Source organism: Bicyclus anynana, chromosome 7 (genome assembly GCF_947172395.1).
Source record: "Bicyclus anynana chromosome 7, ilBicAnyn1.1, whole genome shotgun sequence".
NCBI lineage: Eukaryota > Metazoa > Arthropoda > Insecta > Lepidoptera > Nymphalidae > Bicyclus > Bicyclus anynana.
Window position 1 is genome coordinate 15289901 of NC_069089.1, and position 123204 is coordinate 15413104.

The 123204-nt window shown below is 36.8% G+C and overlaps 9 protein-coding genes across 15 annotated transcripts; 5 read left to right on the forward strand and 4 right to left on the reverse strand.

Annotated features, from left to right (window-relative positions):
• The first annotated feature begins 20098 nt into the window (after positions 1-20098).
• Positions 20099-26791, forward strand: LOC112045229 (E3 ubiquitin-protein ligase Hakai). Of its 2 annotated transcripts, none has more exons than XM_052882347.1 (9): positions 20099-20488; positions 20575-20834; positions 21692-21879; positions 22131-22205; positions 22973-23074; positions 23733-23843; positions 24643-24768; positions 25007-25275; positions 26089-26791. In XM_052882347.1, the coding sequence occupies exons 2-9, from the start codon at positions 20624-20626 to the stop codon at positions 26090-26092; spliced, it is 1086 nt and encodes a 361-aa protein (XP_052738307.1). In that variant the 5' UTR covers positions 20099-20488; positions 20575-20623; the 3' UTR covers positions 26093-26791. The 2 variants fall into 2 exon arrangements, with proteins under 2 accessions (XP_052738307.1, XP_052738306.1); XM_052882346.1 differs by having other exon boundaries at positions 20100-20379.
• Positions 26792-27769: 978 nt separating this feature from the next.
• Positions 27770-37996, reverse strand: LOC112045203 (transmembrane protein 115). The gene is made up of 4 exons (XM_024081298.2): positions 37457-37996; positions 35191-35386; positions 34312-34488; positions 27770-31749 (listed from the first exon to the last, which is right to left on the reverse strand). Exons 1-4 carry the CDS (start codon positions 37983-37985, stop codon positions 31527-31529), a joined length of 1125 nt encoding a protein of 374 aa, XP_023937066.1. The 5' UTR covers positions 37986-37996; the 3' UTR covers positions 27770-31526.
• Positions 37997-38234: 238 nt separating this feature from the next.
• On the forward strand, positions 38235-39859 carry LOC112045217 (NAD(P)H-hydrate epimerase). Of its 2 annotated transcripts, none has more exons than XM_024081311.2 (4): positions 38235-38418; positions 38499-38713; positions 38904-39227; positions 39517-39859. In XM_024081311.2, exons 1-4 carry the CDS (start codon positions 38383-38385, stop codon positions 39743-39745), a joined length of 804 nt encoding a protein of 267 aa, XP_023937079.2. In that variant the 5' UTR covers positions 38235-38382; the 3' UTR covers positions 39746-39859. The 2 variants fall into 2 exon arrangements, with proteins under 2 accessions (XP_023937079.2, XP_052738310.1); XM_052882350.1 differs by having other exon boundaries at positions 38242-38378.
• A 684-nt stretch (positions 39860-40543) lies between these two features.
• Positions 40544-45018, forward strand: LOC112045218 (proliferating cell nuclear antigen). Of its 3 annotated transcripts, none has more exons than XM_024081313.2 (7): positions 40544-40658; positions 40973-41092; positions 41363-41469; positions 42718-42875; positions 43752-43868; positions 44383-44558; positions 44774-45018. In XM_024081313.2, exons 2-7 carry the CDS (start codon positions 40979-40981, stop codon positions 44882-44884), a joined length of 783 nt encoding a protein of 260 aa, XP_023937081.1. In that variant the 5' UTR covers positions 40544-40658; positions 40973-40978; the 3' UTR covers positions 44885-45018. The 3 variants fall into 3 exon arrangements, with proteins under 3 accessions (XP_023937081.1, XP_023937080.1, XP_023937082.1); XM_024081312.2 differs by having other exon boundaries at positions 40569-40721; XM_024081314.2 differs by having other exon boundaries at positions 40625-40643.
• A 578-nt stretch (positions 45019-45596) lies between these two features.
• Positions 45597-66450, reverse strand: LOC112045231 (zinc finger protein 236). Of its 3 annotated transcripts, none has more exons than XM_024081336.2 (11): positions 66314-66450; positions 61480-61798; positions 60895-61135; positions 59452-59626; positions 58737-58896; positions 58286-58461; positions 57322-57450; positions 56315-56426; positions 51654-51794; positions 49554-49739; positions 45597-48323 (listed from the first exon to the last, which is right to left on the reverse strand). In XM_024081336.2, the coding sequence occupies exons 2-10, from the start codon at positions 61769-61771 to the stop codon at positions 49573-49575; spliced, it is 1593 nt and encodes a 530-aa protein (XP_023937104.2). In that variant the 5' UTR covers positions 61772-61798; positions 66314-66450; the 3' UTR covers positions 45597-48323; positions 49554-49572. The 3 variants fall into 3 exon arrangements, with proteins under 3 accessions (XP_023937104.2, XP_023937103.2, XP_023937105.2); XM_024081335.2 differs by lacking the exon at positions 66314-66450 and adding an exon at positions 63035-63234; XM_024081337.2 differs by lacking the exon at positions 66314-66450 and adding an exon at positions 63035-63233 and having other exon boundaries at positions 51654-51740.
• A 2057-nt stretch (positions 66451-68507) lies between these two features.
• On the forward strand, positions 68508-80566 carry LOC112045202 (integrator complex subunit 5). Its single transcript, XM_024081297.2, has 17 exons — positions 68508-68844; positions 69407-69554; positions 70252-70362; positions 71082-71254; positions 71807-71927; positions 72095-72271; positions 72463-72621; positions 73429-73738; positions 74000-74177; positions 74849-74963; positions 75453-75676; positions 76220-76378; positions 77188-77304; positions 78704-78872; positions 79243-79382; positions 79898-79982; positions 80348-80566. Exons 1-17 carry the CDS (start codon positions 68629-68631, stop codon positions 80488-80490), a joined length of 2745 nt encoding a protein of 914 aa, XP_023937065.1. The 5' UTR covers positions 68508-68628; the 3' UTR covers positions 80491-80566.
• A 452-nt stretch (positions 80567-81018) lies between these two features.
• Positions 81019-88248, forward strand: LOC112045201 (GPN-loop GTPase 1). Its single transcript, XM_024081295.2, has 9 exons — positions 81019-81227; positions 81304-81429; positions 82019-82186; positions 82654-82850; positions 84123-84320; positions 85578-85630; positions 85744-85832; positions 87075-87218; positions 88137-88248. Exons 1-9 carry the CDS (start codon positions 81185-81187, stop codon positions 88217-88219), a joined length of 1101 nt encoding a protein of 366 aa, XP_023937063.1. The 5' UTR covers positions 81019-81184; the 3' UTR covers positions 88220-88248.
• Positions 88249-88373: 125 nt separating this feature from the next.
• LOC112045210 (FAD synthase) lies at positions 88374-99417 on the reverse strand. Its single transcript, XM_024081304.2, has 5 exons — positions 99226-99417; positions 97122-97196; positions 95820-96176; positions 93976-94097; positions 88374-92534 (listed from the first exon to the last, which is right to left on the reverse strand). Exons 2-5 carry the CDS (start codon positions 97164-97166, stop codon positions 92228-92230), a joined length of 831 nt encoding a protein of 276 aa, XP_023937072.2. The 5' UTR covers positions 97167-97196; positions 99226-99417; the 3' UTR covers positions 88374-92227.
• Positions 97703-99219, reverse strand: LOC112045208 (tRNA (guanine(37)-N1)-methyltransferase). The gene has a single exon (XM_024081303.2). It carries the CDS (start codon positions 99184-99186, stop codon positions 97813-97815), a length of 1374 nt encoding a protein of 457 aa, XP_023937071.2. The 5' UTR covers positions 99187-99219; the 3' UTR covers positions 97703-97812.
• Positions 99418-123204: the final 23787 nt, after the last annotated feature.

Sequence of the window (123204 nt, forward strand, 5' to 3'; positions counted from 1 at the left end):
TTATAGGGATCAGCATTTTTGGTTACTAAACTCTATGTAGGCGTTTTATCCATTTACCAATAGATGGCGTTGAGCAAAAACACCATATTTTTGTACGGCGCTAGGGAGATTTATGCCGACTACATTATGATCGAAATTGATTGTTCATACATTGGTGTTGGTGGTGAAAAATTTACTTAGATTTTGGCAAGTCGATGTTAATTGTTAATGATTATGTTCTACTTCTAGGCACGTACCACGTAGGTAGTTAAAGTTAGCTAGGTACTGTTTGTCTGACTCTGTCTATTTACGTATTTGCTTTTTAGATTTAGAAATAGAGTTAGAGATTAGAGACATACTTTAAGTTTTAATTTATAGTTTAGATACGTCCGGTCGTACTTTCTTTGTTTAGGTTCAGGACCAGGTTCAGGTAATCAGGTTTAAATTCAAATAAATAATTTATAATTTTATTTTATTCGTTTCGTTTCGACTTTCGACTTTCGTCATACGTATTTCGTGTAATTAGTTATTATTTCGTTTTATGGTATTATTTCGATTGTTGTGTATATAAATTAATTAAAACTTAGTAAGTGTAATTATAGTGTTTTGTGTTAACTTAATTTTGTAAAAGATATACATACGTAGAAAAAAAAAATGTGACAAACTTACAAACTTTACCTCTTTATATTATTAGCATAGAAGTCTCTATTTCTCTTGGTCATACCACCACTCTCGAAGGACTGGACCGATTTTGCTAAGGGTAGGAGTAAGATAGAGAAGTTACAGGGTAGGTTAGGGTACGGGTAGGGAAGCGTAGGGGTAGTGTAGGGGTAGGGTAGGTTTAGGGCCGGGTTTAGGGTAGTGGTAGGGTCGGGGTAGAGGTAGGGTAGTGGTAGGGTAGAGGTACGGGTAGGATAGGGAAGTGGCAGGGTAGGGGTAGGATAGGCGTGAGATAGGGGTACGGGTGGGATAGGGGTAGGAAAGGGATAGGGTACGGGGACGGTACGGGTAGGATTGGGGTAGGGTATAGGTAAGGTAGGGGTAGGGTAGGGGTAGGGTTGGGGCAGTGGTAGGGTTGGGGTAGTGATAGGGTAGGGGTAGGGTAGGGGTAGGGTAGGTTAGGTTAGGTTAGGGGGTAGTAGTAAAATTGACATCGAATTTTACGCAGACGAAGTCGCGGGCGTCCGCTAGTCATAATATAAGTAGTAGATATAAAATATCGATATATTATTATCGACATCCCTAAATGAATAGCCAAATGACATATGGCAGCTGCTTAAATTCAAAACTAACATAAATCAAAATTACACTTTTTTCAGGAGAACTAAAACAAGAAAAATAAAAACTATATTTTGGTCTATTTTTCCTCTTATATAAAGTATAATATAATATATACATTGGAATCATATTTTTAAAATGTTATGCAGTTTTCTGATAAACTGAATGCTAGAGGAGATATTAAAAGCATAAAATATGCTGCTTTTCAATTGAAACCTTTGGCTTTGAAATCAATAAAATAATCGTATATTTATTTATTATTATATAAATAAAAAATAACAAGGATTATTAATATTAATAATTAATACATTTAAGTAGGAATAGAAGAATTATTGCAATAAAATCATTTTTGTATATTTTTGATTTATGGTAGTTTTGTTGTTGTTGTTGACGCAGCAAATGTATGCCCACTGGTGTCAACAGAATCTTCGAGAAAATCGAACTTGTATTAAAATAAAGTAAACTTTAGTACTATTCCCGTAAAGTTTATTTTAGTTTGTAACTTTGAGTAACATTATTTTTTCATATTTTAATGAAAATATAATAAAATACGTCTTAACGATGGTACGAAACACCATAATTTGATACATGTTGGTGGCGGCTATCATTTTTGTATTCCACAACGGCACAATGCAGCATTTTTCTAATCGTTTTTAATTATTTTCATTTACCGAATTTGACAACCGCAGGACGTAACGTGTCAGTCAACGAAACAAGACTGTTAGTACATGCGCGGATAGGCTTGCGAAGCTCCGCACACCCGGGTGTAAGCGGGCCACGCCCCTATGCTACTTCTATTGCTAAAAGCGTTAGCTTTTAGCGATCTCTGTTCTGTGACTATGACCACTATGACAAACAAAATGATGACGTGTAATGTTTTCGTACTAGTAGGTACCCTGTGGTCCGTTTAGAGGCGTGCCGGACGTAGCCAACTGCGCAGTTACATATTAATTAACTCGCGTAACTTGTTTGCGAGGAAAAATATTATTTTCACGTGCTTATTATCACCAGTGTTTATATTATCCAAACTTGTTTTTTTCGTGTGCAAATATTGTAAATTAACATAATAGGCATTATCTAACCAGCACCGCCGAATTATGTTCAACTTTTTGCGTGTTTGCAATTAGCATACTTCTAGATTCGTCTCTATTTTTTAATGAAATTAGGTTTAACATGAAACCAAACGAAGAGATATTGATGAATTTTTATGAAAAGACATAGACAAATGAAAACCAATAGCAGCACAGCCAAAAATATCGCTATCTCTTTTATTGCTTTATTTTCTGATTTTTTAAGTGCCGTAGGCTCCTTATGGGACCTCAGCGGCGTCACCGGAGGGTTTGGGCGAGCGCAGAAGCATGTCCATGGGACGAAAGAATGGGGAACAGGTCTGGGACTACTCTATTCATCCGCCATTGGTTGACATTTTGTCTATTATCTTCACGAGATAATATGTATGTAAAATAGTATAGTCGGATGCAATTCTGTTGACGTTATATTAGATTAATTATTGTCAATCATCGTCAATCGTTTTAGTAGGTAGTACTCGTAAGAGGTGAAACTACAGCCATTTTGACTTGGGTTCACGAAGCACTGTCCTGAACCAATGCAGGCTCTAAATTTAAATTTAAAGGTAGGTTCACTATGTAGAAATTGCTTACCCAGAGGATTCGGTACCCGTGCCTCAGGGAGCAACCAACATTATCTATTACCCTAATGAAAGCTCCTAATTAGATTATTCTGACTGACTCAAGACTCGAATTCTACACCTCATGATATGTAGCCGAACTACCTAACCATTGGGCCAGAACGGGCGTTTAAGACACCTACTATACATACTGAAGGACATTGTTGACGTACAGGCCACACTTTCCTTTTAAATTATACAGTCGACGCATAAGGAAAATGGAAGGAAAATAACGGAAAATATGAAACTTCCACCGCACGACCGGCTCCCATCAACTATAAATATTAAAACAAAATGTCATGTAGGTCAATGTCAGATATTTTTATTTCGAGTATAATACAGGTCATGAATTATTATATTATAAGCACTTATAGTACTACATCATATATCATGATACTTCACTTTCACTTTTTTAACTATTTTAACGATTAATAACAAGTTAAAAATAAAAATTAAAAAAATAACCCTGATACTCATGAATTGCGCAAATAACTGCTTTTATGTTTAAGAATACCAACTCAAAAATTTGATTTTAAGTTCAAGCTCATGGACAACTTAGAAAAACCTGCGAGTTTATAAAATCCAGTAACCCTCAAAAAGCCAACCTACGGTGTAAATCGTGGGCACTTAAATACAAATTTAATAAAAAAATTCAAAAATTAACCTAAACTAAAAATCAAAAAATAACATCTACTTCTAATCAGTTTGAAAGCGGTGCCAAGACAGTGATCATTTCTAAATAACAGATCTTAGACTAGTAGCAACGTAGCTTGCCTTCGAGGGGCCCTGTATCAAAGTTAGTTGGGGGGCCCAACGAACGGCAAATCCCGAACATCTCTTTAGCAGTTTTGTCTCTCCGGAAAGCACCAAATTAAGTTAGTTGTGGGTTAAATTTTACAAATTTTTGCTTTCACACTTATGACCGGGGCCCCTGCAGTCCGAGGACCCCGTATCATTGATACGGCTGATCCAGCGGTAGCTACGTCCCTGGTACAGGAGCAATGTGTCACTTGTTTCGTTCTCCTAAAAACCCTTAACTATTAAGTGGTGTAGGTACTTACTGATTGTTGAAAAGTTTGTCCCCAAACGTTTACCATCAGTTTTGTAAATTGCCTCCCAAACGTATTTACATAAAAATAGCAATTTAAAATTATGTGAAGCAATACAATACATTCTAGAAGTGGGTGAGCCACAGCTGTAGGTATTTTATGAACGAGCCAATAACAGAAATTAAAATAAAATGTCATGTGGGTCAGTGCCACGCCATCGATTTCTGATGCGGATTATTTAAACGGTGAATACGCTTGTAACACTTGGGTTTAATGCCTACTATGTACCTCTTGAGAAATAAAATATCACGTGTCTCAAACGGTGAAGGAAGAACATCGTGAGGAAACCTGCATACCAGAGAAATTTCTTAATTCTCTGCGTCTCTGAAGTCTGCCAATCTGCATTGGGCCAGCGTGGTGGACTATTTGCCTAACCCCTCTCATTCTGGGGCTATGCCAATAGTCTACCAAGCTGGCCCAATGCTGGCAGACTTCACACACGCAGAGAATTAAAAAAAATCTCTGCCATGCAGGTTTTCTCACGATGTTCTTCCTTCACCGGTTGAGACACATGATATTTAATTTCTTAAAATGCACACAACTGAAAAGTTGGAGGTGCATGCCCTGAACCAGATTCGAACCCTCCGGAGTCGGAGAAGAGGTCATATCCACTGGGCTATCACGGCTCAAGCTTTCCAATTATGGGCTGAAAATTTTTACTGAATTCTTCGACGAAAGTATTTCATAGGCAAACTACTGAACCTACGAGGCATCAACTCTATAAATAGATCATTATTAGCAACCCATTTTCAGTTCACTTTTGAGCACGAGTCTCCTCTCAGAATGAAAGGGGTTATGTCAATAGTCCACCACGCTGGCCCAATATGGATTGGCAGACCACACACGTAGAGAGTTAAGAAAATTCTCATGTAGGTAATGCAGGTTTCCTCACGATGTTTTTCCTTCACCGTTTGGGACACAGGATATTTATTTTTTTTAAATGCACATAACTGAAAAGTTGGAGGTGCATGCCCGGATTTGAACTTACACCCTTCGAATCAAAAGCAGAGGTCATATCCACTGGGCTCTCACGGCTCAATGAATAGATACAACGGTATATTAATTGCTAAATGGATTTAACAATTACGAGTTGAAACGCAACTCTGTCGAAATTTTTCCATTTATCAATATCAACACAATTTTACATCATTCTTGTTTATATCCAAAGTTTAAATTCAGGGCATATTGGTGATCAGAAATAAAATTACAAAAAATTACCTTCTGACGAACTATTAGAATCTGTATCTATTTATTTTATAGAGATTTATATTGTAGAGGCAGTAATATCTGGATCTACTAATCAAAGAGTAAATACTTAATAAGTATATACTACTGGATCAGAGAACCGTGATAGCCCAGAGGATATGACCTCTGCCTCCATTTCCGGAGGGTGTGGGTTCGAATCCAGTCCGGGGCATGCACATCCAACTTTCAGTTGTGTGCATTTTAAGAAATTAAATATCACGTGTCTCAAACGATGAAGGAAAACCATCGTGAGGAAACCTGCATACCAGAGAATTTTCTTAATTCGCTGCGTGTGTGAAGTCTGCCAATCCGCATTGGGCTAGCGTGGTGGACTATTGCCCTAACCCCTCTCATTCGGAGAGGAGACTCAAGCTCAGCAGTGAGCCGAATATGGGTTGCTAATAATAATAATAAAATAACTGAATCAGAGCCACAGAAAACATAATGTACAAGACAGAGCTCAATAGCTCAACGGTAAAGCGGTCGGACTCATCACCGAGGGGTGGTGGTTCGATCCCCGCCCCGTTGGTGTATTGTCGTACCCACTCCTAGCACAGTCTTTCCCGACTAGTTGGAGGGGAATGGGAATGTTGGTCATATTGAAAAGAGGAGGCAAAAACTCTTTATTGAAAATATATTTTTTTATGTCTATAGAAAGCCACGTTATTTGGGATTGTCATAGCTATTCATATGTCATATATATTTTATACCCGTATTCACACGGGAACGGGAACTACGCAGGTGAAACGCGGGGCGTTGGCTACGGATATTAATTGGTGAACTCAATTTCTGTTGTCACCACTCCTACATCTCAAGTCAATCCGTCCTCTCAAAATAGAGTAGGTATGTCTAAAAGTTCTTAAGTTTACAATTTTGGGTTCTAGGCGCTTTTCAGTTTTTATTAAAACTCAGACTTTACGTTCACTTTTGTCACAGTAGATATAACTTTTGTTGATTAAGAATGGTGCTATCTTCCGAGAGGCGATAATATGGAGAGAATGTTATTCACAAAAACACCCACGTACCTATTCATTGCTAATTAATTATTACCTATGTTAATTAATTTCAGAACAATAAACTTATTATTAACATAATTATGTAAATGCGTTGTACGCGATTTAGGGTTCGATAGGTAGTAAACGGAGACCTTCAAATAATTTGGTTAGTAATTTTAATCTTAAATTGACAAAGCTATTAAATTATTTATTTCAAACATTGGCTTCGTTCGTTATCAACTCATATTCGGCTCACTGCTGAAATCGAGTATCCTCTCAAAGTGAGAGGGGTTAGGTCAATAGTCCACCACGCAATGCGGATTGGCAGACTTAACAAACGCAGAGAATTAAGAAAATTCTCAGGTATGCAGGTTTCCTCACGATGTTTTCCTTCACCGTTTGAGGCATGTGATTTTTAATTTCCACACACCCTCCGGAATCGGAGGCAGAGAACATTGGCTTATTATTATTCATAAACTAAACTTTTTTTTTTCAATTAAACTAATATTATAAAGAGGTAAAAGTGGTATTGTAGGGACTCTGGATTTACTGGACCAATGAAAATTCTTTTACCGCTAGAAAGCTACATTATTTGTGAGTGTCAGAGGCTATATTTTATCCCCTTAATCCCATGGAAACGGGAACTACGTGGTTGAAACCGCGAGGCGTCGCCAATGTACGTAAAGAATCTAAACCAAACTACGTTGAGAAACATAAACGTTGTACTCGGTAAAGATTCAGTAGACCCGAACCGAATGAAAAATTCGCTAAACTATGTTTTTCTATTCTCATGTCTCATCTCTGTATTGTATTGTTTCGTGAGCAATAAAGTTGTTTAATTTATCTGTTTGTGGTTTACTGGTACTTTAAAATAATGTAACATTTTAAAATATCAGTAAACAACGGCTACGGAACCCGACGCATTGCTTACAACGCTCTTTACCAAATTTTTCTATTTATCAGTGTTACCCTTGGCCCAAATTGCTTCAACGAGTTTAATTCCGGTGTTCACTGCTACATATACATCTATTTCTGTCTCGCCGGATTACAAAGATAAGAAAGAGTCCATTATATCGGGATAAATAGTTCCCTCAGTTTTATGTTGTTTCTATGCCAAACTATAGTGTAACATCACTGTCAAATCACTATAGATTTTGACGGTCTCCGTGGCGCAGTGGTATGCGCGGTGGATTTACCTATAAGACGGAGGACCAGGGTTCAACCCCGGAAATATTAGGTTTAATTAATTATTCCATAATATTTAGGCTTCATGGTTAGTTACCATCCTATTAGGAAAGACGTACCGCCAAGCCATTTAGCGTTCCGGTACGATGTCGTGTAGAAATCGAAAGAAGTGTGGATTTACATCGTACTCCTAACAAGTTAGCCTGCTTTCATCTTAGATTGCATCATCACTAACCATCAGGTGAGAATGCAGTCAAGGGTTAACATGTAAAGAATTTAAAGAAAAAGATGACTTCGAAGTGTCTCATCAGTCCAGTGGTGGGCTATGAAATATTTTCTCTATGTTTCTTTATGATAAGATATTATCAATATAAATTCTCAGCCCGAAATTGGTAAGTTGGTGGGGTCACATTCCCGTATTACCCGGTTAACCCAGTCACCAAGTAAAAAAAAATATCACTTTAAGCCCACCAACCTACATTGGAGCAGCGTGGTGGATATTATCTTACATAATATACTCGTAAGGTGGGGCCGGCCCTGCAGTGGGTAACCATATAATTTGTTTTTAAATACGTAGATAGCAGATATTAACTCTCTGTCTATCTATTTAAGTACATAGATTAATTACTAGTAGACGCCGCGCGGCTTCACCCGCGTGGTTCCCGTTCCGATAGAAATACCGGGATAAAATAGCCTATATCTTTTCTCGATAAATGGGCTATCTAATAATGAAAGAATTACTCAAATCGGACCAGAAGTTTCTGAGATTAGCGCGTTCAAACAAACAAACAAACTCTTCAGCTTTATAATATTAGTATCGATTAAAAAGGATAAATAAATTGACTAGCATACTCTATGCTGGCATATCATCACACAGCCAATAGCGAACTCTCACCGACAAAATTAAATTGATATTCCCTATTCGTAAGTCGTAAGGATAATTGCTATATAATAATTTTTAATTAGTGTAATTTTTAATGTTTTATTTTAATATTCCATTAATTATTATATTTTTATTCTTTGTTACAAAGTTATGCGCTATCCTTACTACATTGTTGTTCCTAAGTAAATAATTCTAATTGTAAATGCGCCGATGAATTGCATCAGAAACTTTAATTTATAGCGCCCTGCCAATAGGTCAGCGGCAATGTCCATTAACATGTCACTTTATCGAATTCGATAAAGGTGTTTGGTTATTCACAAATACACAATTAATGAATTACAATTGGGCATTTGAAGTTTTGAAATCGAGCCTCAGAATGAGAGAGATTAGGCCTTAGTCCACCATGCTGGCTCCATGCGGATTGGCAGACTTCACACACGTGAAAATTCTCAGGTATGCAGGTTTCCTCACGATGTTTTTCCTTGCATATAACTGAAAAGTTGGAGGTGCATGCCCCGGACCGGATTCGAATCTACGCCCTCGGAATCCAAGGCAGAAATTATATCCACTGGGCTATCATGTATCTCAGGCCTAATCCCTCTCTTTCTTAGAAAAGACTCAACGGCTCAACAGTGAGCTGAATATGGGATGTTAGGGAGGAATAAAATCTGTATCTGAGATTGTTATTTTCGAATGCAATTCATAAATGCGGTCCTGCCATAGATCTCTCAAAAACTAATAACTAAAAAGATACCTTCTTAATAATCCAAATTCTTTTCTTTATGTATAAATTAGTTAATTTACTTAAAATCAAGACCGAAAGTCTAATGAAAAGCAATTTATTCAAGTCAAATACCCTAATCAAGTGGAACGATTTTCGTTGCGTTCAGTGGTTCAAATGCATCTCAAATGGGCGTGGACGAAGTATGACCGTAGAACTGGATTCCTAACTCGATCTGTCGTGGGCTTGGCATGCCGTGAACTCCAATGGCATTACAACATAATAAATAACATTGCATTGCAATAATATACAATGCGTACGTGCAATAATATTATCTATTATCCAGTGGCGTAATGCCTTGGAGGGGGCCTGTAACAAAATTTGTTGGGGGCCCTATTAATTAAGGGTAAAGAGCTCTCACAAAACAATGCTATTGACAGTGACTTATATTAAGCTAGGAATATAGGGAGATTGTGGATTGCAGTTTAATAATGTTTGCTTTTATACGTAAGGGCATAAAGTGAGATTGTGGATTACAATTTACTACTTTTTGCTTTTAAACGTAAGGGGCCCTGTAGTCCAGAGGCCTAGCTACGCCCCTGCTAAAGGTTATAGTATATCTACCTGCTATAGTATGTCAACATCCTGTTCATTCACTCCTACTAAATCTTTATTTTAGTTCGTAACAATTATGAATAATCTTCTCCTTTTTACCGACTAAGTTAAATGACTAAAGCCCCAAGGTGTCCTACTTATCGCCTCACAACTGGGATTTTTTGTTTGCTTGTTACGAATAGGCTACGAAAGTACTAGACAGTAAAAAGCTACATAATTAGCATCTATACTATATATTTATCATTGTATTCACTTTCATCATCATCACCAACCCATAGTCGGATCACTTCTGAACTCGAGTCTCCTCTCAGAATGATAGGGGTTAGGTTAATAGTTCCACCACGCCGACCCAATGCGGATTGGCAGACTTCACACACTCAGAGAATTAAGAATATTCTCTGGTATGCAGGTTTCCTCACCATGTTTTTCCTTCATCGTTTGAGACACGTGATATTTAATTTACATATACTTAAAATAGTAATTGATTCTACTTCTTGTTCAAAGATGAAAGCCGATCCAAATGACTCCACGTTCGGACTTCATCCTATAAGTTATGACTTACTTGTAAGACCAAGTATCTATACTTAAAACAAAACTGGTCGAATTCTATACATTTATTTGCAATTTAAGATTTAATTTATACCATTTGTAATAACAAACGTTAGCGTTGCATATAGAACGCCAGCGCCAGTGTTTAATACGAATTCTGTACATTTTGTACATTCTGTACATTGAAGATATTTTGAAAATTTTTGTTGAGGGGCATTATACATATAATCGATATAAAAATAAATATTTTTTTCGATTTTGTCTGTCTGTCTGTCTGTTCGTGTTTTTTTGTTATTCGGGCATCACGCTGAAACTACTGAATGAATTCAAAAATTCATAAATCACAAAAAAATACGAAATATAATGTAATTCAATTTTTTTATAAATTCAACCACAAAACTGGAGAAAGAGAGCTTGAAAGTTTAGTGGTTGGAGCGGACGAAGTCGCGGGCGTTCGCTAGTGTAAAATAAGTATGTACCCACACCATCGTTGAAGTTTCTCAGAATGTGTTCGATGAAAAAAACGTGCTACTTATAATAAAAGGTACCTCGCTGCAGTCGGCCTTTGGAACCGGAGCAATAACCTATTCCCTTAGTTTAAAATTCAAACAGCTCCCGTGACATGGAAACATACATATAAATATCTATTTATGATTACAAAAACGGTTGCACGTATAAACAGACATTGCAACTACTGAGATTTTATTGGATCTAGAATCATCTCTGATCAGGGATATTTAGAACTAGCTGACGAAGCGCGGTTTCATCCGCGTCGTTTCCGTTCCCGTGAGAATACGGGGATAATATATAGCTTATAGCCTTCCTCGATAAATGGGCTATCTAACACTGAATGAATTTTTCAAATCGGACCAGTAGTTCCTGAGATTAGCGCGTTCAATCAAACAAACAAACAAACTTTTTAGCTTTATAATATTAGTATAGATTTAGATCAATACCTGAAAAATTTAATGAATTGTGCAGTTTTGTGTTATTCTCTGGTGTTTTTTTCGTGTAAATGTGGTTTATGTATCGAGCGGTGCATGTCACTTGATGTTTAGTTTCGCCTTGTCACATGAGCTCTGAAGTACGTCAGAAACAACTTTATACGAGTTTTCAATATTTTCATACGGTTACTATCCCGTTAACGTAAACGCGATTTTATATAGAATTGAAACAGTTGTGCAGTAGTGCCACTAGATGGCGCTGTTTCAATTCCTTAGATTTTCGCGTTTACATTAACGCGATAGTAACAGTATCAAACTGCCACTAGGCCCTCAGGACGTCCACCGTGGAGGAATTCGTCCTGATCAACACCACACACCACACCTCCACGAAATCGCACCACATCGCGGGAGACCTTCTAACTGGCGTTTTCTACCTCGCGAGCCGTAGTGGCCGAACCTGCAGGCGCAAGCACTTACGGCGACCTAAAAGTAACGCCACTTTTATTAAATATCTTCTCCAATAAGCAGAGCATCACATCGCAGTCAGTGGCGTGCAATCCATATATGCGTAAATTCACTGCCTACCTCAAGAATTTTCTATCTAGTACTTGGTTACCCCGACTGAAACCCATAGACACGCCAATGGGCTTATGTACCTACTCACCCGCTGTTAGTTCCACAATTAGCTGAACAACTAATAAGTCATGGCCAATTAACTAAAAACCTTCTAAAAAGACTCTTAACTGCGTAGTCACATGTTTTTGTGTCTCTAGCGAACACAATAAACATGTCTAAACTGTTATAGAATTATAGACTACAGGCCCGTGGCAAAAAATTATGGGTCATTTAAACCACCAGTAGCGCTAACATGCGACCAACGAGATAATGTCGCGAATAGAAATAGACAAATTTTAACCAATAGCGGTGCAACCGGAAATACCGCTATTTCTTACACTGCATTGGGACGCAAGAGATGAGGCGACTCCGCCGGTATTGGACGATATTTTGTCTGTTTCTCTTCACTTGGTCACATGTTAGCACTACAGGAGATCTGTTTAGAAAGATAAAATATAAAAATAACTAACAGCACTAAGTCGTCACTTGTAAGATGAATAATCAAGTGCAGGTGAGAATTCAAAGGCACAAGTTGAGGAAGCATTTTTGGTCATATATTTTTGTACAGCATTCTTACCATCGATAATACCATGAAAAATAATAAAATAACTCGTAGTTCTTATCCGTTCTGTTTTAGCCTATAATCTATTTAAGGAATTGCTTAAAGCATCCCGTCTAGGGGGGCACCAGAGACGGTAAAGAAAAATAAAAATTAAGCTCTCCGGAAAGTCCAAAAACGATAGCCCCATTTAGCATAAATAAGGGCAGGATTTTGCCTGCGATACTTATCTAGGTATGTTTTTTTTAATTAATTTTTTGTAATTACAATCTCTAATTAAAGATAGGGGGCCCACAAGAGAAGATTGCTTGGAGCATCAAGTTACCTTAACCCGGCACTGCTCTTAAGGTGGTTCAAATGACCCATAATTTTTTGTCACGGGCTTGTAGTCTATTAGGTATTTTGGACGTAACATGGAATGTGGTTCACATTTCAAACCGACTAGTCCAATAAGTGTATTTTACAATGAGCGTGACCTTGCCGAAACTGGCACAAAGTGGGCCTGCAGTGTCGGCCCACACCCCCGCTATTTGCTCTGAGTAACAGGTGTTTTTGTTTTGTAACGGCATGCCAAAGACTCGGGCAATAGCATAGAAAGAAGCCACAAAAGCTCAGTAAAGCCGGATTCAACAACAAGACGTCATGGGTTTGAGCCCCCTGCTGGAGTTTTGGCGTACACTCTAGACATTCTTAACATATTCAACTATCCGAGAGATATTAGTCATATTTAACCTTAACAGATTTGAAAATATTGTTAAAATATCGTCACACACGGATGGGGACCAAACAGAGATGTAAAAAAAATAATGATTCTACTGTAATAAAGAAGACATCACTTTATCTAAAAAAGTAAAACTACAACTTTTTACGGAATTTTTAATTCATCTTTAATTTGTCCCCCAACGGAGGCAAGGATCGTTGAGTCGTTGTCCATACAGTCTGAGTTTTACGACATTTATTGAGAACTTATGATTGGTTTATTTGTTCGTTTGCTTGTTTGTTAAACTTGTTTGTTGTTGAAAAAATAATACACCGGTGAACTTTTTGAGTAAGATGAGTGATAAAAACATTTTTTTTTATCTAAGAAACATAGTAAGTACCTAAATAATAATAAATGATGTATTTACCCAGATCCTTATTAGATATATAATAAGGATCTGGTTAAATATTTATTTAACCAGATCCTTATTATATATCATATATCTCCATATACTTTTATTATCGAACATTAACCTAATTTATCTATCGAAATTCCCAATAATTATTTCTTAGCAGGGCCGTAGAGACCAAACATATATTGCATTTTTGTTCTAGTGTATAATATAGTGGATGAACCAGGTACACTTTTGGGATCAAGTTCTGTCTCGAAAGTTCCGTCTATATTTTTTTACTTACTCTATGACAAATACTTACTAGGTAGGTAACAATTAAAATTTTTCATTATAGAATTTCGATACCTAACAAAGCGTTATCGTCATTACATTCATTGATGTCTGCATAATATGACTCACTCATGGAACTAGACAGAGGGAAAGAACGTGAAAAATGTTACCCGAGCAAAGAATCGAATTTAGAGTTTGTGTCATATATTATCATAGAATAATATGTGAAATAATCATTAATAGGTGTTAGTGCCCGACCGAACTTTGTAGTTTCGATTTGGAACGAAACTGAAACTGAAATTTGGTTTCGGTTTTGATTTCAGCTGTAAAAACATACTCGCTGACTATGGACACAGTTTTATATCTTTCCTCTTCTATGGGCCTCATAAGAAGGTTCAGAGTTCACAGCGGGCGATGGAACGAGCTATGCTAGGAGTATCTCGTAGGAGTAGGCGTGCTCGAATCAGAGATGAGTAAATCCGCAGAAAAACCAAAGTCCGACTTAGCTCGTAGTAGTATTTTAGTCGAGTAAGAACAATTTTTGAATTTACCGCCCAAAAATCGTTCGTACTCGACTAAAACTAGGCATTAGTATCTAATTTTAGGCCATTGTTTTCATAACCTCCATGTTCAACGTGCTTAATTAATTTTGCTTTCAAAATACAAGGCGTGTAATTTCATAAAACAAACGTTTGTTGTTAGACTTGCGGCGCCGGTGGCTGGTGCTCTATCAATATTATGGTTTCAAAGTGTAGGTTAGCTAATTATATGTACGGCAATTAATAGCTTACACTAAACATTATGTATATATGTACATATTAGACCCGCGTAGTTCCCGTTCCCGGAGATAATATATAGCCATTAGCACCCGGGGTTAGTGTAGCTCAGCTTCGTTCGTTATCAACCCATATTCAGCTCACTGCTGAGCTCAAGTCTCCTCTCAGAATGAGAGGGGTTAGGGGTTAGGCCAATAGTCGGTTAGGCCAATAGCGGATTGGCAGACTTCACACACGCAGAGAATTAAGAAAATTATCTGATATACAGGTTTCCTCACAATGTTTTCCTTCACCGTATTGTTAGCTTCCCAAAAATAAAAGAGTTTTTCAAAACGGTATTCAGTAGTTTCAGAGCATATTCAATGCAAACAAACAAACAAATTTTTCCTCTTTATAATATCAGTATAGATCTTAGATATACTCGTACTAGATACGTATATCCAATATCCATGCTCCGTATTAGTACTTCTACGAGTACCTATACTAATCCCTGGATCACTGGATCTACTAAACCGATTTTGAAGATTCTTTTATCAATAGTAAGCCACGTTATTTGTGAGTGCCTTATGCTATATTTATATCCGCATATTTCTACGGGAAACGGAACTACGCGGATGAAATCGCGGAGCGTCGGCTAGTATTTTAAACACAGTATTTTGACATTTTTAATCTTATTATCTTACATTCTTACCAAGTTGGTAGACCCCCCACCAGGTGGACTGACGACATCAAGCGAGTTGCAGGGATTCACTAGATGCAGGTGGCTCAATATCGTGATGTTTGGAAGTCCCTACAAAAGGCGTATGTCCTGCAGTGGACGTCCATCGGCTGATATGATGATGATGAATCTTACAAATTGACAGTAAGCCTCTCCTATAAACATCATCTCATTACTCAAAGTTGATTTGTTATGAGCAACATCAAGACAGGTGTGAATAGACAATATTTTTATCATATTGATAAATATATTGTCAAAAAAAGGTTATTCAAGGGCATGTACCTTTGTCACCGCGTAGTTATTACGTAAGACCTAACTACTTAATGAAAAAAAAAGCCAGATCATCGCCCGCTGGGAGGCTATTAACGCTATTTTCAAAGAAACGCGAAATCATCGTCATCGGGAAAAGTGTACAGTTCAAGGAAGTGGTGTTTGCCAAATCGCATTTTATTTTTAAATCCAATCGTAATAGGTTCCTGGTTGCGAAATAATCTGTACAGTGGTTGGACTTTTATTTATTATCAAAACATTATTGTATGAAATTATTTTATTTTACTTTTAATTTAGGTATGTACCATATTGTATCAGAATTATATTTTTTTATATTTTAGAGTTTTATCTTTAAATATTTTTTAACGCAGCAAATGAACGTTGCAAGATTTGAATTTGGAAAGTTCGCTATGCAAGCAGTGGTGCTACTACTAACGCCATCTGTCGAAGTATTGGGTAAACAGAAGTTTAAAGTTGAAAAACAAGACTTTAAATTACCGATTATTACACATACAAACACAAACTAGAATAATTTTATAATTGGATTTGTATAGAAATAAAATAGAAACGAGTATAAAGTAAAAAGTTTTTCTCATATAATAATTCTCAGACAATAGCACAATTTGTACAAACTGGTGCTATTAATTATTATATTAATACTTTATTACTACATTATTTTGATTTGCATAATTTATATAAAATGTAATTCCATATTTCCTAATTATTTTGTTTACTAAACATTTCTTACAAGAAAGAAGTTTCATAACCCGACTTGAAGACATATTCTGCGCACCTTTCACCGTGCGTGCCCGGTCAAAATGCGCTCTCCGTAAAGAATGAGAACCACTCGAAGCACTACCAACTGCGCCATAACTATCCGTAGTTTAAGTTCCTGATACCATTTAGATTAATAATGGAAACCTTTGGATAAACTTGACAGAAGTTATTTCCTCTCCAGCACTAGCAATACGTTCGTCTTCAGGCACTGAGGAATTTTGGACGTAGAAGACGAAAATCTTCGAACAGTGCGTGTTGCCAGTGATCCGAGACTTGGTCGCTAACTGTGGGCCATATTAGAAGGCTCAACGTCACTCAGCGGGCGATGAAGTTAGTTATGCTTGTAGTTTTTCTGCGAGATCGAATCAGAAATGAGGAGATCCGCAGACGAACCAAAGTGCATAGCTCAGCGAGTCGCGAAGCTCAAGTGGCAATGGGCAAGCCACATAGTTTGAAGAGCTGATGTACGTTGGGGTCCCTAGGTGCTGGAATGGTGAACCCGCACCGGACTACTCATTAATGATCTAAGTCCTATGTCCATCAGTGGACGTCCATCGGCTGATAATGATGATAATGACGATGACTGGCTTTACGTTTAATTCGTTATTCAGAGTGTCGCTCAAAACCTCCAACGTAAGGAAGAGAGTTTTAAGTTTGACGTGTTTGCCTGTGTCTTTTTGTGACATTGTAGCTTCTAAACTAATGAATTGATTATGTGTTTTGTTTTTGTTTGAAAGCTAATGCGATACTTATGTTTTAGTTATTTCTTCACGATGAAGACCGATCCGATCTGATAAAAGTACGTAATAGGTACACCTACTAAGTATAGTTTCGCCGCAGTCGGGTTTCACGTATTGATCTGTTTTACAATATTAGAGATTTCTGTACAACAGAATTAGTATCACTGTATTGTTTGGATCTAGAATATTCTATAGATAACATTATACGTATCCTATATCTGCGACATGCAGCGGAGCAGCAACCGACCGTGACCGCGTTTGGTGTCGTGAACTCGCCATTCATTCAGCCCTTAGTACGAGACATCGATTGATACCTACTTATAGATCGACTCTTATCCGACAAAGACGTACCGCCAAGTGATTTAGCGTTCCGTTACGGTACGATGTCGTGTAGAAACCGAAAGGAGTGTGGATTTTCATCCTTCTCCTAATAAGTTAGCCCGCTTCCATCTTAGATTGCGTTATCACTTACCATTAGGTGAGATTTGACTGCAATCTCACCTAATGGGCTAACTTGTAAAGAATTAAAAAAAAATCCTGATGATTGAGACTTTTACTATGACCTAGTATATGCTATAACTTAAAAATACACTTCAATTTTATTTTATCCTATTGTTCTCAAAATCTTGAAAACCGCTTGATGTACTAAATGGAAGTTTAACAGGGAAGTAATTTCGTTAAGAACTGATTGTACGAAGTCCGGATTAAGGGAGTCAAAGGACGGAAGAATTCGCGGGCGACCGCTAGTGTAGTGTATAAACTGTACAATAATTACCATCGTCTAGAATCGCCTCTTCTCTTTTTTAGGTGGAAAAGGGAATATAACATGGCCAATATAATTTTGAAATACCTACTTACTTATTCGTAACGTAATATCGCTTCGATTTCGAGGGTACAAAACTCGTACTAAGGATAAAATGTATACTTTAAGTACTACTTAGTTGACTACAATTGTTACGTAATAGTCATACTTTTCACGCTATTTTTATAACAACAAGGTAAAAATAAATCTTCGATTTGACATTTTCTTTTTAAACTACAATGGTTTAGCTTACATTCGCAAACCAAGTTGATGACACAAGCTTTTGCTTTCAAATAGAGACTCTACTGAAACTAAATGTATTTCTATTTTAGGCTGAGTCTAAACTATTACCAATACGCTAAAAGCTTAAAGTAAACTGAAGCTGCAGACTACCTGAATAAATAATAATAGTTACATTCTGGTAGATATATTATTTATTACATAGATTGAATATCCAATAAGAGTCATAAGACTTTCGTGAATTCATGTGTTATCGTTAAATACATACTTAAAGAGATAGATATAATTTGTTATATTCTTGTACTAATGTCTAGTTCGGACTACTTTGGTATTTTAGTCGAGTACGATGGATTTTTGGGCGGTAGCAAGTAGTTTAGTATGCTACTCGACTAAAATGCTAAAGTAGTCCGAACTCGGTCGAAGGCTTTAAGCCTAGTTGCATAATACTTAGTAGTTAGCATAGGTCAAGAGATATGGAAATCTTGACCTAGGCCAAGAGCAAAGGGACACCTTCATTTTGCTCAAAATAAAACACGGTTTGATACTACTTACCATTTTAAAGACGGGATATAAAGCAGCAGCACCATTCACTTCAAGGTCAAGAGGAATGCCGAATCCGATTAACCTTCAAACACGATATTTATAGACGTCGAACACCAGTAGGTAGGTACTGCAAATGTAGGTACCTATTTCATACAGTATTAAGAACATCATAAATTGCTTGCGGCTATCTTTAAAACTTATTAATTGCTTCCTCAACTTTTGCAGCTGTTTTATGGTAAATAAATCACTGATAGACAAAGATTTTATACTATTATAATTTATAGATAGATAAATTAAATACATAATGTAAAAACTATATATACATATTATATCTATCTATCTGTATCTGTATCTATATCTATCTATATATCTATCTATATCTATATCTATATCTATATCTAATTCTATAATTATTCGCAATTTGAAATTTTACTTATACTATTTGTAAAACCAAACGTTACCGTGGCATAACGGACGCCAGCGCCATCTAGAATCTATACTTATAATACGAATTCTGTACATTTTGTACATTCTGTACATTTTATACATTCTGTACATTGATGATATTTTCAAAATTTTTGTTGGGGGGCATTATACAATCAATACTGAAGCTAAAAATATTTTTTTTTCGATTTTTTGTCTGTCTGTCTGTTCGTGTTTTTTTGTTATTCGGGCATCACGCTGAAACTACAGAATGAATTCAAATGAAACTTGGCACGGTTATAATACGGAGAAGGTTATAGGATATTTTTTATTGCGAAAAGAAAATGAAAAGGGGGTGAAATACGGGTTGAAAGTTTATATGGAAAGTCCTTCGTTTGTAGAGCTACAGTTTCTTCATAAATCATAAAAAAAATACGAAATATAATGGGGATTCAAAAATTTGAAATCTATAAAGTGGTGAAATAGGGCTTGAAAATTTACATTGATTTCAATGCGGACAAAGTCGAATTGTAATTAACAACAAAACGAAATGTAATTAACAATAATTTAATTAAAAACTTAAGAAAAAAGTTTATTTAAGCAGATGTCAAAGAGACGCGTGACCACAGATCACTATAGACTAGAAACGCGTGACGTTTATTTTTTTTCGTGGGTTTTCCGGCTGCTTGTAAAGACTCGTTCTGGACCTTTCTTTGTTCTGTGGCATTAAAAAGACCTAGAGCAACTTCTTTCTCTTTGCCTAGAACGGAAGAACCTAGAACCTTTACCTTTACTTATATGTAATCAAAGAACGTAGTATCTATTAGTATGTAGTAGGTAGAACCGTAGAACCCTAAGCTGAGACTGAGAAGTGGCTTTAAAAACAACAAACGTTTTAGCAAACAAACCAAACAAACGCTGGCACTGGCAGTTTCTGTTTCTTTTTTTCAAACATTTTTGTCAAAATCTGACATTCATTTGTCGTCTGTGGTTGGTAAAATCTAATTTATTGACATTTCTAGTCTATAGTGATCTGTGATTGACATGACATGACATTTGCTAATGTGTTATGTGTTTGCTAAGTTTGTTTTGTTCGTTGTCTGTGGTAAAGTATTGGAATTTGAGAGTTTGAGACTTCGAAAATGTAATTTTGCCTATATTTTTCTAATTTGTTCCTGATTTACTGAATAAATATTGTATATATTTGTGTAATTATATTAACCTTATTTGGAATAATCGCACATTTAAAGTTATTCAAGTTCAAGTTAGGTTAGCTTGGTTTGGAAATTGAAGCTGTGAATTGCACACGTCAAGTAAAAATAAACAAATAACGAGAAAAGACAGGTTAAGAACATATTTATTAATTTCGTTTTAATAATTTTGTGAATTTTTCAAAAAGGCCAAGTAAATAATCACAAGATTTTTTCTTGTTTACAATTTAGCGTCAATTGCGGTAAGATCATAACAGGTCTTAATAAAATGCTTTGATTTATATTCTATAATGAGAAATGAGAAACATAAATTTACTACATATTACAGATCCGTAAGTTAAAGTTGAGTGAGAGAGAAGAGTTTTTGAAGCACTAAAATGAACGGTGAGAAGAGAAACTCCCGCGGGAGGGGTAGAGGTCGAGGACGGGGGAGGGGACGCGGTCGAGGGCGCGGGAGGGGCAAGAAGGTGGCCAAAGTGATGTCTTCTGATGAAGAAGAGTGCTCTGTTGAGGAGACTGTACAGGACCAGGAGGAAGCCATGGTAGAGGATGTTAAAGAGGAGCCACAGCACAATGAACCTGTTAAAAGTAAGCATTTTTTTATTATACACTTTAGCAGCATGCCTGTTCAAGTTAATAATATGACGCCTACATCATAGTCTGTGTGATATGGATAATTAGAAAACTCCGAAGTGGATTTACAATGTCATCATCAATTATTGACATTGATTGTTCTTTCATCAGACACTTCAATAATCCTCTTTCCCTTGCTCTTCTCCAGGTGACTCCTGCAGTCTGTCTGAGGTCATCCTCATGTCATTGACAGGGGTGACTTGTTTTCCTTTTTTGTGTGCTAGGATACCACTGTCACTTCTCTGGTCCACTTATCTCTTTTATCCTGTATGAAGTGTCCTGTCCACTTCCTCTTATAAGCTTCTTAATTGTTACTGCCACATCTCTCACCTTGATCTTGCTTCGAATAGTGGAGAGTCTGACTTTGTTTTCATATTTTTCTCGGCCAGAACCCAAGTTTACCAACCATAGGTTAAGCATGGCAAAATGCAGGCATACTTTAGACTTGTTTGTTATGTGGATATATTTATTTTTCATAACCTTTTTAATAGACCAGTAGCTTTTCCAACTCTTGCATGCTTCTGTCTATTTCCTTTGTGTTTTGTACTATTGATATTTTTTGTATTGAGAGTGATATTACTGGATCAGTAAACATGTTGTAATTGAGTGCCTAAGCAACAGGTGGTCCAGGTTAAGAAGGAACCTCCTCACAATTATCACCATCTGAAGAGTCTGCTTGTTTCTCCAACCTTGATCCAACAATCAAGCTTTTTAAGGTGTTGCTCAAACCTTTCCCTATAAGACCATTGACTAGAATGACTATCTGGACAGTAGGCTTAATATTATTTTCTTTAACTTCCTGTTATTTTTAGTGGAAGTGCCGTCAGACATATCTCAGCTGGAAGCCCCAGTGTTCACGACCCTGCAGCGAGGTCCCCCCGAGCCTATGCTGCGCCTGGACTGGAGCCACCGTGCCACCCTTATTGGGGAGAAAGTGCTCAATCCCATGATATACTGCTGTGATATATGTTCCAAACCTATACTCATTTATGGAAGAATGGTGAGAAATATCATAATAACTAGCAGGATTTATAATACTAGCCATGCCCCGCGTTAAATGGAATTTGGTAATCTACAAAACAATTATAAAATTCATTGACAATTACCAAAACAAAAATAAAGAAGTGGTATTTTCTTTTTGCTTTTTCTTATGTTCATTTTCTTAAACCTTCCTTGCAGTTTGCGGTTTTTAGTTTTAGCAAAACATGTGGTCCGGTGAGGTTAAAAAAAATGTGTAAAATCTTGTTCCAGATCCCATGCAAACATGTTTTTTGTTTGTCATGTGCGAGAGCTGATCATACACATTGCCCGCGCTGCAGAGAAAAGGTAATATTATTATTTTTAACTTATTATTTAATAAGTTCTGTCCAGTGGTTCAGATCATTAGGTCGTAGATTTGAGCTATATGTACAATATGACACTCCTTCTGTGCCTCACACACATCATCAACATCCTCCTCTCTGTCAAGAGTGCAGCAACAAAGAAGAATATATAAAAATAATCATTATAGATCAATCCTGAAGCTTTGCAAATCACATTGCATCAGGCTGGTGGGCCTTTCCTATATATATTATGGAACTTGCCCTGTAGTTGGCCATTAAAACAGGCTGATAATGATGATGATGACTTCTGAATAAATGATATTTCTTTATTATACCAATCTTAATATATAAATGCGAAAGGTCATTCATCACGAAATCTCGAAATTACTTGACATACAATGGTGAAATTTGCAGGGAGGTAGTTTATAGTTAGCATTTAAGAACAGATTTTGGGATAGGGACGGATTAAGGATTCCAAAGAAGAAATACTTCAATTGTTAAACCAAGCACAATCGTTTTTTTCACATGGTTCAAGGGTCTTATAGTCTTGAGAATATTGTATTAATTTCAACTCTGTACCTCCATGTGTTCCCAAGATAAAGGATATTGACAGACACAACAAAGTGATCTTATAAAGGTTCCGTTTTGTTCCTTCTGAGGTACAAAACCCTAAAAATATCATTTAAGTGCAAACCCTTTAAGGAACATGACATATGTTCAATAAGTAGTTACAATTAGTGTAAGTTAAATATGAAACTGAATTATTTGCAGGTGTTGCGAGTAGAACAAACAGGTCTGGGAACTGTGTTCATGTGCACACACTCGGGGACTCGGTATGGCAACACTGGCTGTAGGAGAACTTATTTGTCACAGGTAAAAACAATTAGTAGTTAACATTTGATTAATTACCTATATTTAAAGGTAAAATGCAATCAAATCATAAATTAAATAAGGTATACAAACCTTAAATAACATAAGGCAAGGAATCTTTATAATGCCCTACCGCCGCGCCCCTACTTTACCGCTGACACCTAAAGCTTTTATTGCGCAGTTTAAAACATTTTGTTCTGAAATTATAAAGTTTGCATCCAATATAATAATAATAAAGAATCATTGTTTTATAAGTTTTAGATACGAAAGTTTTGAATTGTCATTATTTTTTATATTTACGTGTGTGTATTGTCCTTATTTTTTATATTTATGTGTGTGTATTTTAAAGTAAAGGTGATAAATAAAATCCTCCCTGACTGCCTGTGGTAATCTATACTAATATTATAAAGCTGAAGAGTTTGTTTGTTTGTTTGCTTGAACGAGCTAATCTCAGGAACTACTGGTCCGATTTGAAAAATTCTTTCAGTGTTAGATAGCCTATTTATCGAGGAAGGCTATAGGCTATATTTTATTCCGTACTTCTACGGAAACGGGAACCATGCGGGTGAAACCGCGCGGCGTCAGCTAGTTTTACATAAAAAGATTTCAATTAATGAAGTTTTTGTTATTGATTAAATTTTGACCTATTTATTCATAACAGAGAGACCTGCAGGCTCACATAAACCACAGGCACGTCTCCTCGGGAGGAGGGGAGACCAAACAGGAGGCTGAACCTCCACCGCCTTCTGTTGCGATTGTCAAACCACTTTCTGTAAGTATTATATAAATAAATCAGTCAGTGCAACCCATTTTCGGCTCACTGTTGAGCATGAGCCTCCTTTCAAATTAAGAGAGGTTAGGCCAATAGTCCACCACGCTGGCCCAATGCGGATTGGTAGACTTCACACATCTAGAAAATTCTCAGTTATGCAGGTTTCCATGAGGAATGGATGTTTTTCCTTCATCATTTGAGGCACATGATATTTAATTTCTTAAAATGCACAATTGAAAAGTCGGAGGTGCATGCCCTGGATTCAAACTTACGCCCTCCGAATTACTTATGCACTTATAGGAGCCAAACTGCTTATCTAATTTTTTTAACTAACAAAAACTTTTATGTTTTCATGCAAAGTAATTCAAATAAGTCCGACTATCCTTTATCCATAACACACGCCTTTATCTATCCTTGATTTATTAATCATAGTGGTAAGACTGGTAATATTGACGAGATATTGCGACTGGCACTCTGCACTTCACTAGTAAGCTACTTCATGATATAAGCTAAAATAATTGTATACACCTATCTAACGTTTCTGCTTACTGTTTTACTTTACTTTTCTTTTTTGTAATGTATTTCTTTTTGTAATGTCCTATTTATTGTAATTTTTGTAATTAGTCCTAGTCCAACGGAAAACATTAAAAAATCCTACCTGGTCTCCACAATACAGAGCAATCTAGTGTGGAGACCACAGGCAATGTTATGGATTTTTGTATCTATTTTTGGTCAATAAAGATTTTATTATTATTATTAATATATTTATATAGGTTGATAACGACAAATTGTTTGTCAGGTGCCGAGCAGCGCGAACGACCCGCGCGCGCACGCGCACGGCGGCGAGCGGCGCGGGCGCACCAACCTCATCACCGTGCCCATACACGACCCGCCCGACGCGCACGCCTACTACTCCTACTACCCGGTATGTGCACAACCTCATCACCGTGCCTTTTATTTGACCTGTTACAGTTTTATTATAAGTAAGATAGATGCTCTTTCAGGTCCTGGAAGAGATCACTATCAGTGATAAGGCCGCCTAAGTATCGCATTATGCATTGTTGTTCTTTACTATTAAGATTTTAATAGTTCTTTATTTTTGTTGCAACAAATTAATTAAAATAAATAACGTATCTAATGAAGTGGTCACACTGCACACGCAGCAAACCCCGCAGCCGGTGCCGCCGCCCGCGCTGCCGCCCGCGCCCAGCGTGCCGGTGCTGCCGCACGCGCTGAGCGTGCCGCCGCCGCCCTACTACGGCGCGGCGCCCTACGCCTCGCCCGCGTACGCGCCGCCGCCCGTGCCGCCGCTGCAGAGCGCCGTGCCCATCGCCGCCGTGCCGCCGCTCGCGGACGGCGCGCGCTGGCCCGACGGGTACGCGCCGCCCGCGCCGGTGCAGCCGTGGCCGCACACGCAGCACCACTACTACAGGTAGTGTAGTACCGCTGCTCCACTATTCTTACGTTTGTGCAGTTCAATGGTGTAGAAAACGGTCAACGACTTCTATTTTAGTACTAGCGGACGACCGCGACTTCGGCCGCGTGGAAATCAATGTAAACTTTCAAGCCCTATTACACCACTTTAGGGGTTGAATATTAAAAATTTTTGAATTATTTTTTTTAAGATTTATGAACAAATCCTTTAAACTGTAACTTTAAAAATGAAGGACTTTCCATGCAAACTTTCAACCCCTATTTCATCCCCTTCTCATTTTATTTTTGAAATAAAAAGTATCATATAACCTTCTCCGTATTATGGTCTTAAACCGTGCCAAGTTTCATTTGAATTCATTCAGTAGTTTTAGCGTGATGCTCGAATAGCAAAAAAAAACGACAGACAGACAGACAAAAAATCGAAAAAAAATATTTTTAGTTTCAGTATAGATTATGTAATGCCCCCAAGAAAAATTTTCAATATATCTTCAATGTACAAAATGTACATAATTATTCAATTCGTATTATAAGTATAGAAGAATCTAGAAATCCGCCATCGAGAAAGATGGCGGATTCTGTCGTCCGTTATGCCACGCTAACGTTTGTTGTTACAAATGGTATAAGGCCTCAAATTCCAAATAAATGAATAGAATTCGACCAGTTTTATTATAAGTTTAGATTAGATTACCGACAATTTTGTATGTGAATTTGTTGATGTGATACTGGTCTTTATGTAATTAGTCTGAGGTCTATTATGATAAATTCGGTACATTATCTGTTCTCACAATAATTCCTTGTTTATTTCCAACAGGTAGCCCCCGTACCGACACGAGTCGGACCACTACCAGTACAGCGATTATGGAGCTGAGTGAATTAGTGCTTACAAACTCACACGTACTAACTGCAGATAAAATATACACTCTATGAAGTATGTTAAGTGTTATTATAAGTATTTTTAGTTTAAATAATGAACTGTTGTAATCACTTGTATTGGTCGAGTGGACCGTGATGGATCATTGTGAAATTGGATCAATATTACATATATATAAATTATTTTTAATTTAAATTCTGTGTATTGTCTATGAATGTATAGTATAAACGAATAATCTGACTGATGTATGTACATAAATCGCCATTATATGGCTATTTTTATGAAATGCTCATAAAATTAGGTACTTGTGAATGTGACAACCAGCAAAAACACATTTAAGATAATCGTTTATCAAACAGTGTTTTTTATTATTGAGTTAATTGGTTATTTTTCATGTTATTTAATTATTAAATTACGCAAAAATTAATAAACCAAACTCGAATTTTATTGTTTAATCGAAGTTTCAGTCAATTTAATTTAAATGCTATTTTTGAAACATTAAATATTATTTATCACTAGAAATGTCCATCTTAACCGTTATAACGATTTTTACAAATGATGTAATTGAAATTATCTATAAAATAAGAAAGAATAAATAGAGGATTTGTTAATTTAAATATAATATTTGTTTTACCTACAAAAACACATTTTTTTATTTCAATTACAAAAGTCAAGGAAATAGTGAAACAGACAGTGCTATTGGATTTTTTTACGTATAAATATGTATAATAGTCTGATCCGTTTACCAGTGGCGTAGCGTGCCTTGTATCAAAATTGGGGGGGGGGGGGGGAAGCTAAGTTTTCTCACAAAAGAAACAAAATTGCTTGATTAAAATAAATATGACAATGACTTAACCTATCTAGAATGTTTTCATTTGTTAGATGCACGCTTAATCAGGGAGAAAATATTGCTTTTTTTTTAATTTTGTCATTTCTAAAGCGAAACTCTATAGGCAGTTTTTTATGTTTTTTTTTCCGGGTAGCACCAGATTAAGTGACACTGTAGATTACATTTTACCAATTTTACTTTCACACGTAAGGGACCCCTGTAGTCCAGGGGCCCCGTATCATTGATACGGCGGTGGCTACGCCCCCTGTCGATTGCAGATATTAATATCGCATAAAAATCGTCACACAGATTATTTTACGGATATTTCTATTCAATAGCACATGGTTTATTTTTTAGATTACTGTGGTCACTATGGTACTGAAAGAATCCCGTCCCCAGTAAAGTAATAGTTTTTACTATTTGTAAATAGTAATTCATCATCATTATCAACCCATATTGAGCTCACTGCTGAGCCCGGGTCTCCTCTCAGAATGGGAGGGGTTAGGCCAATAGTCCACCACGCTGGCACCATGCGGATTGGCAGACTTCACACACGAAAATTCTTTGGTATGCAGGTTTCCTCACGATGTTTTTCCTTCGCCGTTTGAGACACGGGATATTTAATTTCTTAAAATGCACACAACTGAAAAGTTGGAGGTGCATGCCTCGGAGCGGATTCGAACCCACACACCCTCTGGAATCAGAAGCAGAGGTCAAATCATACAAAAATCGTATAATACAAAACTGAACTGTATAATTATTTATGTTATGGCAAAAAAATAAAACACTGCATTTTAATTGATGGGTTTTTATTCAATAATAACACTAATCATTTATGTATTATTAATATAATTAATTATTTATTATTATTTACATCTCATTCACATTGTGCCCGTCAGGCACCATAACAAATGCATAATTCTGTATAATTTACACCCCCTTACAATACACAACCGCAAACAGAGGCGTAACTAGAGTGGCCAACGGTCCAAAAGACCCCCGGCGTGTGAGGCTGTGAGTTCAGAAATAATCCGATATTAAAAAAAAAAAATTCCAGCGTGACCATTTTCTAGGCTTTTTCTATAGTGCGCGGCCTATAAATTCGTAGGTCCCACCGGCCCAAAAAACCCAAGGTATACCCCCGAATAAAAGTATAATGTAGATGATAACATGATGTATAAATAAGGATCTGGTTAAACAAATGGCTTGATAAAAGTATGTTTCTTGAAGAAAAATGCGTTTTTTTTATCACTCTTCTAAGGCAAAATGTTCGCCGGTGTACCAAATCGGCGAAGTAACATTTAAAGCTGTATTATTATTTTTTTCTGTTGCCAACAAGCTTAACAAACAAGAAAACGAACAAACAAACCTTCAAAAAATATCGTATTACTCAGGCTGTATGTTCAACGATCTTAACTTGTCCCTGTTGTGGACAAATTAAAGATGAATTGAAAATGTCGTAAAGTTTTTTTTGATAAAGTAATGATTTCATTATTAAAGTAGAATTATCAAGATTTAATAAATATAAGTAAGTTGCCGGGCTGTAAGAGTAGGCCTGGGCCGGGGATGGCCAAGACAGCTAATGTACCGGGCAACCATAGAGCACGCGTCTAACACTTTTGTTTATAACTGTACCTACGGGTCTGTATCTAATAAATAAGCCACAGTATAGTTACGCCACTGCTCGTAAAATTAAAAAGGAAACACACTTTAGTACTGAGCCGTGATGAAATGAAATGCGTATTGTGATGTATGTTTTCATCAACTTTTTTACTCAACTACTTTGGACTTAGCCTGCGATCTCACGTGATGTTAAGTGACAATACAGTTTGAGATGGTAGTGGACTAGCTTAGAACAGATACAAGAATAAAAATTCTAATAAAAAGGTAATAGAAATGGCATTGTAAAAAGGCCTGTTTGGGTTAAAGTGAGCAAGTTAACAGCATTAAGTAATGATGTCTCTCATTTTATAATTATTGGGAAAAAAATAAATGAACATCTAAATGTATCTAGTTCCTAGTTTCCCTGACTCATCAATTTTGAACACTTATTTGTGTAATTAAAGAAGGTAATGACGTAAATACAACTAAATCGAAGTATAAAAATGAACTTTACCCACGTAAGAGAGATGCTCCATTAGAGCTTTGCGACATCACAGCGTCGATGCTGCGTCGTTTTCATATATGTATTTTAAATGACATGCTCTACCTAGTGCGCTGTAGCATGGTGCAGGTGATAGCCTGTATGACGTTCATAATTCGTACCATTATCGCGCAACTTTAAAGAGTGAAACGAACTGTCACTCGCGCTGTGCTACAGCACACGAACTATAAAATGTTGCGTCGCCACAGCTCCGTTGCTACAACTCACAGTTTCGATATATTGTTGAGACCGATTGGGTGCGTACGTCGCAACGCAAGTGTGGCATACAATGTGATCCGTTGCAACGAGTCGACGACGAAAACCAACCCGCTAATGAGGCATCTACCTAGAAATTCGCAGTCATTCGCCGCTCAACTTTATACACGTGACATAGTAATTGTCATAGACTAGGTCACAGAAGTTATAGGTTGCCCACACTCGCACAATGATATTGTCAATAAGTAGGGTTAGGTTGCATAATGTTGTAAATCGTACCCCGACAATATTACAGTACGAACATAATATAATGATTTGCAGTGTAATCAGATATAATGCGCGCCATACTTAAAATTACAAAATGGTATAAAAACAAAAATACTATAATAACGACCATCGCTTCCCTCTACTGTCTTATCCCACCCCTTTAGTACGAGGACTTAATCATGTGATTTTGAGTTTGCTTGGGCTACAAACCGTCAGTTCAAAATGTCAACGACCTTTTACGCTTATGAGGCTTTTACGGCCTCTGTGGCGCAGTGGTATGCGCGGTGGATTTACAAAGGAGGTCTTGAGTTCGATCCCCAGCTGGGCAGATTGAGATTTTCTAAACTCGTCCAGGTTTGGCTGGTGGGAGGCTTCGGCCGTGGCTAGTTACCACCCCACCGGCAAAGACGTACCGCCAAGCGATTTAGCGTTCCGATACGATGTCGTGTATAAATCAAAAGGAGTGTGGATTTTCATCCTCCTCCTAACAAGTGAGCCCGCTTCCATCTTAGACTGCATCCTCACTTACCATCAGGTGAGATTGTCAAGGGCTAACTTGTAAAAAATATAAAAAAAGCTACACCGTCCGCAGTTGAACTGACAATCTAATCAAAATAACTGAACGTTTGCAGCCTGCATTATAAAAGTAAACACAATGGTAATCACATTCTAGGTACTAATTCGTTAGGAATTACGCAAATATATGGGGTGTGCTCACAGAAAACTTGTCAAAGCAATAGAAATGGCGTATACGGAAGGACTAGCAACTGGACCAATGCAGTTTTAGGAGGGCATCTGGTGCTTAAACCCACCACGCTCTAATGCGGGTTGTTGGTTTTTGGTGATAATGTAATACTCTTTGACGATAACTACCAGATAATAATAACAATGACCGAGACCGATAGACCATGCTCTGAGGCACTGAATGTAATACGACTAACTTTCCCTAACTTCGAACTGAGAATTCTTACTGAAATTTTCTTAGAATAAAGAAAGCTCAATACTTCATAACCTCAGACTCAGGACTCCAATTATCAGGCTGTCAATCCACCGAAGCGGAGCGAGGCAGCGGAGTCGAGAAATGGAGAAATATTAACCAATAGGATTGCACAAAATCTCAGCTCCTCTTAAGTGAACTGGGACTTGCAAGCTAGTTTAAAAATTCATATAAAACCGGTAGCGTACAGGGGTACAACATTCGATATATCATTGGATAGGTTTTTTATGTACTTTAACTTTTGTTATAGCAAGAAGTACCTGAATGCTGTGTGAAAAAATTTATGGCAAAAAAAAATCAGACTTTATTTACATGAAAATATAGGAGTACCCTATGAAATAAAGTCTGTGAACAAGTTTTAACATGATCTCATTTTAAAGAAAAATAAATCGTGCATACAAGTTACGACTGAAAGTAACATTTTGGATATATTTTTTATAAATATAGAGAAATAATATTTTTTATATTGAACAGGTTGATATTTTTGCCAGTAACCGAGTTATGACGTAAAGCTAAACCAAAAGTTAAACCATTTTGAGTTGTTTTAAAGAAAAATATCGTTGTTTTTTTGAGCCATAACTTTTTTCACACAGTAATTAGGTGCTTTTGACCTTATTATTAATAAAGTACATAAAAATCCTATCTAATGGTATATCGGATGTTGTTATTGGTATTTATGCAGGAATGCCGGTTCTACTTTAACATTTATTTATTTTACGTAGTCTGCAATTCCGCTCCGCAGCCTCGCTCTGCTCCGGTAGACATACAGTACGCAACTCCGCTCCGCATTAGACCGTCTCTCCGCTACGCTCCCTCGCTCCGGTTGACAAGCAGCCTTAGGAAACTGTTTGGACTCTACGCCATTTCTATTGCCATATTATTAAGATTTCTATAGGTGTGCTACTAATCTAACTAATCGCCTACGATCATGACGTCTTGGGGGGCGGCGGTTCGGATGTGATGTCCACCAGGGTGGCCTCGGCCGGCGCGGTGGGTTCGCTGGAGTCGCCCTCGGCAGGGAACTGCGGTATGACGTGCGACTGCATCTTCCTCACCGCCTCCATGTTCACTTTGGTTGATAGGTTCTTTTGGCGCGTCTGTTCTGATGTCTTGGATAATCTCTCGCTTAGTGCCTTCAGGGCTATTTGGCTGTAAACAAATATTATACTTCAATTATTATAGACACTAATGTTGACATGTATTATAACTATCCGACGCCGCGCGGTTTCACCCGTGTGGTTCTCGTTTCTGTAGGAATACGGATCAAATCAAATCAAATAAAAAATCGTTTATTTCAAGTAGGCTCAGTTTACAAGCACTTTTAACACGTCAGTTGACTATTTGTAAAGATTCTACCACCAGTTCGCAAGGCAGGTTCTGCTGAGAAGATGCCGGCAAGAAACTCAACAGTTGCTCTTTTGAAAAAGTCATACAGTATTATAATTTACAATTGATAACAATTACTGTTTACATTTCTTATAGTTTTACTTCCTATGTGAAGGTGGAAGCTGATCCAACGGCCTCCAAGCATCTTTATCATTAAGGAACTCATCAATGTTGTAGTACCCTCGACTAAGTAAATGTTTTTTAACACATTGCTTAAAGCTATGCATTGGCAGGTCCATCACAGTCTTGGGGATCTTGTTATAGAAAAGTACACCCAAACCTACAAAAGATTTTTTTACTCTTTGGACACGATATGCAGAAATAAGATGGCCAGAAGATAATATATACCTATAGCCTTCCTCGATAAATAGCCTATCTAACACTGAAAGAATTTTTCAAATGTTCCTGAGATTAGCGCATTCAATCAAACAAACAAACAAACTCTTTAGCTAATGATTTTAAACTTATTTTGTGGTTGTTCATTATGAATTTTATTTAAACGGGTGCATGCCACGATAGAAACGAGATTTTTTAATGTCGATATTTCGACCCAGTTGCAAACTCTTTAGATTTATATATTAGCATAGATTTTTATTTTCTTTTAAAGGAAATACTGTGGCCACACTCAAAAAGTAGATGCATTGGGGTAGAATAAATTATATTAATTCGTCGGCACAGCGAGTAGATCATATTTGTATAAATAATGTGTTATGTTAAATTGTTAAATGTGTGTTTTGACGGCCTTCGTGGTGGATTATTATTTGTTGTCTTTTAATAATAAATGATTTTTTTATGACTTATTTGGCAATGTCACTTAATCTATGCTAAATTACAGCTTTCATGTACTAATCATTTCTGGGCTAATAGATGGACACAGCAAAGCTACAAGGATGCTTTGGTGACTAAGGAACCCTAAAATGGCTGCAGATTTTATCAATCGAATTTTAAATGGTAAATTGTCACCGCCTATAGATAACACAAAACAAAATATAGACAGAGTGATAAAATATCACTTGATAACTATTATTATCTAAGGTGGGTAATCAATAATCTACTCTTTTTAATTAAAATAAGCTTCTGAAACATCATATGGTATACAAGTCATATGCAAAGGAGAAGAGGAAGGTCCAAGGCAGGGGGCAACTGGGCAAAATCTCTGTAGTTACAAAACTGAGATCTTGGGTTCGATTCCCGGCTGGGCTGTTTGAGATTTTCTTGGTCCAGGTCTGGCTGGTGGGAGGCTTCGGCGGAGGCTAGTTACCACCCTACCAACAAAGACGTACCGCCAAGCGATTTAGCGTTCCTCCTCCTAACAAGTTAGCCCGCTTTCATCTTAGACTGCATCATCACTTACTATCAGGTGAGATTGTAGTCAAGGGCTAACTTGTACAGAATTAAAAAAAAAAAAAGAAAAATGGGATCGAGAATTGTGGAAAAGCTTGGAAGACGCCTATATCCTGGGGGACAATCAGATGAACTCTCTATAGGTTCTTAGTATTTAGACTTTTCTATAAGCTTCTGCTTCGCAAGCTTATAGAAAAGTCTAATTACTTAATAAAAACTTTGAACTTATTAAGACACGCCTGTGGTTTCGATGAGAGAGACGAATATCTTAGGATTCACCGTGCGGGTGCCGGGTCCATCGCGTAGTAGACAGAAGAACTCCGAGCAGAGTCCTGAACTTGTGACTACAGGTTGTAGGGTTAAGGAATTCCTTGACGATCAATCAACACTCCCCGTTCTCTGCTCGTGTTGTTCTCCCTGCCTAGCCAAATTTGATAAGATCCTATTAGAGCAGCTTTGGATACTCGTTCTAATATAGAACTAGCTGCACTTCTAGGCCAAGATCTTTAACCAAGTTCTAGAGACGGAGAGTTTTTGACAGCTTCCGTGGCGCAGTGGTATGCGCGGTGGATTTACAAGACGGAGGTCCTGGGTTCGATCCCCGGCTGGGCCGATTGAGGTTTTCTTAATTGATCCAGGTCTGGCTGGTGGGAGGCTTCGGCCGTGACTAGTTACCGCCCTACCGACAAAGACGTACCGCCGAGCGATTTAGCGTTCCGGTACGATGTCTTGTAGAAACCGAAAGGGGTGTGGATTTTCATTCTCCTCCTAACAAGTGAGCCCGCTTCCATCTTAGACTGCATCATCACTTACCATCAGGTGTGATTGTAGTCAAGGGCTAATTTGTAAAGAATGTAAAAAAAAGAGAGATTTTGCTGGTAATCCTGTCGCACCTACTTCTACGGCGCACCAACTAACTATATAGCCATTTTTAGTTAGTTCATTTGTTAGATCACCACGTAACGCTTATGTAATACGCACCGACGGCGCTCCATGTCCTGGGGCTCCACGCCGGGCATGGTGATGGTGACGCCGCGCGGGTTGAGCGCCAGGTGCACGCGGCGCGGGCTGGGGCTGCACACGCCCATGCGCACGCAGCAGCGGTGCACCGGCCCCACCACGCCGCGCACGACCGGCTGCAGGACCGTCGGGAAGAAACTGGAAGATATGAAGAGTACATTCATCATTCTCAACCCATATTTGGCCTATTGCTGTTATCTCAGTTAGGCCAAATAGTCCACGATGCAGGCCCAATGCGAGTTGGCAGACTTCAGACTCAGAAAATTAAGAAAATTCTCAGGTTTCCTGATGATGTTTTTCATTCACTGTTTAAGATGTGTAAAGTAAAGTTGGAGGTGCAGTCAGAAAAGAATCAGAGGCAAAGCTCATCTCTACTGGGCTATCATGGCTCTCAGAGTTTATACTTTATATTAATTTAAAAGAAGTCTTAAGCCAACAATAGTAAAATGATGACATATAGTTACACTTGGACAGTAGATACTTCAAGTCTGGATACTTCAAATTACTTTCCAAAATTACCACAGTTCAAACTCTATAGCACTTAGTACTTGCCTAAAGTAAAAGCTTAGGCTGATGTTCAGTTCAGTTAGGCTTCAGGTTAAAAATTAGAGGTTTTGCTACAAGTTCCTTGAAATTTGAATGATCTTTGCTTGAAAGTGCTAATCTCAGGAACTACTTACAGGTCTAATTGGAAAAAGTATTTCAGTGTTAGATAGCCCATTTATCGAGGAAGGCTATAATATATAATAGGCTTTATATTATCCCCATATTTCTTCGGGAACAGGCACCACGCGGGTGATACCGCGAAACATCTGCTAGTAATTTGATAAATCAACTCACTTATCAAAACTGAAGTTGTCTGCCATGTCTCCTCTAGTACCACTGCTGTGTCGTTGCCAGAACCGCAGATATATCCATGACAACAGAGTGCCACTGCCCCACATGCAAGGGTATGTGCCCTCCAATGCTCCCACAGCCCACAGCAAGATGGCTGCTATGAGTATCAGAAGTGGGAGTGATCTATTTGTTAATTTACCTGAAAATATTTAGTGTAATTTATCAAGACGAAGAAGAATTTATAAAGATGAATGGAAAAGATTGACATATTTTTCTGACCCCACTTAAGTGGGATAAAGGTAAGAAGATGATGATGATGAGTGTAATTTATCAAGATTTTTTGAAATACTTGTTGCTTTAAAAATCTTTTACTTTGGAAGCAAATGACATTGTTGTTATCAACCCATATTCGGCTCACTGATGAGCTGGAGTCTCCTCTCAGAATGAGAGGGGTTAGGCCAATAGTCCACCACACTGGCCCAATGTGGATTGGCAGACTTCACACACACAGAGAATTAGAAAATTCTCTGGTATGCAGGTTTCCTCACGATGTTTTCCTTTACCGTTTGAGACATGTGATATGTAATTTATTAAAATGCACACTACTGAAAAGTTGGAGGTGCATGCCCCGGACCAGATTCATGTCCACTGGGCTATCATGGCTCGATGAGATACTTAATGACATGTCATATCTCAATTACTGTAAAAAATAATGAGCAAACTTCAAAGAACACAATGATGCTCATCAGAAAATTATAGTAAATTAGCATTGTAATAAACAACTTCTATAAATGATTTCATTTGTTCCAATTTAGTTAGCCTTGATGTAAAAGATATTTTAATAGACTAGGCCAGACATAAATAAGCATGCTTCATTAAATACTTTACACACTATAACATTCAAGGTTGCACTAAAGGAAATCAATTAAACTCAATAATTTTATTTATTTCAATAGGATACAGTGTAGAATTTCCATGATTTCTCAATAGATTTATGTATTTTGATTTTTTTGGGTATGATTAAATGTCAATCAATATAAGCAGGTTCATAAACATGGCCAGCAAGGTACCATTCAGAAGTTTTCAAAAATTTTTAAAAATGCTGCTTCGACTCCAACTTGAGACAAAACAATATAACTGGTACAACTTCAGACTCAAAACATCCCAACACATCACAGTCTTGGAGATTGTGTAATGTATTGCAAAATGGTAATCATGAATTTTAAGGTCATTCACGGAAATACTACAATCATTTTTATGTCCATAGAGAGAGAACAAAGAGCTTTGTCAGTTGGGTATAATATACTCACCCACAGATTTGCTAGATGTACCGATTAAGTTTAAAAAACACTTTTTAAAGCTTAAGGCTCTTAAGTCTCTAAATGCTCTTGCTGAGGTACTGTAGTGCAAGTGAGTAAGTTCTTTGAGGAGCAGACTGATGGGTTCCATGTTATTAAGCGTAACAAGGCAGCTTCACTCCTACTGCTGGCCACAATGGCATCCTGGGCTCAACACTGGAGAGGCGGAACTTCCCAACAGTGGCACATTAGGTAGCAATAGCTACAGGCCTTGTTTGTAGGTAGAATAATTATGTAAACATATTTTTAGGTTTATTAACAATACTAACATAGTTTAAGGTAAAAATTGTTATTAATCTTACAAACTCATCTAGATTATTATTTTTGTAATTTATAATTCTATGGTTTGTTTAAACTGAAATATATTTTTTTTATTTCTGCCCCCAAGCAGTGTTGCTGTTAGTCTAAAAGGTATGATTGCCACTGTAACTGGCACATGAGGCTAATTACTTATGCTTTAGGTTGACACAGTGGCTCCGCTGGGTTTTAGTGGATATTCTGGTCAGTCAGAGAGTCCCACATACCTGGCCATAGAATATGCAGTTCTATGTAAACACTAAGAGCACTCTACAGTCGGGATGTATAAATGCATTTCCCAGCATCAAAAAAATAGGTTGATAAACACAGGGTGACACTTTGTAAGAAATTTTGCTTTATTTTATGGTGATGGTTTTTGAGTTACCATCAGGTGGGCCAACTGTTTGGTATGTGAATTATTACTATAAGCTTATGACTCCAGCAACCTGAAGATTTAATTGCTTATCAATATGTTATCATAGGCTAACATTTATGTTGTTAGCTATCATACATGTACAATACAAATATGTGTGAATATATATATTATTATTATATTATAAATATGAGTGATTATATGTGTGAAGTGTTTAATTACAAATAAAAAGTTATCATACCCAATGGTGTTTTAATTAACAGATGATCTGGCATTATCTGTTTAACAGCCACACTCACAGCCGCCAGATAGCCGGCCAAGCCGTGGACGTGTATATCGAATAATAGCGTCGTGTCCTGTGTCCAAGCGTATATCACCAAGTAATAAAATGTCGTTAGAAATGCAACACCAATGTTCGTCAGGAAGAAGAACTTCATCATTTCCATTTGACCCCATAACGGCTCTATCAACTTTCCACACAAACCAACCGTCACGATATCTATAATCACCTCCCACAAATGTATCTCAAGAAACCAGAACGTGAAAGTGGACCACAATTGAAACGAAGGAGGCAACAAATATCCTGGCGTAACACTGAGCACGTCCACCACATCTTGCGAAAATGACAATATATACCCTATAACTACTACAACACAAATAAATTTCACTGTAGGCGATGTGTTCCCTAATAAAGCTGAAAATTGTTGTCGTAAATACGGAATATTACGACTAAACACTCGAAGCGCAGCCATTTTTGTGACGGATGTCATGTCACACTTGAATAATTGTCAATGTCACAAAAAAAATTACGTTCTGAAATTAGATAGTGACCGAAAAAGAGCCTAACAATCTCAAATAGTAAAAATATTATATTATTTTTAATTAATTTTCTATCGACCGATGATTAAATTTTTGTTATTTCAGAGAAAAGTACAGGATTTAGACTAAAACAAATTACCAAATCAACTTCAGCTGATTTTGACTTTTATCGTTTTTAACCTTGACTTTGACATATGTCCCTTACCCTTGCTTTGACATTACAGTTTGTTTATGTGGTTTGTTTGTTATTTTTATGCAAATCAATTAAAAACCTCTTGTAAAACATAATTATTAATTACACACTATCGTCAAATATTGGAAACGGAAAATACAATATAAATAAAGTAAATGTTATTAAACAGATTTCTGGGTGGTGGCATAGTGGTAATATATTAATAAAACTATAATAAATTTTTTCATGTGATTATAAAAAGTTATTTGCGAAAATCTGTTTGCATTTGCAGTTGCGATTAGCCAACATTTGCAGTTACGGCGTAATGGCATGCAGTGGAAGTCAATGCTCTTACAGTGCAGATAAGGTTAACTATCTGACTCAAGAAAATGCTGTAGCTTTAGATCAAGATTTATTCAATGAATATAAGTTCAGTGTGGACCAGCTTATGGAGTTGGCAGGCTTGAGCGTGGCTACTGCAGTTGCTCGCGTTTATCCAGCCACAACGTGAGATTTAAATTCTTTTTACTTCATTTATTAGCCCAACAAAATATACAAGAGTACCATAGAATATATATTTTGGAGCATAGCATGCTTAACTTACATATGGATGAGTAGCTTAACACTGTATACAAATTAAATTAAGCTGGTTATAATTATGAGGCAAATATTACCTAATACAAATAAATATTTTCAGACACAAATCTGCATTGATTATTTGTGGACCTGGCAATAATGGAGGAGATGGCTTGGTAGCAGCCAGACATATGACTCTGTTTGGGTATTCAGTTGCAGTGTATTATCCGAAGAGAACAGCAAATACTCTGTATGAAAACCTCCTTTGGCAATGTGAAAAATTTGGTGTCAATATTATAAATGATTTACCACAGCCAGAAGAACTTAAAAATGAGTATAAGGTTTTAGTTGATGCCTTGTTTGGTTTTAGTTTTAAACCACCAGTTAGAGAGGCATTAAAACCTGCTTTGGATGCTTTAATATATTCAGGGTTGCCAGTCTGTAGGTAAGAAAGGAAATACACATACAACACATAATAGAAAATAATCATGTAAACAATATACACTTTAGAAATTAGAAAGCCATAATTACTCAAGCAACCGAGAAAGCTAATTTATTCATAACAAATTTGTGTAAGTGGGGTATGCTACTAAGATCAATGGATGGCAATTTTTTAAGTTACTCAATTTAAACTCAGACTATAGACTTCAAACATTTTAAATACAAATGTTTCACAAGTAATTGAAGACTATAACAGTATCTACAGTATAAATATTTCTGATTTTTCTTTTCAGTGTTGACATCCCTAGTGGATGGCATGTGGAAAAAGGTCCAGATTCTGAAAATTCTCTGAAGCCTGCACTCCTAATTTCATTGTCTGCACCAAAGTTGTGTGCAAAACCAGAAATTTTGAAAAATGTTAAACATTTCCTGGGCGGTAGGTTTTTGCCTCCTGGCATTGTGCAGAAGTACAATTTAACATTGCCTCCTTACCAAGCACAGGATCAAGTAGTGGAGTTGTAAATTATTTTAATATTCGTAAATTACTATGTTACTACAATTTGAATATTGTATTAAAATAAATCAAATATTTATTTTTCATTTTATATAAAAATATAAACAATACAAAACATATAATTTAAAAGTTCATTGAATTACTGTTAAATAATTGGCTCTTTAATATTTATCCTGCCTCATTAGTCGTTGGTCCAGTGGGTTGGGTGGGTCCAGTCCTGGGTCAGCTTTTCTTTCTTTCAAGAAATTCTCGGTAGTAGATATAATATAATATAATATATTATATCTACTACCGAGATATAATATATTATATTAATATGATATAATATATGATCATTACAAGCCCACCAAACTTAGGCTGTTACGTATTGAAGCAGCATGGTGGGTCTAAGCACCATAATTAATTTCCAATATGGAGGCAGATACATACTTACATTGCAATTAAGCTGCTATTGGTGAATCTATACAAATCTAATAAAGAGGTATAGTTTGTAATTTCTAGATCTTTATTGAATCTACCTAACTAATCTTTGAAATTATTTTACTAATACAAAGTATCAGAGACATAGCATTATTTTCATGAAAAACATTTTTTATTATGGCAATGGCCATATTAAAAAAGTATAATATTTAGCCCTATAATATCCGAAAAGGGGGGTAATTACGTTACTTGCTCAAATCAGTTTGACAGCAAATTAGTTACAATATAATTGTCAGATTGACAGTTTTCCTAGGGATTTGACATTTATTTGACGTATATGGTCTGTTAATCAAATTGGTCCGATCTATAAAGTTTTATTTTCGCAATTACCCACCGGAAGTGTTTCTGAACGAAAGTCGAAATGACGTTTGAAATTTTCGCGCTATTTTTTCCCGCTGATGCCGGCTGCTGTCAAATTTTGAAGAGGTCAGCGACATCAACGTTCGTATTAAAACTTAAATTCCTTGTTTTTAACCATATTTCCAAGACAAAACTAACAGATTCGTGAGTATTCACGTGATATTTCAGTTATTTCTAAGTAGGAAACAATAAATTGTCGTTAACGAGCAACAACAAACATAAATTGCTAAACTAACCTAAGTCGAAGACAAGTTACTTATTAAGAGTTTATATTTTGGTTTTTGGATCGAATTTAAAGGATTAGAGCCAATTTATTGCATTTTTAACATTTTGACATCGATTTATTCCATATTTTATGCGTTCAATTTAACATATATAGCTTTTTTGTTGAATAGATCGAAATGTTTGAAGCACGCCTGCTCCGTAGTTCCATCCTGAAGAAGGTCTTAGAAGCGATTAAGGATCTCCTCACGCAAGCCACGTTCGACTGTGATGACAATGGGATCCAATTACAGGTACTTACCATAATTTCACACTTTGTCTAACTACTAATGTAACTTTCTACTTTTCATGTTTATTTCTAAGAGTACTATAGAGTTCTTCAGTCATCCACATTGTATGTTTCTATGGTAACATAAATAAATGGATGGACCTATTCAGTCATATTTTATATAAACAAAAATAGTATATAAACAGAAAATCTATCAGGTCTGCTTCAGGTGTGAAAAAAGCTGGTTTAACTATATTATAGAATACTTTTAGTAATTATTTATTATATGTTTCAGGCCATGGACAATTCTCATGTTTCCCTGGTGTCCCTCACTCTCAGAGCAGATGGCTTCGATAAATACAGATGTGATAGAAATATATCAATGGGCATGAATTTAGGAAGGTATGACATTGATTATTAATAATATTTTATTTAATTGATATTTTTATAAAATACTAATAATAATCTACTAATATCTTCATTACAAGAAAGATTTGTTTGTTTGCTTGCATTAGAATAGGCTCTGAAACTTGAAAGAATTTTTCAAATTGGTCACAATTTGAAAAATTCAGACATTACATTTACAAAACATTATCAGGGAGTTGCATAGGCTATATTTTATCCCTGTATTCCCACAGGAATTGGGAACTATATGGGTGAAAGTGAATGGGGTCTGTAAGTCTGCCATATTCCTTCAAACTGTATATAAAGTTCATTATCCATAATACCATGTACACACAACTGAATGGCTCATTGTGATGACACAGATTGCCAAGTCACAGAAACATAAGAAAAAATAATAATTATCCATACATTTGCTGATTCATCATTAACCTACATCAAAAAAACTTGCTGGGTTTATTGTTTTCATACACCAGTTAAAAAAAATGTCTATAGAAATGAATAATAAGCTAAAAGATCAGTTAAATAACTGCTAAATAGTATGAAATGTATTTCCCATAACTTGGTGAGTCTATTTTAGAATTTAAACTATCGTGAGTGTTATTCATATTAATTGATTATGAAACACGGCTAAAACTCACGTGATATTACGTCGGAGTATGCCCGACTAGTTTCGAACCCATACGGGGCCCTTAGTCATGAGCTGGTTCTTGCATCGCGGCACGATCCAAACTGACTTGACGTGACTTGGTGAGTCTACTTATGGAGCCGAACTGCATAACAACTCCATAAGGGCGCCATGCATATCTTTTGACTAAAATATGTTTAAAATGTTTTCACACAAAGTAATTCAAATAATTCCGACTATCCATGTAGCCTTTATCTTTCCTTGCATTTTTAAATATGTAAAACTTGGCTAAGTCATAATTATACAGGGACACATTCTATGATCTATTTACAAAAGAAATATAAATATTAATTTTAGTTTTTTGAAAATTAGTAATTAATTTTGGTAAAGAATACAACCCTAGAGTTAAAAAATTTAAATACTCCCCAGCACCCTGTATACAGGTTACATAATCAAGCTATTTATTGGATCTGTCATTCCCATATATTTTTTTAGTTTATCCATAGTATCCATTTACATGGACTGGTATAGGTATTTCTTCTTCGTCAGATATCTGACACAATACTAAAGCTACTAAATTATGAATATAAGCTTGTAACAATGATAACTAACATTTCCAGTATGTCAAAAATTCTGAAGTGTGCGGGAGATAAAGACACAGTCACAATGAAGGCGCAGGACAACGCCGACACTGTCACCTTTGTGTTTGAGAGCCCTAACCAGGAGAAGGTGTCCGACTATGAGATGAAGCTGATGAACTTGGACTTAGAACACTTAGGTGAGTAGCTTCATGATCCACTGATCCTATGCTACCTGCATTTAGCAAATCCCTGCGCCTCGCTTAACATTGTCAGTCCACCTGGTGAAGGGTCCATTCCAGCAGATTTAATTTATTTTGTGGTATGCATAAGGAGGCATACACATAAATTCTAAAATTAATAATTCCATCTCCAATACAGGTTTGTAATCGGTCCACAGGGTAGGCAGTGCAGTTTTGAATCTGTGGATTGCCACTGAATTTATTCATTTACTAGCAGACTGTGTGGAGTCATTTGTGTTGTTTCCTCTCCTATAGGTATAAAATATAGCCTATAACACTTGGGGATAGTGCAGCTTCCCAACAGTGAAAGAAAATTTTTCAAATTGGTTTAGTAGTTTCCGAGCCTATTCACAAACAAACCTTTCCTCTTTATAATATAAGTATAGATTAAGAAAGTTGAAAAGTTTGTTTGGTTGATTGTTGTTGGTGCTGACCTCAGAAATTATTTCAAATTGAAAAATTATTTTGTATGTTGTATGTATATTATTCAATTCAAACATGGTTCGAATGCAGTCTGGGGCATGCATATCCAACTTTTCAGTTATATGCATTTTAAGAAAATAAAGGTGAAAGAAAACATTTTTAAGAAACCCGCATACCAGAGAGTTTTCTTAATTCCCTAAGTGTGTGAAGTCTGCCAATTGGGCTAGTGTGATGGACTTATCGCATCCTGAGAGTAGACTCGTGCTCAACATTGAGCCAAATATGGGTTGTTGACGATGAGAATAGATCATAAAGTTGATTGTAGTATTTTTGTATGAAAGAATTTTATATTGCAGATCTACTAGACAATAAATTTAATGTAAATAACATCCAAGTTTGATTTGATTGCAGGTATCCCAGAGACTGAATACAGCTGCACCATTCGCATGCCGAGTGCTGAGTTTGCGAGAATCTGTCGCGATCTCTCACAGTTTGGAGAGTCTATGGTCATATCATGCACAAAAGAAGGTAAAATAATAAATCAAATCAAAATTTATTTATTGCGAATTCCGGTTGCAGTCAGATCCATTTTTTATATTCTAATTTTGCCATTTTTTAATGGCAAAATGTTGAAAGGAAGAGCTAAAGAAGTTTTACTCGAGTGTAGTTTAAAGCACACACGTTTTTTTTTTCATAACGCCCAAAGGCCTCGTTCTTTTGACGACCTCCGTGGCGCAGCTGTATGTGCAGTGGATTTACATGACAGAGGTCCTGGGTTTAATCCTTGGCTGGGCTACTCCAAACAAGTTAGCCCGCTTCCATCTTAGATTACATCATCATGAGATGACTAACTTGTAAACTATAGAAAAAAAATAACTAATCATCATAATTATCAGCATATTTCGACAGATAACTACAGGGCCAGGCCCTCCCTCCCTCAGTCGTTCGTGGTACACCCTTAGACAGGATGCCCTAAGCAATTTTTTAAATTGCTAGGCAAATCCAATTCTGACTTGATACAATGAACAATACCTTGGTTCAGGTGTAAAGTTCTCTGCGAGCGGCGACATCGGCTCAGCCAACGTGAAGTTGGCGCAAACCGCGTCCATCGACAAGGAGGAGGAGGCAGTGGTAATAGAGATGGACGAGCCCGTCACACTCACCTTCGCGTGCCAGTACCTCAACTACTTCACTAAGGCTACGTCGCTAAGTCCGCAGGTAATACGTTGTTGGGTGTGGTTTCATTAATAACGTACTACCGTAGGAAACTATGGTAACCATTAATAAAGTTTTGCTACCATCTTAATATGCATTAAGACTTAACATTAAGCAAGATAAGTCTACTTGCTCTTCAACGAACATATAATATTTTAGTTCAAAAAACAAAATACATTGTGGGTAGTTACCCTATTTTGATGCAATTTTCATTTCAGGTTCAACTGTCGATGTCAGCGGACGTGCCTTTAGTAGTGGAATACCGCATTCCCGACATCGGCCATATTCGCTACTACCTTGCGCCTAAGATTGAAGAGGACGACAGCTAGATTACTAATATTGTTTAATATCCTTTATTTTCTGATTATCAAGTTTAATAAGTATTGTGTTACAATTTCATTGTGATATGCCAGAGATAAGTATGTATAAGTTGGTCCATTTTATAATTAAAAAAAAAAACTAATTTATCATTTTTTATTTCTATCTCATCTTTGATCTCCTGGATGGTCTATTCTTTTGATCATATCACAATGGTCAAGTCCATTTTAGATAACTGACTGTAATAGCAAAATTAATTGATCTAATAACAAGGAGAATGAAGTTTTCACTTATAATGCTCCAAAGTATGGATCAACAAAAATATGGGGTCCAAATTGACCTCTTATAATAAAAGGATGCACAATCATGTAGAAAATTTTACTTGAACTGGCCAATTTTGCTCTGACAGTTTTAGAATCATTGGTAAAGAAAATTATACCTAAAGGCCTTTAAATATAGTCCAATATTCAATAAAATTCCAAATTCACAGCAAATTCATCCTCAAGGATTGAGTTTAAGGTTGAATTTGCAAATGCGACTACTTGAATTGAGTGTCAAGAAGTTGTGTTTGGCACTCATTGCGTGTGTGCCTAACACAACTTCACACAGTGGGGGCGTTTTTTTGTCGCTGATTGTGCATCCACTTTTTAATAGGAGATCGATGATCCAAATATTCTAATAAGCAGGAATCTATTTTCTCTATTTTATAATTAAAACAAACGATGTACACTTAAAATCGTTTATTATTTTATGTATATTTCAACATACATCAATCCTATATACTAATCATGTTACACATGAGTATTGGAATGGTAATCAAATTAAATAATGTTTAATTAATATGAAAGACTGAATAAAAAACAATAATTTCTAAACAAAGTTGGAATTATTTAGAATGTTGAAAATGTTGAAACTTAAAACATTTCGACATTAAAATTAATTGTACAGTGCGTGTTTATTACTATTCGTACAGAACTATCAAGAATATACAATTATAAATACGCAAAATAATTAATAAAAAGTGTGTGTCAGCTTCGACGCACGAATGGAGTTTACTCTTCCAGATCGACTGTCTAAATAGGTGCGGGGCAACATACTATGTACGTCTCAACCTACGCCTGAAAAGTGAAAGGTGCGCAACCGAGGAGCAGCAGGCACGTGCACGCTGTAGCCGGCTGCGCACGGTGAAAGGTGCGCAGAATAGGTTGCGCACAAAAACGTAACGCTGTCATTCGTTCATCGAATTTTACTGAAAAATCGATTCCTAAGGAGTAAAATCCAAAAAACATCGCCAGTTTTGCCTAACCAGCAGTAATAATATTAAGTGCCTACTTCACATTTAGGAAACATATATCTTAAAAACTAAATAGTTGCACACATAAAGCTTAAATCACATTTATCTACATTTTCACATTTACTATAAAATGGTTTTAGACACTAAGTACAGTACTAACCAAAATGCGTTTAAAATTGCTAAATTAATATAAAAGTGATTTAAAAGTAACTAAAATCGGCTGTAAGTATATGAATTAATTATTGTTAAAATTACATGACTTTACAAAACCTCGATGATTTATCAAAATTAACTAAATGGGTATTTCTTCATAGAACACATGAATACACATTTAAAAGAAAACTAAGTTACTTTTCAAACAAAATACTAAATCAAAATCGGTTCATCCATAGCAAGGCAATATCATCTGATACAATGGCACAGACAGTGACTAAATATTTAACATTTTGTACGTCAAGAAATTAAACTACAACTAAAAACTAGATACTATTCTGACATTTTGTTGATTGGTACTACGTTATATTGAGATCTTTGCAAACCTATATTTTATTGATAAATAAAAAAAATACATACTTAAAAAAGTCACCAGGACAATTACAAAGAGATCTAAGTAGGCAAATAGGGTAGTTGACTCGCATCAAATTAAATATAAACAATATTTATTTCGTGTAGTACATGGATGGGTCATGGGTTACATGGTAAGGGTCCGAAATATATCTATATCAATTATTATTAAAAGTATTGCGTTTTAAAGTTAAAGGTTTGCATAAAAAACTTAATTTAAATATCACGTATTTTTGTCAAATTTTCCAAATGTCAAAAACGCTGTCGTCCATTTTGTGACGTCACTAACACTTGATATACTAAACGTCGAACTAATATTTTTGTCAAACGCTCCAATTGTATGGAATTTATTAGAGTGACGTCATGAAACAGATGAATTTACTGACCGTCATGCTTTTGGCTCACATTGTCAAAAAAAATATTTAAAAACTAAAATTTTTATGGAATCCGTCTCAAAAAAAATTAAATTTTTTTTTCAGTCTAGAAGAACCATATAGACCATATAAAAAAGTGTCAACTATCCTATTGTAAGTACTCTGTACTACGGGAGAGAGGACTGACCTATGTGGTTTGCTTATATTTAAATTAATATTTATTAAAATAATATTCTTTAAAGTTACATGGCAAATTAGGACTTTAAGTTAATATTAAACTAAAACTTAAAACATATTCGTCATAAACTAAAAGTCGACATCGTGTCTATTAGATAACATAAATTAACACAACACAAGACTAGAATTTTCCAAGATCACAATGTAATTTATATTAAAATATTTGTTTTATCTTAACACTAGATATCTAAAGTATAGTAAGAATATAATTATTATATTAAATTAACATTAATTTCTTATAATTAAGATTTTTAAAAGGAGGGTGGGCAGGAATTTATTAGTAAACGCCAGGTCCGCTGCCATTTTTTTTACAACTATAAAATATAATATGAATGCCTGAATTTATTAATTGTATAATGTAGGTATCGTATTTGTTTAAAAGATTAAATTAGAACAAAATATAAATAATGAAAAAATATTGATATTATTTTATTATAATTCAATTATTTTTAATTTTCAGTGGGAGAAATAAACAGATATTTAGAAACATTGTTTATATCGTAATGATAATATTCTTGTATGACTTTAATTTTTTTTTCTTTATTCTTTCCCACAGGAAAAAGGCAAAGGTACACCGTACAGCCTGTTCATACGGCATATAGCCGTACGGCATGTTCTAAGTTTTTATTAAATTAACGCAGGCAAAGGTCGAGTTGTGTTCAGGCTAAAATTTGTGAAACAATCTGATAATAATTTTAAATTTCTGAACGCTTTCTGCGCGCGGTCTATTTTTTTTTTATTTGTATAAACAAAGGCAAAGGTCGAGTTATGTTCAGGCTAACAAACAAAATCATTGTACTCGTGGCAGCGGGCGGGGGCGAAACTATTTCCACTTCTTGGCAGAGAAGAGCACGGCGCGCTGCCTGAGGAAGAGCGAGTAGCTCTGCTTGCGCAGCGCGGTCGCGGAGGCCGCGTCGCGGGGCTCGCGCGAGCCGCTGGCCGGCGCGTACGCCGAGCGGCGGGGCCGACCGCGCCCTCTACCTGCAACATGACAGAACAGAATGTTATTGTATAGTGAATATACACTGTGCTAGTTTTACCGTCTGTAAGTCGCCCCGACATTTATAAGTCCAATATAAGAAGTTTTGACCAATTTTGACAGCCGCGTGGCGCAGTGGGCAGTGACCCTGCTTTCTGCATCCACGGCCGTGGGTTCGATTCCCACAACTGGAAAATATTTGTGTGATGAGCGTGGGTGTTTTCCAGTGTCTGTGTGTATTTATTAATTATATAAGTATTTATATGTAGTATATAAATGTATATTAATATTATAATATCAACTATCTTAGCACCCATAACACAAGCTACTCTGTATGCTTACTTTGGGGCTAGATAGTGATGTGTATTGTTTAAGTATATTTATTATTATTATAATAATAAAAAAAAAAGAAACCAGTAAATAATATGACCTCAATCTAATTCACACGCTAGCGAAAAGAAATATTTAATTTATGAAAAAAATGAAACACCCGTATAATTCTGTTTCGTAATATGATGTCAATGAACTTTGACATAGTTTAGGTTAGACCTCAAAGGGACCGACGCGGCGAATAGGTAGGTGTTTGAAAATACAGGATGTTTTAAAATTACTTAGATTACTGAAAGTTTGTTACAATCGTAACTGATTAAATTGTACTTTGTTTTTTCTTTAACAGAGGTCCTGCTCGTGGGTTAGATTAGGATTTTATAATTTTTCAAATTGGCTGAGGTGTCTGGTCTGATGGATTTTACCACCCTACAAACAAAGACGTACCGCCAAGCGATTAAGCGTTCCGGTACAATGCCGTGTAGAAACCGTCAAAGGTACCGTCAGGTAGGTAACCGTCAGTGTTGTGCTCAGACCAATTATAGAAGGACCTGTATCACACTCATAGTCACAAGCAAAATTGTCTGTCATTTTCTGAGGAAAACGAGCTTCGATTTGGTATATATCTTATACTAAATTAGAAGTTTTTGCCCGTTTTTTACACCTCCTTCAACTTCACAAAAACATTTTAAAGGAGCTCTTTAATCAACGAACACAATTACAACTATTTAACATCGATTCTATAGAGACAGTTTTTGTAATCGCATTAGATCGTTGATCATATACTTTGACAGAAAAGTAACGTCTAGAGAGGCAGGTCCAATACAATAATTGGTCTGAGGTGTTGTGTGGTAAATGGGTAGAATAAGCCGCGCGCAGATGTCGCTGTGAAGCTCGTGTCGTACCTGCCCGCCCTCCTCGTCCTCAAGACTCGCGCTTGAGCTCCGGCGGCGGGGGCGCGGCGCCAGCATCATCGTCGTCCACGCGCGCCGGGCTGATCACCTGGTCGTGCAGCGTGCGCAGATGTCGCAGCAGGTTCGACTTCACGTTGAACCCTTTGTTGCACAAGCCGCAGACGAACGGACGCTCACCTGGTTCACACGTGGTTCATGTACATGTTCTACGTCATGATGTGGGTTTTGCTTTGGTTGTTAAGGTTTATTATTATATTATTTGCGTATGTAAACTAAAGGACCATCAATACAGCAGAAACTGTCAACTGCCGGGATTTCACGGCTGGGTCGCTAATAAATCTGCCGTGGGAGGACATTACACTGTATTTCCAAATACAGTGTTTTGTGGTAACACTCATAATATATTTGATCCTTCCACATATACTGGCATTTAAATAATTTTATTGGGACTCAAAAATACCCTGAGCAATAAATATACAATACACAATGTTTCTAAAATTAAATTCAAAATTCATTTATTTCAAGTAGGCTCAGTATACAAGCACTTATGATACGTCAGTTGACTATTTGTAAAGATTCTACCACCGGTTCGGAAGGCAGATTCTGCTGAGAAGATACCGGCAAGACCCTCGACAGTTGCTCTTTTAAAAAAATCATACAATAATATTATAATTTACAATTGATGACAACATTACGAAGCTGATCCAACGGCCTCCAAGCAACTTTATCATTAAGGAACTCACCAATGGTGTACTAACAAATATAATATGGGACTAAATACAAAGAACTAAGATTTCTCAAAAGTCGCTCAAGGACCGAGCAGACAAGACATTGCATAGACTACAAGGGTCTAGTGCCAAGGTACTTCTTTCCTAGGACTTTTCCGCACTTGGTCACAAAGATTGGCTGTTGTACGTAGTGCCAAGGGACTTTAAGGTTAAATCAATTATTATTACGGGAGGCGTAAGACATTAAGCTCCGTTTATCAAAAAGCTATTGCCCTCAGCAACCACTCAAATGCAGATGAAAATATTACATTACTGACTATCCTTCAGTTTCACACTTCAACGTAAATTATCTACTAAAGTACAACCAAAGCAAAACCCACATCCTATAACAGAACAATACAGTTCTGTACTGTTCTGAACAATACAGTTCTGTACTGTTCTGTACAATACAATTCACTTATGCGTGGTTCATGCAGTACAGTTACACAGGTTACAGTTCTAACAACTTTAAAACCTCATTAGCTTAAATGTTAATGACCTGTCAAATTAAAAAGTCTAGGGTTCGATTCACGGACCTTAGGTCTGGGGTCAATATTGGTCATGTCCAAAAAATAATTTGTTTTATTCCGATAACTTTAATCCTAGAAAAAATCACAAAACATGTAAAATAGTAAAATTGATTTTTGAAAAGAACAGAGATCGTCAACTATTAATTATTAAGTAAATTATTTATTATTAGCCCGTATGGCTACATACCTGCAGGTTTAACTGTACAGTCAAACTGTCCAGTTAAATCTTCCGTGTGTAGGCAAAACAGAACTGTAGGTTCCTACCCTAACAAGTTAGCCCGCTTCCATCTTATCATCTTTTACAATTATACTTCCCTACCCCTACCCCTAGCTTAAAAATAGAGTAACTTCTCCCGTTTTCCCAACATTTCCCAACATTTACTTCACAGCTCTGATCCTATTGATCGTAGCGTGATGAAAAGTACACTATAACCGGCCCAGGAGGTGCCAGGAGTATGAAGAATAATTGTACTAAGTTTCGTTAAAATCCGTAGAGTAGTTTCTGTTTCTATAACGAACATACAGACAGACAGACACAAAAAAAATCGATTCTGTTCTGATGCATCACAACACGACACGTCAGACAAATATAAATCCGGCCCAATATTTCAATCAAGCGATTTAGCGTTCCGGTACGATGTCGTGTAGAAATCGAAAGGTGTGTGGATTCTCATCCTCCTCCTAACAAGTTAGCCCGCTTTCATCTCAGATTGCATTATCACTTACCATCAGGTGACATTGTAATCAAGGGCTAACTTGTAAAAAATAGAAAAAAAAATAAGTAACCCACTAACCTGTGTGCGTACGCATATGTATAAGCATAGAGGCGTGCGACGGGAATGTTTTCTTGCATTGCTGGCAAGTCTTGTTTTGCGCGCCCTCTGTGAAACGATTGTGACGTTTTGGTGGTGCACTGTTGTTTGATAAGGCCAATTCTGGACAACCGACATCGAACCAACATTTAGACAATGTTTCACTAACACTAACTATACACGAATAGGGTGCAATGCTTTGCTCACACGTACTCTGCAGAGGAGATGAACATGTAATAATACATATAAATATAATTAATTATTATTCTTAATCGATAAATATGGTAATTTATTTATTAAACAATAAATAGGTATAAAATTTTGGAAATTATCAAAAACTGTCTTGGTAATCAACAAATATTTTGTTGAATACCAAGGCAATTTCTGATGAACAAATAACTCATATACAGGTTGCTCGTGAGTATTTTCCATAACTAATTATTATTAAAAATGTCTAAGGAACATATGTTCTAAAATGAATATATTCGAAGTAAAAAAATATTTCTTTTGTAAATAGATCTTAAATGATGTCCCTTATATCGCATCCTTATGACCCAGCCAAATAAATATAAAGTGCCAATTCTTTGTATTGAACCCAGCGTACCCAGGGGCGTGGCCTAAATGGCTGTTTAATATTTAGTGAAAAATGAAATATGTCACACTTACTTTAGAGTTGAATATTATTTATTCTTTTTGTCACAGAACAAAACAAGACTGCTGCTGCTAGTACATACGCGGACACGCTTGCGTTGTTCCGCACACCCGGGAGTACGCGGGTCACGCCCCCTTGCTACTTTTATTTCTAAAAGCGTTAGCTTTTAGCGTTGTCTATTCTGTGATAAATATCATGAAGTACTTACTAGTGAAGTGCGGAGTGCCAGTTGCAATATCTCGACGATATCGACAAATTTACCACTACGATTAATTAAAATGCAAGGATAGATAAAGGCGTGTGTTACATGGATAGTCGGAATTACTTGAATTACTTTATGTCAAAAGATAAAAGTTTCTTTTTATAGTTAAAAAAAAGTCGTTATGAAATTCGACTCCTATAAGTGGATTTGTCAACACCTTGAAGTTATGGAAAATACGCCCGAGCACCCTGTATACGAGTACATATGATTATCTACTATTAACCAGTAAATATGATTGTTTAAGTTATTTATTGAACAATAAATATTAGATTTTAAAAATTGATTTATAATTAAAATCTAAGAGAGATTTTGGTATTGATAATAAACTATAAATAAGTTATATTGTGTCCCATAAAACTTGGTAGCTGTGTGTTTGTGTGTCAATGGAATTTCTTTAACAATAATTTATTTAAGAGAGACCAAGAAAATTTCTGATAAAATAATAATTTAAATTATAGTAACATTTATATTTATTTTTAATTGAAACTGACACCAAATTTTACGGGCATTTACAATAATAGAAAAATATAGAACTACCCACATACATCTCCTATGCAGAATGCGATTTTAATTTTGTCACAACTTACGGAGGTAATTGAAGATAAACATATAAACATGCGTTCAAAAGCGAGACAAAGCATTACATGTAAGTACACAGAGAAATCATTCATAGAACATAACTGAAGTGATCATCATGACTGTAGCGGGTTGGTGTTGAAAAATAAAAAAATAAACAAATAATAAAAAAAAACAATGCAAAATCAAAAAGCCAAAGTTGGGATGACAATAATATTAATAATATATTAACAATCTGCGATTAATAAATTATATACCACGCGACTGAAATAGCTAAAAACGGGGGAAAATAAACATTCATAAAACGATGTTGTCTAGAATTAGCCACATACATAACAATCAAACTTTCAGCTATGTTAGTTACAAAATTTTCACCCAGTGACGTGGACTCCATAGATAAATAAATAATGCATACCCTTAAGTTACGTACGCATTAACAAATTCGCTGCGGCACGAGGTCAATTGACCTCATACGTCTAGCGTATTCAAGAGTTACGAGGTCGATGGACCTCGTACCGGACCACATAAAGTTCTAGTATGAGGTCAAAAAACCTCGTGCCGCACCAGAGGAAAGTACCGAAAAATCAGTGCCGCAGCGAATGTGTTAAGTTACGTAATATGAATATGGGTAACTAAAAGAGTTGTAAATATCATCTTTCAGTTTAATGCTTACCCAGAACTGCTGTGCACGCCACTGGTACTACGCATAATACAGAGACTAATAGAACTAAAGCTTATGCACATCACATACGAGAACTATTACTCCTAGTTCGACGTCCTCCGTGGCGCAGTGGTATGCGCGGTGGCTTTACAAGATGGAGGTCCTGGGTTCGATCCCGGCTGGGCCGTTTGGGGTTTTCTTAATTGGTCCAGGTCTAGCTGGTGGGAGGTTTTAGCTATAGTGGTGGTAGTTATCACCCTACCGGCAAAAGACGACGTTTAGCGTTCCGGTACGATGTGTAGAAACCGAAAGGTGTGTGGATTTTCATCCTCCTCCTAACAACCTCCCGCTTCCATATTAGAATGATGTATTTAGTAGAATTTAGTCAATATAGTATAGTTAATTAAATATTTGTTTAGACTTCTAAAGCTTACAATTTTTGTTAGGAAATTTCCTATTCCTTTTGAGAGTTTTGTCAAATTTGGAAATATCTTAAATAGTTTTTGAGTTATACGTCAAAAACCGAACCCCTTTTTTATTTTTAGTTAACTGTTTATAACTTGCTTTACGAGCAGGCCTTAATTTTTTTCAAAAACTATATTTAGTTCTACAGAGCACATGTTTACTAGGCTAACATAGCTTATCTATTAGTCTCCATATAATATGCTAAGTATAACATTTTTTTCTTATACTATTATTACCACAAACTTATATGTAGTAGACACCGCTAATTTATACAATAGTGCGTAATGCAACTGTTTAATTTAACGTAAACAAGGAATGACGTAGTAGTTTGACATTATTATTATTGACTGAAGTAAAACTTCTTTCATAAATAAAATAATACACGAAAGAAAAACTTAAAAAATAGTAGCATATAAAAGCGCCATCTCTCGAGTCAGACTTGCTTTATTTCCAAGCTACCACTAGTTAAGGCTGGGCGTACTTGCGTTGTGTCGTAGTTTAGCAGTGTTTCAACAGATGGCGTTATTCAAATTTAATGTTGTCATTTTGATTACACTTTTCGTAACGTATTAACGCTAACTTACTCGCGAAGTCAAGCGTGCGCAAAGAAGTTTCAATTCAAAAAATATTTTAAAACTAAACGCGGAAGAATGTTATACACAAAGAAGATATTTTATTACAGATATTTAAATATTTAATATTAAAAGTGTTCCGTATCTAACTAAATATAGGTCTGTGATGATAAATCCTTAAAATATAAATAATATAATAATAATTTCAGTTGAATTCTTATATTTATTATAATAATAATTATTGTAAGCCATTAAAAAAATACACAAGATTTTAATTTGATAAACAAACAAGTTCTGAAACATTGAGAGAAGAACAGAGGTAGGGAGAAAAGGGAACAAGTTAAAAAAGTTGTGTAAGCAGTAAGATACTTTAATAAGATACTTTTTAACTAAATGTCCACATTATATGGTTCTCCTTGCCTCTACCTACCCTCTATAGATCACCTGCACACACTCAATAATATTCACATTTTATCATCGATCTCCTATTAAAAGTGGATGCACAATCAGCGACCAAAACACGTCCCCACTCAATGAGTGACAAACATAACTTCTTGACACTCAATTCAAGTAGTCTCATTGGCAAATTCAACCTTAAACTTAATCCTTAAGGTTGAATTTGCTCTGAATTTGGGATTTTATTGAATATTGGACTATATTTACAGGCCTTTAGGTATAATTTTCTTTACCAATAATTAAAAATTTAAGTGAAATTTGCTATATGATTGTGCGTCGTTTTATTTTAATAGGTCAATGTATTTTGCCCAGTAAGTAGGGTAAGGCTCGTAGACAGAGGAATATAGTATAGACTGATAGGTAAAGTCTAAAATCTGAAATTAAACACTATCACCACTAATCTGTTTATTGGAGGAAAAATATATGCAAAAAGGTAGGGCCAATCTTTTCTAGGTAGACTTTTACTACTTTTCTAGGTAGACTAGGTAGACATTGAGTTACAATAAAGCACTGGATGCACGCAGTTGAGTAGGCCTATTATGTATTTCGGTTATCGTTTCAATAACGAGTCATCCATAATAAGCACTATTCTGTAACGATGTCGAATTCATATGCATCTCTCTCTATCTACAGTGTGGTGTTAGACTGAGAGAGATGGAGATGAATTCCAGACTGGTGATTTTTAAAACACTGTTACAGAATAGCACAACTGGACCGTGGTGTTTTGAAGCCCCTACCAAAGGCTTATGTTTTATTTTCATAAACAGATGGGATTTCCTCCTCTTGGTTACCTAGCTGAATTAGGTAGTGCTAGACTTTTACCAGCTAAATTCCATCCTGTCAACCAGTTTTCCGTGTACCCGCTTTTCTACTAACATTGTCTTGTTTTCAAAGGTCTATCGTGCTACAGAAAGTTATTGACAGTAGGTATTATTGAGTGTGCAGGCTTTCATACATTAAATTTTACTAAAGATATATTATGTATGTAAGTGTACGTACCGGTCTCAGTGTGAGTGCTCTGTATGTGGCGCACCCACTCGGCCGGGTTGGGGAAGTGTTTCTGACACAAGTCGCAGCGCAGCAAAGCCATGGTCTCCTCCGTGTCGTCGCTCTGTTGATGACATATAAAAGATATCTTAATATATAAATGCGAAATGTCACAAATCTCGAAAATCCCTTGATGTACAAATCTGAAATTTGGCAGAGAGGTAGTTTATAGTTAGTAGGTATCCATTAAGAACTGATTTTACGATAGGGCTGGATTAAAGAGGTCTAAGGGCAGACGAAGTCTGCTAGTATTAGATATTATGGATTGTTATAAAGTAAAACTCTTTTATGCATGCTTGAATTGAGGAGTAAGCTGGTGAATGCGTTACGAAATGTGTAATCGGGCGATGTGTGCTGCCATCTACAGGCATAGTGAAACAATGTTTGTTATTTTAAAGTATCAGTAGATGGCTTTCTTAAACTATAACTTTGAAACAATTCTTTTTTGTACATTTGAAAGAAAGAAAATAAATTTATTCAAATTTAAAAGTTACAAACAGTATCCTTCCCTAAAGACAGAATATCTGTCTGTAACCCTTAAAAAAGAAAGGGTGTACAGCTCAGTTTATGCCGTGTACTATATACGAGCATAATACACGGCGCTGATTTCAAGAAACTATTGTGATACAGTTATGCCTAAGACTCATAGATGGCGCTTTGTTTATTATATTTTTTAAAAAATAAGTTTTACTTCAGTCATGTGGTCTAAAGCACACTTGTTATTTTATAAGATCATTTCACATAATAATTTTCTCTTTAACTCGGTTGCAGGATGCCTTACTTAAAAATCAAGAGAGTCTGATTCCTAGGTCAAGCTAATTTAGGATTTTCTGCTTTGTCTTAAAGTAGCGTCAAATAAAGTCTTCTTAGAAAGTCTTTAAGCTTTTTTTTTTTAATTTTTCAAAATCCTGAATCTGATGGTAGGTCGCAGGCTGTAAAGCTGGTCTAAGTATAGTTACCGCAGAGCGATGTTTGCGGCGCCTGGGATGGTCGGTCTGGTCGCGCGCGTGGTTCTGCACGTGGCGCACCCACGCGGCCGGCACCGTGAACACCTCCGCGCACAGCTCGCACGCCAGCGGGCTGTACAACTGTAGGAAATAGAGATGTGTAAGTAATGCGCGTAATATCACTAATGAGATATCACTCGTACCATTACATTACACATCACACCGAGAAATCAAGCATCACTCCGTCCAAACATTACTCGAAGTAGCATTACCCGAGAGTCCGAGACCGAGCGAAGTGCTCGTAATAAATTCAATACATTGCCGCGCCGATACGAAAGGTCGGTTCAAGTCTATACACAAAGCGCGGTGAGCGCGTAATGTATGTAAAAGGTGATGTTTGCAATGGCATGGCATGGCGTAAACATTACATTTGTTATCCCGCTCGCACTTGCGCTCTTGATGTCGCTTTGTACTACTCACTCGCCCGCGCTATGTGTGCTGCTAGGAGTCGTTATGTTCGAGTAATGTTTGGAGTGATGTGATATCTCAGTGCGATATTACATTTTCGTAAAAGTGATGTGATGTAGCAAAGACAACAAAGCAAACCATTATTGAAGTAAAACTTCTTCATGGACGCTCGACTTGGGGAGTAAGTTCGTGAATGCGTTACGAAAAGTGTATTTGGACGAGGCTTTTAAGATGCGTGCTGCCATCTACACATATAGTGAAACTACCAGTTAATGGAATTCCTAGAGAACTTTGAAACAATCCCTTTTTGTACACTTCAAGAACCTGTTGCGATGGAATTGTGCACGAGGCTAATAGATGGCGTTTTATTTTTTTAATTTTTAAAAGAGGTTTTACTTGTAGTATAAAGCATACTCGTATTTTTGGATAGGCTACAGGCATACAGCATAAAAAAGTGGTACATTAGAGTTTGGGAGGAAGGAAAGGATACAATTTGAATTCCACTTACCAAACTCTCCTCTTCAATGTCCATATCGTCAATAGGTTCGGACTTGACATTCATTTCACTCTGGAACATTTCAGCGATAGATCTTTCCTCTTCCTCTATACTGCTGGCATCCCAGTCGGGCTCATCTTTTACATGGATTTCTGTGGCTACCTCACTGGTGCTGGCAGAAGATTTTTCTAGAACAAAAACAAGAAACATGACAATAAAATAATTATATTGGGTTTTCTATTAGTAAAAGAATTTTCAAAATTGGTTTAGTAGATCCATAGATTACAATATCACAAAGTTTACCAATTTATAATAGAACTAAGATTAAGTGGTAACCTTGTTGGACAACTTTCAGGGAGCATATTTGTTATTGGGCACACCAAAGGTCACATTTCCCCAATATAAATATAGGCTATGAATAAATATTTAAATTCTGGGTAAGTTATAAAGGTTTTCTACTCACTTGAGGTCACAGAAGCATTATCCTGGTCCTCAGTTTCCTTGGCATCAGCTGCCTCAGCGTTCTCAGTCCTCTGTCGCTTGCCGTACTTGCGTTCGACGGCGTGGCGGATCGTCAGACGAGTGGTAGGAGCTTCGTCCGGGGAATCGTCTGCTACTGTCACCTGTATATTATTATTTCACTATAACCAAATTATCAAGGATTTTTCCAAAATAAAATTCCTCACTGTGGTGATAGAAAGGTTGATTTCACTTCTTTATTTCGAAAACCTGCATATCTAAGAATTTTCTTAATTCTCTATGCCAGTGAAGTCTGCCAATCTGCATTTGGTCAGCGAGGTGGACTAAGGCCTAACCTCTCTCATTCTGGGAGGAGACTTTTGCTCAACAGTGAGATGAATATGGGTTGATAACCACTCTGGCCCAATTGCACTCAGCCACATTGGCATACTTCGCACACGCTAAGAATCAAGAAAATTCTATGTATGGTTTCCTCACGATGTTTTTCATTCAGTGTTTGGGGCACGTGATATTTAATTTCTTAAAATGCACACATCTGAAAAGTATGAGGTGCATGCCCAGACCAGATTCAAACCCACTCCCTCCGGAATCAGAGGCATATCCACTGGGCTATCATGGCTCTCACACAGGCTGGAAGAATACCGAGATAAACAAACTTAAATTCACGTTTACAATATTAGTTAAGATTGGTAGGTTACCGTAGCTGTGGTGGATGTGGATGCCGAGGACACCGATGCTGCGATTGCCTCTGTGGGCTGTGCTTGTGCGACTAGTATAGTTTGACCCTTGGGTCCGCCGGGCCGGAGGGTGGCCTGTGTAGCGCCGTCCGTGGTCTTGATGAACACCAGCTTTGGAGGTCCAATGAACATTGGTCTGTTGGGAAAATATGGTATTGATTGGCTTGTATCATGTGGTTTTTGGTTCTCTCATTTCTAATTCAATCACATAGATAAACATCAACCATGATTATAATGATGGATGATTATGTTGATGAAGATGATGAAGATGATGATGATGATGATGATGATGATGATGATGATGATGATGATGATGATGATGATGATGATGATAATGATGATGATGGTGATGATGATGGTGATGATGGTTATGATGATGGTGATAATAATGGTGATGATGATGGTGATGATGATGGCGATGGTGATGGTGATGATGATGATAATGACGATGATGATGACGATGATGATTATGGTGATGGTGATGATGGTGATGGTGATGATGATGATGATGATTATGGTGATGGTGATGATGGTGATGGTGATGATGATGGTGATAGAGTTGGTGATGGTGATGGGGTTGGAGTTGGTGATTATGATGGTGATTGTGATGATGATGATGATGGTGATGGGGTTGGTGATAGTAATGGTGATGGTGATAGTGATGAGGTTGGTGATGGTGATAGTGATGATGATAATATGATGGTGATGGGGTTGATGATGGTGATGGTGTTGATGATGGTGATGGTAGTGACGATGGTAGTGGTGCAAATATTATGAAATAATTTTTTTCTTCCTCGAAATTATCGGTGAGTTGGGAATTTGATGATGTTACAACCCAAAGATCAGAGTGTCAAGCTGGTCAGTGGTCAGTAAAGGTCATCATCATCATCATCTTCATGAAATTATTTTTCTTATTTTTTTCATGAAAACAAATTGATAGATATAGAGTTCAAATCCACCACATTGCTACAATGCGTGTTGATGAGCTTATGATGATAATTTTAAACTCTTTTATCATTAATTTCATAGAAGAAAAAGCAAATGAAATGAAAGGAGGATTACCAGCAAAATTACCAAATTTACCAGAGAACAACACGTGCGGAGGAGGGGAGTGTTAATCGATTGTCAAAGAATTCCTTAACCCTACATACTGTAGTCACAAGTCCAGGACTCTGCTCGGAGTTTTTCTCTCTAGCACCTGATGGGCCCGGCACCTGCACGGTGGATCCATGGATTGCTAAGATAATTGTGTCATAGGGAAAAAGCTCAATATTTCACAGCTCAACCTAGGGCTTCAACCCAAGACTTTTTAATCTGAACCCATAGACTAACCACTGGCCTATACAAAAATATTTTTTAATTCAGAATTTTTGTAATATTCTTTTATTTATTGCAATAATTTACCTTGTAACACCTTGAGGCTGTGCCGGAGTGAAGGTTTTAAGAAGCTTGTCATCTTTCTTGACTGCGATCTTGGGGGCTTCATCTTTCTTAGCTGGCTTGGTGACATTAGTAGTGGCCTGGGCCTCCGCGGGTGCAGAGTCTCCACCAGCCTCATCTGTCTGTCTCCACAAACCTCTGATTTTAAGGACTTCGCCAGCTTTGAGAACTGTATCTAGTACTTCATTTGAAACTGTGGTTTCACCTGAAAATAATTACTAGTTTTAACTTTGTTAATCTACTTAGGTGTTTAAAAGTAAACAGTTCACTGTAAATTGTATTTAAATTTTTTTATAAATTAAATCAATTTAAATAAAAAAAATAATTGTTTTCGATGTCAGCCACATTTGGATTTGTGTGATTTTTTAAGATGCGTGTTCGAAACCATCGTGATTTATCACGCAGGCGACTGCTATACTTTATTTTTAAAGTATAGTAATGACTTTAAACTTATTTCGTGGTTGTTCATTAGGAATATTATTTAAACGGGTACATACATATGCTAGTATAGAACACGTACCTACATAGAAAATATAAATAAGCACCTACCTTTATACATATACTCGACGAGAATCTTCAAAGCCTTGGTAGAGATCTCCGACGGTAGAACCACGTAGAGCATCCCTCCCATCCTCGTAACAGACCGTTGGCCCTCGAACAAACTGCACAGGTATACGCTGCACGAGCTCAATATGAACTTGTGCGCCGGTATCTGGGACCCGTCCATCGTGCACAGAACCACGTCGGTGAACCTTTCCGACCGTAGCAAAGACGCCACCGACCCGTTCAAATGTGAACTGTGGGAGTGCCATTTCAGCTGGTACGTGTCCGTCGACGTCATTGTCTCATTTCAATCCCACTTGTTTGCCTGGAATGGAAACGAGAAATACTCATTATTCCAATATGATTAACGAATAAACTCTCTGTTGTCTTGTCACCACCAAGAAGTCAAGAACGTGGTTCTGATTACTTGGTCACCCTCACCATCACCAACACCATTTTTACAAAAAAAATCAAATTTCGAATTCGAACTACAATTTTACAACACGTTCAACATCCAGATTTTAATAATAATAATATTAACTGTAATTTCACATTACAAAGATAATATTACAACATAATTGCAATTTATTATTAAACATTAAACAAAACAAATTACAAAACTCAAACAAAAGGAAACAAAACAAACACTCTTTTTAACTTCTACTGTTACTATATGTATACATAATTAACTCGAATCTCGATCCAAACTCGTAAATCGTAATGATTGGATTTCATCATTGGCCTAACAAATGGATTTCATCGCGCTTTTGTTAGTTTTTGTTTTTGATGCAAATTTCGTTTCCAATACAGGTTTTTAAATTAAGTACCTAGAGCTATGCTAAATATGCTGTTAGTAAGAACATTTCGGAGGAAACAAAAATTTTCAATGCACGACACAGGTCTTGAACCCAGGACCTAATGATCTGATTGCTAACCGCAGGACCAATGCGACATCTTATAATATGGTAAGTTTAATATTTTTAACATTTTAAAATTAATGTTGGTGTTAAATATTTGCATGTATCATATAGGCTAAACCTTTGCTATAAGCGGTCCGTGCCATTTAGCCGATTATGATGAAACTTTTTCGAGTTAATACGCATGCCCGAAAATTTTCCTGCAAACGTTTTGCCTGCTGCACACAGGAATCAAAAATGAAAATCGAGTGATCACTGCACACACGGTCACGCTTTAAGACACAAAGGTTGAATTTGAGCTACCAATATTATTTTTTATAATCTGATCGCAAAACATTAAATTGTGATTTTACACAACCTGTATTTGATACTAGTTTAAGTAGTTATAATAAAACAATGACTAATTTAAAAAAATATTATATTCAAATCATTCGTTATTCGACTACAAAAATATAAATTAATAGTTTCATAGTAGGGGCACAATGCCAGATAAAAAATTAATAATACTCACCGGAAGTCAAAAATAGTCAAAAAAAACAAAATCATAATTAATTAATATAGGTACAAAAAATTGCTTCTAAAATATTCACGACATCACTGAAAATTGATACTCTAATAAGTAAAAAAAATAAATGAACTTTTACCTCAATTTATCATAACGATTCGTTTTCGATGAAACATTTTTATTGCAAAACTCTCTGGAATATTAAATACACGGAATAATATGATAAATCCAATGAAATGCGCGCAACCACCGCGTGCGACCCTCGAATACGGTGTGCGGCGGCTGCGGCTCCGAAAATCGATAGAATTCGTATTGATTTAACTCGAAAAGCGGGGTTGCGCGTTTATCTCATCGATCCATGTACAGGCGTCGGTAGCGTCGGTGCGCGCGCGTGCGCCAAGTTACCGGCGCGCCGCCCTGCCCTCGGCCCTGCAGTTCCCTACGCCACCCTGTTCATGCGCAATATAATAATAATAATTACATATGCTTTGCTCTATGCTTTGTAATAATATAAATACAACCAAAAGTCTTCCGTATCGTGTATGAAAATTTGAAGCATCGAAATTTGGATATGAAACGCATAGGTATAATGATAATATTAAATTAACACTCTCGATAATATTATGATCTCGACCTATTCAGTATATGCTTTGTAATATAGGTACCGAAATATGTAGCCGACTTCGAATTATTTCCAAATGGCTTGTGTACAAGCAGTTTTGAAGCGTCAAGTTTGTCCGTTTGTAGCGACTCTACTTCAAGTTTGAAAGCCAGTCTGTTGAAAGGAGCCGGATCTAATGAAATTAAATAGTTACAGTCTACAGACGCACATTATAAGGTAGAGCATGAAAACTTCAAATATGAATATTAAAACACCTACCTATAGATCTCTATCTAATAAATAAATCCATGTCACTACGCTTACACACCAACACATAGATCAACAATAAGAGATGTAGATTAGCTAATTTGGAGAGTAAGTCATTTTATTTTAACTAAAATTTTATTTAAAACCTACCTACCCTACTGATAACTGGCTGAAGCCAAAGCTTATCGGGCCATACGCATTGTAGGTTCCGCAGCAGTGCTTTACGGTCGACTGCGTCGCTTATTTTTACAATTATAAGCTTAGGAAAATTGTTATAGCACGCCTTAATATAGTAATTCTTACCTTCTATTAGATATCTACTGATTCTATGAGATAAGCCGCAGACAGACAAAATGAATATAGTGAAAGCATGTGTTCTTGTAACACCTACGATACAATTTATAGTAACTATGCGAGCTAGCCAGAATTCAACTAAGAGTAGATCTGTTAGTTCGTGTAAAATGTTCTTTGGTGTAAAGGAACAATATCATAGAATGTGAGGTATGCAGAGTAAGTAAGGTACACCGGGCGGTGCGAGTCGACCACGCTGAGGATCCCGAACAGTAAAGTAAAAAGCACAAAAATACTGAAGTTTTTAAAAAGTATGAAAGTTCATGGCTCAACTGAAAAGCTTAACTGACATTATTTGAGAGACAACTTTAACACAGCTTATGAATAATATAAAATTGAGAATTTTGAAAACCTCTGAATGTCATGAAATTATTAATTACACTTTCGATCAAGTCATTAATATTCTCTTTCAGTGCGCTTTCATTTGAAACCCCACTCGAGTACGAGTATATTTGCAGACATTCGGTTATTCTTCCCGACTTTCACCCCCCCCCCCCACAACTTTTAAACGGCTCAACCGATTTTCATCAAACATGTCTAAGAACACTTGCACATAAGTCACCTTCAATACAAAAAAAAAATAAATTGAAATCGCTTCATCCGTTCGGGAGCTATGGTGCCACAGACAGACTGACAGATAGATAGACACGTCAAACTTATAACACCCTTCTTTTTGCGTTGGAGGTTAAAAATATAGGTAATCCCCGTACAACGTCATAGGTGGCACCTACCTACTATATATATCCGCTGATATCTTTATTTTCTTAAACCAAAGAAGCTACTTAGCGATAAGGCCGCCTTTTGCATGCTGATCTCTTCTTTTTATGTTTGCATTTCTCTTTTGACTGTAGTGTGCAAATAAAATAATAAAGTATATACTAATAATATAGTATTTGTAATAAGATTTTACAAAAATACATTTTCACTATTTACTTAGGGGCAATTAAAATTTTACCAAAAATTTAAATCCCAGTTGTTTGGGTTTGGTTTGTTAGAGATTAAAAATACTAATATGTCATTAAACCAATTACATAACACATTACATATTGAAGTTCTAATTTCATGACATAGCACAGGTATCATGACAAATTAATTTAAATCGAGTTTCGGAAATTATTTTCGAATAACGATTTTTTTCCAAAAAAAAACTCAACGTAAGTATAGGATCTGTTAACTGGCTTCAAAAAAGGAGGTTTCTCAATACGATCGTCTATATTTTATTTGTAGTTGTAGAGTTAGATCTGCCTACTGTTGTCTGCCATGGGAGACAAAATGTTCCGATGGGATGGATAGGCCACACACACATACACACACAAACACACATTATAAAAGTGATTAAATATTAAGGTCCAACAAATAAATTACTTATCTAACCAATAAAATCGGGCATGTGCGAGTCGGGCTCGCGTATAATGGTTCCGTACCGTTATTAGATTATGAAACGAGAAATATCACGTTTGTTGATATTTACTTATTATATTGTTTTTTAGTATGTAGGTAGGTAGGTATCTGTTGTTGTTTTTTTTAAACAGAAATAGGTAGGTACATCACGGTACATGAAACACTTACAGCACAGAAAACATATGCATAAGCTTACAGTAAAATGAAGATTAATATTAATATACACGTATGAGATACAGCCAGTTACAGACGGAGGGACGGACTGCGGAGTCTTATTAGGGTTCCGTTTAGGTACCTACGGAACCCTAAAAATGGCTATTTGGTTAGTTTATACGCCGTGGTCGGTATATGCGTAGTATAGCACGAGCATAGTAGAAGGTGAAGTCGAATAAGTACCAGCAAAATCTCTTTATAACCTGTTTATACACCTTGGCATCGCTAGAATTGCAGCAAGTTCTTATGTATCCAAAGCTAGCTTTGGTAGATCACACGGAATTTTACTTCACAGGGAGAAGATCACGAACTTAGTATTAATCTGTTTAAAGGAATTATACGCGCTATTCCTTTATAATTGTTAATTAGAGCACGATGGGGCTGACGTTTTTAAAAATAAAAGTCCCTAAATTTAAAAATTTTGAGATTTTCTCTCTGCCACACAATGGACCCCGCATCCGTACGGTGAATCCAAGGAAGGCTAATTCGTCTCTGCTTACCAATGTGTAGATATTTTCTGATAACTGTTTGCCAAGATTATACCAAAAATCTATTCAAAATATACACTATTTGATATCTACTTACCTATAAGTAGGTATACGTTGTAGAAGTTGTCTCCTCTATGTTGTAGACAAACCACGCTAGCGTGGGACGTACACCAATCGCGTGCGCAGACTTTATTGATTTTCCCAACCCCACGCGTTTCATCCCCAGCTCTTTGTACGCTTACATAGTCATAGATATTTTATCGATCTAGCGAATAGAGGCCGTCATTGGGCGTCATTATTTAGCGGAAAGCGAATCAGTGGAAGGACTTAACCTCAAGTCCCTACAAAAGGCTTTTGTCCTGCAGTGGACGTCCATCGGCTAGTAAAATGATGATATTTTTTTGCGGAATATCATGAGAAATCATGTCGTCAACTATCCAAGTAGAAAGGACGACGACGAGTTTTGAGGAAGGCCGTGGCGCAGTGGTATGCGAGGTTTCACAAACGGAAGTCCTGGTTTCCATCCCCGGCTGAGTTTTGAGGATTTCTTAGTGGTCCAGGTCTGGCTGGTGGGAGGCTTCGGCCGTGGCTGGTTATAGGCAAAGACATACCGCCAAGCGATTTAGCGTTCCAATAACATGTCTTTTAGAAACAGGGGTGTGGATTTTCATCCTCCTCCTAACGAGTTCTTCGATTGCATCGTCACCCACCATCAGGTGAGATTGTAGTCAAGCACTAACCACGGCATATGAGAAATTATATCACCAATGGCTAGTCACTTGCGTCGTGATAACACTTTGAAAAATACTGTTATAGATTAAACTTTAAGGTTCTCTAACGAAAGGTTACTACGAAGCATAATAGTAGGGGAGCCCGGGATGCTAAATTTTCATTTACTAAAGCGTCATGGGGAGCGACTAGATTTAGAACAGATGATAGGAAATATCAATCGCGTTAAACAGGTACTTTTTTCGCTTTTAGCGGTGGGAAAAAATCTCTCCCTCGGCTCGGATACTGAAATATAAGGGTTTTATTTTGTACCTTTGGAACCCTCCCATTCCAATTCGTACGGTCTAATCGTTAGATTTTCGAAATGCACACCTTTTAACTATCGACTAACCCACTTTATCCTTATCTGACGTGCTGGATGAGTATTATTTAAGTTACTGTATTTTGGCTGCCTGATCGTACCCACCAATATCAACAGCTCATGCTCATACTCAACAACATGCAAGGTATAGTCTCCTATGTTCAACTGCCTCGCACGAGTAACTGTGAAAATCTCCTCTTCGGCTCCCCTACTATAACGTATTTTAAAAAATATATTTCGGAAAGTGTGCACAGGAGCCCCCACCACCGTCACCTTTTACCATCGCATTGCAAGACACCGGGTAGGTTTATATCCTTAAGTCATTGACAATTTTATACTATAGATTGGTACACAAACATACAAAATCACCTCAAAAAGTGATTCGAATAATATGCTATAAAACTGAGCGCACACATGCACATTTAGCCTTTAACATGTTTTCTGTGCTTTAACTCCATTATTTATTTATGTATATAATTTTTACACTTCCTGAACACACAACTCGACATTGTAGACTATTTTTAGGTATTATTTGTTTAAATAACGTTCGTTGTTGACCACAACTAACATTGAGATGTGGGAATTTCCTCTTTTGAGGGCCTTATTTTTTTATGACATAGGTAATAACACATCTAACAGTATTTAACATCATTGCGTACGAAGTGTAAAGCTATTATTTGTTTAAATAACGTTCGTTTTTGACCACAACTAATATTGAGATGTGGAAATTTCCTATTTTGAGGGCCTTTTTTTTATGACATAATAACACATCTAACAGTATTTAACATCATTGCGTACGAAGTGTTGAGCGTAGTATTATGTCCCCACTCAATGAATGCCAAACACAACTTCTTGGTACAGAATTTCAAGTACACGCATTTGCAAATTCAACCTTAAATTGAATCTTTAAGGTTGAATTTAGGATTTTATTGAATATTGAATATATATTAAGTAGTATAGTAAGGCCTTTAGGCATAATTTTCTTTACCAGTAATTCTAAAACTGTCTAAGCAAAATTGGCTAGTTTTTAAGTAAATCTACATGATTGTGCGTCCTTTTATTTTATGAGGTCAATGGAGCCTATAAAATAAATACTGCTTTGCAACGAACTTTTTTATTTCTGGTCAGTCTATCGGTACGTCATTTTGACGTTGACATTTGACATGACGCGAACTTTTGAATTTGACATGTTATTATCCGCGTGTGAACTGTCAAACAATAGCTGGGATTTGATTTGGGTTGGGAGACGCATTTTTAATTTGTATTTTTATTTATCTCGGTAGCTAAACTCAATTTTGTATATAAAAATTGCAAGTCTAGCAATGAGTGCTCAGGCGAAATCCACCGCTTTGTCGGCGGATCTAAATAACTTTATTTACGGTGTATCTCGAAGAAACTTTCAAAATGCTCCGGACTTGACAAAAATTGGTATTTCTCTGCTGAAAAACTTTCCAGCAGCCAGAGATGCCGTGCTGGAGTACTTCGCAATGGTGTTCCATGATGCCGTCAACGTATCTATTAATCAAGCGGATTATGAGGTGAGAAGTGGTGACATGAATCTATACTAATATAATAAAGCTGAAGAGTTTGTTTGTTTGTTTGATTGAACGCGCTAATCTCAGGAACTACTGGTCCGATTTGAAAAATTCTTTTAGTGTTAGATAGCCCATTTATCGAGGAAGGCTATAGACTATATATTATCCCCGGATTCGTACGGGAACGGGAACCACGCGGGTGAAACCGCGCGGCGTCAGCTAGTATCTATATAAAAGCTGCTACCGATTTCCTGGTAGTCAAACGTGATGGCTTAAAGATTGTGCGAGGAGTGTCATCTATAGAGTAAGTAGATCATAGGTGGTCCAAAATTGCCATAACTAAATAAATGTAATAGAATTATTTACCTTTCAATTACTATTTACCAAGATTTATACAGAAACTTAGGAAGTAGTTTATCATTACTGAGATGTTGTGGTACACAATACATTGTATATTGAGTACCATAACATCTCCCCCCAACCCCACTATCTAGGGTAAATGCATCAAATTACAATAAAAGTATTTTATTTATTTGTTAATTAATAAAAATATTTCATTTCTTAGCCTGACTCAACCAACAATGGTTCACTGGACAGTGTCAGCATGATTGGTCCAGAGCTGAGTAGCCTGGGGGAATTCTGGGCACCATTCATTGCCCCCTGGTGCATCAATCTCATCATGGATATAGCTACAGAGAAGGCAAACTTACCAAGTAAATTTTTTTTTAGAAAACCTATCTTCCCACACACAATACACAATAGGGATGAAGACAGTTTTTAAATTGTATATAAATTAGCAATTTTGTAAAAGTAACAAGGTATCTACAATCATTACTTTTGGAGCTACAGGGATTTAAAGGGTCAGATTTGAGGAGCCGCCATGGATCCCTGAAAAATGCCCCATACAAAATGGTACAATATAATGACATTGTAGGTCATAATGATCGTTAGATTTGTATGGGCGTTCAAACAAAATTACTTGTATGTCTTTGTTATTTGTGTGTTTATGTTTATAGTTTATTTATTGAAAAATGTCACAATTAATGTAAGGAAGTTAAAACTGTATGAATGTTCATCTAATTACTATAAAAAGTAGATTTTGAAATTTTATAATCGTATTTATTTTGCAAATATCCAGACAATTTTTGCTTATTATGTATAAGTTAGTTAACATTGACCTTATTTACCCGAAAGTATCATAAAACTCAATATATTCAAACCTAGTCATCATCCCCCTTGTATAGTGCTATTCAGCACCAAGATTTTTATCCTCTAAATAATCTTTAACACTATAATAAGATTTGTGCCTATGTTGTGCCTGTATATTTTGCCAGCCCGGCTATACTAAAGTTACTCCCCTGCAAGGTAACTCTTTAAGTTAAAATTTTAACTTACTTATAATTATTTCAGATACCACATTGCAAAGCACTGAAGCTGTCAGAGTACTGTTGGATATCACCACTCAGAATCTCACTCTATTAAATGCTGAGGAAAGAGCCAAATGCATTGACATGATGTTAGGTATTTATGCAAGGAGCAATTTTTTATACATTTTATTAGTAAAAAACATACACACAGCAGTTTCATATTAATTAAACACATTTCGATCTAAATACGACTGACATAGTTATCTATCTTGGCATCCAGAAATGTGGCATGCAGGTAGATGTAATGACGTAGGCATCCGCTAAGAAAGGATTTTGATCTTTTCTACCCTCAAGGGGATGAAAGTTTTTATAAAATTGTGTAAATTTTGCGGCGAATTTGGAATGAAAATAGATTTTACTCTGGATTAACAGAAAAGAAGAAAACCTGGTGTTTTAACACCTTTCATTTGATTGCTAAGTAAATCTAATGGTGCCTCTACGTCATCAGGCATCAGAGATAAAACAATCCAAGAGCATGAATTCCTGTGGTGCTAACATTTTTTTTAAATTTTTTTTTTTATTATTTAGAAATTAGCTCTTGACCACAATCTCACCTGATGGTAAGTGATGATGCAGTCTAAGATGGAAGCGGGCTAATTTGTTAGGAGAAGGATGAAAATCCAAAATCCACACCCCTTTTGGTTTCTACACGACATCGTACCGGAACTCCTAAGCTTGGCGGTACGTCTTTGTCGGTAGGATGGTAACTAAATGCGGCCGAAGCCTCCCACCAGCCAGACCTGGACCAATTAAGAAAATCTCATCTTGATTTGTCTACCATGGGCGTTGCTGTAAAGAAGCCATAATGTCCAGGTTGTCGCGCATGCTCGTGGGCGGTGGGCTGGGTGGGGCGCGCTGAGCCGGCGCTGGTGGCCCCTAGAGCATTGACCCTCAACGCTGACGCGGCGCGCGCGGTGCTAGCTCATCTCGCCAACCACCCGCCTGCTCTGGTCCACGTCAGGGCTGCTTTGGTGGACTTGTTCCAGGTAAGCAACAATTAAAAAAAAAAAGAGGTACCTTTTGTTTGTAATTATTGTGGTTCTTCACCTGAAAGATTGGTAGGTAAAAGAAGATTTGCTTGCTACAAACCATTGTGATGGGCAAGATTGCAGACAAAAGAGGAGTATGAAGAAGGAAGATGTCCTGGCTACGAAACTTATGGGAGTGAACTGGCATAAAAACAGTCGAAGAACTTTTCTGCCTAGCCATAGACAAGGAGAAATTAAGAAAGTTGACCAACCTTCATTAATGGAGAGGCACTTCAAAGAGTTATGAATATTTCGACACTGTCAAGTGAAATATTCATAGGGCACTTTCTGTTAATCTAGACCTACAGAATACTAGTATGAAATTTGTTAAGTGATATTGTCTTATACAACTCGCAATTTTCCGGTTTTTTTACAAACATCAGTGTACAGTAGCTCAATATCCTCTTTCCTTTAAAAATTAAGGCCTGGGCCTGGGAATGAATTAAACAGCACAGTTTAATTCATTAAAAAATAAAAAAAAAATAATAAATTATATTTTTTTATTAACAGGAAGCAATCAGAGAAGACAGTAAAGCTGAATCAAAAAGAGATGTCATTCCATATCTACTGACCCTTGCTTCCAAATCGGACATTGTATTAAAGGCGCTTACACAAGATATTGAAAAAACTTGTGAGTAACAATATTACTAAATAATAAAATAACCTTTAAAAATGTAAATATGAAATGAAAGGTTTGATGAGAAGACGAAAGACGAAAAATAAAAAAAAATATTAGTTTTTTGTTTTACTTAATTTATCTATTTAACTAATATAAATTATATTTTATAATTATTTTAGTGACAGACGAAGTGATGGATAGACTGTATGTAGTATGCAATACACATAGACACAGCGGGGCATGGGAGAGCGTCGGCCCCGCTTCTCTAGTAGCGCTGCTTCTGAGATCTGATGTGCATTGCTTCTTGCTGCTTCTGAAGCAAGCGCAGAAGAATCTATTCTGTAGACAGTTGCTGGGTGAGTAATCAGTTTGAACCGTCTATACAATTTTAATTATACATATAAAAAATTATTTTACATAATGTCTGTCACATGATACATAAAAACCAAAATGATGTCTGTTGTCAAAAATAAATTAAGAAGGGAGATTATACATTTTCAGTTTTTTATGTCTAGACTATATTCAATAAAAACAAAAAACATTACAGAGTATCTTCTCCAAAAACTGGAATATGAAAGCCTGTTCCCGGACTCCAATCTACCCCTAGTGATGAGCGCTGCAGAGGAGATCAGCATTGTTCGAGAGAAGCTGTTGATGGGCAACCAGCTGGAGCAGTATTCTATTGCCAGAATACTCATTATAGTCAGTAAGTTCATATCATTAGTGATCTAAAGGTCCCCTCCGACCGCCTCGCTTCGACTGGTTAGTATTCTTCGTATGGATTTGTATGGGCATGCTCACTACATCAACTGCGTCACCGAATCACCGGTGTCTACGAGCGCGCTGCGAGTGGACCACTAGATGATAGCTCACTGTTGGCATGCACACCTGGTAGACGATCACGCGAGATTTACTGGTGAAAACGCGGCGTCCACCCATGGTCCACTTATCGACTGCAAGAGGATGCCTAGCGACGAGGCGTTGCGTCCCGGGTGGCTCTAATGAGCTTTGATCTTTATATTAATTTTAGTTTTAAAGCTGTTTGTGATACAAGATGTCTACTAAAGCTGTGTTTATTTCTTCCACCAATCAATTGCTGTTATGACAAAGGTTTTTATAAAGGGCCTTACTGACACTTAAAAGCAAAGCTTGCTGTTTTTTTTTTGTACATTATGGGTTTGGAATACAAGAAATATGAAAGGAAACAGTTGGTTTCCATCATGTATTTGTGGAGTTTAATAAGCTAAATAGGTAACACAGCCAAATGGCACATACAAAACATCAATGTACACACGTTTTGTACACACACACACATATAACCATTAGATGTAACATAGTAACTTTAATAAAGGCTCAGGCTCGTAAAAAGTTAACAAAAAATCGGATTTTTGTATTTATAATTTTAGTATAGATACTTAAAATTTAGCATTTGGTAAGTCCAAGATTGACTTTGGTATCGATTGATTAATTTTTTTTCCATTAGGTACTAATTATTGTGTAACTTTCTTACCAGGTTACAATCTGCCATCAGAATTTGTAAGCACAATCAGCTATCTCCTACAATACTCTCGGAATGATACCACCCTAGCATTACTAGTACGAATCATATCCGGGACAATCACCCTCCACACCCCAGCAGATTGCCCGGATGTCAACATGGATACAGAGAGATACCAGGGCTTCATAAAGACCGGAGTAGAATATGCGTTGAGAGATGCCATGATATCAGATACACAAGTCAACAAGTGCTTCGTGCAAGGAGCATGCAAAGACTTCAAAACGAACCTGTATTACTATTGCGCGAACATTGTTAAACTGTTAAGGTGAGTTTTGTGTTATTTTGAAAGACCTTTTACGATACCTTTATGCACTGTTCTTTTTGCATCCTTCAAAATCATTAATATCAATCCCATCAAAAAACAACACTTGTAAAATATACCAATTCGAGCAACTCTGTTTTACTGTGAAAAGTTGTGAGATCCATGTAAAACGAACGACCGCCGTCGACCGCCTCGTGTAAATGAACACTTACCGGTTTCAACTTTTTCTGTTGCGGCTTTTTACAATAATATTAAACGTTGTAGGTGGGAGAATTCATCTCGCGTATCACATCTCCGCACTCGTCCGATCGGTCGCGCGGTGGAGGCGAACCTGTACCGTATCGGCGGCGCGCTGCAAGACTACGCGTCCATACTGCGAGTGCGGAACTCCTGCACGTTGGCCAGCTTGGACGAGATGCCGACTTGTCATGCACTCGCTGAGGTATCATATTGTCTAGAATTTGGACTCTAGATTCTAGAAATCGGCAACAGAAATACATCATCTGTGAAAAAACTGTCTAGCTAGCACGATTCATGATATACAGCCTGGAAAGACGAACAGACTTAGTCTTAGTAGTATATTCCCGTTGTACCCTTTGGGTATGGAATTTTAAGAGTTGAGTTAGTGTCTGAAGACAAGAGTATTCGACCAATTATGGACCCCATAAGAAGAGGCAGAGGGACTCAGCTGATGGAGAAGCTTTTCCATCCACTGAGTCACTCTGACTTATCTTATGAGGTTAGATAGCTATGCTCAGAGTATCTATCACTGCATAATTAGAAACGAATAAATCCGCCGGAGAACAAAAGTCACTGATATAGCTCAAAGAGCCGCGAAGCTCTGTTCAGAGTTAATCAATCAATATATTATATTTATTTGTTAAGACCTTGTAAACTGTATCAGCAAATAAAGGATTTGATTTGATTTAATCAATTAATCAATGTATTTATTTGCAGATACAAGTGTACAGGTAGTAGGTTGATGCAAATTGTGTATATATCTTGCCTATTTGGCATGCAATAGCGCTGGCTCTTTAAATCGAATGTTGTGTGGCGTTTTAGAACAGATTTAGCATATTTATGCGAACAATAAACAACTGGTATTTGCAACAGGTGCTGGATAGAGCGGACATGTCCGGCACAAAATCTCCGCCGCCCAGTGTTGAAGTTATCTTGAAAGTAGTGCAGGCTACTGTGAAATATTTCTTCAGGTGTCTTCACGAAGAAGGTGAGTTTTAGTGATTTAAACTATTTTGTTGAGGGAGATACGAGTATACTAAAACATTGACTTGTAAGTGTAAGACTTATGTAAATAGACACTTTTTGTTTCTATTTTACTAAAGAAACTGAGATAGCTGATATTTAGACATTTATTTCTGTATCATTTGGCACGCATCACAGACCTGTGTGACAAAATTACGCGATATTCCAGATATGTGTTCAGTTAAATCTATCAGTGATCAGTCGCTCGACTATAAAATGATCTTTTGATAGCATTGCATGAATTAAGTTAAAGGAACGAGACTCTTCTTGATGTGGTAACTTTCTGGGTATTACTGTCCACCACTCAACTCTTCCACTGTAGTTTGATTTAGCTTTTGATCTTAGCAAGTGTAATTAGCATTTTGGCAAGACTATTTGTATGCTCATGCAGTTTAATTTTGTGTTTTATGGCATGTTTTCATTATTTTTTGTCATTTATACCTTGATTTTCTAGATATAATGACAAAATTACGCGGAGTACAGACCGCGAGTCGTCTCCTACGCAAGCTGTGTCTACACAGTAAGCTGGCGCGAGCGGTGGCGTTGCGCGATTTGCTGGAGACGGCCATGTTCCGCGAGGACAAGATCTTCGGCAGCAGGACCGTGGTCGCCAACACTGTGGCCACGCCCCAGAGGTGGAGCCACGATGAGCTGCTTATACACATGAATCAGAAACATGTGAGTCCAACTATATAATATTAGTGTCTTATACAATGGAAATTGCATGAAATAGTCCCTGGTTAGAACTGATCATTCGTCTGGCCTCTTCAGACGTCTTCTCTAGAAATAAATATATCAGTGTAACAGATCATTATAGTAGACTTTGAAAGATTTTTTGGCTCCAAATAATATATTATGGTGTGCATGTCTCTGATGCTATGGTAAAAAATATTGATATTTTCAAATTGACGTTAAAGGTTAATATGAAGTATAGTTTGTACCACGTAACAACCAACATATAGAGACCATTTGTTTTAGAAATTTCCTTTAAACATAATGCAGAAATGATCAATTTTGGATCAGTTTATTACGTTGTCAGGTGTCGCGTGTTATAATGTTAGTGCAATTAACAGAAAAGGTTTACTTGACGTTGTATTTGTACCAGGGCCCAATAACCCTGGAAAATGCTGATATATCTAGATTGCTTTATTACGCTTTCACTGTGTTATATAGTAAAATCATTTTACAGAAAAGGTTTACCTGAAGTTATATTTGTACCAGGGCCCCATAACCCAGCTGACGCAGAGCCACACGTCGGTGTTCCACGCGGGCATCATCGGCAAGGGCGTGCGGAGACAGGGCAGCCAGGACGAGACCGACGCGCCGCCCATACTCACCACCAACAACGAGCTGCTCATGGGCGCGCTCATGTCTTGTATGGTGAGTGTCGTTTGTACCAGGGCCCCATAACCTAAATGACGCAGAGGCCAGAGTCACATACTCATCACCAACAGCAGGCTGCTCATGAGTGCACCCATGTCTTGTATGGTCAGTGTCATTTGTACCAGGGCCCCATAGGTGATACAGAGCCAGCTGGGTGTTCCATCATGGCATCATCGGCAAGACGTGCGAATTCACGGCAGCCAGGACGAGACCGACGCGGCGCCCATACTCACCACCAACAACGAGCTGCTCATGGGCGCGCTCATGTCTTGTATGGTCAGTGTCGTTTGTACCAGGGCTCTATTACCCAACGGAAGCAGAGCCACATATCACCTTAGACGAATTATATAGAGACATGCCTCGCTAGACGTTACCCCTCTGTCAAAGTATGAGATCAACGATCTAACGCGATTAAATAACTGTTTCTATAGAATGATGTACAATTTTGTTGGTGAATTTGGATGTTACATCTCCATAGTTAATGACTCTATGCTCATCACCAGTAACGAGCTGCTCATGGGCGCGCTAATGTCTTGTATGGTCAGTATTATTTGTACTAAAGCCCCATTATCAAGTAGAAGCAGAGCTACTCGTACATACCTACATCTACATGATTGTTAGGTCAGTGTTATTTGTACTAGGACCCCATAGCCGATGCAGAGCCAGCTGGTGTTTCACGCTGGTATCATCATCAAGGCTTGCTGTTTACTCATTTGATATGTCAGATGTTATACATTAGTTATCATGCTACCCTAGTATCGTGTGGCGCGTTTCCTTTTTTTATATGAAATTGTTAATTGTGGCAGGATGGTAACAGCGGTGTGGTGGAAGGCGCGACGTCCGTGTCTCTGCTACTGGTGGAGTTGGTCTCGCCTGATGTCATGTACAATGGGCTGCCGTGGCCTGATGAGGATTTTACTAAGGTATGGTGTGTTATTGTCATTATTGTATATCTAGCCTGTGTGTATTATATATGGCCTGGTGAGGGTATCGCAGTTGTCGCGCTTTTACTATAATGTTTTGCCAAATGGCGGTTGCGCGCCGTTTAGTTCTAGTTTTGGCTATCGCGTCATAAAAATTTGTGGCATTATATAGCTTTGCAAAAAGAGTAGAAATTATTAGGGGCGCCACTATCGCCAATATGGCAACACAAATAGTGTTTATATTGACAACGTAAACGTAACCATAACAATCTAACCTTCAAAAACCTTGTAAATATTGTAAAATACGTCCGTTAAGACATATTAGTTGCATATTTTATTTTATTAGAATATTTATCATACGACATAATGATATATTATATATATTAGTTTATTTTATGATATTTATAATTATTATATAATTTGTGTATTATGGTTTATGTATTAGTGTGTAGTTATTTGTATGTATGTATATGTACAATCACACCACCTACAGTTGTCCTAATAACTTCCTAAGCCTAAGGTTGCCTGGAAGAGATCGCTACTAAGCGATAAGACCGCCTTTTGTATTCTACTTTTTCTTGTGTTTCTGTTTTGCTTGTTTTCTTTTATTTTTGTGTTGTACAAATAAAGAGTATTAAATAAAAAAATAAATAAATAAAACACTTTAGAGCACAACATTTATAGTACTTTAAATAAATACAAACCTGTTATCTCAGCAGTTCTTCGGTTAACATTGTCCAGATCCAACAACATTTTGGCTTCGAATTCTGCCAGACATCTCTTTTTTTTTAATATTCCCATTCCTCTCCAACTAGTCTGGAAAGACTGCTAGGAGTGGGTACGACAATAGACCAACGGGGATCCTCGGTGATGAATCCGACCGCTCATACCGTTGAGCTATTTTTATATAGTTTGTTTGTTTTTTTGTTTGTTTGATTGAACGCGCTAATCTCAGGAACTACTGGTCCGATTTGAAAAATTCTTTCAGTGTTAGATAGCCCATTTATCGAGGAAGGCTATAGGCTAGATATATTATCCCCGTATTCCTAGAAGGTATATTATCCCCGTATTCCTACGGGAACGGGAACCACGCGAGTGAAACTGCGCGGCGTCAGCTAGTAGTACATAAAGTGGCGGGTGCCACTATGGATTGTCATATTCATCTTGTGCCCCAATAATATTATTTCACTGCCAATATTTTCTCACAATCTGTTAATGTCCTAAATAATTCCGAGACATTTGACAGTATAGACACTAATAACTGACAAGTTGAACAGTGTTGTAAGAGGGAAAAAAAGTTCCCTTTCTACACTTCTTTGGAAAGCTATAGCTGAGCCTTGCATTGGTGCGAGCCGTGGCTGCCTCGCTGTTGTTAGTGTTTGTGTGTATTCGTTGGTAGCAAGTGAGCATAGAGCGCGAGCTGTACATGCGCTGCGCGGTGGAGCGCTGTGGAGTGTCGCGCGCCGCTCTGAGGCGCATCGCCCGCGCGCGCCCGGCGCTGTGCCTCGCCTCGGCGCTGCTGCGGGCCGCGGCTGCATCGTTGCTGCATCGGTTGAGAGCACATTTGGGTGAGTGTGCAATATACAGGGTGCTTGGGAGTATTTCCCATAACTCTAGGGTTATATTCTTTAAGGAAAATTAATTTAAAATGTCTAAGGAAGATGTGTTCTAAAATTAACATTTTTGGGAGTAAAACAGTCTTACCACTTGTGATACATGAATAATCGGAACTATTTCAATGAATTTGTATGAAAACATAAAAAGTTTCATTTTTAGTTAAAAATAATTAGTTATGCAGTTCGGCTCCTATAAGTGGACATGTTAATACCTTGAAGTTATGAAAAATTCTCCGCATCACCCTGTATAGTAGGATGATTCATTTCATTAGAAAACCTGACTTGTGTTCATAAATATTATATATGCGATATGTATTTCCAGACAGGCACAAGCAATCTGCAGAGATGACATGTGAAATGTTAGCACTAACCGAACTTCTGTCTGTGATGACGTTGGGACAGTTGCTGCCGCATCCTCTGAGCCACATACTGGAACTGGCGCCTGAACTGACTGCGAGTGAGGTAAGAACTTTATAATCTGTGACAAGAGTAGAAATTAATAAAAAAATTGGCAACACTGCGTATGCTGTCATTATTATGACAGACTATATTTATAGAGCGACCGAATAACATTGGTAATTTTATCAGATATTTAACATCATAGTCCCGTGAAACCATGATTTTTTCTAGAATAATCATTACCCTTCCTTTTGGCTTTGCCACAGTCGGGTAAAAAGTAGCTTTTGTTTTGCTCCAAATTCCAAATTATCTCTATACCTACATTCATCAAAATCGGTTTAGCCGTGAACAGGTAACAGATACTAGACAAAACATCGCATTTATAATATTAGTATGGAGACAAGAGCTACTATTACTCTTTCTTTAAAAAAATGCACAAGTATCACATTCTACAAAGTAATACCTATTAAAGATATTTATTCTAAAAATGTATATTTTACTGTACCATACACTAGCTGTTCTGGATTTTCATCATTACAGTGTAACTATAAATTACCATTAAGCATTTCTGTTTACAGGTTGTACAAGTGCTACGTGATTGTATATGGAACTACACGCGTGACCACGTGCCTTCACCTGCACTGTTTAGTTGTGACTCTACAGGTAATTATGTTAATAAGATAATAGTCAATGGTCAGGTCACTTGGCTTAAAAAAATATTACAGCTTAAGATAGTTATTCATCTTCTTTAAATTTAAAGATTCGTGATTAGTGAATGAAAAGTTTAACTGCCCCATACTGCGTGTGCCCGTTGCGTGCATATGTAGAGGCAGATATCTAAATTGATTATATTATTATTTTTTTTGTAGTTCTTATGGTACTAACATAGATTATAAGTTATGATGATTATTTTATTATACAAACATAATCAAATAAACTGAAAGCCGAAATAAACAGATTTTATTTTATTTTTTTTATTAAAAGATTTTTTTTTTTATTCCGGAACATAATTATATTTTTTCTTTCAGGTCTACATTGGCGTGATCCATCTACATGCAAACCACCTGCTACATACACAGACACGTTACGAATAATTATACAGAAAAGAATATCCAAGCTAGGTCACATGTACCCAATTATGTTTTTAAATCTCGAGAAATATAATATATAGATTTTTATATAATCCGGTTTTGTAAATATTTGTACAATGTTTTAGTTTAAGAAATAAAAGTGCCTAAGTTGTGTAATGAGATTTTTTATTTTTGTTTAAAATCTATTTCTATACACGATTCTATTACGATTCGATACAAGTAATTATAATTGAATTTACGGAAGATTATGTACCAAAAATAAATTCAAGAAATTGCAGAATAAATTTGCAAACAGTAACGGAAACAAAATGTCATTGGCATTGTTTTATAATTTCAATAGAAAATTCAACATATTTGTACCCCCCTCAGTGCTGCCCCTAGCGGATTTTTACCTTACCTTTAAGGAATACCTTCAGAGGAAAATGGTTCATTCAGATGCATGACTGTGCATGCTAAGTGACGTGAGTCGCTCGCAGTCATTCTGTCAGTGTTGCCAGAATACGTATCTGTAAAGTTAATTCTTCCGAGCTTTCAAGTCGTTTCTAATCTGTGAAACTAGTTGTCAAATGTCATTGGTTTGTCAATGTCAAGTCAAGTTGTCATGTCAAGTTTGAAATTTGAATAGTTTTTGTTTTGTAATTTTTATTTCGTATTTTTCCGTTGTTCGATATTTTCTCAAATAATATCCAATTTACCATTTTTCTAATTTTGAAATTAATTAACAGTTTTGTAAGGAATAATCTCTAAATATTGTAATCAAACAAAAGTATAAAAATGGAAGAGGAATCACCGAAACCAGTCTGCCTTATAATATTAGGTTACTAATTGAAATTTCTCTATTTTTTGCTATTAATAAGCAAATTACTGTTAACAGTAGGGTTTGTATGTAACAGGGATGGCTGGCGCAGGCAAAACATCGTTCACAAGGCGTTTGGCGGGCAAAATTACAAATGGTTCGAAACCGTATTTAATAAACTTGGACCCAGCGTGTAGAGAGGTTCCATACCCGGCGAATATAGGTAATTCAGATCTTTCAAGCTGTAGTCTCTTACGGACTTGCTAGAAGTAGAAGCTACCATTTAACTGGCATTTAGAAGTATTTAGTCATGTTGTGTGTGATTAAAACATTTTATTGGGAAGCTTTCTTTGCCACACCACTGCCTTATTTTACTATAAAGTTTTATCCCCTTAATGAGTTTTACTTTTATGTTAATAAGTAGCCCTTTAACTAGTAATAAAACCAGTACTAATATTATAAACAGGTAAAGTTTGTGAGCTTGTAAGAGGTAATCTATGGATGTAATTAACCAATTCGCAAAGTTATTTTACCAGTGGAAAGCCACGTTATTTGTAAATGTCATGGGCTCATTTTATCCTCATGTTCCCACAGGAATGGGAACTATGTAGTTGAAATTGTTGGGTGTCTGCTAGTTAGTTAATAAAACTGTAAAAAAATAAACATTTGCATCAATTTTGTCTTTTTAACAATTCAATTATTCACAGAATGAGATATCAGCTTAGTATTCAAAACAATAAATCTAAATTTAAGTCTTTTATTAATTATCCTAACCTTTATTTTCCCAATTAACCAGATTTTTTATTATTTAGATATAAGAGACACAGTGAATTACAAAGAGGTTATGAAACAGTATGGCCTGGGCCCAAATGGAGGCATAGTGACAGCTCTGAATCTGTTCTCAACTAAATTTGGACAAGTTGTTGACCTCATAGAGAAAGCCGGCAAGAAACATAAATATTGCATAATTGATACACCAGGTATGTTTCCTTAGTTATTTTAAATTTGTTTATAACAGCGTTTCCCAATCTTTTTCAGCCACAGACCCGTAGGAAATCAAGCACAGTTTTCACAGACCCCCATAATAAAATAAACAGAAAAAAATCTGATTAGATATTTATTTTAGTTATTACAGATACAAAATAGGTGCTTATAACTGTTTACTATAAAAAATATGAAAAGCGTTCCAAGTTGAAGTAAGCAGTAAGATCCATGTTTGAAGGTCAGACCATCTCAATAATCAAATTAGTATTTCAAATATGAAACATTAGCAATTATGTATGGCCCAGAGATGACACTGCAGACTCCCACACATATACTCGCAGACCCCCAGGGGTTTGTGGACCACAGGTTGGGAAACAATGGTATATATAGGTGATAGTTTCACACTTATTATTACATGGGCTTGATTTAGATCAACTATTACTATAAAATTCCATGTCACCAGGTCAAATAGAAGTGTTCACGTGGTCAGCGTCAGGTACTATAGTGACAGAGACACTGGCTGCCTCATGCCCCACAGTGGTGGTGTATGTCATGGACACAGTGCGCAGTGTCTCACCCGTCACCTTCATGTCCAACATGCTGTACGCCTGCTCCATACTGTACAAGACTCGCCTGCCCTTCATTGTTGTTATGAACAAGGTAATGTTGTGCACTATTAAGTGATAAAAAAAAAGCAAAATTCTTTTATTTCAATTAGGCTTAGTTTACAAGCATGTCAAAGCTTAATTTAATCTAATGGTGGTAATAACAGACGAAAAATTAAAATTAAAGTTACAAGGGTTCCAAACGCACCTTGGTCCGAGAAGAGCCCACAACAAACTCAGCCAAGTTTTATTTTTTTTGTTTACCACCATTTTACAAACTTATTTAAAACTAAGCACACAGTCGTATTATACAGTTTAACACCAAGCTTTTTATTATTTATATACTCACTAGCACTATAATAAGACTACTAAAAGCTTGCGTTAAAAAAAAAAAAAAAAGGAGGCAAGGACGACCACATAAGAGATGGGAGGATGACCTGCCGAAAGGATGGCGAGGAAAGGCCAGAGATCGAGTAGAGTGGAAAAGTCTGGAGGAGGCCTATGTCGAAGGACAACCTGATTGCTCTTGTGTATAAATTAAATAATAGTATTAGGTATATCATATGTATACAGCAGTCAGAGAATAAAGGCTATTTTTATTTTTATTTTATTTTAAAGCTTGTGTTTAATAAACACTTTGAACTTTTTGAGAGACATTCCAGTGGCTTCATGTGGTAGTTTAGTTTACCCTTAAAGGAATTACTAATTTTTTGTAATCTACTGTGGTGTGCAACAATTTTATTTTTATATACTTGTAGTCAGATGTATACTTATGCAATCTTTTGATTTTGCCATACAGTTACAAGATTTTAAGTGTAACCCGATACGCAGTCTTGATTTTGTTTGACCTGTGCGATGCGACGCTGGACGAGGGACACATGCACATTATTTTGGAGATGTCATGCACCCGATTATACCTTAGCTTTGTTCGCGCAAAGCTAACGCTTCCCATCCTACTCCAACACATCCAATAAGTACCTCTCTGTCCCGCATAATCCCCGTTATTTCTAAACGCCGCTGAAAACTAAATTAATTAGTCGCACGTGATCAACCGCAACCTATATGCGCGCGCGCACCGCGACCCTACGATATTTCGCTTTTATGTTACCAAAAACTATGTGGTAAAACTTGGCTGTGATTGTGAGTGCGAGTGAAGAAGAAGTCCTTCACCCCTCCTTTCCTAGCAAAGCCGAACGCGAACAAGCTTATAATATTATTATATTTATTACAGGGAAAGTATCTACAATACGTTATCCTTTTCGTGTAACTTTAACTATTAATTTTACGCAAAACCACAGAAGATTTCAGATGATTCACGTTATTGCAGACAGATGTAGTAGACAACAGCTACGCCGTGGAGTGGATGCGGGACTTCGAGGCGTTCCAGGAGGCGCTGGACGCGGACGGGGACGGCGAGGGCGAGGGCGCCACCTACGTCGGCAACCTCACGCGCTCCATGGCGCTCGCGCTCGACACTTTCTACGCTGACCTGAAGAGCTGTGGAGTTAGTGCACATACGGGACAGGTATCCTACTTCCTACTAACATTATAAACGCGAAAGTTTGTACGTTTGGATGTTTGTTACTCTTTAACTGCCTCATTGGTCCCGTCGTTAGCTGGTGGTTCGAATCCCGGGTCAGGCCAACAATAAAAATAGGTGATTGGGATTTTTCTTACAAGGAAAATCTTAATAGCAACCTGGAGCTGGGAAGTTGGCGGTATTAGTACACCCCGTGTTTCGGAGAGCACGTAAAGCCGTCAGTCCTGCGCCTGATCTCTCACCGGTCGTGTCGGTCTGCCGTCCCAGCGGAATAAGAGAGTGAGGGAAGAGATAGTGCACCTGTGCTTGCGCATACACTTGTGCACTATAATATCTCCTACATAGTTAATCTCACCATGAGATTAGCCGCCGTGGCCGAATAGTCGGACGGGAGCATATTATTACTCTTCTTTCTTCTGGGCTGTTTCCGCACTTAGCCAAGTGTTTGGCCGTTGTGCGTGATATTTTTACTCTTTAACGCCGCAACTACTAAACCGATTTGGCTGAAATTTGGAATGGAGATAGATTTTACTCTGGATTAACACATAGGCTAACTCTTTGTTCCGAAAATATCTATGGTTTTCCGAGATTTGCAAAAAACTAATGATTTTGATGGTATGAATGTTTGTTACTCTTTCACACCTTTGAAATATGAAGTAGAGATTATAGTCTGGATTAACTCAGGCTACTTTTTATCCCGGAAAAATGCAAGGTTCCCGAGGATTTGTTAAAAACTAAATTCCACGCGGACGAAGTCGCGGGCGTCCGCTAGTGAGTTTATAAAAGAAAAAAAAATATATATTTCATTAGGTTTATTTTTTTAAAACAATTTTTAGGTTAACAATCAGTTTTTAAGTGTCCTTACCTATGTTATAAGATAATAGTGATAATTTGTCGAAAACTTAAAATTAAAGTAACGAGTGTTCCAAAACGTGCCTTGGTCTGAGAACAGCCCACAATACACTTCATTCTTCTTCAAACAATCACCTTTTTATTATTGTTTATTATTAATTTGCCCGACCGAGGATACAAACCCAGGACCTCATGATTCTAAACCACATGGACATGGACCAACGAGGCTGACAACTTTGTAATTACACTTTTGACAGACATTTCACCTAATTTATATAAATTTAAAACACATTAAATGTTGACATACTTGACTAGCTGATCCGAAAGACATTGTCCTGCAATCCCTAAAGATTTTCATTTTTAATCCTCATTTCAATATTTTATTTACAGGGCATAGATGAATTTTTCAAATTAGTAGATGATGCAGCTGAAGAATATGAAAAGTAAGAAAAATACTTTATTTTTTAATATTGTTTTAATATCTTTTGGCATCTGTGAAATGTTAAGAATTAATATTAATTTTAATGTGATTAATCTAATTTCAAGTAATTTTTAGAGACTACAAAGCCGATTGGTTAAGAATGCGCGCAGAAAAGTTAGAAGAGCAAAGAAGAAAAGAAGAGGAATTAAAAAAAGGAGATAAAAGTAAGAGATAAGCTAAGCACGAACCTTCTATGTGTGAAAATCGAATCAAAACTGTTTTATCAAAATTCTGTCTTAAAATCAAATTCCATTGATGAAAATAATACAAGTCTTAATTTTTTACGTTAGGTATTATTGTTACAAAGTAACTCATTAATATTTTTTTTTTAAATTTTTTTATTATATAAAATAAAAATAAAATAAAACACAAAAACCGCTATGTAATGCTTCGACCTCCGATTTTAAAGTGTCGGAACCGAAGTTGTAATAATAATCGGAAGTTCCGACTATACTTATCTGGTGTCGAAGCTCCGTAACATAGTAACCAGTCCCCTTAGCCAAGAGCGTAAATCGCTAACGCTTCGAAATGCTATCGACAGGTCACGTGATCAAGATCTGTCAATCCCATACATTTTTCTAGCGATCGTAGAAAGAGATCGATGCCACTTGGCTAGGGGGGCTGGTTTGGCGGACAATATAATTGACTGCCAAGCGAGTATTGTATTGTAGTATTATCATGATCATCATTATCAGCCGATGGACGTCCACTGCTGGACATGGGCCTCTTGCATGGACCTCCAAACAAAACGGTCTCGAGTCGCCAGCGTCCAGCGGTTCCCTGCAACCCGTTTGATGTCTTCGGCCCACCTTATGAGGGGTCGACCAACACTGCGCTTTCCGGTGCGGGGTCGTCATTCCAGCTCCTTGGGACCCCAACGTCCATCGGCTCTTCGAACTATGTGGCCTGCTCGCGAAGCTGAAGTAGCAATACTTCAGCTTCGCGACTCGCTGAGCTATGTCAGTGACTTTAGTTCATTTGATCACCTCATTTCTAATTCGATCACGCAGAGAAACCCCAAGCATAGCTGCTGAGTGTAGTAGTATTGTGGACTCAGACTAAATACATAAGGACTAGTATCGCACCCAAATTCACGAACAAAATTTTCTGCCATTTTCTAAGGAAAACTAGCTTAGATTTCATACATATTTTATACTAAACTAGAAGTTTTTGTTCGTTTTTTACACCATATAACTACACAAAAAGGTATTTTTACGGAGGTTTTTAACCGACGGACACGATTGTAAACTATGAAACATCGATTCTTTAGAGACAGTGTTTATAATTGCATAAGATCGTTGATCATATACGTTGACAGAAAAATAATGTCTTGCGAGGCAGGTCTTTATCTAATTAGTCTGAGGTTGTGTATGACAATGTCTTACGATGACGTCACACTGTCGTAGGCGATCCAGACACGGTGATAGACAAAAAGAAGCTAATAGACGAAGTGGCGTGCGGGCGCGAGCTCAGCGACATGTACCTCAAGCACCCCGCCAACGAGAGCTCCAGCGACGACGAGGGCGAGGAGACGGCGCCGCAGGAAACCGGTATGTATTTATTTACACGCAGACGCCCGCGACTTCGTCCGTGTGGTAATCATTGTAAACTTTCAATTTCACCACTTTAGGGGTTGAATTTTAAAAATTTTGAATTATATTATTTCATGATTTAACAAATTATTTGACAAATTTTTAAAACTGTAACTTTAAAAATGAAGGACTTTCCATACAAACTTTCAACTCCTATTTCACCCCCTTCTCATTTTATTTTCGCAACCTTCTCCGTATTATGGTCTTAAATTGTGCCAAGTTTCATTTGAATTCATTCAGTAGTTTCAGCGTGATGGCCGAATAACAAAAAAAACATGGACAGATAGACAAAAAATCGAAAAATAATATTTTTAGCTTCAGTATCGATTATATAATGCCCCCCAACAAAAATTTTCAAAATATCTTCAATGTACAGAATTCATATTGTAAGTGTAGATTCTAGATGGAATTCGACCAGTTTTTAACCGACTTCCAAAAAGGAGGAGGTTCTACGTTCGACTGTATGTATGTTTTTTTTTTATGTATGTTCAGCGATAATACCGTCATTTATGGACCGATTTTGAAAATTCTTTTTTTGTTTTGAAGGGTTTATATTATAAGTATAGATACAGATTACTTGAAACATAAAGTATAAAGAAGAGAAATCACACAATAAAGTCCTTACCTCTCTAGTCTATGAAGGAATAAAGAATGTGCATGTGTGAGAACTCAGCCTTCCCTCCATTACAGCGCAGTAGCCAGGACTTAGTTCTGCCAAGAACGTCTAATAAATGTAATTTGAAGTGGCGATTGATTAATTATGAAGTTTTGGCTTTCTAACTTATATTTTTCTAGCTAGGCTATCAAACGGCAAAATAAAAATGAATAGCTTATAATTTTCATTATAAATAGTAAAGAAATATTTTCCTATTGTAGATGACAAACCTGAAGATGTCGCCGCATTTCAAGAATTCATCAGGAAACACGTGAAACCAAATAACACTGAACATAAAACCTGAATTAATATATTTTAAATCAGATTCAAAAAGGTTTGTTTTTTTCTTAAATTTTCCACCACAATTTTCATGAGTTTTACTACTTCTAACACCAGTTCTTAAAGGTTTTAAGTTGGAGAAAATAAATAAGATGATACATAGAATAAAAAATACTAAATTGGTGCAAGAATAATTTAATTTAAAATCACAGAGATAGGTCAAATTGTAATTTTAATAATTAAATTAATAAACATTTTATGATTATTATTATAGTTAACGTGTAATTTAAGATTCAAAACAACTATTTAATTTAAAACTTAATATCCCTTTGCCGCGTGTATATTTATTATAACTAATGTGGTATCATGATACCTGTACGAGTAAGTATATCAACATATTAAACCATCATCATTCATTATCAACCCATATTCGGCTCACTTCTGAGCCCGGGTCTCCTCTCAGAATGAGTGAGGTTAGGCCAATTATCCACCACGCTGGCCCAATGCGGATTGGCAGACTTCACACATAAAGAGAATTAAAAAATTTCTCAGGTATGCAGGTTTCCTCACGATGTTTTCATTCACCGTTTGAAACACGTGATATTTAATTTCTTAAAATGCACACAACTGAAAAGTTGGAAGTGCATGACCGGATCGGATTCGAACCCACACCCTCAGGGCTATCACGGCTTACATATTAAATAATGATTGAAAATGACTTATGAAGCTAGGCGCCGCTTGATCGTTTCACAACCATATGCTAAAAGTAACTAGTATTCATTTACAACCGTTTTCCAAAACCCATCTGTATGTAACCTGCCAGCAAATTGTATGGCAAACCATTTTTCATCATTCTTGAACTCTTGCCCCATATTCATAAAGATTTAAACCTCAAATTCTTTAAAGTAAAGTGAACTTTAAATAGCAGTAATGCGGTCCACTTTACTCTGAAAAAAATGCGAGGTTTAAATCTTAGTCCATGTTTAAAAATATAGTTGTTAGAGACGTTTCTGTTTGCTCAGAAACCAGCAAGCAAAAGTCGTTTTTCTTGCAAAGTAATTCGAATTTAAAACGCGTAATTTAAACTCATACCGCGAATATAAAAAAGATAGTAGTTCATTCCACTCGTCATGTACATTTATTTAGACGTCATGATGAGTCAAATGCGCTACCTTTTTTTTATTCGCGGTTAACACTGTTTTCCAGATGTCGCGAACAACTAAAATTAACAAAATTATTGAAATATTACTATTTATCTAATGGACTTAGAGCCTGTGATGTGACACCCTCATTTTAATACTAATATTATAAAGAGGATAGATTTGATTGTTTGTTTGTTTACATTGACTAGGCTCCGAAACTACTAAATAAATTAAAAAAAAAATTCACTGTTGGGAAGCTACACTATCCCCGGTGCTTTGGGCAATATTTTATCCCCGTATACCTACGGGAACGAGAACTACGCGAGTGAAGCCGCGCGGCGTCTGCTAGTACACAAATACAGGGTGATTCGGTCTTTAGTGCGGATATTTTTTTTCGTGGTTCTGTATCATTAATAGAATATAAATCTACAAACAGTTCGATACATTTTATGTAATTTTTTTTTTAAATTTATGTCTCTAAAATAACAAAATAATGTACATATTATTACTAAACAAGATATATTCAGCTTAAAAGTGATCTGGTGACGTCCTTTAGGTATCAAACGAAAATAAAATAAACGCACAATAGGGTGACCCTAAAATTCTGTTCAAAAGTAAATAACTTTAGCTAACGATAATTTTGTTATTTTTGAGTTAAAAAAAAAAAGAAAAAATACGTGATCATTAAATTTTGTTTATGTACAAAATATAAAAATATCCGCACTAAAAAAAATTTCTTCCTGTATAATGAAGGCTATAAGGTTTCCAGCCCATGCTGTACTATAAATGTGCTTACGGTAGCCAATTGCATATAATATGGATGAATTGGAATATGGAGCCTCAATAGCTTAACTGTAAGAGCGGTTGAATTCATCACGGAGGGGTGGTGGTTGGATACCCCTCCCGTTGGTCTATTGTCGTACCCACTCCTAATACAGTCTTTCCCGACTAGTTGGAGGGGAATGACGAGGTACTCACACATCGAACATATTTAACATATCAGACCTAACAACAATGTTGGTTAGAAACTTATCAATGGATTACAGATAGGTTGTGGAAAACGTTTGCTAAATACTAGTAACATTTATTTGTATGGTAACCAAATTATTTCATCGGCGTTCAAAACTGCGAAATAAAAAAAGATTTGTATGCATGCTTAGAGTTATGTTTTTGGAATATAGTAAATCTAATATAAATAAGGACGAAACATAACATATATAGATATTGGCCTTAAAATAATCCATTACACCCAAGTGCTTAAAATAAAATACAAATATACAAGTTTGAAGAATTTGAAAATGACCTTTCAGTTTTATTTTATATTCTTTTTTTTCCGAGTAAAGGGAACCTTTAAATAGAAAAAAGAATCTAAAATAAATGTACACAATTATTATTTATTTCACACCCATTACCCAATATTTAAAGGTAAGCAGTAAGTATGTTGTTAAGTTTTAGTAGATAACGTTAATTTAGTTGTTGCTACTATTACTACTATATGTATAACGTGGTCCAGGGATGTTATGACCACCGTAACCTATAAAACGAATACTAAAATCCGTTTTATGCGATGCATCCTTATAAAGAGACCATTGTAACGTATGTAAGTTAAATTTTCTTCATATCATGAACTTAAAAAAATCGTATCATAAACATAAAGAACCCCTATCATGAATTTAATAAATACTTTATACAATAAATTACAAAAGAAGTGGAGAAAAAATACGCGTTTACATTTTCTATTCCAGTTATGTGTGTAACAAAAATTCAAACACAAACTGACAATCATACGAACATTCCGATCAATAATGATAATATTGGCTGACCAGAAAAATAAAATACCTCGTACCAAAGGAGTCACAAGTATTTTTTAGTTGTGTGTGATTATTAGTCGAGCACTAAGTACTTATTATAATAAGACAATATTAACTATTTAAGTAGCTATTAAAAGTACATAGAAGTAATGTATTAAAAAATTAGTATTATTTGCATTAAATAAAATAAAAATCAAGAGAAAAAAGTTAATATCATTGAGCTTGCAGCAACGTATACCTACCTGATAGAAATGAAATCAACAGAACAGAACATTTCTGAAGATATTTCTAAAAAATTAGTAAAATATTAACATAAAAACATGATTTTTTCTTTCTTACTTTCTGTGTTCCATCTTTCTTTTCTTTCATGTACATACAACAAAATAAACACTCCGTATAAACGGACTGAAGATATTTCTAAAAAATTAGTAAAATATTAGCATAAAAACATGATTTTTTCTTTCTTACTTTCTGTGTTCCATCTTTCTTTTCTTTCATGTACATACAACAAAATAAACACTCCGTATAAACGCACTAGCACACAGATTTGAAAGAATTTGTAAAAAGATGACAAAATAAAATTATTATTTGAATTCTGCATACTATTCATCATCATCATATCAGCTGATTGACGTCCACTTCAGGACATAGGCCTTGTGTAGGGACTTCCAAACATCACGATCCCGAGCCGCCTGCATCCAGCGAATCCCTGCGATTCGCTTGACGTCGCCAGTCCACCTGGTAGGGGGTCGTCATTCCACACACCTTGAGACCCCAACGTCCATCGTCTCTTCGTACTATGTGCCCCGCCCATTGCCACTTCGGCTTCGTGACTCGTTGAGCTATGTCGGTGACTTTGGTTCTTCTGCGGATCTCCTCTTTTCTGAATCGATCACGCAGAGTAACTCCAAACATAGCACATTCTGCATAGTAAACTGTTAAATATTCTCATAAATTTCGACATCATAATACACACATCATGTAAGCTAAATAAAATTTAAATTTCTTTCACAATGTAAATGGTTTACTATTTCACTTTAGGTCCATTTTGGTCAGTATGGTCAATCAATGTAATGTAAGCTAAACAAAATCTGTGTTTTTCTCACTACATAAATGGTTTTCTATTGAACTTTTTTCTGCGTGTACGTTTTGGTCAGTACGACAATTTTGGCCAGCGTGACCATTTTGGCCAGCATGACCATTTTGGTCTGCATGACCATTTTGATCAGAGTTACGTATGAGGGCGATCTTTGAACCACGCCCCGCGCGTTCAAGTGTAGGGTCGAGGAGTTTCCACGCGGGGTGATACGAGATGTTTCCGTATATATCTTTGTATGCAAGGGCGGGGTTTGGTGCTGTATTGTGTATGCTCCCTATTGATGTATACCTGCAATAGAAGGAAATTATAGTTTATACAACTAGCCTTTATCTATTTAATATATTTAGTGACGCAGTTTACAAGACGGAGGTCCTGGGTTTGATACCCGGGTTGGCCGATTGAGGTTTTCTTAATTGGTCCAGGTCTGACTTGTGGGAGGCTTCAGCCGTGGCTAGCTACCGGCAAAGACGTACCGCCAAGCGATTTAGCGTTCCGGTACGATGTCGTATAGAAAACGAAGAGAATGGGGAATTTCATCCTCCCCTAATAAATTATCCCGCTTCCATCTTAGATTGCATCATCACTTACCATCAGGTGTGATTGTAGTCAAACGTTAACTTGTAAAGAATTTAAAAATGTTCTTTTAAGGTTTCCGTAAAAAAGGAAAAAAACGGATCCTTTACTTATATGATTACTTTTATGTCTGTCAAGATCCTTTATCTCAGTAACACAGAGGTTCCCTACGAATTTTAATTACCTTGAGTGTCGAAATTACATGGCTTAAACGGCCGTATATTTTTACGTTTAGTCGTTCTATCTTACAAATAACAAAATAAGCCAGCATGACCTTAAATGAAAGGTCAGCTCCACACGGCATTAAGTAACCTCAAGAAATTTGATTATAACTGTTGCAGCTGATTGCACAATAGTGATGAAATAGGTACATAAAATAAGTTTTTTACAGCTTCAAGGTACTGTAAACTTAAGTTGGCAATTGGTTGTAATTTCTCTCTATATCTCCAGGCGTTTCCGAGATAAAGGACCATGACAGACATACAACAAAGTGAAATACATAATAATAATGTCTATAAGGGTCCGATTACATAAAGTATTTCAGATATAATATGAAAATAGGTATCTTATATCTGTTTTTTGGTAAGCGTCTCTCAGATAAGTCACATTTCTGAAAATATAGTAGTCATCATCATCATCATCATCACCATCATCATCATTATCATAATCATCATCATTATCAGCAGACAGATGTCCACTGCTGGACATAGGCCTCTTGCATGGACTTCCAAACAAAACGGTTTCAAGCCGCGAGTAATCCCGCTTGATGTCCTCAGTCCACCTAGTGGGGGTCGACCAACACTGCGCTTTCCGGTGCGGGGTCGCCATTCCAGCACCTTGGGACCCAACGTTCATCGGCTCTTCGAACTATGTAGCCTGCCCATTGCCACTTCAGCTTTGCGACTCGCTGAGCTATATCAGTGACTTTGACTTGAAAAACCCCAAGCATAGCTCGCTCCATCGCTGTAGTGACTTTGAGCCTTTTTATGAGGGCCACAGTTAGCGACCAAGTTTCGGATCCGTAAGTCATCACTGGCAACACGCACTGTTCGAAGACTTTCGTCTTCAGGCACTGAGGAATTTTGGACGAAAATATATCGCGGAGTTTCCCGAAGTTGGAAAATAATATAGTAATGAAGTGTTATTTCATGCTCACCCCCTGTCATAGAGGCTGCAATAAGGCACCCGTCGCTGCAGGATGTAGCCCCATATCTGGTGGTAGCTCCAGTTGAGCAGGGGCGACACCCTCTCTATTTGAGGCCAGTTCGGATCTGTCTTCTGTAATACGGTTAAGTAAAACACATTGTACCCCTGCAATACTGATATTTTAATGGACCCTGCCAATATATTGTTGATTTATAATTCCGGTATGATGACGCGAAATTGTGGGTAGATGTAGAAACATGTAATTCTTTCAAGTTAGCCTGCACGTAGCCGAAATCGGAACTAATCAAAAGTGGCGCCATCTTGTCTTCTATCTCTTGACGGGTAAAAGAGATTACTAAAGTTGGCAACATAATTGCGTCGCAACTCTACTATTACCATCATTGGCTTATGAGACTGCATTATCCCTAACTCACTTTTTTTTCATTTCGATAAGGAAATAGGTAGTGACATCATCCCTCTATAACGAGATTGAGGGTCTCAAGGTAAAAGGCTCTTAGCACTGACCAACTAAACTCAAAGTTTGGAGCATCACTGCTTGCAAATCTGTATACGAGATTTTCGGGGAGTGTGTTCCTCCTTCAACTTCATTCCTTGGTATCTATGTAGTACTTATCCGTGTCAACTAATAATATACCTACTTTTAACGGCCTCCGTGGCGCAGTGGTATGCGCGGTGGATTTACAAGACGGAGGTCCTGGGTTCGATCCCTGGCTGGGCAGATTGAGATTTTCTTAATTTGTCCAGGTCTGGTTGGTGGGAGGCTTCGGCCGTGGCTAGTTACCACCCTACCGGCAAAGACGTACCGCCAAGCGATTTAGCGTTCCGGTACGATGCCGTGTAGAAACCGAAAGAGGTGTGGATTTTCATCCTCCTCCTAACAAGTTAGCCCGATTCCATCTTAGACTGCATCATCACTTACCATCAGGTGAGATTGTAGTCAAGGGCTAACTTGTAAAGAATTAAAAAAAAAAAATACTCGTATTTTCATGACGAGAGCGAATAGGCATCTTCAAGACGAGCGTATTCCGCTATAAGTTGCATTATCTAATATAATCAGGCTTGATTGCAGTCCAGCACTAGCTAATTAATAATATTATAAATGCGAAAGTCTGAACCGATCAAGATTAATTTTGGTATAATGCACCATAAATCATAAAAAAAAATAAAATTCAACCCCTAAAGTTGTGAAATAGAGGTTGAAAGTTTTCGTGATTTCCACGCGGAGGAAGTCGCGGGCGTCCGTTAGTATAAAAATAAATCGTTTAAAAAAGAAACATTAAGTATGCACATTTTCTGAGTATAAGTATTAGTAGTTAAGTACTCAATAATTATTGTACTTTTAATTAAGTACATATCTTATAAAATGTTCATGTGTCATAAACTTAAATGTCAAACAATGTTATTGAAGTCAAAGTCTAAATTAATTTATTTCTAGTCGGCTTAGTTAACAAGCACTTTTTGAATGACACTGTGTTAAATTATTACTATACTAGCGGTCCCAGTCAAGCTTCGCTTTGACTTTTGTGGCCTTCTTTTCTACCCCTACCCTACCCTAAAAAACCATTGTTGTACTTCAAGGAATATTCTAAAAAAAAGAATTAGTCAAATTGGTTAAGCCATTCTCGAGATTTAAGCTTAGGAACACATTTAGCGATTCATTTTTATATTATAGATGGTGGTGGAAACAACCAGGAATCAACACACAATTTCAATCTTTAGGACCCAGTATTTTTCATCTGCCTATGCCTTCTAGGGCAGATGACCCAGTTTGACCCCAAGAGATCTGGGGCTAATCTACTAAGATTGCTGCTAAATGTTGAACAAAAAGCTTACCTGCATAAACTTCAAGTCTTCACTATATGGATCAGATCTTCTAGTTCCCATGAAACATGCTTTCAGTTTATTATCTTTCTCTAATATCCTCTGCAAGGTTGTCTTCATTTCCCCTTCCATTACCATTAATTTAACACCATAATGCGCCTCAATTTTATGTACAAAACTTTCAATTTCACTAAAAGGCCCTTTAGTCCTTATATAAACTATTTTCAATTTTTTTCTAATCTCACTAGACTTGTGTATGTCTTCTAGGACATCTATCAAAAGATCTAAGAGTACAGTGCAGTCTTTTCCTCCATTGAATGATAGAAAAGCTTCATCCAATTGAAATTTTTGGAAGCATGCTCGGATTACCTAAAATGAAACAAATTGTAAACAATTATTATTAAATTATACAAGTCAAGTGGGCAGACCACCATTTATTGTTAACACAGTGATTATTTATTTTCAAATAAAATGTGGCTAATTTATACTAATACTATCAAGCGGCAGAGTTTATTATTATAGGCATATCTCTGGAACTAGTAAAAATATCAAACACCATAAGCAGCTGGCTATACCTCGTACGCTGTAGCATGGTGCGGGTGACGTTGCCTTATGACATTCATAATATATACTATTATCGTGAATCGCGACAAACTTTCAAGACTTTCAGAACTTTAGTAACAATATTTTCTACTTTACAGAACTTACATCAACTTATTTATTACACAGTCACTGTAAGGCCAGGCTACTTAATAACTCATAGGAGGGAATTTGTACCTTAGCACTAACAGTGATATTGTTGTGGATCACCATCATGTTGTCATCACGGCTGACACCAATCACTTAACATTCTCTTTCAGGCTCAGGTGCACAATTTTACTAACTTCCCTAGTCTTGTTTGTTATAAAGAATGTTTTAGAATAAAAAAAACTGGGTACTAGCATAGCTCAGCCAAGGATCTCAAAAATCACTATAACAACTATAGTTATAAATATATGAGTACTTTTTTATTTAAAAATGGATCTTCGAAATGTATGTGACCACATAACTGTCGAATGACTGCACTAAATTGGATGATTCTTGGTTTTATGTATTCATTACTGTTAGGGCAAAGTTTGTGTAATATAAAATTACAAAAAAATTAAAAAGAAAATGTCTTAAATTAACACTTTTCTGTACTTCCACACAAACGATTCATAATAATACTTAAGAGGGGTAGGGTGTAGGGGTAGGGTAAAGTAGGTTAGGGGAAGGAAAGAAATGGAAATAAGTCAAAGCAAAGCTTGACTGGTCTGCTAGCTTTAAATAAAATACCTGTTTAGACTCGCTCAAAACTGTGTTAATTTCTCCACAATCCATGTCTTGTCTGCTTGGCAACACATTACACGACTGAAATATCAAATAGGTATGCACTGGTAAATAAAGTAATCACAATTTAAATAAAGGTGTTCACAAAAGAAACAGGTTTTAAATTTCCATTGGCTGATACAAACACAGTTTTATTAACATAGTCTTTTGTTCTATTTACCTTGAAAATGTGAGTAAATATTAAATTAAATTTATTTAATGTTTCTTTTGTTTGAGCACTCTGTAATATGTAAATTTACCTTAAAAATATAAAATATATTTTAGCAAAATTACTCAAAACGTGCACCAAGTTTTTAAATATAACTTTTTTTTTAATTAAGTAAGATTTTTTTGTAAACTTTTAAACTCTGTTTCACACTTCTATTCAAAATATTTTGACTACAAACTCATATGTTCAATTTATCTCTACACCAAAATTCATCATAATCAAAATATGTAAAGTACCTACTAATATGGATATGTTATTAAAATGTATTTTAAATATTTTTTAAAGTCAATTATTAAAACAAGTAACACTAATAATATGAAATGTCTTAAAAAATAAAACAAGCTTTCAAACATAACTGTACTATATTTTATTAATTGTGTACTCTAAAATACAAATAAATCATAAAAATATATACAACTAATTGTATACTTAATTTTCTTGTACAGTTGGACAATGTTTTTTATTCGGTGGTTCACAACTTTCTTCTTTGGAACTTGAAAAAATAATATCTTTTGTGAGTTTAAAAGTCACTCTCATCATTTCTTTCTTAGGTGAGACATTTCTTACATCAAAGATATCTATAATTGATGAAGTTATGTCTATTCCTATATTGTCACACACCATTTTCTCAGCAATTGATGTAGGATTCTCTCCAACAGCAAAACAATAAACATATACAATTATTTCACAATCTAATTTATCTTTAAGTTCTAAATCTTTGATTAATCCTTTGTAATGTTTTAGAAATTCAACAGCCATAGCTGGTAAATTCATAGTTACATGTATTTTAGCTTTCTTTTCGAATTTCTCATTGCCTTTGCAGTAATTTATTATGAAATCTCTAAATGTGTTGCATATAAAATCTTTACCATCCAAGTTGAAGGATTTAAAAAGGTTCATATTAACTTTATTCTGCTTAGCATTATGGTTTAGCCATTTAAATGATTCAGGATTTAAATCATTTGCAAAAACTCTGCATTTTTTCTTAGCTGCGGGAACAGCAAAGGGTCCGACACCACAGAAAACATCAAATAGTATATCACCCGGTTTGATCAATTCCAATATTCTTTCATGTTCTTTACATAGTCTGGGGTTCCAATATACTTTGGAAAAGTCAAATTTGAAATTACATCTGTTCTCTTTTACAGTCACTAAGAAGTCTTCTTCGCCAGCAATTACTTCCATACTGAAGTTTCGATAAGTATTATCAATTATGTTACTCTTGTTGACTACAGTACGACAAGTGTTTATTTTGTCTATAAGAACTTGCCCAATGAGAGAACGGTAGTCTAGGAGGTGGTCTCGTAAATTAAGATGTATTATGTGACCAATCTGAGAAAATCCACTCACAACTTCTTCATTCTCAGGTAGAACAGCTTTGAAGATTTCGTCATATTTGAAGTTGTCGTAAACGAACTGGATCTCCGTTTGTTCGTAATTATCTTCGTCGATATTCTGCTGCATGAGCAAGTTACGATCAGCTTCTGGTATGTCATCCCATTTGTGAATTTTTCCAGGATCAAAGTAAATGCACTTGGTCAAATTATCACTATTTTTCTCTTGTAAACTTTGCACTGGCTTAAAATTTGAGAGTTTAAGGAAATAAGGTTTACATATTTGGGTAATTTTCGACAATTTTTCGTCAGACACTTTCAGGATTGCAACTTTAACATTTCGCGTGAATTTATCGCGATCGAGGTTCTTCATGCCGCGAACTCCAACAGGCGACAATAAACCACTTGATGAAAAAGACATTTTAACTTGGAAACTCAATAATATCCTACGAATTTGAGCCAAACTCATAACAAAATTAGAAACTACTAACTCAAGTCACATACTAACCTATTTCAAGGTAATATGCTCATATTCAGTGCAACTGAAATTATGGAGATCACCGTGAGCTTCCGTTCTTCCTTTTTTCTGTTTATATTTAGTGAAATTAATAATTTTAATACGTGTGATTTGTAAAAAAATAGTTGGAAAGTTATTCCATGACCATGAAATTTTTCACGTGTGACGTATGTCATCAATGTCGTCTTTGAGACTTTGACATTGACAGTAACTCTATGACATTTGGCGGTTTTTTAATAAATTGTTTAGGGCTTCGAGTAGTAGCCTTTTTGAGCTTTGCTTAAAATAATTATTATTATTTTAAATCAAATTAAGTACGTTAAAAAATTGCGAGTAGGTGCTTAAAAATTTCTTGATCAAACTGTTATTACCATTGTTAACTATCATTAATGCTGGTTTGGCCAGGAGTTTTTCTTGCAACACAAACGAAAAGCAAGCTTCACAGGATATTTTGACATAATATCTTATAAATAATATGAGTCTCAGACCAATTATAGTATCGCACTCATAGTCACGAACAAAATTGTCTGTCATTTTCTGAGGAAAATGAGCTTGGATATTGTATATATTTTATACTAAACTAGAAGTATTCGCCCGTTTCTTACACCATTCAATTACACAAAAAGGTATTTTTACGGAGCTCTTTAACCGACGAACACGATTACAACACGAGACAGTTTTTATAATCGCATTAGATCGTTGATCATATACTTTGACCGAAAAGTAACGTCTAGCGCGGCAGGTCCTATACAATAATTGGTCTAAGAATATGAGTATATAGTTCCCGTTCCCCTCTAATTAATTGGAATGTTAAAAAAAATTTTAGTAATGGGTACGTGTATGACAATAGTCCAGTGGGTGAAAGTCGAACCAGTACCACTCACTCACGAGTCCGACCTTTTTACCACGAAGCTATTGATGTTAAATGATGATGTATAATATACTTACTACCTGATGGTTGATGTTTGGAAAGTGCTTGTAATGTAAGCATAATTAAACCTTTGACTTTGATGGTTTTATAACTCTGTAGTCATAGTGTTAACCTCTCTTCCTCTAATAAAGGGAGAGCGATATAGAGACGAAATCAAGTTATAAAATCATCTTAGAACATTGTTACAGTACAGCTAGTCAAAATATAATGAAAACAATTTTTTGGCAGGCGTTCTCTGATTCGTATCATAGTATCGCATCAAACGGATTTCAGTATTCTTTGTAGAGACAGTGTTACAAGTGCGTCCACTGATCCGCATCAAACGGATGTTATCTACCGTAAAATTAAAAATCCATGTGATGCGATGCGTCCGGTACGTACGATGCAGAAAAGTGGACGCCCGCCACAACAGGGACATACTTATTTATGTGTACCTACGTATACTACTGTAAAGCATTTGTTTGAAAGTTGCTCGTCAAGTGCAGAGTTACAATGTTGTTCCATTGTTTCCCACTTCCCGGACACGAATTTAAATTAAAAAACTTCTCCCTGGCACCGGCGACCACAATTTAGGTACAGTATTTAGTTTACTCGAACTGCTTTGTTGGTCCACAGTTAGTCTATATGACTTCGGATTTCGATTTGCTGGGTTTGAGACCTAGGTCTTCAATTCTTTTTATAAAAAAAAAATTAGAGTTACTTTCGCTTATAAGTTGAGAACGCAGCACTCGAAATTGTAGACGAATACATATACCTTGGACTGGACATCATAATATTATCCAGTTAGGTAGATTCAATTTTAAGAAATAGGTGAACCGCCGATTCCAACTCGGCAGAGCGGCATTCGGGAAACTTTGCGATATCTTTTTGTCCGAAATCCCTCAGTGCCTGGAGACAGAAGTCTCCGAACAGTGCGTGTTGCCAGTGATGGCCTATGGATCCGAGACTTGGTCGCTAATTATGAGCTTCGTAAGAAAGGCTCTGAGTCACACAGCGGGGCGGAACGAGCTATGCTCGGAGTATCTCTGCGTGATCAAATGACCCATCAGGTGAGCCGACGACATCAAGCAAGTCGCAGGTATTCTCTGACTGCAGGCGGCTCAGGATCGTGATGTTTGGAAGTCCCTACAAAAGGCCTATATCCTGCAGTGGACGTCTATTGGCTGATATGATGATAATGATAATGATGATAATGATGTTTTAACATACCTATCACAAAATCGCGAAGTTTGCAGTGAGGTAGTTTATAGTTAGTAGACATCCGCTTAGAACGGATTTTGCGACAGGGCCGGTTTAAGGAGGTCTAAGAGTGGACAAAGTCGCGGGCGACCGCTAGCTATAAATTTTAAGTCCTTGGAGTTCAAACTCGTGATTCGCCAAAGTTTGTGACTTATCTCCATACATCCTCCATTGCAGTTAGTCGTAATCACACTTGCGTTGTAATACGTCGAGTCAGCCATTTCAATTTGATTGCATCTTATTGAATTAAGCATTAATTATATTAAACTAATTTAAGCTTAGTTGTGAATATAGGAAGTGAATTACGAGTAGGTATCATCAGATCTGTGACAATCCAGTCCCTGTAACCAAGTGGCACGTCGATTCTCTTTCTACGATCGCTAACGCTTCAAAAACTAGAAAAATGTATGGGAATGACATTGCTACCGACAGGTCACGTGATCAAGATCTGTCATTCCCATACATTTTTCTAGTTTCGCGAAGCGTTTGCGATCGTAGAAAAAGGATCGACGTGCGTCTTGGCTATCGTGGTGGATTATTAGCCTTATATCTATCTTTTTCAGGATCTAAAGAATTCTGAAACAAGATAGTCCTAGCTTAGGGCCGCAACATTTCATTATATATTCATATCCTATTACTTACTCGTAGTTTGAAATTGTTAGGCCATTAGAACATTTTGTAAACATTTAAATATTAGGTAACTGTACTTAATTATATACTTAGTTATTTTTAATTAAAGCCAATGCCACGATGCTCATAATCATTTGTAAATAGGTACAAATGCTAGTAGGTATATTTAATTGTGTAAAATTAAAATCAAATATCAATACATAAATTAGTAGCTAGGTTTGTTATCGAAGTAGGTAATATATATTTTTTAATAGTGACATGCAGCATACTGAAAAGCAATCACAGAGTTCCACGAACAATTCACACTCCTTATTATTTATTTATGCTGCTTCTGCCAAATACACGCGACAATTTGGCAGGAATTTATGTAATTTATTTCCCATCGAAAAGTCACTGTTTGTGTAACGTTCGGAAATGCTGTTTATTTTTAAAATTTCCAGCCGCTTCTGTAACGAACGTTTTTATGCTTCGAGCGAATTATATTTGGGCTGTTTCGCGACGTTATGGCCGATCGTTTGCGGTGACTTAATAAATTAAACCATTTTGATTTTTCTGGCGCAATGGCGTAAATATTTTATTATAGTATTCTCTATAGAAAGAGAAACATAGAGGTGAATTCGAAACTCGCTCTTGCGAGTTACACAAAACGGTACAGAATACCCCTTCAGGTATTTACCCGTCATTACCTACTACCTAACTAATAGGCAATAACACTCCTGAGCGAAAAGTAGTGTTTTTCACACTTGTGTATTCAGTGAGCACTCGTATTTCGTTTGAAAAGTCATAGCATCGGTAAACCGCAGGCTTGCGCAAATGTTGACTCGGCGCTATATTGCGCCTCTCGACACACGCTGTTTTTTGCTGCGAGCGGTGCCCTGTGACACCGCGGATGTGCAGCTCGCAGATTTTCATTACTTGCTCTTATACTATATTATAAGTCGAATAAATTAAACGTAGAACTCTTCATAAACAAAACTTCGGTAATATACAGAGTTTATAGCCGTGATAGCCCAGTGGATATGACCTCTGCCTCCGATTTCGGAGGGTAGGTTTGAATCCGGTCCGGGGCATGCACCTCCAACTTTTCAGTTGTGTGCATTTTAAGAAATTAAATATCACGTGTCTCAAACGGTGAAGGAAAACATCGTGAGGAAACACAAACCACAGAATTTTCTTAATTCTCTGCGTGTGTCAAGTCTGCCAATCCGCATTGGGCCAGCGTGGTGGACTATTTGCCTAACCCTCAGCTCAGCTGTGAGCCGAATATGGGTTGATAACGAACGAAGTTTACAGAGCACCAGTGTATGTTAAAATTAAAATTAAGTAAGTTTATATTTAAAACATTTTGATGGACGCCCGCGAGTTCGTCTGCGGAATTAACATCTCACAAATCCCGCGAGAACCATGGATTTTTCTGGGATGAAAAGTAATCCAGGGTATAATCTATCTTCGTTTTAAATTTCAACCAAATCGGCTTAGTAGTTGCGGCGTTAAAGAGTAACAAACATCCATACAAACTTTCGCGTTTATAGCACCCAGGTTCTTGTGAGCCAAAGCCACAAGTCAACAAATTAACCAAAGACGCAGTAAAGTTACATAATATAACACATTACATACACTATAAGGTATATTACTTCCATCAACGCGTATGTAAATCAACAAAGGATAGAAATAGTTTTCCTTCCTATAACCTGAACACTGTTTAATACATAATAACTTTGTGTGTCGCTGCGAAGTTTCTTTGAGCTCTGTGAACTACTCTAGGAAGCTATTGATTTGAAAATAAGCACCATTATTTACAATTCAAGCAAACGATCCGTTTATAAAGATGGAGATCTTTATTGCTTTCTGAACTGATACTGACAGTCGTAAAAGTTGCTTATACGGGTGTCACTTAAAGGATTTTTATTACGAATAAGGAATACTATTGCAATTTTAAGGACCGAGGGTTCTAGTTTATTCTTTCCCGGCTATGAATGGAGTATTAGGTATTAGGCCGCGGATTCCAGTGTCGATCCTGATTCCATGGGAATATCGTAAAAATAGTTTAGGTACTGTTCCAGGCTACAATCTACGTCTGTGCCGATTTTCCCGCTGATACCCAATAGTCCAATACAATAAATATGTGGTATTAGTAACGGATACCCGTAGGTACACTACTATAGCATGCGAAATCATAGGCAATAACAAACGATTGTACACACCAAAGAAGCTTTAAACATCAATTCACGAATAACAACAAAACTTCTAAACTCAACTGGGTGGCTGGTGGGAGACTTCAGTCGTGGCTAGTTACCACCATGGCTAGTTAGTTAGTGGTTAGTGTACCGGCAAACATGTACCGCCAAGCGATTTAGCGTTCCGGTACTATGTCGTTCTGAAACCGAAAGGGGTGTGGATTTTCATTCTGCTCCTAACAAGTTAGCCCGCTTCCATCTTGGATTGCGTCATCATTTACCATTAGTTGTGATTGTAGTCAAGGGCTAACTTGTAAAGAATAAATAAAAAAAAACTGTAATAAACTTAAAATGTTAATAGGACTCTTGACAATACATTGCCCAAAATAATTACATTTCGGTTCTAGGTATACCTACCTGATTGTCCCGGCAGAGCAATGGAGGAAGAAGAGACACCGATATACGTTTTACTTATGCAGGAGTATCAGAACAACGCCAACAAAGTCTACATTGGCATATTGGCAATACTTCATGGGGCATGGACGTTCAGCAACCCGCGTGGCCTGATAACTGCACTGAATCTGTTTCAATCAGTTCTCTCTTACTTATACTAGATAATTAACGTATATTTACCTAACGTAACGTAGATTAAGATTTCTTACCTTATCAGCCGATAGACGTCCACTGCTGGACATAGGCCTCTTGCGTGGACCTCCAAGCAGAACGGTCTCGAGCCGCCAGCATCCAACGGCTCCCTGCAACGCGCTTGATATCCTCGGTCCACCAACACTGCGCTTTCTGGTGCGGGGTTGCCATTCTAGCACCTTGGGACCCCCACATCCATCGGCTCTTCGAATTATGTGACCTGCCCACTGCCACTTCAGCTTCGCGACTCAAAGTACCTACGCTATATTCAAGAATTACATAATTTAGTTTCGACTTAATCTTCTTACAAAGTTAGAGACTACGTTTAAAATGAGCTACGAATATAATCCCGTTCGAAGTACTTACTATCTATAGGGGACAACAGGAATATAAATAGGGGACAGATGGGGACGGGATTACAAATAGGGGACAGCTCATCTAGACGCCCCGCGGAATAAAACGTCTTATCCCCTTGCCTTTGAGCGCTAAAATGCTCTATGGACCTCATTAACGAGCTAAATGCTTTATCCACCTTCCCCGCTCCTGAGTGATTCAGATAAGGCGAAGCAAAAAGTTCGCTTGTTATAAAACTTCTTTGCAAAACGTTCTCGAGATGTTTTAATTTGATTTTTTTGTCGTATAAGTACTTAATATCCGAGTAACCGAGCTTTGCTAAGCGTTTTTATCGTGTTTATTCAGAAATATACGAATATTATAATAAATATCTGGACGATTTGTTTGTGTTTAATAGAAAACTTGAAATCGTTCCTTGGCCGTTCCACACATATACATTTACCAGGGGCGAAGGATAGAATTTAGATGAAGGTAAGCCGTTTCAAAGAAAAGGAATGGTGTACCGCTTAATACAAACTCCGGTTTACATACTGTACAACAATGAATATGCATGAATTTTTAAAGGAACCTTTAAAGGAACACGGCGGGAATCGGACTGTTCGCCGCTGATATCAGATAGAAATATATTGCAGAGAGTATGCGCAGGAGCTATTTGAACTCGTCGACCGTCCGTACCGTCGACATTTTATCATCACACTATGGTTCGTGCGCTGTAGCGTGGTGCGGGTGACAGTTGCCGTATGACGTTCATAATACATACTAATATCGTGAATCGCGGCAAACTTTCAAGAGTAAAATGATCTGTCACCCGCACCTTGCTACAGCGCACGAGCTATACAAGATACCGGCTAGATTTCTATCCTTATGTCATTGATATCCCCTGAACTCGTAGTGTTTTATTTATTATTTCTATATACGCATCGCTAAGGTATGGAAGTCCATGTTTCCTAATTCTTACAACCAGGGCAGCTTTAGGACAAGAGTGAATATGCATCTACTAAGCCAAGGTCAAGCGCGAGCCTATGAAAAAGAAAACGTAACGTCTTATATATATACTATCTTTGATAATTATTGAAAACATTTTAAAGCATCTCACATCACGTTATCTTGTAGGTACTTTTTAATTAAAGACGTTATCATGGAAAAATAAGCAAGTGTTTAAATACAGAGTTTTATTAAATCGGCGTATCTGCTTCCGAGATGTACATATACCATTGTTTGTTTAAATATATTTGATAGGTTATTATTATAGGAGTTTGTCCAGAACATATGATATGTATTTTTTTACATAAGCTCGCAATAGGTACATCAAACCAGCCTTGGTTTTAAGGGTTTAAACCTCTATATCCACTTTAAACTATCTACGGAAACTTGTATCCAATGGGGGCTCTCTTGACAAGCTAAGGATGATGCTTTAAGGATTATGCTATTAACGCCATTTAAACGCCGAGTGGAACACTTACCTAATTACCCAACTTAAAAGACTTTCAAACTTCAACTGTTAGCCAGTGCTGGTTTAATTATAATTCGCATTGAAATTTCTCACTATATTCCGAAGACAAACTTTCTTAACACAAGGAACACCACTTCATAGAATTTTAACGACCCTCCGTCTCTATAGAAAGCACTGTTCGTTAGGGATGTGCTGAATAGCTTAAAAAGAAAGAATGATATAAATAATCTTTTGAGCTAGAAGCGTAAAACGAGTTGTAAGTAGCTCATGTTTTAAAATTGTATTTAGAATGTAACGTATACATATTTTTTAACGTTAAAGTAAAAGTATAAACAGATGTCCCGATAATAGAAACTATGTGTATTTTCAAGAAAACATCTTCTGTTCATAGTAAACAATATTCGATCGGTCGTGTTATGCCTAAGTGTTTGCAAATGTTGGCGAGTCTTTTTGGAGAAAACATAATCAAAATATATTATTTACTAGCCCCGCGCTTCCACCCACGTAGTTCTCGTTTCCGTGAGAATACGGGGGTAAAATATAGCCTGTGGTACTAACGAATAACGTGGCTTTCACATGGTGATAGAATTTTCGAAATCGGTTCATAAGATCCAGGGATTACAACAAAACATACTTTACGTTTGCTATAGAAGTGTAGATACATTGTAAATCATAAAGTTCTTTTTATCGTTCTTTCGTGAAATGCACATGTATTGGGGAGCCTTTTGGAGAGAACATGATGTAAATATATTTATTCGCTGTTCATAGTAAATGACACAGTTCATTTTTATCGTTCGTTCGTGAACCGCCCGAGTGTATTGGTCGTAACTTTGCAGACTTTAGTCGAAACACTCAAAGTAATTATAGTGGAACGCAGTAAAAACTCAACAGAATCCAAGCCGCCGGGATTCTTCTATTAACAACCGGACGGCTGGCTTTTATGTTCACAGGAAATTAAACTACTTTTTTGTTTCTTGCTTAACATTGCTTGATACAGTTTTTATGGTCACTTTTTCATTATCTTAAATTGTAATGTGCAGTTTTAAACTATAACAAAAGTTAAACACAGAATTTATATACGAGTACTATGCCTTGTCACCCGTATTGGAATATTGAGACAAAAACTTGCTTATCTTATACCAAACTATCGTCTATCTATGTGTCATCCAGCTCCTTTAGCCAAGTAGCACGTCGATTTACTTTCTACGATCGCTAACGCTTCGAAACCTAGAAAAATGTATGGGAATGACAGATCTTGATCACGTGACGTGTCGATAGCAAATGTCATTCCCATACATTTTTCTAGTTTTCGAAGCGTTTGCGATCGTAGAAAGAGAATCGACGTGTCACTTGGCTACAGGGGCTGATATGTTCAGCCGTTGAGCCTTTCAGTTACAAACATCCACAAAATAGTCGTATAAAGTTTTCTGAACACTTGGACTTACAGACTGCGATAGCTCATTCTATTGAAACCTGCTGCCACGGTCCAAACTCATTAACTGGGTAACCTAGATATTAGGTACTACCGGACGCCCGCGACTTCGTGCGCGTGAAATTCAGTTTTTCACAAATCACGCGGGAATTATGGATTTTTTCGGGATGCAAAGTAGCCTATGTGTTAATCCAGAGTAAAATCTATTTCCAATCGAAATTTCAGCTAAATCGCTTCAGTAGCCGCAGCACAAAGAAGGAACAAACATACACACTTACAAACTTTCGCCTTTATAATATTAGTGTGATATACCGTATTACAATGTCGTTAACAACTTTTACTATACAGAAAAGTTTAAATAAAAAAAAACATTTCTATGAAAATCACAGAAACTGGGACACAGGGCCCCATTCTCACTGGAAAAGCTTATCACAGAACCTATTGAACCATGTGTCACAGGATTGAATAAATATTGCATTAAGTGGTATACAGTCAATATTTTCCAGGAAACAGTATCTCGGCTCTATCGGGAAATCATATTTGTAGCAGGTCTCCTACACCGACGCATACATAACGTCTAGTGCGTGTGCATTTTGTTTTACGAGAATACTATATGCCTGATCGTATCACATAGCGTCTGACAATCACTGTGCCTAGTGGGAGATTTCAATGTTTTCATACTGTGACTATCGCGTAACTGTAAACGCGAATTTCGAAGGGATTTAAACAGTTGTGCAGTAGTGCCACTAGATGGCGCTGTTTCAATTTCTTAGAAATCCGCGTTTGAGGTTACTGGATGGTCACAGTATGAAAACAGTGAAAACTGCCACTATAGGCACACTGAAGCCTCTCATGTGCCTGTAATTATAGCAGTACCATATCAATTAGAACTGCAGCAATGCTAATTAGCGACAGAAATAAGTATGGTGACTGGTACTTCCCGGGACGAGCTTTGTCATAAAGAGCTCTTCTACTAACTAACTTCTGTAGCCACGTAACATATCTATATTATAAAATATAGTTGCAAAACAATCATTTTCACTTCATTAACATAAGGATCGAGTAATTTTAATATTTTTTTTTATTGTTCCACTTAAATACAAAATACAAATGTTCCTACAAAATATTTAATACAGTTTCACTTGGTATTTTAACTGGTTATTAAACCGAAGTCAGTGCTGGGGAATACTGGTCCTGTAATTCCTCGTATATCTACTAAGTACAGCTACTAACTTTATTTCTGTTTATCCTTGAAAAACTTATGCATTACCCATATTTATTTCACTGACATTTCTCTAGTGGTTACGAAACTGAGGTCGAATTTCGTTATCGTAGACTATGTTTTATGAAAAAACTCGTACTAATCGGCACTGATACATATTTATAAGTCAAACTAACATCGACGGCTTAGGCAGTCGATCATTAGGGGCTCACCGTGCGTTTGAGGCCTTCTGAAATATTCATAAGCGATAAAAGGATCACGGCTAAGATTGGATGAATCCTTCTGATTACCTTTGGAATTTTGCTCACTTATAGGAACACTTGGCTAGGAATTTAGAATTTAGAAACTTTAGGCAACGCTGCGACTTGACGTCGTCATTATCAACTTATATTCGGCTCACTGCTGAGCTCGAGTCTCCTGTCAGAATGAGAAATATTATTCCAATAGTCCACCACACTGGCCCAATGCGGATTGCCAGACTTGACACACGCAGAGAATCAAGAAAATTCTCTGATACGCTGGTTTCCTCACGGTGTTTTTCTTTCACCATTTGAAACACGTGATATTTCATTTCTTAAAATGCACACAACTCACACCCTCCGGAAACGGAAGCAGAGGTCATATCCACTGGGCTATCACGGCTTAAGATAATTATTATTGTATACTATGTTAATAAATAATAATGTAAATAAACATAATTTTCGCAACTGTTGAGTTTATATTGGAGCAGTGTGCCTAAGCTCTATCTCCTATTAGGAGAAAAAAAAGGAAAGCTTGGCTATTAAAATTGACTGACAATGATGATCAACTATTGAGTTTATTATCGCCTCTTTTCAGCAGAACCTGCCTTCCAAACCAGTGGTACCTACGAATAGTCGAACTTGAGTTTCGATCTTGTCGCTCAATTTACTTTTTTTATAATAGGTATAATAGGAATGATCTGGTCAGCCTCCCCGTACCAGGGTACCAAGCCTTGTGATTCTGCGAAGACAATATCGCGGGCGTCGGCTAGTGTTACATAAATATAAGTAATTTAAATAACATTAATACAACATTTGTGTCAACTTGCTTGTGAAAATAAAAACAGCATGTACAGAAAACGATGTCGCGACATGATTAATGTCATGGCGTCCCATGGAATATAAATAAAACATGAAGCTTGTTATCTATTCACTTTCACCATGCTCGTGTACCGTCCCGAGGGCCGTACCATATAACATATCACGTACACTACCCAAAGTGGCTATATGTTTTAAAATAAAAGGACCGCTCTAATGAGTCGTTTTTGACATTCAGAGCAGTACAACTGGCCTATTTACTATTTTGGTGTTTATTATCAACCTATTAAGAAAGCAATCATCAAACATCATCAATTGTAAAAATGTCATTTACCTACTGTGTGATATCCTACCTGTAAGCACCGGATGACATTTTTTACACGCTTTATATTAGCTTCACTTGTAAGTATGTAAGAAAATCTTGGAATTCTAATTTGACCCACTTCCCGGTATTCGATTAGGATGAAATTTTGCACACGCTCTGAGTTCTGATGACAATACATAACTAGCTAAGAAACTTACAAATACAATATGGCGGGCTCCCCAAGATGGCGGATTGGCTGTTTGAAATTCACCCCATGATATGTATATCAAACAAAAGGGTTTGAAAAAAATAGTCTCGTGACTTAAATTCAATATTTTAAATTTTTAGTGCGTACTAAAAGCGTGTTTTTTGGGTTTTTAAACAATTTAAAGTCATTATTATATCATCAAATACAGTGAATAAGCCTGCTGTACGAGTATTAGAAATTTCTTATCTATAATAATATTATAAAGCTGAAGAGTTTGTTTGTTTGTGCGATTTGAAAAATTCGTTCAATGTTAGATAGCCCATTTGTCGAGGGAGGCTGTAGGCTATATATAATCCTCGTACTCCTACGGGAACTAATACTACTACTATTAGTCCCAAATAAATAACATATTCCCTAAGCCGGATCTCATACTATACAATCTCAGACCAATTATTGTATAGGACCTGCCCCGCTAGACGTTACTTTTCTGTCAAAGTATATAATCAACGATCTAATGCGATTATAAAAACTGTCTCTATACTATCGATGTTAAATAGTTGTAATCGTGTTCGTCGGTTAAAGAGCTCCGTAAAAATACCTTTTTGTGTAATTGAATTGTGTAAAAAATGGGCAAAAACTTCTGGTTTAGCATAAGGTATATACCAAATCTAAGCTCGTTTTCTTCAGAAAATGACAGACAATTTTGTTCGTGACTATGAGTGCGATACAGGTCCTTCTATTATTGGTTTCAGTATACAATACATATATGATTTTTAAGTAGGTACGTTGCAAAAGTTTTTTTTCTTATTATAACTCACACCAGAATACATAAAATCCTAAATTGACCTAAATTGGGAATACTACCCGGACCACTTGTTCAAAGTGTATTTCACGAAAAAAAGCAGATCAGATTTACTATTCATTGTAAAAAAAACACTTCCTACGAAAACTCGCAAATAACCTGTCTATGGCAAAATATTTAACCCTTTCCAGTATTCGCCCCTTTATTTATGCTCTTTCCCATCATTTACGTGCTCCCGGGGATAAGTTAGCGGCGCTGTCGACTGTAATGGTGTTTTTATGAGTCTTCCTCCATCAACGCGCGCCCATTGTTGTTCCACGGATTGAGTTGTTCAGCCCTTTTTTATGTCTCTGAAGGTATTTTTATTCCGATCTCATTATGGCTACAGATAGAAATAATGGAATCGAAATTTGGAATAGCAAATACTTACATATATATTTATTTTATTAATGAGGATAATACTTAAATAGGCTAAACTTATTATAAAAATAAAATATAAGGAAATTATATTATATTAACTTTTAAGAAATTAAATATCACGTGTCTTAAACGTTGAAGGAAAACATCGTGAGGAAACCTGCTTACCAGAGAATTTTCTTAATTCTCTGCGTGTGTTAAGTCTGCCAATCCGCATTGGGCTTGCGTGGTGGACTATTGGCCTAACCCCGCTCATTCTGAGTGGAGACTCGGGCTCAGCAGTGAGACGAATATGGTTTGATAATGATCAAATGAATATAATTATCTTAACTAACTAAAACAAAAAGAAAAAAATCATATTTGTTTGTTAAATAATGTCTGCGAAACGACTGGACCGATTTAGAAAATCATTTCACAAATGGTAAGCTGCATTATCAGCGAGTAGCATAGTCTATATTTTATTCCCGTATTCCTGAATATAAACGGAAATGTTTACACTGTTAGAGTTCAGATGCAAAGTAAAGTATTTTTGAAAGTGTTTTACGACTTAACTTTGAGAGATATAGTGTTTGGTCAACAAATACATCACGTAAGCCTTCAAATATATGTAATATAATATGTATTATGCGAAATTAAATTACCATATATTGTATACTCGGAAGCCAGGATTAGTGTTGAGTGATGGGCGCGACCCTATTTCGGTAAATCCCCTCCCAGACGTCATGCGGTATGGCGCGGGTAAATCCCGCGTGGACTGGGACAACCCTATTATGTAGGACTTGTTGCTCGAGCTATCGCGGCGGTTGGGGAATAGAATACAATGTGTGCAGGGAAATCATTGTGACGCTGTCATGATTTACTCGTATTGTATAATCCCCACATTTGACTAAACTTGTTGGCCCGATGGTTAGCCTCTGTTGCTTCGGATCACGAGATTCTGTGGTACTGAGCTTGCTCCTTATAAATCGATTTTTCATATAAAGCCCCCGGTATGAAAAAAATATGGGCAGTAAAATTCGATGAATGAATGACGCTTTACGTTTTTGTGCGCAACCTATTCTGCGCACCTTTCAGCGTGCGCTGCCGCCAACAGCGAGCACATGTGTGCAGACGCGCACGCCGCGGCTTGCTGCTCCTCGGTTGCGCACCTTTCACTTTTCAGGCGTAAGTATTGAGACGTACATAGTGCATACTGCGGGGCAACATACACCTGTTTAGACAGTGCGTTGGAACTGATACACACATTTTTTTCATTTATTTTTAAGAATTTTTCAGTGAAAATTCCCAGTCCGGAGTTAGGAAGCTCAGGTTACAGAATGCACCAGAAGGCACTTTCAGCTGTCACAGAGTGAAAAATCGCTTGTGTGTGAAATTACACCAAAAAAGAGTAGTTTAAACGGCTTCGGCGTGATCACACCTTCTGGAATTTTCTTTATTCTGAATTAGGAACTTTGAAGGTGTACATTAAGAGAGCAAGTTAAGCTATCTCAATTAAGATCTGATAGTGTTTGTTAAAGAATTTAACATTATCACTCTACCTGCATTAGAACAGCGTGGTGGGTTTATACTCCATATCTCCTCTCCTATAAGTAGGGAGGCCTGGCCTTGTTGTGTTTACATATTGTTGGCCATGATGTATTAGGTATGTTCATTAAAATAATTTTCCAAAATGGTTCCAAATAAAGATATTTTTTGATTTTGAACTTGAATTTGAAAGTGTTGGGTAGCAATTAAAAAGGGAAGTGATTTTGTCGTTTTGTTAAATAAATAAAATCAGCATATTAACAACTAAGTAACAAAACCGCTTTTGTGTTTTTTCCACCGAAATACACGCACGAAGAACCTCCGGCAAAATCGTAATTCACTCACTGCCTGTAAACGTCGGTTACAGCCGAGTGAAATTAAAAAAATAAACAAATTTCCAAGTTCGAACGTAACACAAACATTGATGGAAAATGAATTACATAAATTCGCGCCAAATTGTCGCGCGGAATTTGGCACGAACAGAATAAATAAATAATAAGGAATTTGGAATGTTCCGATTGCTTTTTCAATAAATAACGATATTATCTTTGGACGCAGCGAAAATATTAATTTATTTGCATAATAAAATGCAACGTTGTTTTAAAATGCAGTTGGGAGAAAGCGGTTGATTGGGAAAAGTCATAATAACTTCTTGAAATGGAAAAGGTTTGGCTTCCCTGACTTATATATTTTCGTCTTACTTCGTACTTACTTCGATAGATGGCGTTGCATATACTAATTTATTGATATTTTTTATTTTTCTCACTCATTTACTTTGTTAAAAATTCTGCTACCTACTTCATTTTCAAGACCCGATGGAGGTAGGTCGGTTTTGGTTCTTCTGCATTGTCATTACTGATACGATCACTCAGAGAAACTCCGAGCATAGCTTGCTTCGTCGTCCGCTAAGTGACTTTGAGTCTCAGACCAATTACTTTTGGACTCAAATTCATTAACAAAATTGTCTGTCGTTTTTTGAGGGGGACGAGGTAAATTCACATATCGAAAATATTTAACACCAATAAATACCAGTATATCCTGTGTCCTTACTCTACACACAACTATAAATTTAAATCGCAATACACACACGTGTAATTTAAATGTGATGTTTCATTGAAACATCGATTCTATAGACGCAGTTTGTAAATACAAACACGTTAGATCGTGATCATATATGTACTTACTTTTGACAGATGGATAACGTCTAGCGAGGCAGGTTCTTTGGTAATTGGTCTGAGATTTGAGCCTTCTTATAATGCCTATAGTAAGCGACTAAGTCTATACTAATAAGGATATAAGTTTGAAGTACATTATTTCAAATTAAAAAAAAAAAAAACAGTATCCGGAAAAGTATTTGTATTTGCTCGTGAGCTACTTAGTACAGCGCAACTTCGCCCGCATAAGGTGCAGGAAGCAGGCCACCGCAGTATTTAAGTTTGAGGAAACTTGCCTCAAACACGGAAAACTGATCCAATGGATTCCTTACTTTTAAAAGATTGTTAACTCAAATAACCGGTATAATAAAATGTGTGTGAGTATGTCTTTTAGTTTCCAACTAAGCGTAATTTCACTATGTGGGAGAAACGCCTATTAATACAGGCCTAAATTACAATATAATCTTAACTCGAATATCTTGTAGAATTGTCTGTGCCGTGGGATACAAATACTCCGAAGGACCATAGTATAAAAGTGAATAAATATTGTGACCTTAAAATCACTCAGCGGGCGATGGAGCGAGCTAAACTTGGAGTTTCTCTGCGTGATCGAATCAGAATTGAAGAGATCCGCAGAAGAACCAAAGTCACTAATATAGCTCAGCGAGTCGCGAAGCTGAAATGACAATGGGCAGGCCACATAGTTCGAAGAGCCGATGGACGTTGGGGTCCCAAGGTGCTGGAATGGCGATCTCGTAACGGAAAGCGCAGTGTTGGTCGACCCTCCACTAGGTGGACCGAGGATATCAAGCGGGTTGCAGGGAGCCGCAGGAGACTCGCGGTTCGAGATCGTTTTGTTTGGAAGTCCATGCAAGAGGCCTATATCCAGTAGTGGACGTCCATCGGCTATTAATGATGATGATGATGGTGTAGATAGATTGAGAACAATAATGGCGGTAATAAATACATTTAAAATGTATACATAGTCATACCGGAGTAGAGCGAGAACATTTCAATGGTTCCAATTTGTATCACACGTGATTAAACTGATGCTCTCACCACTCTAAGGAATTTGACTGTGTAGCTACTCGCACATAAATCCAATTATAATACGACTGTGTGTGGAGGTGTACGTTGCTGAATATATTCCTTGCTATTAATTGTCTCTTATGTTTGCTAACTTAATGTATGAGATACAATTAATACCTTAAGGTATCTGCTAACCAGCCATATGCTATTTCGTAGACTGTAAAATATTTTATAAACTCATTGAAGATGTATCTTTCTATTGCTAAAATAATTTTTAAAATCGATTATGTACATTCACAGATTAACCCTTAAGATTGAGAAGTTAAAGAAATTCATTAACATTAACTTCTTTATATAGTGTATATAAATATATTAGTCGTCGTTATCAACCCATATTCGGCTCACTGCTGAGCTCGAGTCTCCTCTCAGAATGAGAGGGGTTAGGCCAATAGTCCACCACGATGTGGTGGACTATTGTGTGCCAATGCGAATTGGCAGACTCCACACACGTAGAGAATTAAGAAAATTCTCTGGTATGCGGGCTTCCTCACGATGTTTTCCTTCACCGATGGACACACGTGATATTTAATTTCTTAATATGCATACAACTGAAAAGTTGGAGGTGCATGCCCCGGACCGGATTCGAACTCACACCCTCCGGAATCGGAGGCAAGGGTCATATCCTCTGGGCTATCACAGCTCTTAGCTATATTAGTAATATATTTATATATCGACTAACCTGAGGTTCCTTTTAAAATTTTAAATAGAGATTGTATCAAAAATATTTGTTTTCTATAAAATCATTTCAATAGCAGCCTGGAGGCGAAATATTGGCAGTGTTAACACATCCCCATGCTTTGAAGAGCACGTAACGTTGTCGGTCAGGTATGCGTGTAACTGATCGTTACGTAACGATTTATGCCAGTTCCCTCTACCGAAAGCCTCATAAAAGAACTTCGGTTAAAAAAATATGAATACTCTATATTTAAATTAAGTATTTACTATCTACCAGCGGCGAAGTGTCCATACACGCCGATTCCCGCCGGGTTACCTTTTAAAAACCCATATTTTGTATGATAAACCGGAGTTTGTATCAAGCCGCATGAATTTCCTTTTTTTACCTTCGGCGACTTACCTTCGTCAAAATTCTATCCCTCGCCACTGCTATCTACCAACAATTTCGTAATATAAAACACTGCAATACAAATGAACACCGTTGTCCCAACCATGCAACACTTTTTTTTAAAACTGAACGTCACCATTCCATAAAGCTGTTTAAAAAAGAACTGTTTTTTTAAAAAAAAGGGTGGAGTATGATAATGGAGATACCCTTTATGTAATACAGATGCTTAATCACGCGCTGCCTACATAACGCGCGAGCAGTGATTGATAGGTCCATTCCAGCTCTGCATCCTACATTTGGGAAGAACATTTCTCATATTTTCGGCAATCTGCCAGCGCTTAGGTATGCTATAACTCTGAAGTACCTTTCGCCTCGACAGAGCCGTAGGCTGAAATTTGTTTTTTTTAAATTAGGGAGGGGGGGGGGGGGGTCACAAAAAATATATTTATTATTATTTTACTTTATTATATTACTTATTTTACTGAATAATCTATACTAATCTATACCAATATTATAAAGCTGGAGAGTTTGTTCTTTTGTTTGTTTGAATGAACGCGCTAATCTCAGGAAAAACTGGTCCGATTTGAAAAATACTTTCAGTGACAGATAGCATTTATCGGGGAAGGCTATATGCTATATTATATTTAAAAAAAAATAGGGTTCCTTCCTGAAACTCCAATAATGTAACCCAAGGTGTACAAAAGTTTTGTTTACATGGTGTGCGCTGCAAAAACTATTGATGTTAGAATAAAATAATGTACTACAACTTTGCAGAACATATCATTTTCTACAAAAAATGTCGCGACAGAATGTAGTTTTATATATAAAAGCTTAAAAAAAATTCAATAAAATGTATTATTTTCTTTATAAGTTATGTAGCTTATGTTAAGCTAGAAGCGGATGAGTGATTCTTAGTAGCTATGTCTGTAAACGATCTGCAAATTATTTTCTTAAAAAAAGAATAAAAGAGCTATAAAAATATAATATTTACCAAATATGCTGATAAACCTCAAAAATTTTACCAACGGGAATGCTCTTCTAACCAAATATTTTAAGCAGGATCAAATTCCTTACCTCCTTCCAAGCTCCGGGCCCTGCCGAGGTATTAAAGCAACCATTTATATTAAAAGATGGTCAGCAATTACTCGATCCTAATTTTCCCGCAAAAAGTCCGCATTCCGCGTTAATGAATATTGACGGTCCTCAGTTTGATTAAGTCCTGGGGGTGATAAAAAAAATCGGTTTAAGGTGTCAACAAAAACCCGCCGGTCGACGCCGCAAACGAATTGATTCAACGCAATCAATTTTTTCTCCCTTACCCGTGAATGTAGGGCTGACAACGCTGTCAGCATTTCGACCATTGACACTTGAATTCGTCTCTGTTTCTCTCTGTCTAACTTGCTAACATAGATAGAGACAAAGACAAATTCGAAGCTCGAGTTGTAAACATATCGTTCTAGAATAGCGCAACTGGTTATGGTCACTTCTCTGGTACAGTGTGAACGCTTTTGTATGCTATTCGTATCTATCTATACAATATATAAAGCGGAAGAGTTTGTTTGTTTGTTTGATTGAACGCGCTAATCTCAGGAACTACTGGTCTGATTTGAAAAATTCTTTCAGTGTTAGTTAGCCCATTCATCGAGGAAGGCTATAAGCTATAAATTATCCCCGTATTCATACGGCAACGAGAACCATGCGGGTGAAACCGCGCGGCGTCAGCTAGTCACTAATATTTATACACACTAATATTATAAAGAGGAAAGATTTGTATTTTTGTATGTAAAGAAAAAACTCAAAACTATGAGACCGATCAGTGAGTTTTTTCCCCGTATTTCAATGACAACGGGAATTATGTGGCTGAAACCTCGGGGCGTCGGATAGTGTTTTAGAAGTTGGAAGTCCTAGATTTGGTTATTGGTTCGGTTCAGTATAATTTTAAATTACTGCCTTATTATAAATGGTGCTTTGAATAAAATTGAAAACGGAATTGGAATGATAAAAAAGAGAAACAGAATACGAAAACTACTTTTTCGAAATACTTTTCTGATAATATTAACGAGAAATTAATGCAAATTTTATATCGGCATTCAGATTTCATCAAGATTGAATCAGATTACTAAGTACTAAGTGCTAAGTAAACTAACTAAGAGTACTACTTAATATGCAAGGACAAAAAGTTAACACAATTTATAAGGACGGAGAAAATGTAGACGGACGCTAGTTATTTTGTACATTATATTTATTAGTATAAATATTTGTTATTTTCGTACGTTGGCAATCCTTGGTGAGATGTTCATTCACTTCGCCGTGATTAAATCGGTCAATCATTCGGTCTCACTGTTCAGTTAACTAGAAAATTGGTAATTAGATGGTTAGAGGTGATAAAAGTCGCTTGCGGCGTCCTACGCGATCCTAATTTTTAATGAATTTGTGAGAAAGATGTCTTTGTGCGTAGACGTGCTACGCGATGGTCTACGACGATGAGTGCTACGTTACGCGTAGCAAATGTGGTAGCACATACTTACTTTCTAACACTTATTATATTGAACCTGATAAACTATAAAGAAAACCCGACCAAGACCAATACCATAAAAATATATTATATTATTTTGAAATAATGCATTACTATTGTTCTAAAATAATGCATTAGTGATCATTTACACGAGTAGCAGCTGCTGTCGACGACCGCAGTCGACTGCAGTCGTCGGTAGCATCATCGACAGTTGCCGCTCGTGTAAATGATCCCTTATTTGCGAAGGTGTTTTAATAAACATGATCCTTATTATATGACTAATCCTTATCTAATTATGTACAATATTCGTCACAAGTATTTAATTTTCAACAAAATTGCTCTAGACATCATTTGCTTTTAATTAATATCTTAGGAGATATCAACAGTTTTAGGATTACTCCGTAAGAATAATGCGGTTATTAAACGCGCGTTTATGATGTGAGACGTCTTGGCACGGTTTAACACCTTCCTAAGGGTTGAGTTGGGATAGGGAAGCGATTAGGGTAGGGGTTGGGTAGGGTCAGGGTAGGGTAGTGGTTGAGTACGGGTTGGATAGGGGTAGGATAAGGGTAGGATACGGGTAGCGTAGGTGTGGGGTAGGGGAAGGGTAGAGGTAGGGTAGGGGTAGGGCTGGGAAGGGGTATTTTGGTTAGGGGGAGGTATAGGGAAAGAGAAATAATGATCTAACGAGTGGACTATTTATTATATATAAAACATGCAAAAATTTCAAGAGGAGGGGGTGAATTAGGGGTTCAAAGTTAACATTAAAATTCACGAGGTGACGCGGACGAAGTCGCGGGCGTCCGCTGGTTGTTAATAAACTGTGATGTGAACACGACCGGGCAACAAAACATGGTCTAACAAGTGAAAACAGGAACCTAGCAAGACGTTCTCCTGTGTACCAGTGTCCTGATGTAAGCTCCTACACTAACCATTGAACCCACGAGGCTACTTAGCCTGATACAAGCGAAAAGTCTTGTTGATATCTCGGTGGTGTTCGTAAATACCTAGTTCTAAATTCGAAATTTCTCTCGCGTTCCAATTACCGTCTAATTCGAGACGGGCGCTGTTCATGTAGGCAGTCTGCCTTTGCCTTCAATAAAACCACAAAACCTACGTGGTTCAAGTGAATTTCGTCGCCTTTTTTAAATTATTCAAACTGATTTGTGAAAGAGACAATAACGGTTTGTACCAAGTCCGCGGCCAAGTGTGTCTCTCCGAACGCCGTAGCAACGTGTTGGCGTTGTCTATCCAGCAGCTGGATAGATGAACATCATCGGAAGGTAGGTTTGTTTTCGGATTGCCTTTACTTGTATTTCGGCGATGGAAACCTGCCCAATAGAATAGAAGAAATACTCGTAAATTCCCATAGTTTTTTTTTATTTTTTATTCTTAGCAAGTTTAGCCCTTGACTAAAATCTCACCTGATGGTAAGTGATGATGCAGTCTAAGATGGAAGTTAGGAGGACGATGAAAATCCACACTCCTTTCGGTTTCTACACGACATTGTACCGTAACGCTTAATCGCTTGGCGGTACGTTTTTGCCGGTAGGGTGGTAACTAGCCACGGCCGAAGCCTCCCACCAGTCAGACCTGGACCAATTAAGAAAATCTCTATCTACCCAGCCGGGGATCGAACCATCCGTTTTGAAAATCCACCGCGCATACCACTGCGCCACGGAGGCCGTCAAAACAAAACAGTCCACTAATTTACCCCTAGAGGGAATCTACCCTATAGGTGGAGTGGAAACTAGCGACCGTTTATCAGCAGCCAAATCTTTTGTCTTAAACTCCTTTGGCGTTTATTTTGATTCGAGTTGTAGGCGTTGTTTATATGTTTCCGATATCGGCGCCAGATTAGCACGTTCTTACTGTAGTGTGAGATTAATAGGCCGCTAACTCTATTCGTACCTTTGTCGGTGCCTTTTGTATTGCGATAACACTCGTACATTTACACGTCGAACCTTTTTCTAAGGGCTGTACCATACTTGTGAGTTGTGAAATTAAAGACGTTTTTTGCTGTATTTGACGATCTCCTTGGCCTGAGACGTCTAGAGTTTGATTCCCTGTCTGGGTTAATTGACTTAGACTATACTTGATAGACTAGAATCAATTTATTTCAGTTAATTCTGGTCTGTTGTCTGGGTTGGGTTCACCGACGTCTTTGCTGGAATAACAAATTAATAGAAATAACGTCTACACCTCAGAATACAGAAATTTCTGTATTCTGAGGTGTACGCGTGATCTTTTGCCGTGGAGGTGTAATATTATGTACATACTATGTTACTCGTACATTTCTAAAATTAAAAAAACGTATGTAAACAACTGTTTAGTGTCTTTAAATTATGTTCAAGAACATTTGGAGTGTGTAATTATATAAAAAATGTAACATTTACTTATATACCTTTATTTTTACATTATATGCAATGCCTTGTCACTTAACGGTTTAATTCATTGGCGACATTTGTCTCTAGTTTTTCTATAGGTCGCAGTCAAGGTCCAAAAAAATGCAAAAATTTTTTTCAAAAAATTCAAAATTCAAAATTCATTTATTTCAAGTAGGCTCAGTTTACAAGCACTTTTGACACGTCAGTTGACTATTTGTAAAGATTCTACCACCGGTTCGGAAGGCAGGTTCTGCTGAGAAGATACCGGCAAGAAACTCAACAGTTGCTCTTTTGAAAAAGTCATACAGTATTACAATTTACATTTGATAACAATTAAATTACAATTTCTTATAGTTTTATTTCCTGTGTGAAGGTGGAAGCTGATCCAATGGCCTCCAAGCACCTTTGTCGTTAAGGAACTCATCAATAGTGTAGTAACCTCGACTAAGTAAATGTTTTTTAACACATTGCTTAAAGTTGTGCATTGGCAAGTCCATCACAGTCTTGGGGATCTTGTTATAGAAGAGTACACCCAAACCCACAAAAGATTTTTTAACTCTTTGGAGACGATATGCAGAAATAACTAACTTATGCCCGTGTCTAGTAAGACGTGGGTTTAAATCTCCTTTTCGTTTGTACAAAAAAAATATGGTTTAATTTTATGATTTATGCCTATTATTTATCAACAATACTAATAATGATTTAACAGTTACGTTTTACGTCGTTTATGTGAAGCAACTCTAATCCCTTATCAGAACGATTCCCGTCCTATATTATAGTATAATGATTAGAATTCATTAGATTTTTTATTTCTTTTAATTCATTTACCTCTTCTGTATGAGAAACTTTCAAGCTTTTCTCGAAAAACCTTTTTTCGGTGTAATAATTCAACCAATTTTTAAAGGTTTTTCCACAAAAATTCTTCTTTTTGTGAATTTTATGTGATGACTTTTGCATAATAATCATAACAATAAGAGGTCTTGAATTCGATTTTCAGCCGAGTTTTCTGATATGTTGTGAGTTGTGATTTTCGAAATATCGTCTCTAATTTTCTCATTTCTCAACATTACTCAAAAATCTCATGTCATAGTGGTCGGATCGATTTTAATTAAATAAGTCATAAAATTAAACCATATTTTTTTTGATACAAAACTTGACGTAGGTACTTTTTTATCAAAAAAATTTTTATGGGAGTAGTAGTAGTTAGAAGGAAAGATTGACGGGTGAATTAGTTAGTCACTCGTATTATAAAATGTATAAAGATAAGTTTAATAACAGACCAATTTGTTCTAAATTTGTATTTATTTCACAATTTTTTCTATAAATACTTTAACAAATCTCTTCAACAGGACCACAAACAAGCACT

Excerpts from the sequence above, each read along its gene's own strand:
- LOC112045229 (XM_052882347.1), top strand. The coding sequence starts at position 20,624 with ATGAACGGTGAGAAGAGAAACTCCCGCGGGAGGGGTAGAGGTCGAGGA. Across the intron at positions 22,206-22,972 it reads GCCCGCGCTGCAGAGAAAAG|GTGTTGCGAGTAGAACAAAC; the intron begins GTAATATTATTA and ends AATTATTTGCAG. Across the intron at positions 23,844-24,642 it reads CGATTGTCAAACCACTTTCT|GTGCCGAGCAGCGCGAACGA; the intron begins GTAAGTATTATA and ends ATTGTTTGTCAG.
- LOC112045203 (XM_024081298.2), bottom strand. The coding sequence starts at position 37,985 with ATGACATCCGTCACAAAAATGGCTGCGCTTCGAGTGTTTAGTCGTAAT. Across the intron at positions 34,489-35,190 it reads GACAACTTCAGTTTTGATAA|TTTCTTCCCGACGGTCCTGC; the intron begins GTGAGTTGATTT and ends CATATCTTCCAG. Across the intron at positions 31,750-34,311 it reads CAGGACATGGAGCGCCGTCG|CCAAATAGCCCTGAAGGCAC; the intron begins GTGCGTATTACA and ends ATTTGTTTACAG.
- LOC112045217 (XM_024081311.2), top strand. The coding sequence starts at position 38,383 with ATGTTATTAAACAGATTTCTGGGTGGTGGCATAGTG. Across the intron at positions 38,419-38,498 it reads TTCTGGGTGGTGGCATAGTG|TTGCGATTAGCCAACATTTG; the intron begins GTAATATATTAA and ends TTGCATTTGCAG. Across the intron at positions 39,228-39,516 it reads TCAGGGTTGCCAGTCTGTAG|TGTTGACATCCCTAGTGGAT; the intron begins GTAAGAAAGGAA and ends TTTTCTTTTCAG.
- LOC112045218 (XM_024081313.2), top strand. The coding sequence starts at position 40,979 with ATGTTTGAAGCACGCCTGCTCCGTAGTTCCATCCTGAAGAAGGTCTTA. Across the intron at positions 41,470-42,717 it reads ATGGGCATGAATTTAGGAAG|TATGTCAAAAATTCTGAAGT; the intron begins GTATGACATTGA and ends TAACATTTCCAG. Across the intron at positions 42,876-43,751 it reads CTTGGACTTAGAACACTTAG|GTATCCCAGAGACTGAATAC; the intron begins GTGAGTAGCTTC and ends ATTTGATTGCAG.
- LOC112045231 (XM_024081336.2), bottom strand. The coding sequence starts at position 61,771 with ATGACGTCGACGGACACGTACCAGCTGAAATGGCACTCCCACAGTTCA. Across the intron at positions 59,627-60,894 it reads CAGCCTCAAGGTGTTACAAG|ACCAATGTTCATTGGACCTC; the intron begins GTAAATTATTGC and ends TTTTCCCAACAG. Across the intron at positions 58,897-59,451 it reads CCACATCCACCACAGCTACG|GTGACAGTAGCAGACGATTC; the intron begins GTAACCTACCAA and ends AATAATATACAG.
- LOC112045202 (XM_024081297.2), top strand. The coding sequence starts at position 68,629 with ATGAGTGCTCAGGCGAAATCCACCGCTTTGTCGGCGGATCTAAATAAC. Across the intron at positions 73,739-73,999 it reads AACATTGTTAAACTGTTAAG|GTGGGAGAATTCATCTCGCG; the intron begins GTGAGTTTTGTG and ends TAAACGTTGTAG. Across the intron at positions 79,383-79,897 it reads CTGAACTGACTGCGAGTGAG|GTTGTACAAGTGCTACGTGA; the intron begins GTAAGAACTTTA and ends TTCTGTTTACAG.
- LOC112045201 (XM_024081295.2), top strand. The coding sequence starts at position 81,185 with ATGGAAGAGGAATCACCGAAACCAGTCTGCCTTATAATATTAG. Across the intron at positions 81,228-81,303 it reads AGTCTGCCTTATAATATTAG|GGATGGCTGGCGCAGGCAAA; the intron begins GTTACTAATTGA and ends TGTATGTAACAG. Across the intron at positions 87,219-88,136 it reads GACGGCGCCGCAGGAAACCG|ATGACAAACCTGAAGATGTC; the intron begins GTATGTATTTAT and ends TTCCTATTGTAG.
- LOC112045210 (XM_024081304.2), bottom strand. The coding sequence starts at position 97,166 with ATGGATTGTGGAGAAATTAACACAGTTTTGAGCGAGTCTAAACAG. Across the intron at positions 96,177-97,121 it reads TTTTGAGCGAGTCTAAACAG|GTAATCCGAGCATGCTTCCA; the intron begins GTATTTTATTTA and ends GTTTCATTTTAG. Across the intron at positions 94,098-95,819 it reads AAGACTTGAAGTTTATGCAG|AAGACAGATCCGAACTGGCC; the intron begins GTAAGCTTTTTG and ends ACCGTATTACAG.
- LOC112045208 (XM_024081303.2), bottom strand. The coding sequence starts at position 99,186 with ATGAGTTTGGCTCAAATTCGTAGGATATTATTGAGTTTCCAAGTTAAA.